We start from the raw sequence: 142,203 nt of genomic DNA, 5'->3' as shown, positions 1-142,203 counted from the left end.
TAATACAAACATAACTCTGCAGTCAGTACCCTTTACATGAACACCCAAAATATGTGACATTTTCTACTTGTAAAGTAAGATTTGTTCTATTTAATTTTGCAACTAAAATATGAACCTGGAAGCCAGCCTTTTTCAGATTTCAGGATAGTAAATGACAGCTGTAACCTTGGTTTAAACACACCAAACACACCAAACCATGTACGAACCGAGGGTTCGGAGAGATTTAGATATCCAGGAATATTGGCAATGGTCATAAGAAACTGAAAAGAAAGCTCTCTGTTGTCCTTATCCTTTCCCCTCTCTTGCTGCAGTGCATAGGGTAGCATCTCTTCATCACTGCTGCATGGCAAGAGAAAAAAAAAACTGCTTTCCTGAAATACAGTTTGATAACTGAAAGGAAGCTTCTAAAACTTTTAGTCTTGCTTTATGAATGCAGAGCAGTTACTGCCACCTAACAAGTTATTGAAGACTAGAATCCCAGCATAAATATTGACGAATCAGTCTTTTAGATGTACAGATGGAGACATTACTTTGAGCCATCCTTTGGCCAAGGACTGGTTCTTAACTCTTTGCGTATCAGAAGAAGGGAAACACAGACAAAACCCATCAGCATCTTCCATCAGAGAGGAGAGAGGTGGAATGGATTCACTGTGACAGATGGACAATACTAAGGTGGCTTTTTTAATGGCAGTATTGAACTTAGCACTACTTTCTAACCTGGGGTAAAATCTACATTTATCTTCAAGAGTTCTTAATTTTGTCTTGTGCTAGAAAAGTTATTTATGGGTCAACTCCAAAAGCACTAGAGAGAACTCAGTTCTGAAGTACACTCTGCACTAGGAAGGAAGCAGCAGTTTTTCATTGGTCACCTAACCGAAAACCTTGGCCCCAGTTGTGTCTTCCACCACCCTGATGATCTTCTGCAGCCCTGCGCACACTAGCGGGTGGAACGCCAAATCCTGATACCCCTCCTCTCCTGTTTGGCAGCCAGCGGTATCTGGAACACACAGGGGGGGCAAAGCGGAAGAGGGGAGAAAGAGACCAAGAGCTGAATGTAGTAGTAGTTGTTTACTGTTCAAAGCTCATTTTAGCTGCTAAAACTTATAAAAATATGGCTTTATATTTATACAGGGAACCATCACGTAATTTGCTTTACAAATACTAAGTCTCAACACCCTATGAAACAGGTATTTACAGTCCACCTAAAAAACCTCACAAACTTATATGGCCTTATACCATGACTGAGACAAGAGGTGTAGAGAAAATTCTGTTAGATACCTATATGGCCCCCTTTACCACAGTAACTGAGGACCTCCCAATCTTTCAGTAGATTTTTCCTCAACATCCTTGTGAGGTAGGGATTCCCATTTTACAGGTGGGGAATTAAGGCAGAGAGTAAGTGATCTGTCCAAGGCATATCAGGGAATAAAACCCAGGTCTCCCAAATCTCAGGCTGGCACTCCAACCACTGGACCATTCTTCCTCTCTGGCATAGCAACTCTTGAATAAATTCAAACGTCCTACAGATCTAGAGTCAAATCCAGCTCTGGAGTAAATGGCTGAATCTAGCCATTGAAATCTGATCTTTATGGAAAAATTAGGCTTACCAAGAGGGCCTGAAACAGCAAAGACAGTTGAAGTTTAAGGCTGAGCCCCCCACCATGCTGTTGAAAGTTGTACAGTGTTATCTGAATGTAATTCAATCCTGTACCTCATTTTATAATTGACAACTCAGGTTTTAAAGAGGGTCAACTTAAAGTCATCAGCAAGAGCCTGGCAGGGGAAAAGCATGCACCGCCCAGAGGCTGAGGCATTAAGACAAGGGAATCTGGAGCAGTGATCCTGGACTTTTACTTGCCTTTTAGCTAGAGGAATGGTGCAGAAAAATGGGTAAAACATAATTAACAGGAGAGAGAGAAAAAACCCAATTAGAAAGTAAAGACAATCCTATAATCAAGATAGATAGATACTTCCTTTCTACTACTTCCAGGGATGTCCCTTTATTGCCATGATTACACTACACACCACATTTCCTTGGCCTAGAAAAGAGCATAAGCCAATCACTGGCTGACAGTGGAAGACATTTCCCATATGGGCTTTTTATTCCACAATTACGTACTACCAGGTTTCTTGCACCTTCCTCTGACGCCGTCCATGATTAGAGATAGATCAATCTGATATGTTAGTGTCTGTGTGAGAAGGTATGGCAGTTGTCCCAATCACTGGCTGATTAGCCTAGGGAAGCAATCTTATGCCCCCAATCCCAGCAAATGTATTTAAGAGGGGATACACAAGTCCTTTTAGTTCATAAATTGCAGTATCCCTAGAAGATTATGCCAAAGAAATGACTTGTTTAAAAAACAAAACTTACAGAAACAAGGGTGTGGTTAGGAAATTCCTTCCTCCCAAGTCCATTGGATATTTAAACATTAAGAAGAAGTATAGGTGTCCAACCAGATTTCCTATCAGCTCATTGATGATGCTGCAAGACACGAAGAAAGATTTCAATTTCAGAACTTGTTGATTTCATGAAACCTTTCAGCTACTTATTGTGTACCCACTACAGGTGTCACAGGCATTAAAGCCTCATCTTCCCTCTACTCCCCACCCCAATAACACATTTTCCAGGTTATTGCGGGCTACCTCTTTGGTCAACTGCATTATCACCATCAACACTTCAGCAAGCGATTCCAACACCCTCCTTCCAGGCCTTCTCCAGCCAGCCGTGAATGATACAATCCCATTAACACTTGCACTGGGAAACAGACTTTATAGCAATCAATGGCTAGAATAGTGGTCCACACCTCCTGAAAAATTATTGCTATTTCCACTACACTGCCTGCTCTCTGCTGTATAAAACTTTTCTTAGGCCCCGATTCAGCAGCTGGCCTTGGAGTATTTTATTCCATGTGTAGAAACAGCAAGTATCTAGCAAGCAGTTTCCTGAACTGACGGATGACTCAAACATGAGGTAGAACCAGAATCTTAACACAGAAAATCCTGACTCCCTATCCACTTCTCTAATTAGTAGACCACATAACATTATTTGTATTACAGGGCCACCAAAAGATTAGGGCACCATTGTACAAGAGACTGCAAGAACATAGATAATCCCTACCCCAAAGAGCTTACAATCTAAACTAGGGGTTCTCATACTGGGGGTCAGGACCCCTGAGGAGGTTATTACATGGGGGGGAGGGGGGGGGTCGCAAGCTGTCAGCCTCCACCTCCGCTTTGCCTCCAGCATTTATAGTGGTGTTAAATATATTAAAAAAGTGTTTTTAATTTATAACAGGGTGCGGGGGTTGCACTCAGAGGCTTGCTGTGTGAAAGGGTCACCAGGACAAAAGTCTGAGAAACACTGATCTAAACAGACAAAAGAACAACAAAATAGAAGCAGACTGCAGAGTGCTCAAAGGGATGGTAGGAAAGTGTCATGTTAGTTTGGAGGGGCGGACGGTGGGAGAGAAGGGTTGTTGCTGTTTCTCTATTTTTTCCCCCTCATCATTAAATGCATTGGGCAGGGGGAGAAACAGGCTTGGGGAAAAGGCAGCAGGAGAAGAGTTCACAGGAGGAAGGGAGCAGGACGTAACTACTCCATCAGAGGCATTATTTAAGCCTGGGCTTTTAGGAAGAGCAATAGCTGCAAATCCTGATGATTGAAATTTTCCTTTTCAAGAATATCCATACATTGAAGGATTAGGTTTGACAAGATTTCAGCATCGCATTTATTTTCCGGTTTAGTTTAGAGTCCTCATATTACAAAAATACAATAATCATATTGCTAGTCTATCAGTTGGCTTGAAGCCCCCTTATTTTGATGTTACTGCTTCCAAACATCCTCTTAATGGGCAAGATATACAACTCTACAAGATCAAAGAAAATATTTATAGCTCATGTAAACAAGCATAACGAATACTTACGATCCTCCAATGATGTAGTTGAACCCCAGAATAACCCATGGTAGATAACAAGCCTAGCAAAAAACAAACAAAACAGAGAAGTCATGAATGCCGAAGGAGAGTACAAGGCTGCACAAATTCCTTTGCATCTTCATCAGTGTAATCACTGCATCTTTTAAACATAGTTACTAGACAAATTCTGGTACGTTAACAACCAACACATTTTAAATTAAGTCTAAGCATTTTATGATGTTTTACATTTATTCAAAACTTAGGACTGTCAAGTGATTAAAAAAAGTTAATCGCGCAATTAATTGTACTGTTAAACAATAACAGAATACCATTTATTTAAATATTTTGGATCTTTTCCACATTTTCAGATATATTGATTTCAATTACAGCACAGAATACAAAGTGTACAGTGCTCACTTTATATTTTTTATTACAAATATTTGCACTATAAAAAACAAAAGAAATAGTATTTTTCAATTCACCTAATACAAGTACTGTAGTGCAATCTCTATTACGAAAGGTGAACTTACAAATGTAGAATTAAGTACAAAAAATAACTGCATAAAAAACAAAACAATGTAAAACTTTAGAGCCTACAAGTCCTATTTCTTCTTCAGCCAATCGCTCAAACAAGTTTGTTTACATTTGCAGGAGATAATACTGCCTGCTTCTTGTTCACATCACCCGAATGTGAGAACAGTTGTTCGCATAGCACCGTTGTAAATATCTTGCGATGCTGGCTACATACCAGATGCACTAAAGATTCATATGTCCCTTCATGCTTCAACCACCATTCCAGAGGACATGCGTCTATACTGATGATGGATTCTGCTCAATAGCAGAGCGGACTGACGCATGTTCATTTTCATTATCTGAGTCAGATGCCACGAGCAGAAGATTGATTTCCTTTTTTGGTGGTGCGGGTTCTGTAGTTTCCGCATTGGAGTGTTGCTCTTAAGACTTCTGTAAGCATGCTCCATACCTCGTCCCTCTCAGATTTTGGAAGACACTTCAGATTCTTAAATCTTGGATCAAGTGCTGTAGCTATCTTTAGAAAGCTCACATTGGTACCTTCTTTGTGTTTTGTCAAATATGTAGCGAAAGTGTTCTTAAAATGAAGATGTGCTGAGTCATCATCCGAGATTGCTATAACATGAAATATATGGCAGACTGCGGGTAAAACACAACAGGGGACATACAATTCTCCCCCCAAGGAGTTCAGTTACAAATTTAATTAACACACTATTTTTTTAAATGAGCATCAGCATGGAAGCATGTCCTCTAGAACGGAGGGGCTGAAGCATGAAGGGGCATACAAATGTTTAGCATATCTGGCACATAGATATCTTGCAATACCGGCTACAAAGGTCCCCTGTGAACGCCTGTTCTCACTTTCTGGTGACATTGTAGATAAGAAAAGGGCAGCATTATCTCCTGTAAATGTAAACAAACCTGTTTGTCTTAGCGATTGGCTAAATGAGAAGTAGGACTGAGTGGACTTGTAGGCTCTAAAGTTTTGCATTGTTTTGTTTTTGAGTGCAGTTATGTACCAACAACAATCTACATGCTGTAACAGATAACCATCAGGAAAAAGGAAAAAAGCTAAGATGGAACTTCACTGCAGGCTCAAACAAAAAGAATCTGGCTTGTAGAAGAGAAAATTTCTCAAAACATGAACATTTTACCGAGCAGTAGTGAAAACTCTGACGAAGGAAACTGTTTATTGCAGAAAGGTGGCTTTTATTCAAGTTATGGGTGGCCAGAAAGTCTTTTTATTTTGGTGTCAGTTTTTCAGACAAGTTGATTTCTATTTTGGGGGCACCTATGGCAGTTTTATACTGCAACAGCTAACACCATATGAGACACAGTGGGGACTGAACTCTGATCTTCTCCCACCAGAAGAGGGTCAGGAGCTCTAGGAAGACAGCAAAACCTCTCTCTGAAGAGAGGATCTACCATTTGTTGATAGCTTGTGGCTGACCCAGAAGTGACTGACTCTAGAAGGAATTTCATCCAGCCCCTGCCAATGATAGCATGAAACTCTTTTAGACTTTTTTTTTGGTGGGGGGGGGGGAAGGAATTCCAGAAGAGAACTGTGCCAACAACCTGTATACTGTACCTTAAATCTTGTCCCAAACCAAAATGATACAATCATGTCTCTGTTCAGCTGGGCCCAGACATAAAGCACTGACATGATCAGGGGAATCATCAGCAACTGCAATACAAAGAAACAAAGCAAAAATTATTACATCCACCTAAAACTTCTGAGGAACACAAACAGATGGCTAGCTTTAGAAATGCTTTGTTAGCATGATACGTCAGCATAGATCCTTTAACAACTACACTGCAAGCCTTTGCTGCATGCATACACTCATGACCTAACAAGTTCATGAGGGTAGTGGTGAGCAAGTGAACCAACGAGTCATTATGTTTTATAATGTGGGAAACTGGTCTATCTCACTAGCTTCCTGGGGCTGCAACCCCATGGGTAATATACTTCCACTTATGTGTCTGCCAAAAATATTACAGACTTCCCATTTCTTCGAAGACTTTAAAAAAATCTGATGTACATTTGTTTCAGGGTTCATTCAGACTTTAGATGCACAATCATGATTTATCTGCCGGGATAGTACGGTGAATTGTCTCAGGGATTATCAGCAAGGTTTTATGCAAGACACTAGAAATGTAACAGGGGAGGAAGCGGGGACGGAGAGGTACAGAATATATGTGAGAAGTGGTCAAAAAAAGGAAGAGAACAGCAGAAACACACAAGACTAAAAACAAACATACCTCAGAAACAACATATCTGTGACTCAAGATAAGTCATCCCCCCCACCCAAAAAATCACTTTAAGACAACTGACCTGATCCAAGACTCTTATTAAGATCTATTTTAATCATTCCTGTGATATTCTCCCACTTTACATTTTTGACATGTACCCTGAGTGGTGTTTGTCATAGAAACATGCACCACTTCATATACCCTTAAATTTTGCTCTTTAGATGATCAGAGCTTTTGTAAAGTAATGTGAATTCACCTAAAATGGCATTCCTTCTGAGGAGTCTCACTGCTGAACTCTAACCCAAGAACTGTTTTTTAGCTCAAAGGGTCAAGTAGTAAATGGCCATAATGTTAATCCATCAGCAGGAGAAATAAAGTCGATGGATGAAATCCTGGCTCTTTTGAGGTCAATGGCAAAACTCCCATTGACGTCAATAGGGCCAGGATTTCACCCCTTCATTCCTTAGTTGTGCGACTGATTTCCACAATGCACCCATGCCTGCTATGCCACGAGTTAATTACCTCCAGTTTACAGCAAAAAGATTAACAACGTTTATTTCTCTTCTAAGATAGCCCCACCAAGACAAGTCAGCGATTTTCCAAAATACTGATGTGTAACGATAGATAAATAGATACTTTAGTGACATTAAAAAAATACTCTGCCTAGAAATAAATGTAATATTATAAAGCTTCCTTGGAAAATTGTATCCTGCTTACCTGCATGTCCATCACCAAGCCGGTTATCTTTCATTGGACTATTAAGGAAAATATAATAAAAATAAGTGCTAGACGCATAGTGATTTTTAAACTGATTCAGCTTTTAATTTTACTTTTAAAAGTAAACTTAGTGCTCCTGAAAAGTGACAGATCGACAGCCATGGCAAATGAACTCCTCTAAGCATCCACAGAGCAGATTCGGTCCAAGTTTTCCCACATTGCCATGCCAATGGGACTCAATTATGACATGAAGTGACCCCACCTAGACCTGAGAGACCACGCTCATTTTTCATGCCCATTCAATCCTCTGCTTTGTGCCGAGATTAAGCAGGTGGGAGCTGGCCGTCCTTTTTAAAAAGCATGTTTAAAAGGACCAGAACTTCATCATATACTTGTCCTTCAGTTTGTTTAAAGTTATCAAGAAAAAATGCTGTATTCTATATTACCTCAAGGAAACAAACTGCAAACAGATTACCTGAAAATTTAATATCGCTAATAAGAAAACAGAAAACAAATACTGGCTCGAAATTTACTGATGAAGTCTTTCAATGCTACTATGAGGATGAGGAAACTGAAGTACCTGCTTGCTGTTTTAACAGATAATTGTGTCCTTTTTCAGTAATTGTTTGTAGTATCAAAATGCAGTTGTACTCAGAAAAGGAAACAAATATGACACGGTGGGCGTGTGAGTTTTTCTACAGACTTCTGTATCAAGTGTGCTCTATTTGTAAATGAGGAGAAATATTCCAAATACAAACTCTACCTGGGGCTCTGAAAGTCAGGCTGTGATCAGAATCTTACATGAGCACCGATCCAAGATTCTACAGCCAGAATTCAGCTAACAGCTTTGTTGGTGGTGTAGCAGAATCCAGCTCATCTTCCAGTTGCTCTGTTGGGCTAACAGGAGTAAAGATTCTCTCTATACACTGAAGTCAGCAGATATGAAAGAAAAACAGGGAGCATATCCACTGATTAAGAAGGTGCCATTTCTATATAGTAAGTCTCCTGACTATAACCACAGTTTGTGATAAAGTCACGTCTTCTGTTCCTTCTCTGGGTAGAGTGCTGTCATAAGTGACCATACAGGGATAAAGGATTGCAGGAAGAGACTAACAGGAAAGGAAATTAATTCAATTTTAGGAAAACAAAGTGGGGTAGAGTGAAGAAGTAGCGTCAGGGAGGCCATTAAAATATACCAGTGCAACTTCTAAAGCAGCAGTTCGCAACCAGGAGTCTGAGACCCTCTGGGGGGCCATGAGCACATTTCTGGGGATCCACCAAAATAAACCAGAGAGCAGGATTGGCATTAGACTCGCTGGGGAGCAGGGCAGAAAACTGCAGCACAAGCAACATAACTTTGCGGGGCCTCCTCTGGCGTGGGGCACTGGGCAATTGCCCTGCTTGCCACCCCCTAATGCCAACCCTGACTTTTAATTTATTGGATATGTAGAAAACAGTTGTTGTGGCACAGGTGGGCAGTGAAGTTTTTACAGCATGTTGGGTGAGGGGAGCCTCAGAAAGTAAAAGGTTGAGAACCTCTGTTCTAAAGGATGGCCTGAAAGGCAGGGAAGTAAGTGACCCATGGAATTGCTAACAGGACATTAAGCCTTTTGCCTCAAGATCACTGACCTGATTCAGGCCTGCTTCGATACCGAAAGCTGTTGCCACCTGGTGGTCTTTATTACATTAGCTTTGTGGTCTCTGTATAGTTCACAGTGAACAAGAGTTCACCCAAACCTCAGCAAAACTGACAATCTTTTTGGCAGCTAAGGATTGGATAGACATGGGCCCTAAATTTGCTCCCAACCCTAGTGGAGGTCCATAAACGGTCAGCAGAGACACACGCTATCAGTGAACTCTGGAAAAGCCTGTACTGCTTTGAAGTTCTTTTGTGTAAACAAAACCACAGTCTCCAAAGTTGTCAGACAAACTGGAACTTTGAACTAGCACAATTATAGTGTTTTCCCTCAAAAATAATCCCACTGGCTTGCCCTGAAGGGTAGGAGCCATCTTTAAATGTCTATGGAAATTATATTTAAGTGCTTTTAGCTGATAAAAACTGGTTTATGAAACAGCCTTATCTTAGGCATAAACACAAGACGCAAAATGTGCCAAGAACTTGATGAACAGAAGGATACAACGATGCAAATCCAGTTAAACAGAAGCATGAACATATAATCCGCTGGCCTTCCATCAAAAGCACCTATAAACAAATAAAGCAGTTAGCAGAACAGTTGTCAAGATTTCAGATCACACTATATCCCAAGAACTACCTCAGTTCTTGGCCAGTGGAAACAACACATGGTGCCAAATGCAACCCTCTTGTGTCTGAGTATACTAGAATTGCAACATTTGAGAAAGTGGTACTTTCAACATGTGATCAAGTTCTTTTAAATGATCATTTTTGTGAGCAAATCCCCAAATACTCCAAATTAGTTTTAAAAATCCATCATTATTCCTTTTTGATTTATCTGTACACAAATTGTAAGTTTACACTCTGCCTTTCTAAAAAAGTTAAGCATTCCTCCTCCCTCCCTAAGTTGAAAGCAGACTGAGCTGCTACAGCAAGAAGGTGCTATCTTGCCTTGATGCTTCAAAGAACAGGCAGACTGGATAATGAGGGTAGATTGCATCAGTTACAGAATTGTGTCAGGGTTTGTTTGTTTGGGTTTTTTTTTGTTTTTTTTGTTTTTTTTTTTGACACCACAGACTGTAAAGAAGCCAGTTATTTTTCACTGCAAATGAGCTTTCCTGTTCCATTCCCCGACATACAAGCTTCTTCCTGGGAGCATCGGTAGGAAGGGACACAAACAGAGATGGGAATAGAGGTTGGGGCATATGTGGATATAACAGAACCCAGTATATCAAAAGGACATAAACATGGCAAGCAAACATGCAAGTTTTCTGCTCCATCTTCTTTTGGCTTTCTTGCTTTCAAGAAGCTTAAACTAGGGTTACCATACGTCCGTATTTTCCCAGACATGTCTGGCTTTTTGGTTCTTAAATCGCTGTCTGGAAGGAATTTTTAAATATCTAAAAACATCCGGGATTTTGCCATTATTATTTTTCCCCCAAAGAAGAGTCGATCATTCAAGAAAGAGAGTGAATGCTGATCACTCAAGAGAGTGCCCACTTTTTCCCCCTAGCTCCCAGTGCCTGCAGTGCAAAATACCGGTTTCATGTGGCTGGGAGGGATGGGGGAGGAGGGGAAACACAGCGCGCTCAGGGGAGGAGATGGGGCCGAGGCGGGAATTTGGGGAAGGGGTCCAATGGGGCAGGGAGGGGATGGAGTTGGGGCGGGGCCGGGGGCAAGAGCAAATAAACCCCCCCGTGGAGTTTCCTCTTTTTCTGAATGTTCAAATATGGTAACCCTACTTAAACATCAGATTCTGGCAGTTATCCAAACCATAGGCCTTTTGTGGTTTAATTTAGTTAAAAACAAAAACAAAATTTAAAGAAACCATAAAACAAAGTGTCCTATAATATAAACTCAAACAATCTACAAGTTGAAAGACTGAAGACGCTCAGTATATTGCATAAATGATGTGCACATCCAGACAATTTCTAAAAAAGCCAATACCATTCAGTGAGATTTGTACTTAACCACTAAGTGGAATTTTGACTCTACAAATCTTAACAGGTGTTTAACACAGTCTTTCACAACAAATCAATTACTGGCAGGGAGAGGTTAATTAGGAAGAGCACATGAACAGCAGCCTATGTACAAACATTAAGGTATGGTTCTACTCGGACATATAAAAACTGGTAACTTCTTATTCAACAATCTCCTCCCTGTGTCAATTTAACCATTTTAGTCACTAAAGTGAGAAGATAAGGAGTTTGGTATTTAGCTCTGCAAAGCCAACATCGGTGAATGAGAGCGAGCTAGAGTCTATTTCTTTTTGTGAATTGGAGTTGTGGATCAAGTTCCAGTTTCTAACATGTCCAAAACCTCTGAGAAGAGTGAGACTCCGCATGTGTCACACAGTATAATTTGACCAGCAGACCCTTTGCTATTAGTGATGAACAAAAGAGAAACCATCCTGATCTTTAGATCCCAGGCTGAGTTTGCAGATCTGGCAGTCAAAAAGCGAGACTGCTAGGCTCATCTTTACAAGTTAAAAAACTAGCCTTTTTTAGATTCCAATCCTGTACTGGGATATGCTAGCATGGGCCCTGGCATTTGTAAAAGTCCCACTGACTTTTATGAAACTTTGCCTAGATCTACATCATCAGATCCCAGGATAGGCTCAAAACATAGGTGAGGATCTCACTGAGACACAGACACAGAGACCACCACAATGATTAACAAATCAAGTGTTCTACTTTTTTTGTTTTTTAGAAACTTCAGTATTCATGCACAGCCCATGAAAAGTGAAGTAGAAAGGATGGAGTTCTGTCTATAAACATTTGAATTCCATAGCACCTAGAAATTTCCTACAACTATGTTAAGTTTCCACAATAAGAAAAGTATATACCTGTTGTTAAAAAGAGTAGCTATTAACATCTGAGGCAGTTCAACCTACTTAAAATGGGACACCATCACCTTTAAAGCTAATCATCTTTTAAAAGTTAGTTGAAAGTTTCATGCCCTTTCCCTGAGCCTTTTTCTTATATCTTATTATATATGTTTTTCTCCCTACTGTTGTTGTAGAGAGATCCATGCAAACAAAAGGGGACAGTGACTGATGGTGCCAGGGAAACTGATCATGACAAAATGAACAGACTGAAAAAAAAACCCCAGAATGATACTTTTTTCTCTAGCCTTTTTCACTTGTACTAATCTTGGGGTTTACTTGTAAGAATAAGACACCAATAAATAAATAAATAATACATTGTCACTTTAAATGCCTGAGAAAAAATGAGCTGTAGATTTCCTGATTTCTGTACCAGACAAAGTGACATAAGTACCACTAAGGTCTGAAAGAACCATCTAATTATAGCTCCTTATTTTAGTTCCTTTTTCATTCTTGGTAGTAGTGAAGACAGTCACTCTGACAGAAAAACCGTGCCATCAGAATGTTGGTTTCCACAGGAATTTAGGGAAGTAGGTGTTGTTAACCAGTAACGCAGGGATACAATCTACTTTCCAGCCTCTTCTAGAGTTTTGCACAGTTTATAAAAAAAATTAGCATAAACTTTGAAATTCATCTTTAACATCAGTGACTGCCCAAAGCCATGCACAGCCCTTCAGATGTAGGCTATAAATTCTTAACAAAGAGACGGCTAAGGATGACTTGCTTAGTCTACAAGTACCTACGTGGGGAACAAATATTTAATAGGCTCTTCAATCAAGCAGAGGAAAGTATAAACACAATCCAATGACTAGAAGTTGAAACTAGCCAGATTCGGACTGGAAATAAGGCATAGATTTTTAACAATGAGAGTAATTAACCATTGGAACAATTTACTAAGTGTTTTGTTGAATTCTCTATCACTGATGATTTTGAAATCAAGGTTGGATGTTTTTCTAAGAGAGATGCTCTAGAAACTATTTTGGGGAAATTCAATGGCCTGAGTTACACAGGTCAGACTATATAATCACAGGTGTCCCTTCTGGCCTTGGAATCTATGAATTCATAAGCTAGCCCCAAGGGCCATTTACTTCCCTTAATCATACTGATAATGAGAGCTGTGCTCATAGAGTTATAGCAGCACGTGTTTACATTATAAACAACCTGCAAATGTTCCACTGAAAGTTCCAATAGTACCCAAAAAAGTTTTTAAAAGGGGATAAAAGAGTTGGTGGAAGGGTACAGAACCAGTCAATTTTTTTGTACTCCTACAAAAATCACTAAATTACATTTTTGGAACATGCATATTGCATCTTATCATGGTAGTACTAATCTGTCTTCCTACAAGTGGGATGTAACTTATTAATAAAAATGTACAATTTCATTTGACATTCAGTACAATAAGTGCAACATAAGATATCTAGATTTCCCATTGAGACCTCATTGTTCATAGATGAGCTACAAGAGCACATACAACTAAGAACTGCAATATGTTTATTTTATACAATGTTATCATAGATATCATCATTTTGAATATTTTGCTTTTGGGAGTTTGTTTGGGTTTTTTTAAACAAATACACAAACATTTCTTTCTGTGTTTTATTTAGTTCAGCCTGGTACCAAGCCAAGCATTTTACTTTTTTACCCTTTAAGATGTAATATAAATGAGGTACTTACATACAACCACTTGGCAAAGAAGAGGTTTACCATAGACACCTTCTGCATACCAATGCTACTACTTTGCTCTTCTAGAGCATCTATAAATCTGATCATTTGCAATTACTTTATAAACATTAAGACTCCACTCTTTAAACACCACTCTTTACAAATGGGCAAACTGAAACAAACAAAGAGGTTAAGTGACTTGTCCAACATGGACTATCTCCCTCAGTGGTTTGGACTATGTCTTCTGGTTCCTTTATTTTAAGTGACCCTATAATGATGCAAAAGAGCAGTAGAGTCCCCTCCTACTGCCCCAAATCCAACAACTGAAAGTCCCAATCCTTAGTCATAGGAGTGGTCCCACAGAATGGCTGCAGGACTGGGTCTTAAGTGACTAGAGACCCAAAAGTCACTTCTAGACAACAGAGGGAAGTGTAATGAATTGATTTTTCAAAAATTCCATTTTCTATTAAGTGAACATAAAGGCAGGCACATTGCTATCTTTCTCTTTCAGAGCTTTGCCTGAGTCAGAGTCACTGATCACTCTCACAAGCTATTCTGAATGGAACTGTATATATGTAAAGATATTCAATCTCTTTGCTACACTCATGTTAAATCCTATAGCATGCACATACTGCAATTATTAACATACCTGTTTCTAGTCGTGATGAATACTGATACAAAAAATATAAGTTCACCAAATAGAGAAATCCAGTTCCTGGGCCCACTGGGAAGTAGAATGTTGCAGTTAATGGCCTCCATATCTGTCCAGACCAAAAAAGTGAGTGCAGTTACATAAATTAAAGATGAATGAATAATCATTATGTTCCATTTTTAGATTAAGGAACAAATTTAAGATTCCTGTGTATCAAATTTTTTATTCAGTGTTATCACTTCAAAAGCCCTTGTAGCTTATGTCTTACTTGCTATAATCAATTAAGCTAATAGGGTTTTATGAGTAGTTTCCAGATACAGCATAGTTGGCTTCAAAAGGGACCCAGAGAACAAGACAAATCCTCACAACTGTTCTACGCTATTTTAAAGGCATCCAAACAGAATCCTTTCTACTTAGTCCAGGGATCGGCAACCTTTGGCACGCGGCCCATCAGGGAAATCCACTGGTGGGCCAGGACGGTTTGTTTACCTGCCGCATCCACAGGTTTGGCTGATTGCAGCTCCCACTGGCCACGGTTCGCCATTCCAGGCCAATGTGGGCTTTGGGAAGTGGCGCGGGCCGAGGGATGTACTGGCCACCGCTTCCCGCAGCACCCATTGGCCTGGAAGGGCGAACTGTGGCCAGTGGGAGCTGCAATCAGCCGAACCTGTGGATGCTGCAGGTAAACAAACCATCCTGGCCCACCAGTGGATTTCCCTGACAGGCCGTGTGCCAAAGGTTGTCGATCCCTGATTTAGTCCAATGGAAGGCAACACTGAGCAAGAAACTCATACGATAACCTTCTGAGTGTAATTTCCTTCAGATAATATCGCACATTATTTTTAGCATTTATGCACCTGCTTTATGAAAATCCCTGTTTATCGACATCATAAACAGTCTTTAACTAGGCTGCAAACAGTAGTCGGCACAGACAATCTTGCCGCTTCTTAGTTGACGTGAGACACTCCAAATCTGCAACATTTCAGAATGATGCGTTCAGATCCCAGATTCCGTAAATCAGCAGGGACTATCAGCATTAGAGATACAGGACTCTAACTTCACAGTAACCACTTTGCGGCTGATACTTGGAACAAGGACAAGCTACAGAGGGAATTGTGTTCAGCCCTTCTCAGTTAGGCACACCATTAGCACAATGATATAGGATCCACATCCTTTAAGGCTCCTTCTCCTCCTTCCCCGTTTTTTGGGGGAAAAGGGAGAGGACACTTCCTACCATATACACACAGAATGGGCACTGAAGCAATTGTCTCCTAATACAAGAGATCATTCAGTGTGGGACCGAAGCAGCCAGAACACTGATCCCAACAAGCACCTCCCTGACCTGGGCCCCCTCATCTATAAGCAGCCCACTAGTGGGGCCAACCCAAGTGCCAGCTCCCACTGCTTGGAGTGCCCACACCTTTACTACAGAAGTGAGCTACCCTGAGCAGATAGCCTGGGTAACCAGGACAGGGCACCTGGACCTAGTACCCTCTAGGTCTAACGGAGATTTCGAGAGCAGGGCTGGGATTCAAACCCACGTCTGCCGCTCCTCGCCCACACGGACCCTTCAAGCGCGAAAAGACTACACATCCCAGCAGCCACAGCCTCACCCTACTGCACCTCCCAACATGCAACGCGCTCCCCAGAGTGGCCCGCCTACAATTCCCGGCAAGCGGAGCGCAGCCCCGTGCCGAGCTACCTTAGAGCTCTGGAGGCGCTCTGCATGCCGGGACTTGGAGTCCACCCCTACCTGGAAGCGGTATATGAAGGCATCGGGCCATAGGAAGAGATAGGCGGGGCTGATGAGGCCTAGTTTGCCGACAAGCGGCACCGCGATGGAGCTGGCGAACCAGTAGCGGGTGATGAAAGGGATGCTCCGGAACCAGTCCCCCAGGTCCGACATCTCTCCGAGCTCAGCCGCCGCCGGGACCTCGCTACACACCGGCCACCGAGCTACCGCGAGATCGTTGATCCAGCTCGCGCCGAGGCCGGCCTCCAACTCCGAGGAAGCTGCCGCAGCCGCCGGGCGTGTGGCGCAGCCGCCGCCGAATCGACTCGTAGCCAGACGTGTCTCCTGCGAATCCGGCCCCCACCAGCTACTTCCGGTTCCGCTTCCCACCCGTCGCCGACGCAGCTCTCGCGGCGTCAGAATCGCCGGAAGTCCCGCCTCGTAAGGGGACAGCGCAACCCGCCAATGTGCGCTACTTATGTGCCTCCTTCCGGCGACGCGCTGCAGGATCACGTGACATCCCTCCCCGTCATTCGTCCCTCCCCCAGACCGCCCCCCAGGCAGTGCCCAGGGGAGCTCGTTCTTGGGGCGCTGCTCAGCGGGCGTAGGTCCCCTGTTCCCGGGGGGGCAAGCGCTTTCTGGCCGGCCGAGAAGACTGTGGGCTCGAGCAGAGCGGCATCCCCTCTGTGGGGGCCACGTGGAGGGGTTTGGACAGTCACAGTAGTGGGAACAAGACAGTACCGGGTTTACCATGGCGCCGGGTCCCAACGGGGCCCCGGCCCGCTCTCAGGGCAGGGGGTGGGTCGGGGGGGCTCGGAGCACCCCCAGCACCCTGGCCTGACTCCTGTCCCTCAGCCTGACTCCTGTACCCCCACATCCTCACCCCCACGCTGAGCACCAAACGGGAGCTCCTGCACCCCTCGCACCAAACAGGAGCTGCCCTAGGTAAGTGCTCCACGCCCCAACCTCCTGCCCCTGCCCCAGCCCACACCCCCCCCCCGAGACCCTGCAATCCCACCCCTGAGCCCCCTCCCGCACCCTAAGTCCTGACCACACCCTGCACTCCAACATTTTTTTAAAAAAGAATTATAAAGTGTTCTTATCCAAAATGCTTTGGTTAGTCTCTAAGGTGCCACAAGTCCTCCTTTTTGCGAATACAGACTAACAGGACTGCTACTCTGAAACTTTACACTAGCTAGCTAATGGTACAAATAACATTTGGAAAGATCATTAATTGGTCTGCAGAGACCCTCAGCGATTTTCAAGTGGTCTGTGGAAAAATAAGTTAGACTACAAAAACAATCAAGACGCCTCACTTTATTTTCATGTATTTGCTATTACTTATAGGAGGAGGATGAAGAAAAAAAGGATGAAAAACGGGAGTGGGCGGGGAGATAAGAGAGAATGTTCTTTTTCTTGGCTGGGTCCCAAGGAGGGGCCACAAAAATGAAGCTGAGCACAGGGCCCCACTAACTATAAATCTGCCACTGTGGCTGACGCCTCCCCCACAGCTCCCCACGCCACAGCCAGGGGGCTAACCCCTGCCCCCGCCCGAGCACCATATACCGCTGCATTTGTTAAAACGCATTTACATAAAAGGGGCAGTGTTGGGGTACATTTGGTTACACCCAAACAACTGCTCAGAGTTATACAACATACCAACATTCTTATAAACTGGATTTTCAAGAGGATACAATTTCTGCTGTTCTTCCATTGGTTTTTTGACTTGGAGCTGAAGTCTTGCCATCTCCTGTTGCATCTGACTCATAGAATATCAGGGTTAGAAGGGACCTCAGGAGGTCATCTAGTCCAACCCCCTGCTCAAAGCAGGACTGATCCCCAAGTAAATCATCCCAGCCAGGGCTTTGTCAAGCCTGACCTTAAAAACTTCTAAGGAAGGAGATTCCACCACCTCCCTAGGTAATGCATTCCAGTGTTTCACCACCCTCCTAGTGAAAAAGCTTTTCCTAATATCCAACCTAAATCTCCCCCACTGCAACTTGAGACCATTACTCCTTGTTCTGTCATCTGCTACCACTGAAAACAGTCTAGAGCCATCCTCTTTGGAACCCCCTTTCAGGTAGTTGAAAGCAGCTATCAAATCCCCCCTCATTCTTCTCTTCCATAGACTAAACATCCCCAGTTCCCTCAGCCTCTCCTCATAACTCATTTGTTCCAGTCTCCTAATCATTTTTGTTGCCTTCCGCTGGACTCTTTCCAGTTTTTCCACATCCTTCTTGTAGTGTTGTTGGATCATATTAAAGAAGTTCTGTATTAAAATCACAAATGAGCTTGATTCTCCATAGTTTAAATTCCAGGGTATTACTAATTAAGAGGTCTCTTGGTTTTTGGTACTGTTTCTCTCCCTCTATGTGTGAAATTTGCAAGCTGCTAATTGTGTTAGTACATTCTAAGACAGAGTCTGTTCTCAAAGCAATTCACAGAGAGAGAGACTCAAAGCAATACTCTAACAACAGAAACAGCACCCAGAGACTCCCCGCCCTTTTGTTGTATTAACAATTGTGATTAAAATAGAGATAGAGGATGTATGTGGATGGATGCTTGGTGTGGATAATAACTGAATGATCAGGGAGGTGCCATCTTAAGAATCCAGTGTCCATTGGCTGAAGAAGGCGTCAAGTGGAAATAACCAGAGGACCCCCCCCCCCCGGAGGGCAGACTGGAATCCACCCAACAGCCTCAAGAATGGGAGAACCAAAGAACAAGATAACATCTGGCAGCACGGAGCCGTCAGGAATGTGCTATCTGCAGATTGATTCAGCAACAGCATGATGAAGCAATTCCCACAGACTGGCCTAGGAATAAATTCCTATAAAAATAGACTCTAAAAAGTGAGAACTTTGGGGGGGCTCTGATTCTGCAAACCAACTTCCAGAAGCATCAGATCACCATCTAACAAGGCCCTGCTCCCTCCTCATCTCCAGGCCACCTGGCCAGTGGCTTGGCATGAGCAACTCTAAGGCTGGTAACTATGATAACAACCTTTCAGAACCTCTGTGTGTGTGTGTGTTTGTATGAATGAATGTGTGAATAAATATGAGATTGAATGGAATGTTATAACTATAACTAACTGCTTACTATGATTCTTTCTGTATTCACAATAAATGTGGTATTTTGCCTTTTTCCCTTTAATGAGATCCTGCTGGTTTTTAATTTATTGGTACAAAAGTGTCGGGCCCAAAACTGGACACAGTACTCCAGATGAGGCCTCACCAGTGTCAAATAGAGGGGAACGTTCACGTCCCTCGATCTGCTGGCAATGCCCCTACGTATACATCCCAAAATGCCATTGGCCTTCTTGGCAACAAGGGCACACTGTTGACTCATATCCAGCTTCTCATCCACTGTAACCCCTAGGTCCTTTTCTGCAGAACTGCTGCCAAGCCATTCGGTCCCTAGTCTGTAGCGGTGCATTGGATTCTTCCATCCTAAGTGCAGGACTCTGCACTTGTCCTTGTTGAACCTCATCAGATTTCTTTTGGCCCAATCCTCCAATTTGTCTAGGTCCCTCTGTATCCTATCCCTACCCTCCAGCGTATCTACGTCTCTTCCCAGTTTAGTGTCATCTGCAAACTTGCTGAGGGTGCAATCCACACCATCCTCCAGATCATTTATGAAGATATTGAACAAAACCGGCCCCAGGATCGACCCTTCGGGCACTCCACTTGATACCGGCAGCCAACTAGACTGGAGCCATTGATCACTATCCGTTGAGCCCGACAATCTAGCCAGGTTTCTATCCACCTTATAGTCCATTCCTCCAGCCCATACTTCTTTAACTTGCTGGCAAGAATACTGTGGGAGACAGTGTCAAAAGCTTTGCTAAAGTCAAGGAACAACATGTCCACTGCTTTCCCTTCATCCACAGAACCAGTTATCTCGTCATAGAAGGCAATTAGATTAGTCAGGCATGACTTGCCCTTGGTGAATCCATGCTGACTGTTCCTGATCACTTTCCTCTCCTCTAAGTGCTTCAGAATTGATTCCTTCAGGACCTGCTCCATGATTTTTCCAGGGACTGAGGTGAGGCTGACTGGCCTGTAGTTCCCAGGATCCGCCTTCTTCCCTTTTTTAAAGATGGGCACTACATTAGCCTTTTTCCAGTCATCCGGGACTTCCCTAGATCGCCATGAGTTTTCAAAGATAATGGCCAGTGGCTCTGCAATCACATCCGCCAACTCCTTTAGCACTCTCGGATGCAACACATCCGGCCCCATGGACTTGTGCTCGTCCAGCTTTTCTAAATAGTCCCGAACCACTTCTTTCTCCACAGAGGACTGGTCACCTCCTCCCCATGCTGTGCTGCCCAGTGCAGTCTGCGAGCTGACCTTGTTCATGAAGACAGATTTCAGAGTAACAGCCATGTTAGTCTGTATTCGCAAAAAGAAAAGGAGTACTTGTGGCACCTTAGAGACTAACCAATTGATTTGAGCATAAGCTTTCGTGAGCTACAGCTCACTTCATCAGATGCATGCTGTGGAAACTGCAGAAGACATTATATACACAGAGACCATGAAACAATACCTCCTCCCACCCCACTCTCCTGCTGGTAATAGCTCATCCAAAGTGACCACTCTCTCTACAATGCGCATGATAATCAAGTTGGGCCATTTCCAGCACAAATCCAGGTTTTCTTACCCCCCTCCCCCCTTTTTCCAAAAACCACACACACAAACTTACTCTCCTGCTGGTAATAGCTTATCCAAAGTGACCACGCTCCTTACAATGTGTATGAAAATCAAGGTGGGCCATTCTCCAGCACAAATCCAGGTTTTCTCACCCCCCCCACCCCAAAACACACACACACAAACTCACTCTCCTGCTGGTAATAGTTTATCCAAAGTGACCACTCTCCCTACAATGTGCATGATAATCAAGGTGGGCCATTTCCAGCATAAATCCAAGTTTAACCAGAACGTCTGGGGGGGGAGGGATAGGAAAGAACAAGGGGAAATAGGCTACCTTGCATAATGACTTAGCCACTCCCAGTCTCTATTTAAGCCTAAATTAATAGTATCCAATTTGCAAATGAATTCTAATTCAGCAGTTTCAGAAACTAGAGACTGGGAGTGGCTAAGTCATTATCTCCCCCCCCTCCCCCATACGTTCTGGTTAAACTTGGATTTATGCTGGAAATGGCCCACCTTGATTATCATACACATTGTAAGGAGAGTGGTCAGTTTGGATGAGCTATTACCAGCAGGAGAGTGGTTTGTGGGGGGGGGGGGGTGAGAAAACCTGGATTTGTGCTGGAAATGGCCCACCTTGATTATCATGCACATTGTAGGGAGAGTGGTCACTTTGGATGAGCTATTACCAGCAGGAGAGTGAGTTTGTGTGTGTATGGGGGTGGGGGGTGAGAAAACCTGGATTTGTGCTGGAAATGGCCCACCTTGATTATCATACACATTGTAAAGAGAGTGGTCACTTTGGATGAGCTATTACCAGCAAGAGAGTGAGTTTGTGGGGGGGCGGAGGGTGAGAAAACCTGGATTTGTGCTGGAAATAGCCCAACTTGATTATCATACACATTGTAAGGAAAGTGATCACTTTAGATAAGCTATTACCAGCAGGAGAGTGGGGTGGGAGGAGGTATTGTTTCATGGTCTCTGTGTATATAATGTCTTCTGCAGTTTCCACAGTATGCATCCGATGAAGTGAGCTGTAGCTCACGAAAGCTTATGCTCAAATAAATTGGTTAGTCTCTAAGGTGCCACAAGTACTCCTTTTCTTTTCATGAAGACAGAGGCTCATCTGGTGAGCTTTCTTCTTCCTTTCATCAGCTTCTCTCTTTATCTCGGCTATCTTCTGCTTTTCTAGCCATCAAATTACTGCTAGTTTCTCTTTATGCTCAAGTTGCAGTTTATTTGCTGCCTTTTGCATTCTGATTTTTTCCGCAGCTTCTGTAGTATCAGGTAAGGGCTGTGCTCATGCCTTCTAATCACTGGCCATTAACCGATCTCTCAGTTCTTGATTTGTAGCATTCTTTCTCAAGCTTATCCCCTTTTCTGAATACAAATCTTCCGGAGTTTTTTTTGCCAAGGCCCTCATTTGCTCTTTGTTCACCCATTGCAACTGCTTTTTAACTAACCAAACTCTCAATACCAAAATTCAGATTTGGATAGAGTGAGGTTCTGACCCAAAGTTTAATTGACCTGGTTCTGTGGATCCAAGCAAGACTACGCCACTGAAACGATGCTGGTTCTGGTGGCACCCAACTGAGAGTGCCAATTCAGGACAAATTGCTTAAAGCAGAGCAGTTACAGCCCAAGGCTGGGGTTTCTGTGCACACCAAGGCAAACCAAACCAGCCAAACAGGGAAGACTTTGGTTTTACCCCACTGGCTAACCACAAGTCACACAAGCAATTCCCTCAGACACTCCAGTTTCCACATATCACCACCAGTGCCATTCATTATGGGAACAAATGGTTATGAAAACCAATACCCCAGTAAAAGAAAAAAGGTTCTCTCGATCCCAAAGGACCAAGCCCCAGACCCAGGTCAATATACAAATCAGATCTTACCCACAAATCACGCTGTTGCCAATCCTTTAGAATCTAAAATCTAAAGCTTTATTCATAAAAGGAAAAAGATATAGATGAGAGCTAGAATTAGTTAAATGGAATCAATTACATACAGTAATGGCAAAGTTCTTAGTTCAGGCTTCTAGCAGTGACAGAATAAACTGCAGGTTCAAATCAAGTCTCTGGAGTACATCCACAGCTGGGATGGGTCATCAGTCCTTTCTTCAATGTTTAGCAAAGTTCCTCCAGAGGTAAGAAGCAGGATTGAAGACCAGACGGAGGAGCTGCAGCAGCTTTTTATATTCTCTTATATTTCTTTCTTTGTTCCAAAGACAAGCATTCCATCAAATGGCATGGAAAAACCTCAGAGTTCTATCCATAGGCATGTCTCTGCATACCTTGCTGAGTCCCAAGGCGTGTCTGCCTTCTCTCAAAGGGTAGATTGTATATCTGATGGTCCTTAATGGGCCATCAAACAGGCTAGGCAGAGCTGACACCAACTTGTCTGGTGTGTGAGCCAGAAGCATAGCATAGGTTTGAAATACAGACAGTATAGAGCCAATACTTATAACTTTAAATACAAAAATGATACATGCAAACAAATAGCATCCTCATAACCATCAAAACATAACCTTGTCTTCGACACCTTATTTGACCCCCTCTATACAAGATTTAATACCACGACAGGACCTTGGTTGCAAAAACGTTCTATACGGTCCCAGTTCAAGTCAATAACGTCACACCCCTAACTCCCCGCAGTAACTCTATACCGCAGCCCCAATGCTCTTGTCTTGATCCTACAAACCAAGATACATGGGACATGGGCTGGGTGGGGAAAAGTCTGTGTAACTCACACAGCTGTTGAGATACATGTGACCTCAAATATTACTGATCCCCGCCCCGCTCCTCCCAAAACAAACAAACAAAAAACCAACCAACCGACTCCCCAACAGACCCACAGTCTGGAAAGCATTTGTCCCTCATTACTGTTGAAAAGACTCACAGCAGAAAGAAGGATCCCAGCTTCTCAAACAATCCTCTAGTGACACAAAGAACCCTACATCTGTAGCCCCACAAAACACTCCCAAGCAATTGCAAGAATACTTTGTCACAAAGAAACCACAGCGGTACAGATTTCAGATTTCTCAACTACTTGAAAAAAATCTGCTTTAAAGAAACATCATCACAGTAAAACTCTTTCTACTTTTCAAACCACAACATTCTTCCCCAAAAGGAGATGCACTGTTCCTGGAGACACTGCAATACCAGGTCAATGCATGGGGTGGGCAGAGCAAGCTCCTAGTCCAGCCCCCTGTTCCAAAACTCAATTTAATATATAGTCCTTAAATAAAGGACATATCAGATATTAAACTGATAAGAACAGGTACTACACTTGATCTGAGCTCCAAGGAGCGGAGAAGCAATGCTGAGAGCCTGCGACGCACCGCACACCTCTGCGCCCACCGCTTTCTACCTCACCGTGACGAGCTCCCAGACACGCAACAAACACCGTAACTAGGTAACTCTAAGTGAGGAACCCTTCCCCACAATGACTCCCGTGGAAGAATTCAAAGCAAGAACCCTTAACACACAATTCTGTTCAAAGACAGACAAGTCTTGCAGCCGCCTTCCTCTTGCTGGTTTCCCTGGACGCTCCTAATTTGCACAGACCCACCCACTGACGTGGGACTAGCAATCTCTCACTGTTAACTCTTACAGCAAAACAGGGCAAAGAAAGCCTATGCAAGTGCTATACCGCAGCCCCAACGCTCTTTTCTGCTCCTTCCCACAGGCTGACCCCTCCCCCACAGCTCCCCACACCGCAGCCAGGGGCTGACCCCTCCTTCGCCCCGCCTCCCCCCACCACTGCCAGGATCTGGGGCTGACACCCTCCCCACACCGCTGCCAGGGGCTGGGGCTGGCCCCTATCCCCCCCCAAGCTCCATTCTACCTGGGGCTAGGGCTAGGGCCCCGCCCCCGACAAGCCCTGCTGCCTGACACCTCGTGTCGCCACTCTTCCCCCCCACACACACACACGCACGTTCCTCCACGCCCCGCTAGGGGGTCGCACCGGACTTTTTTGCTAAACTGGGCATTTGTTTATTTGCTCTTGCCAACTCATCAGTTGGCAAGAGCAAAGGGGATAAATGGCCGTTTTTGTCAAAAAAGGAAAAAAAAAAAAAAAAAAGGCAGGATGGCCGGAACAGAGCTTAAAAAGGGAACTGCTCCATCCAAACGGGGACGTATGGTCATCCTCTCTCCAGGCAAGTGGTCCTGAGGGAGTCTGGCCAGGGCTGGGGGCAGACCCCGACCTGGCTAATCGCACCACTCCCGAGAGGACGGAGTGATTCCCCGTCCTGGCACTGGACCGGCCCCGGCCGCGCTGCCAGCTCAGCCTGGCAGACACCATAAACGGCAGAGTAATGGAGGCCGTTAGAGGCCAAAAGTCATCCTTCAAAATTTGGAAATCAAATCCTAGTGAGGATAATAGGAAGGTGCACGAACTCTGGCCGGGTAAGTATCAAAGTATAACAAGTCAGGCCAAGAAAGAATCTGAGAAGCAACGTGCTAACGACACAAAAGCTAACCATAAGAATGTTTTAAAGTACATCAGAAGCAGGCAGCCTGCCAAAGAGGCGGTGGGGCCACTAGCTGACAAAGGAGCACTCTAGGAAGACAAGGCCATTGCAGAGGAGCTTCATGAATTCTTTGCAGCTGTCTTCACTGCAGAGGACGGGAGGGAGAGTCCCACATCGGAGCTGTCCTTATTGGGTGACAAATCTGAAGTCCCATCCCAGTATAAGAGGTTTTAGAACAAATGGTTAAATTAAACAGGAATAAGTCACCAGGACCAGATGGCATTCGACCACGAGTTCTGAGGGAACTCAGAGATGAAATTGCACAACTACTAGCCGTAGTACGCAAGCTACCACTGAAGCAAGCCTCTGTTGCAGACGACTGGCAGGTAGCTAATGTAATGCCAATTTTTAAAATGGGCTCCAGGGGCGACCCTGGCAATTGCAGGCTGCTGAGCCTATCTTCAGTAACAGGCAAATTGGTAGTAAAGAATGATCAGGCACCCAGATAAACAGGATGTATTGGGAAAGGGTGAACACAGCTTTTGTAAAGGGAACTCCTACCTCACCAATCTTCTAGAATTCTTTGAGGATCTCAGCAAGCATGTGGATAAGGATGATTCAGTCGATACTGCGAACTGGGATTTTCAGAAAGCCTTTGACGGGGTCCCTCACCGAAGGCTCTAAAAGAAAACTTAAGTGGTTATGGGATAAGCGCGTAAGAACGGCCAAACTGGGTCAGACCAAAAGTCCATCTAGCCCAGTATCCTGTCTTCTGACAGCGGCCAATGCCAGGGGCCCCAGAGGGAATGAACGGAACAGGCAATCATCCATCCCCTGTCGCCCATTCCCAGCTTCTGGCAAATAGGGGTTAGCTAGGGATACCACTGGCTAAGCGCCATCAATGGACCTATCCTCCATGAATTTATCTAGTTCTTTTTTGAAACCTGTTATGTTCTTGGCCTTCGCAACGTCCTCTGGCAAAGAGTTCCGCAGGTTGACTGTGTGTTGTGTGAAGAAATACTTTCTTTTGTTTGTTTTAAACCGGCTGCCTGTAAATTTAATTTGGTGACCCCTAGGTCTTGTATTATGAGAAGGAGTACATAACACTTCCTTATTTACTTTCTCCACGCCAGTCATGATTTTATAGACCTCCATCGTATCCCCTCTTAGTCGGCTCTTTTCCAAGCTGAAAAGGCCCAATCTTAAGAATCTCTTCTTATACAGAAGCTGTTCCATACCCCCTCATCATTTTTCTTGCCCTTTTCTGAATCTTTCCAATTCCAATATGCCTTTTTTGAGATGGGGCGACCGCATCAGCACGCAGGTATTTTCTGTCTTATTATCTATCCCTGTCTTAATGATTCCCAACACTCCACTGCACATTCAGTGGATGTTTTCAGAGAACTGTCCACAATGACTCCTAGGTCTCTTTCTTGAGTGGTAACAGCTCATTTAGACCCTTCCCCTCCCCCTCCCCCGCCCCCAATCGTTTTATAGGTATAGCTGGGATTATGTTTTCCAGTGTGCGTTACTTTGCATTGATCAACACTGACTTTCCTCTGCCATTTTGTTGCCCAGTCCCCCAGTTTTGCGAGAGCTCTTTGTAGCTCTTGGCAGTCTGCTTTGGCCTTAACTATTCTGAGTAGTTTTGTATCGTCTGCAAATTTTGCCACCTCACTGTTTACCCCTTTCCCCCGGTCATTTATGAATAAGTTGAACGGTACTGGTCCCAGTACAGACCCCTGGGGATAAGAGGGAAGATCCTCTTCTCTGACACTGGCAGACCAGGTGCCAGCTTATGCCAAGGCCCCTAGAAAAGTGACAAATGCATGGCTGGAAACTAGTCTTGCTCACCTGTGTGTTAGTGTTGTTAAAACGGGCATTATTTTTATAAAAATGTGTTTCGTGTTTAGACTTTATGAAAAGCTGGTGAGTTGCTGCATGCATTCTTCTCACCTATAATATCTGTATCCCACGTTATAAGGTGATATATAAGCCTTGGCTCTAAAACTGTAAACCCCCTGGCCGCCACCAGTCAGGAGAGAAGCATTCCCAAGTGTGAAATGCTAGTTTACCAGAAGAGGAGTCATCTCCTTTCCACCAAGAGAAGACCCTGAGACAACAGACAAGCCACTGTGGATCATCCGTGGACAAAAGGCTTGGCTGATTGCTCCGCCTCACACCCCCACCCACGAGGAGGCGGAGACCTGCACAAACACTTGCCCCACCAGCTCTGGGGGGAATGGAATAAAAATCCCTGTCAAGAAGAAACTGTTGTCCCTATGCTGCTTGGACTTCAGGGGGATGGCATGCCTTACAAGCATAAGCATAAGCAAGGGATCCCGGCTGTTTGGCTAGGGTTAACCCTAAAGGATCTACAGAGCTTGCATGTTCCAGCAGCTTCTACTACTTTTTGAAACCTCAGACTGTAACTCCTTTGTGTGTATGTTTACCTGCTTTAACCTGGTAAATAATTTCTTATTTCTTTTCCTAGTTCGGAAAGATTTAGCTAGTTTATTATAGGATTGGCCACGAACATTGTCTTCGGTTTGAGATCTGAGGTGCAATTCAGCTGGCTGAGTGACCAGTCCGAGGGACCGGAATATTGTTATGGTTTTTGGTGCAAGGGACCATCTGTCACAAAGGCAGGCTCACCTGGGTGGCAAGATGGATTCAGGGTGCCCAAGGGGGCTGTCTGTGACTCCATGTTAAGGCTGTTCTAGTGGAGTTCACATTTGATACTTGGTTGGTGAAATGGAAGTCCGGAACACACAACCACGAGGAGCCCCCTGCTGTCTGCCAGCCCTGGGTGTCCGGGGCTCCTGCTCTCTGGAGCCCTGGCTGCACTAGAAAGGTAAGTTTCTATCTTGCCTGGTTCAGAAACCGGAAGGGAAATAAAGAGAACCCACATTACAATTTTTTTTTTAAAGAATCCTCATGATTTTTAAGCCAATCTCGTGATTTTGGGGAGTCTGACTCATGATTTTCCAATGGTCAGGGTGGCAACGCTGAGAAGTTAAGGATTATTATTTAGCGTTTACATTACAGTAGGTTCGGGGGTGGGGGGGAAGAATCAGGATTGGGACCCCTGTGTGCCGGGCGCAGCATGACACCTAGTGCCTTGTCTTGATCTTACAAACCAAGATACATGGGACATGGGCTGGGTGGGGAGAAGTCTGTGTAACTCACACAGCTGTTGAGATACGTGTGACCTCAAATATTACTGATCCCCGCCCCGCTCCTCCCAAAACAAACAAACAAAAAACCAACCAACCGACTCCCCAACAGACCCACAGTCTGGAAAGCATTTGTCCCTCATTACTGTTGAAAAGACTCACAGCAGAAAGAAGGATCCCAGCTTCTCAAACAATCCTCTAGTGAGACAGAGAACCCTACATCTGTAGCCCCACAAAACACTCCCAAGCAATTGCAAGAATACTTTGTCACAAAGAAACCACAGCGGTACAGATTTCAGATTTCTCAACTACTTGAAAAAAATCTGCTTTAAAGAAGCATCCTCACAGTAAAACTCTTTCTACTTTTCAAACCAGAACATTCTTCCCCCAAAAGGAGATGCACTGTTCCTGGAAACACTGCAATACCAGGTCAAGGCATGGGGTGGGCAGAGCAAGCTCCTAATCCAGCGCCCTGTTCCAAAAATCAATTTAATATACAGTCCTTAAATAAAGGACATATCAGATATTAAACTGATAAGAACAGGTACTACACTTGATCTGAGCTCCAAGGAGCTGAGAAGCGATGGTGAGAGCCTGCGACGCACCGCACACCTCTGCGCCCACCGCTTTCTACCTCACCGTGACGAGCTCCCAGACACGCAACAAACACCATAACTAGGTAACTCTAAGTGAGGAACCCTTCCCCACAATGACTCCCGTGGAAGAATTCAAAGCAAGAACCCTTAACACACAATTCTGTTCAAAGACAGAAAAGTCTTGCAGCCGCCTTCCTCTTGCTGGTTTCCCTGGACGCTCCTAATTTGCACAGACCCACCCACTGACGTGGGACTAGCAATCTCTCACTGTTAACTCTTACAGCAAAACAGGGCAAAGAAAGCCTATGCAAGTGCTATACCGCAGCCCCAACGCTCTTTTCTGCTCCTTCCCACAGGCTGACCCCTCCCCCACAGCTCCCCACACCGCAGCCAGGGGCTGACCCCTCCTTCGCCCCGCCTCCCCCCACCACTGCCAGGATCTGGGGCTGACACCCTCCCCACACCGCTGCCAGGGGCTGGGGCTGGCCCCTATCCCCCCCCAAGCTCCATTCTACCTGGGGCTAGGGCTAGGGCCCCGCCCCCGACAAGCCCTGCTGCCTGACACCTCGTGTCGCCACTCTTCCCCCCCCACACACACACACGCACGTTCCTCCACGCCCCGCTAGGGGGTCGCACCAGACTTTTTTGGTAAACTGGGCATTTGTTTATTTGCTCTTGCCAACTCATCAGTTGGCAAGAGCAAACGGGATAAATGGCCATTTTTGTCAAAAAAAAAAAAAAAAAAAGGCAGGATGGCCGGAACAGAGCTTAAAAAGGGAACTGCTCCAGCCAAACGGGGACGTATGGTCATCCTCTCTCCAGGCAAGTGGTCCTGAGGGAGTCTGGCCAGGGCTGGGGGCAGACCCTGACCTGGCTAATCGCACCACTCCCGAGAGGACGGAGTGATTCCCCGTCCTGGCACTGGACCGGCCCCGGCCGCGCTGCCAGCTCAGCCTGGCAGACACCATAAACGGCAGAGTAAGGAAGGCCGTTAGAGGCCAAAAGTCATCCTTCAAAATTTGGAAATCAAATCCTAGTGAGGATAATAGGAAGGTGCACGAACTCTGGCCGGGTAAGTGTCAAAGTATAACAAGTCAGGCCAAGAAAGAATCTGAGAAGCAACGTGCTAACGACACAAAAGCTAACCATAAGAATGTTTTAAAGTACATCAGAAGCAGGCAGCCTGCCAAAGAGGCGGTGGGGCCACTAGCTGACAAAGGAGCACTCTAGGAAGACAAGGCCATTGCAGAGGAGCTTCATGAATTCTTTGCAGCTGTCTTCACTGCAGAGGACGGGAGGGAGAGTCCCACATCGGAGCTGTCCTTATTGGGTGACAAATCTGAAGTCCCATCCCAGTATAAGAGGTTTTAGAACAAATGGTTAAATTAAACAGGAATAAGTCACCAGGACCAGATGGCATTCGACCACGAGTTCTGAGGGAACTCAGAGATGAAATTGCACAACTACTAGCCGTAGTACGCAAGCTACCACTGAAGCAAGCCTCTGTTGCAGACGACTGGCAGGTAGCTAATGTAATGCCAATTTTTAAAATGGGCTCCAGGGGTGACCCTGGCAATTGCAGGCTGCTGAGCCTAACTTCAGTAACAGGCAAATTGGTAGTAAAGAATGATCAGGCACCCAGATAAACAGGATGTATTGGGAAAGGGTGAACACAGCTTTTGTAAAGGGAACTCCTACCTCACCAATCTTCTAGAATTCTTTGAGGATCTCAGCAAGCATGTGGATAAGGATGATTCAGTCGATACTGCGAACTGGGATTTTCAGAAAGCCTTTGACGGGGTCCCTCACCGAAGGCTCTAAAAGAAAACTTAAGTGGTTATGGGATAAGCGCGTAAGAACGGCCAAACTGGGTCAGACCAAAAGTCCATCTAGCCCAGTATCCTGTCTTCTGACAGCGGCCAATGCCAGGGGCCCCAGAGGGAATGAACGGAACAGGCAATCATCCATCCCCTGTCGCCCATTCCCAGCTTCTGGCAAATAGGGGTTAGCTAGGGATACCACTGGCTAAGCGCCATCAATGGACCTATCCTCCATGAATTTATCTAGTTCTTTTTTGAAACCTGTTATGTTCTTGGCCTTCGCAACGTCCTCTGGCAAAGAGTTCCGCAGGTTGACTGTGTGTTGTGTGAAGAAATACTTTCTTTTGTTTGTTTTAAACCGGCTGCCTGTAAATTTAATTTGGTGACCCCTAGGTCTTGTATTATGAGAAGGAGTACATAACACTTCCTTATTTACTTTCTCCACGCCAGTCATGATTTTATAGACCTCCATCGTATCCCCTCTTAGTCGGCTCTTTTCCAAGCTGAAAAGGCCCAATCTTAAGAATCTCTTCTTATACAGAAGCTGTTCCATACCCCCTCATCATTTTTCTTGCCCTTTTCTGAATCTTTCCAATTCCAATATGCCTTTTTTGAGATGGGGCGACCGCATCAGCACGCAGGTATTTTCTGTCTTATTATCTATCCCTGTCTTAATGATTCCCAACACTCCACTGCACATTCAGTGGATGTTTTCAGAGAACTGTCCACAATGACTCCTAGGTCTCTTTCTTGAGTGGTAACAGCTCATTTAGACCCTTCCCCTCCCCCTCCCCCGCCCCCAATCGTTTTATAGGTATAGCTGGGATTATGTTTTCCAGTGTGCGTTACTTTGCATTGATCAACACTGACTTTCCTCTGCCATTTTGTTGCCCAGTCCCCCAGTTTTGCGAGAGCTCTTTGTAGCTCTTGGCAGTCTGCTTTGGCCTTAACTATTCTGAGTAGTTTTGTATCGTCTGCAAATTTTGCCACCTCACTGTTTACCCCTTTCCCCCGGTCATTTTTGAATAAGTTGAACGGTACTGGTCCCAGTACAGACCCCTGGGGATAAGAGGGAAGATCCTCTTCTCTGACACTGGCAGACCAGGTGCCAGCTTATGCCAAGGCCCCTAGAAAAGTGACAAATGCATGGCTGGAAACTAGTCTTGCTCACCTGTGTGTTAGTGTTGTTAAAACGGGCATTATTTTTATAAAAATGTGTTTCGTGTTTAGACTTTATGAAAAGCTGGTGAGTTGCTGCATGCATTCTTCTCACCTATAATATCTGTATCCCACGTTATAAGGTGATATATAAGCCTTGGCTCTAAAACTGTAAACCCCCTGGCCGCCACCAGTCAGGAGAGAAGCATTCCCAAGTGTGAAATGCTAGTTTACCAGAAGAGGAGTCATCTCCTTTCCACCAAGAGAAGACCCTGAGACAACAGACAAGCCACTGTGGATCATCCGTGGACAAAAGGCTTGGCTGATTGCTCCGCCTCACACCCCCACCCACGAGGAGGCGGAGACCTGCACAAACACTTGCCCCACCAGCTCTGGGGGGAATGGAATAAAAATCCCTGTCAAGAAGAAACTGTTGTCCCTATGCTGCTTGGACTTCAGGGGGATGGCATGCCTTACAAGCATAAGCATAAGCAAGGGATCCCGGCTGTTTGGCTAGGGTTAACCCTAAAGGATCTACAGAGCTTGCATGTTCCAGCAGCTTCTACTACTTTTTGAAACCTCAGACTGTAACTCCTTTGTGTGTATGTTTACCTGCTTTAACCTGGTAAATAATTTCTTATTTCTTTTCCTAGTTCGGAAAGATTTAGCTAGTTTATTATAGGATTGGCCACGAACATTGTCTTCGGTTTGAGATCTGAGGTGCAATTCAGCTGGCTGAGTGACCAGTCCGAGGGACCGGAATATTGTTATGGTTTTTGGTGCAAGGGACCATCTGTCACAAAGGCAGGCTCACCTGGGTGGCAAGATGGATTCAGGGTGCCCAAGGGGGCTGTCTGTGACTCCATGTTAAGGCTGTTCTAGTGGAGTTCACATTTGATACTTGGTTGGTGAAATGGAAGTCTGGAACACACAACCACGAGGAGCCCCCTGCTGTCTGCCAGCCCTGGGTGTCCGGGGCTCCTGCTCTCTGGAGCCCTGGCTGCACTAGAAAGGTAAGTTTCTATCTTGCCTGGTTCAGAAACCGGAAGGGAAATAAAGAGAACCCACATTACAATTTTTTTTTTAAAGAATCCTCATGATTTTTAAGCCAATCTCGTGATTTTGGGGAGTCTGACTCATGATTTTCCAATGGTCAGGGTGGCAACGCTGAGAAGTTAAGGATTATTATTTAGCGTTTACATTACAGTAGGTTCGGGGGTGGGGGGGAAGAATCAGGATTGGGACCCCTGTGTGCCGGGCGCAGCATGACACCTAGTGCCTTGTCTTGATCTTACAAACCAAGATACATGGGACATGGGCTGGGTGGGGAGAAGTCTGTGTAACTCACACAGCTGTTGAGATACGTGTGACCTCAAATATTACTGATCCCCGCCCCGCTCCTCCCAAAACAAACAAACAAAAAACCAACCAACCGACTCCCCAACAGACCCACAGTCTGGAAAGCATTTGTCCCTCATTACTGTTGAAAAGACTCACAGCAGAAAGAAGGATCCCAGCTTCTCAAACAATCCTCTAGTGAGACAGAGAACCCTACATCTGTAGCCCCACAAAACACTCCCAAGCAATTGCAAGAATACTTTGTCACAAAGAAACCACAGCGGTACAGATTTCAGATTTCTCAACTACTTGAAAAAAATCTGCTTTAAAGAAGCATCCTCACAGTAAAATTCTTTCTACTTTTCAAACCAGAACATTCTTCCCCCAAAAGGAGATGCACTGTTCCTGGAAACACTGCAATACCAGGTCAAGGCATGGGGTGGGCAGAGCAAGCTCCTAGTCCAGCCCCCTGTTCCAAAAATCAATTTAATATACAGTCCTTAAATAAAGGACATATCAGATATTAAACTGATAAGAACAGGTACTACACTTGATCTGAGCTCCAAGGAGCCGAGAAGCGATGCTGAGAGCCTGCGACGCACCGCACACCTCTGCGCCCACCGCTTTCTACCTCACCGTGACGAGCTCCCAGACATGCAACAAACACCATAACTAGGTAACTCTAAGTGAGGAACCCTTCCCCACAGTGACTCCCGTGGAAGAATTCAAAGCAAGAACCCTTAACACACAATTCTCTTCAAAGACAGACAAGTCTTGCAGCCGCCTTCCTCTTGCTGGTTTCCCTGGACGCTCCTAATTTGCACAGACCCACCCACTGACGTGGGACTAGCAATCTCTCACTGTTAACTCTTACAGCAAAACAGGGCAAAGAAAGCCTATGCAAGTGCTATACCGCAGCCCCAACGCTCTTTTCTGCTCCTTCCCACAGGCTGACCCCTCCCCCACAGCTCCCCACACCGCAGCCAGGGGCTGACCCCTCCTTCGCCCCGCCTCCCCCCACCACTGCCAGGATCTGGGGCTGACACCCTCCCCACACCGCTGCCAGGGGCTGGGGCTGGCCCCTATCCCCCCCCAAGCTCCATTCTACCTGGGGCTAGGGCTAGGGCCCCGCCCCCGACAAGCCCTGCTGCCTGACACCTCGTGTCGCCACTCTTCCCCCCCCACACACACACACGCACGTTCCTCCACGCCCCGCTAGGGGGTCGCACCAGACTTTTTTGGTAAACTGGGCATTTGTTTATTTGCTCTTGCCAACTCATCAGTTGGCAAGAGCAAACGGGATAAATGGCCGTTTTTGTCAAAAAAAAAAAAAAAAAAAGGCAGGATGGCCGGAACAGAGCTTAAAAAGGGAACTGCTCCAGCCAAACGGGGACGTATGGTCATCCTCTCTCCAGGCAAGTGGTCCTGAGGGAGTCTGGCCAGGGCTGGGGGCAGACCCTGACCTGGCTAATCGCACCACTCCCGAGAGGACGGAGTGATTCCCCGTCCTGGCACTGGACCGGCCCCGGCCGCGCTGCCAGCTCAGCCTGGCAGACACCATAAACGGCAGAGTAAGGAAGGCCGTTAGAGGCCAAAAGTCATCCTTCAAAATTTGGAAATCAAATCCTAGTGAGGATAATAGGAAGGTGCACGAACTCTGGCTGGGTAAGTGTCAAAGTATAACAAGTCAGGCCAAGAAAGAATCTGAGAAGCAACGTGCTAACGACACAAAAGCTAACCATAAGAATGTTTTAAAGTACATCAGAAGCAGGCAGCCTGCCAAAGAGGCGGTGGGGCCACTAGCTGACAAAGGAGCACTCTAGGAAGACAAGGCCATTGCAGAGGAGCTTCATGAATTCTTTGCAGCTGTCTTCACTGCAGAGGACGGGAGGGAGAGTCCCACATCGGAGCTGTCCTTATTGGGTGACAAATCTGAAGTCCCATCCCAGTATAAGAGGTTTTAGAACAAATGGTTAAATTAAACAGGAATAAGTCACCAGGACCAGATGGCATTCGACCACGAGTTCTGAGGGAACTCAGAGATGAAATTGCACAACTACTAGCCGTAGTACGCAAGCTACCACTGAAGCAAGCCTCTGTTGCAGACGACTGGCAGGTAGCTAATGTAATGCCAATTTTTAAAATGGGCTCCAGGGGCGACCCTGGCAATTGCAGGCTGCTGAGCCTAACTTCAGTAACAGGCAAATTGGTAGTAAAGAATGATCAGGCACCCAGATAAACAGGATGTATTGGGAAAGGGTGAACACAGCTTTTGTAAAGGGAACTCCTACCTCACCAATCTTCTAGAATTCTTTGAGGATCTCAGCAAGCATGTGGATAAGGATGATTCAGTCGATACTGCGAACTGGGATTTTCAGAAAGCCTTTGACGGGGTCCCTCACCGAAGGCTCTAAAAGAAAACTTAAGTGGTTATGGGATAAGCGCGTAAGAACGGCCAAACTGGGTCAGACCAAAAGTCCATCTAGCCCAGTATCCTGTCTTCTGACAGCGGCCAATGCCAGGGGCCCCAGAGGGAATGAACGGAACAGGCAATCATCCATCCCCTGTCGCCCATTCCCAGCTTCTGGCAAATAGGGGTTAGCTAGGGATACCACTGGCTAAGCGCCATCAATGGACCTATCCTCCATGAATTTATCTAGTTCTTTTTTGAAACCTGTTATGTTCTTGGCCTTCGCAACGTCCTCTGGCAAAGAGTTCCGCAGGTTGACTGTGTGTTGTGTGAAGAAATACTTTCTTTTGTTTGTTTTAAACCGGCTGCCTGTAAATTTAATTTGGTGACCCCTAGGTCTTGTATTATGAGAAGGAGTACATAACACTTCCTTATTTACTTTCTCCACGCCAGTCATGATTTTATAGACCTCCATCGTATCCCCTCTTAGTCGGCTCTTTTCCAAGCTGAAAAGGCCCAATCTTAAGAATCTCTTCTTATACAGAAGCTGTTCCATACCCCCTCATCATTTTTCTTGCCCTTTTCTGAATCTTTCCAATTCCAATATGCCTTTTTTGAGATGGGGCGACCGCATCAGCACGCAGGTATTTTCTGTCTTATTATCTATCCCTGTCTTAATGATTCCCAACACTCCACTGCACATTCAGTGGATGTTTTCAGAGAACTGTCCACAATGACTCCTAGGTCTCTTTCTTGAGTGGTAACAGCTCATTTAGACCCTTCCCCTCCCCCTCCCCCGCCCCCAATCGTTTTATAGGTATAGCTGGGATTATGTTTTCCAGTGTGCGTTACTTTGCATTGATCAACACTGACTTTCCTCTGCCATTTTGTTGCCCAGTCCCCCAGTTTTGCGAGAGCTCTTTGTAGCTCTTGGCAGTCTGCTTTGGCCTTAACTATTCTGAGTAGTTTTGTATCGTCTGCAAATTTTGCCACCTCACTGTTTACCCCTTTCCCCCGGTCATTTATGAATAAGTTGAACGGTACTGGTCCCAGTACAGACCCCTGGGGGACCCCTGGGGATAAGAGGGAAGATCCTCTTCTCTGACACTGGCAGACCAGGTGCCAGCTTATGTCAAGGCCCCTAGAAAAGTGACAAATGCATGGCTGGAAACTAGTCTTGCTCACCTGTGTGTTAGCGTTGTTAAAACGGGCATTATTTTTATAAAAATGTGTTTCGTGTTTAGACTTTATGAAAAGCTGGTGAGTTGCTGCATGCATTCTTCTCACCTATAATATCTGTATCCCACGTTATAAGGTGATATATAAGCCTTGGCTCTAAAACTGTAAACCCCCTGGCCGCCACCAGTCAGGAGAGAAGCATTCCCAAGTGTGAAATGCTAGTTTACCAGAAGAGGAGTCATCTCCTTTCCACCAAGAGAAGACCCTGAGACAACAGATAAGCCACTGTGGATCATCCGTGGACAAAAGGCTTGGTTGATTGCTCCGCCTCACACCCCCACCCACGAGGAGGCAGAGACCTGCACAAACACTTGCCCCACCAGCTCTGGGGGGAATGGAATAAAAATCCCTGTCAAGAAGAAACTGTTGTCCCTATGCTGCTTGGACTTCAGGGGGATGGCATGCCTTACAAGCATAAGCATAAGCAAGGGATCCCGGCTGTTTGGCTAGGGTTAACCCTAAAGGATCTACAGAGCTTGCATGTTCCAGCAGCTTCTACTACTTTTTGAAACCTCAGACTGTAACTCCTTTGTGTGTATGTTTACCTGCTTTAACCTGGTAAATAATTTCTTATTTCTTTTCCTAGTTCGGAAAGATTTAGCTAGTTTATTATAGGATTGGCCACGAACATTGTCTTCGGTTTGAGATCTGAGGTGCAATTCAGCTGGCTGAGTGACCAGTCCGAGGGACCGGAATATTGTTATGGTTTTTGGTGCAAGGGACCATCTGTCACAAAGGCAGGCTCACCTGGGTGGCAAGATGGATTCAGGGTGCCCAAGGGGGCTGTCTGTGACTCCATGTTAAGGCTGTTCTAGTGGAGTTCACATTTGATACTTGGTTGGTGAAATGGAAGTCCGGAACACACAACCACGAGGAGCCCCCTGCTGTCTGCCAGCCCTGGGTGTCCGGGGCTCCTGCTCTCTGGAGCCCTGGCTGCACTAGAAAGGTAAGTTCCTATCTTGCCTGGTTCAGAAACCGGAAGGGAAATAAAGAGAACCCACATTACATTTTTTTTTTAAAGAATCCTCATGATTTTTAAGCCAATCTCGTGATTTTGGGGAGTCTGACTCATGATTTTCCAATGGTCAGGGTGGCAACGCTGAGAAGTTAAGGATTATTATTTAGCGTTTACATTACAGTAGGTTCGGGGGTGGGGGGGAAGAATCAGGATTGGGACCCCTGTGTGCCGGGCGCAGCATGACACCTAGTGCCTTGTCTTGATCTTACAAACCAAGATACATGGGACATGGGCTGGGCGGGGAGAAGTCTGTGTAACTCACACAGCTGTTGAGATACGTGTGACCTCAAATATTACTGATCCCCGCCCCGCCCCTCCCCTCCCAAAACAAACAAACAAACAAAAAACCAACCAACCGACTCCCCAACAGACCCACAGTCTGGAAAGCATTTGTCCCTCATTACTGTTGAAAAGACTCACAGCAGAAAGAAGGATCCCAGCTTCTCAAACAATCCTCTAGTGAGACAGAAAACCCTACATCTGTAGCCCCACAAAACACTCCCAAGCAATTGCAAGAATACTTTGTCACAAAGAAACCACAGCGGTACAGATTTCTCAACTACTTGAAAAAAATCTGCTTTAAAGAAGCATCATCACAGTAAAATTCTTTCTACTTTTCAAACCAGAACATTCTTCCCCAAAAGGAGATGCACTGTTCCTGGAGACACTGCAATACCAGGTCAATGCATGGGGTGGGCAGAGCAAGCTCCTAATCCAGCCCCCTGTTCCAAAAATCAATTTAATATACAGTCCTTAAATAAAGGACATATCAGATATTAAACTGATAAGAACAGATACTACACTTGATCTGAGCTCCAAGGAGCCAAGAAGCGATGCTGAGAGCCTGCGACGCACCGCACACCTCTGCGCCCACCGCTTTCTACCTCACCGTGACGAGCTCCCAGACACGCAACAAACACCATAACTAGGTAACTCTAAGTGAGGAACCCTTCCCCACAATGACTCCCGTGGAAGAATTCAAAGCAAGAACCCTTAACACACAATTCTCTTCAAAGACAGACAAGTCTTGCAGCCGCCTTCCTCTTGCTGGTTTCCCTGGACGCTCCTAATTTGCACAGACCCACCCACTGACGTGGGACTAGCAATCTCTCACTGTTAACTCTTACAGCAAAACAGGGCAAAGAAAGCCTATGCAAGTGCTATACCGCAGCCCCAACGCTCTTTTCTGCTCCTTCCCACAGGCTGACCCCTCCCCCACAGCTCCCCACACTGCAGCCAGGGGCTGACCCCTCCTTCGCCCCGCCTCCCCCCACCACTGCCAGGATCTGGGGCTGACACCCTCCCCACACCGCTGCCAGGGGCTGGGGCTGGCCCCTATCCCCCCCCAAGCTCCATTCTACCTGGGGCTAGGGCTAGGGCCCCGCCCCCGACAAGCCCTGCTGCCTGACACCTCGTGTCGCCACTCTTCCCCCCCCACACACACACACGCACGTTCCTCCACGCCCCGCTAGGGGGTCGCACCAGACTTTTTTGGTAAACTGGGCATTTGTTTATTTGCTCTTGCCAACTCATCAGTTGGCAAGAGCAAACGGGATAAATGGCCGTTTTTGTCAAAAAAGGAAAAAAAAAAAAAAAAAAAAAAAAAAAGGCAGGATGGCCGGAACAGAGCTTAAAAAGGGAACTGCTCCAGCCAAACGGGGACGTATGGTCATCCTCTCTCCAGGCAAGTGGTCCTGAGGGAGTCTGGCCAGGGCTGGGGGCAGACCCTGACCTGGCTAATCGCACCACTCCCGAGAGGACGGAGTGATTCCCCGTCCTGGCACTGGACCGGCCCCGGCCGCGCTGCCAGCTCAGCCTGGCAGACACCATAAACGGCAGAGTAAGGAAGGCCGTTAGAGGCCAAAAGTCATCCTTCAAAATTTGGAAATCAAATCCTAGTGAGGATAATAGGAAGGTGCACGAACTCTGGCCGGGTAAGTGTCAAAGTATAACAAGTCAGGCCAAGAAAGAATCTGAGAAGCAACGTGCTAACGACACAAAAGCTAACCATAAGAATGTTTTAAAGTACATCAGAAGCAGGCAGCCTGCCAAAGAGGCGGTGGGGCCACTAGCTGACAAAGGAGCACTCTAGGAAGACAAGGCCATTGCAGAGGAGCTTCATGAATTCTTTGCAGCTGTCTTCACTGCAGAGGACGGGAGGGAGAGTCCCACATCGGAGCTGTCCTTATTGGGTGACAAATCTGAAGTCCCATCCCAGTATAAGAGGTTTTAGAACAAATGGTTAAATTAAACAGGAATAAGTCACCAGGACCAGATGGCATTCGACCACGAGTTCTGAGGGAACTCAGAGATGAAATTGCACAACTACTAGCCGTAGTACGCAAGCTACCACTGAAGCAAGCCTCTGTTGCAGACGACTGGCAGGTAGCTAATGTAATGCCAATTTTTAAAATGGGCTCCAGGGGCGACCCTGGCAATTGCAGGCTGCTGAGCCTAACTTCAGTAACAGGCAAATTGGTAGTAAAGAATGATCAGGCACCCAGATAAACAGGATGTATTGGGAAAGGGTGAACACAGCTTTTGTAAAGGGAACTCCTACCTCACCAATCTTCTAGAATTCTTTGAGGATCTCAGCAAGCATGTGGATAAGGATGATTCAGTCGATACTGCGAACTGGGATTTTCAGAAAGCCTTTGACGGGGTCCCTCACCGAAGGCTCTAAAAGAAAACTTAAGTGGTTATGGGATAAGCGCGTAAGAACGGCCAAACTGGGTCAGACCAAAAGTCCATCTAGCCCAGTATCCTGTCTTCTGACAGCGGCCAATGCCAGGGGCCCCAGAGGGAATGAACGGAACAGGCAATCATCCATCCCCTGTCGCCCATTCCCAGCTTCTGGCAAATAGGGGTTAGCTAGGGATACCACTGGCTAAGCGCCATCAATGGACCTATCCTCCATGAATTTATCTAGTTCTTTTTTGAAACCTGTTATGTTCTTGGCCTTCGCAACGTCCTCTGGCAAAGAGTTCCGCAGGTTGACTGTGTGTTGTGTGAAGAAATACTTTCTTTTGTTTGTTTTAAACCGGCTGCCTGTAAATTTAATTTGGTGACCCCTAGGTCTTGTATTATGAGAAGGAGTACATAACACTTCCTTATTTACTTTCTCCACGCCAGTCATGATTTTATAGACCTCCATCGTATCCCCTCTTAGTCGGCTCTTTTCCAAGCTGAAAAGGCCCAATCTTAAGAATCTCTTCTTATACAGAAGCTGTTTCATCATTTTTCTTGCCCTTTTCTGAATCTTTCCAATTCCAATATGCCTTTTTTGAGATGGAGCGACCGCATCAGCACGCAGGTATTTTCTGTCTTATTATCTATCCCTGTCTTAATGATTCCCAACACTCCACTGCACATTCAGTGGATGTTTTCAGAGAACTGTCCACAATGACTCCTAGGTCTCTTTCTTGAGTGGTAACAGCTCATTTAGACCCTTCCCCTCCCCCTCCCCCGCCCCCAATCGTTTTATAGGTATAGCTGGGATTATGTTTTCCAGTGTGCGTTACTTTGCATTGATCAACACTGACTTTCCTCTGCCATTTTGTTGCCCAGTCCCCCAGTTTTGCGAGAGCTCTTTGTAGCTCTTGGCAGTCTGCTTTGGCCTTAACTATTCTGAGTAGTTTTGTATCGTCTGCAAATTTTGCCACCTCACTGTTTACCCCTTTCCCCCGGTCATTTATGAATAAGTTGAACGGTACTGGTCCCAGTACAGACCCCTGGGGGACCCCTGGGGATAAGAGGGAAGATCCTCTTCTCTGACACTGGCAGACCAGGAGCCAGCTTATGTCAAGGCCCCTAGAAAAGTGACAAATGCATGGCTGGAAACTAGTCTTGCTCACCTGTGTGTTAGCGTTGTTAAAATGGGCATTATTTTTATAAAAATGTGTTTCGTGTTTAGACTTTATGAAAAGCTGGTGAGTTGCTGCATGCATTCTTCTCACCTATAATATCTGTATCCCACGTTATAAGGTGATATATAAGCCTTGGCTCTAAAACTGTAAACCCCCTGGCCGCCACCAGTCAGGAGAGAAGCATTCCCAAGTGTGAAATGCTAGTTTACCAGAAGAGGAGTCATCTCCTTTCCACCAAGAGAAGACCCTGAGACAACAGATAAGCCACTGTGGATCATCCGTGGACAAAAGGCTTGGTTGATTGCTCCGCCTCACACCCCCACCCACGAGGAGGCAGAGACCTGCACAAACACTTGCCCCACCAGCTCTGGGGGGAATGGAATAAAAATCCCTGTCAAGAAGAAACTGTTGTCCCTATGCTGCTTGGACTTCAGGGGGATGGCATGCCTTACAAGCATAAGCATAAGCAAGGGATCCCGGCTGTTTGGCTAGGGTTAACCCTAAAGGATCTACAGAGCTTGCATGTTCCAGCAGCTTCTACTACTTTTTGAAACCTCAGACTGTAACTCCTTTGTGTGTATGTTTACCTGCTTTAACCTGGTAAATAATTTCTTATTTCTTTTCCTAGTTCGGAAAGATTTAGCTAGTTTATTATAGGATTGGCCACGAACATTGTCTTCGGTTTGAGATCTGAGGTGCAATTCAGCTGGCTGAGTGACCAGTCCGAGGGACCGGAATATTGTTATGGTTTTTGGTGCAAGGGACCATCTGTCACAAAGGCAGGCTCACCTGGGTGGCAAGATGGATTCAGGGTGCCCAAGGGGGCTGTCTGTGACTCCATGTTAAGGCTGTTCTAGTGGAGTTCACATTTGATACTTGGTTGGTGAAATGGAAGTCCGGAACACACAACCACGAGGAGCCCCCTGCTGTCTGCCAGCCCTGGGTGTCCGGGGCTCCTGCTCTCTGGAGCCCTGGCTGCACTAGAAAGGTAAGTTCCTATCTTGCCTGGTTCAGAAACCGGAAGGGAAATAAAGAGAACCCACATTACATTTTTTTTTTAAAGAATCCTCATGATTTTTAAGCCAATCTCGTGATTTTGGGGAGTCTGACTCATGATTTTCCAATGGTCAGGGTGGCAACGCTGAGAAGTTAAGGATTATTATTTAGCGTTTACATTACAGTAGGTTCGGGGGTGGGGGGGAAGAATCAGGATTGGGACCCCTGTGTGCCGGGCGCAGCATGACACCTAGTGCCTTGTCTTGATCTTACAAACCAAGATACATGGGACATGGGCTGGGCGGGGAGAAGTCTGTGTAACTCACACAGCTGTTGAGATACGTGTGACCTCAAATATTACTGATCCCCGCCCCGCCCCTCCCCTCCCAAAACAAACAAACAAACAAAAAACCAACCAACCGACTCCCCAACAGACCCACAGTCTGGAAAGCATTTGTCCCTCATTACTGTTGAAAAGACTCACAGCAGAAAGAAGGATCCCAGCTTCTCAAACAATCCTCTAGTGAGACAGAAAACCCTACATCTGTAGCCCCACAAAACACTCCCAAGCAATTGCAAGAATACTTTGTCACAAAGAAACCACAGCGGTACAGATTTCTCAACTACTTGAAAAAAATCTGCTTTAAAGAAGCATCATCACAGTAAAATTCTTTCTACTTTTCAAACCAGAACATTCTTCCCCAAAAGGAGATGCACTGTTCCTGGAGACACTGCAATACCAGGTCAATGCATGGGGTGGGCAGAGCAAGCTCCTAATCCAGCCCCCTGTTCCAAAAATCAATTTAATATACAGTCCTTAAATAAAGGACATATCAGATATTAAACTGATAAGAACAGATACTACACTTGATCTGAGCTCCAAGGAGCCAAGAAGCGATGCTGAGAGCCTGCGACGCACCGCACACCTCTGCGCCCACCGCTTTCTACCTCACCGTGACGAGCTCCCAGACACGCAACAAACACCATAACTAGGTAACTCTAAGTGAGGAACCCTTCCCCACAATGACTCCCGTGGAAGAATTCAAAGCAAGAACCCTTAACACACAATTCTCTTCAAAGACAGACAAGTCTTGCAGCCGCCTTCCTCTTGCTGGTTTCCCTGGACGCTCCTAATTTGCACAGACCCACCCACTGACGTGGGACTAGCAATCTCTCACTGTTAACTCTTACAGCAAAACAGGGCAAAGAAAGCCTATGCAAGTGCTATACCGCAGCCCCAACGCTCTTTTCTGCTCCTTCCCACAGGCTGACCCCTCCCCCACAGCTCCCCACACCGCAGCCAGGGGCTGACCCCTCCTTCGCCCCGCCTCCCCCCACCACTGCCAGGATCTGGGGCTGACACCCTCCCCACACCGCTGCCAGGGGCTGGGGCTGGCCCCTATCCCCCCCCAAGCTCCATTCTACCTGGGGCTAGGGCTAGGGCCCCGCCCCCGACAAGCCCTGCTGCCTGACACCTCGTGTCGCCACTCTTCCCCCCCCACACACACACACGCACGTTCCTCCACGCCCCGCTAGGGGGTCGCACCAGACTTTTTTGGTAAACTGGGCATTTGTTTATTTGCTCTTGCCAACTCATCAGTTGGCAAGAGCAAACGGGATAAATGGCCGTTTTTGTCAAAAAAGGAAAAAAAAAAAAAAAAAAAAAAAAAAAGGCAGGATGGCCGGAACAGAGCTTAAAAAGGGAACTGCTCCAGCCAAACGGGGACGTATGGTCATCCTCTCTCCAGGCAAGTGGTCCTGAGGGAGTCTGGCCAGGGCTGGGGGCAGACCCTGACCTGGCTAATCGCACCACTCCCGAGAGGACGGAGTGATTCCCCGTCCTGGCACTGGACCGGCCCCGGCCGCGCTGCCAGCTCAGCCTGGCAGACACCATAAACGGCAGAGTAAGGAAGGCCGTTAGAGGCCAAAAGTCATCCTTCAAAATTTGGAAATCAAATCCTAGTGAGGATAATAGGAAGGTGCACGAACTCTGGCCGGGTAAGTGTCAAAGTATAACAAGTCAGGCCAAGAAAGAATCTGAGAAGCAACGTGCTAACGACACAAAAGCTAACCATAAGAATGTTTTAAAGTACATCAGAAGCAGGCAGCCTGCCAAAGAGGCGGTGGGGCCACTAGCTGACAAAGGAGCACTCTAGGAAGACAAGGCCATTGCAGAGGAGCTTCATGAATTCTTTGCAGCTGTCTTCACTGCAGAGGACGGGAGGGAGAGTCCCACATCGGAGCTGTCCTTATTGGGTGACAAATCTGAAGTCCCATCCCAGTATAAGAGGTTTTAGAACAAATGGTTAAATTAAACAGGAATAAGTCACCAGGACCAGATGGCATTCGACCACGAGTTCTGAGGGAACTCAGAGATGAAATTGCACAACTACTAGCCGTAGTACGCAAGCTACCACTGAAGCAAGCCTCTGTTGCAGACGACTGGCAGGTAGCTAATGTAATGCCAATTTTTAAAATGGGCTCCAGGGGCGACCCTGGCAATTGCAGGCTGCTGAGCCTAACTTCAGTAACAGGCAAATTGGTAGTAAAGAATGATCAGGCACCCAGATAAACAGGATGTATTGGGAAAGGGTGAACACAGCTTTTGTAAAGGGAACTCCTACCTCACCAATCTTCTAGAATTCTTTGAGGATCTCAGCAAGCATGTGGATAAGGATGATTCAGTCGATACTGCGAACTGGGATTTTCAGAAAGCCTTTGACGGGGTCCCTCACCGAAGGCTCTAAAAGAAAACTTAAGTGGTTATGGGATAAGCGCGTAAGAACGGCCAAACTGGGTCAGACCAAAAGTCCATCTAGCCCAGTATCCTGTCTTCTGACAGCGGCCAATGCCAGGGGCCCCAGAGGGAATGAACGGAACAGGCAATCATCCATCCCCTGTCGCCCATTCCCAGCTTCTGGCAAATAGGGGTTAGCTAGGGATACCACTGGCTAAGCGCCATCAATGGACCTATCCTCCATGAATTTATCTAGTTCTTTTTTGAAACCTGTTATGTTCTTGGCCTTCGCAACGTCCTCTGGCAAAGAGTTCCGCAGGTTGACTGTGTGTTGTGTGAAGAAATACTTTCTTTTGTTTGTTTTAAACCGGCTGCCTGTAAATTTAATTTGGTGACCCCTAGGTCTTGTATTATGAGAAGGAGTACATAACACTTCCTTATTTACTTTCTCCACGCCAGTCATGATTTTATAGACCTCCATCGTATCCCCTCTTAGTCGGCTCTTTTCCAAGCTGAAAAGGCCCAATCTTAAGAATCTCTTCTTATACAGAAGCTGTTTCATCATTTTTCTTGCCCTTTTCTGAATCTTTCCAATTCCAATATGCCTTTTTTGAGATGGAGCGACCGCATCAGCACGCAGGTATTTTCTGTCTTATTATCTATCCCTGTCTTAATGATTCCCAACACTCCACTGCACATTCAGTGGATGTTTTCAGAGAACTGTCCACAATGACTCCTAGGTCTCTTTCTTGAGTGGTAACAGCTCATTTAGACCCTTCCCCTCCCCCTCCCCCGCCCCCAATCGTTTTATAGGTATAGCTGGGATTATGTTTTCCAGTGTGCGTTACTTTGCATTGATCAACACTGACTTTCCTCTGCCATTTTGTTGCCCAGTCCCCCAGTTTTGCGAGAGCTCTTTGTAGCTCTTGGCAGTCTGCTTTGGCCTTAACTATTCTGAGTAGTTTTGTATCGTCTGCAAATTTTGCCACCTCACTGTTTACCCCTTTCCCCCGGTCATTTATGAATAAGTTGAACGGTACTGGTCCCAGTACAGACCCCTGGGGGACCCCTGGGGATAAGAGGGAAGATCCTCTTCTCTGACACTGGCAGACCAGGTGCCAGCTTATGTCAAGGCCCCTAGAAAAGTGACAAATGCATGGCTGGAAACTAGTCTTGCTCACCTGTGTGTTAGCGTTGTTAAAACGGGCATTATTTTTATAAAAATGTGTTTCGTGTTTAGACTTTATGAAAAGCTGGTGAGTTGCTGCATGCATTCTTCTCACCTATAATATCTGTATCCCACGTTATAAGGTGATATATAAGCCTTGGCTCTAAAACTGTAAACCCCCTGGCCGCCACCAGTCAGGAGAGAAGCATTCCCAAGTGTGAAATGCTAGTTTACCAGAAGAGGAGTCATCTCCTTTCCACCAAGAGAAGACCCTGAGACAACAGATAAGCCACTGTGGATCATCCGTGGACAAAAGGCTTGGTTGATTGCTCCGCCTCACACCCCCACCCACGAGGAGGCAGAGACCTGCACAAACACTTGCCCCACCAGCTCTGGGGGAATGGAATAAAAATCCCTGTCAAGAAGAAACTGTTGTCCCTATGCTGCTTGGACTTCAGGGGGATGGCATGCCTTACAAGCATAAGCATAAGCAAGGGATCCCGGCTGTTTGGCTAGGGTTAACCCTAAAGGATCTACAGAGCTTGCATGTTCCAGCAGCTTCTACTACTTTTTGAAACCTCAGACTGTAACTCCTTTGTGTGTATGTTTACCTGCTTTAACCTGGTAAATAATTTCTTATTTCTTTTCCTAGTTCGGAAAGATTTAGCTAGTTTATTATAGGATTGGCCACGAACATTGTCTTCGGTTTGAGATCTGAGGTGCAATTCAGCTGGCTGAGTGACCAGTCCGAGGGACCGGAATATTGTTATGGTTTTTGGTGCAAGGGACCATCTGTCACAAAGGCAGGCTCACCTGGGTGGCAAGATGGATTCAGGGTGCCCAAGGGGGCTGTCTGTGACTCCATGTTAAGGCTGTTCTAGTGGAGTTCACATTTGATACTTGGTTGGTGAAATGGAAGTCCGGAACACACAACCACGAGGAGCCCCCTGCTGTCTGCCAGCCCTGGGTGTCCGGGGCTCCTGCTCTCTGGAGCCCTGGCTGCACTAGAAAGGTAAGTTTCTATCTTGCCTGGTTCAGAAACCGGAAGGGAAATAAAGAGAACCCACATTACATTTTTTTTTTAAAGAATCCTCATGATTTTTAAGCCAATCTCGTGATTTTGGGGAGTCTGACTCATGATTTTCCAATGGTCAGGGTGGCAACGCTGAGAAGTTAAGGATTATTATTTAGCGTTTACATTACAGTAGGTTCGGGGGTGGGGGGGAAGAATCAGGATTGGGACCCCTGTGTGCCGGGCGCAGCATGACACCTAGTGCCTTGTCTTGATCTTACAAACCAAGATACATGGGACATGGGCTGGGCGGGGAGAAGTCTGTGTAACTCACACAGCTGTTGAGATACGTGTGACCTCAAATATTACTGATCCCCGCCCCGCCCTTCCCCTCCCAAAACAAACAAACAAAAAACCAACCAACCGACTCCCCAACAGACCCACAGTCTGGAAAGCATTTGTCCCTCATTACTGTTGAAAAGACTCACAGCAGAAAGAAGGATCCCAGCTTCTCAAACAATCCTCTAGTGAGACAGAAAACCCTACATCTGTAGCCCCACAAAACACTCCCAAGCAATTGCAAGAATACTTTGTCACAAAGAAACCACAGCGGTACAGATTTCTCAACTACTTGAAAAAAATCTGCTTTAAAGAAGCATCATCACAGTAAAATTCTTTCTACTTTTCAAACCAGAACATTCTTCCCCAAAAGGAGATGCACTGTTCCTGGAGACACTGCAATACCAGGTCAATGCATGGGGTGGGCAGAGCAAGCTCCTAATCCAGCCCCCTGTTCCAAAAATCAATTTAATATACAGTCCTTAAATAAAGGACATATCAGATATTAAACTGATAAGAACAGATACTACACTTGATCTGAGCTCCAAGGAGCCGAGAAGCGATGCTGAGAGCCTGCGACGCACCGCACACCTCTGCGCCCACCGCTTTCTACCTCACCGTGACGAGCTCCCAGACACGCAACAAACACCATAACTAGGTAACTCTAAGTGAGGAACCCTTCCCCACAGTGACTCCCGTGGAAGAATTCAAAGCAAGAACCCTTAACACACAATTCTCTTCAAAGACAGACAAGTCTTGCAGCCGCCTTCCTCTTGCTGGTTTCCCTGGACGCTCCTAATTTGCACAGACCCACCCACTGACGTGGGACTAGCAATCTCTCACTGTTAACTCTTACAGCAAAACAGGGCAAAGAAAGCCTATGCAAGTGCTATACCGCAGCCCCAACGCTCTTTTCTGCTCCTTCCCACAGGCTGACCCCTCCCCCACAGCTCCCCACACCGCAGCCAGGGGCTGACCCCTCCTTCGCCCCGCCTCCCCCCACCACTGCCAGGATCTGGGGCTGACACCCTCCCCACACCGCTGCCAGGGGCTGGGGCTGGCCCCTATCCCCCCCCAAGCTCCATTCTACCTGGGGCTAGGGCTAGGGCCCCGCCCCCGACAAGCCCTGCTGCCTGACACCTCGTGTCGCCACTCTTCCCCCCCCACACACACACACGCACGTTCCTCCACGCCCCGCTAGGGGGTCGCACCAGACTTTTTTGGTAAACTGGGCATTTGTTTATTTGCTCTTGCCAACTCATCAGTTGGCAAGAGCAAACGGGATAAATGGCCGTTTTTGTCAAAAAAAAAAAAAAAAAAAGGCAGGATGGCCGGAACAGAGCTTAAAAAGGGAACTGCTCCAGCCAAACGGGGACGTATGGTCATCCTCTCTCCAGGCAAGTGGTCCTGAGGGAGTCTGGCCAGGGCTGGGGGCAGACCCTGACCTGGCTAATCGCACCACTCCCGAGAGGACGGAGTGATTCCCCGTCCTGGCACTGGACCGGCCCCGGCCGCGCTGCCAGCTCAGCCTGGCAGACACCATAAACGGCAGAGTAAGGAAGGCCGTTAGAGGCCAAAAGTCATCCTTCAAAATTTGGAAATCAAATCCTAGTGAGGATAATAGGAAGGTGCACGAACTCTGGCCGGGTAAGTGTCAAAGTATAACAAGTCAGGCCAAGAAAGAATCTGAGAAGCAACGTGCTAACGACACAAAAGCTAACCATAAGAATGTTTTAAAGTACATCAGAAGCAGGCAGCCTGCCAAAGAGGCGGTGGGGCCACTAGCTGACAAAGGAGCACTCTAGGAAGACAAGGCCATTGCAGAGGAGCTTCATGAATTCTTTGCAGCTGTCTTCACTGCAGAGGACGGGAGGGAGAGTCCCACATCGGAGCTGTCCTTATTGGGTGACAAATCTGAAGTCCCATCCCAGTATAAGAGGTTTTAGAACAAATGGTTAAATTAAACAGGAATAAGTCACCAGGACCAGATGGCATTCGACCACGAGTTCTGAGGGAACTCAGAGATGAAATTGCACAACTACTAGCCGTAGTACGCAAGCTACCACTGAAGCAAGCCTCTGTTGCAGACGACTGGCAGGTAGCTAATGTAATGCCAATTTTTAAAATGGGCTCCAGGGGCGACCCTGGCAATTGCAGGCTGCTGAGCCTAACTTCAGTAACAGGCAAATTGGTAGTAAAGAATGATCAGGCACCCAGATAAACAGGATGTATTGGGAAAGGGTGAACACAGCTTTTGTAAAGGGAACTCCTACCTCACCAATCTTCTAGAATTCTTTGAGGATCTCAGCAAGCATGTGGATAAGGATGATTCAGTCGATACTGCGAACTGGGATTTTCAGAAAGCCTTTGACGGGGTCCCTCACCGAAGGCTCTAAAAGAAAACTTAAGTGGTTATGGGATAAGCGCGTAAGAACGGCCAAACTGGGTCAGACCAAAAGTCCATCTAGCCCAGTATCCTGTCTTCTGACAGCGGCCAATGCCAGGGGCCCCAGAGGGAATGAACGGAACAGGCAATCATCCATCCCCTGTCGCCCATTCCCAGCTTCTGGCAAATAGGGGTTAGCTAGGGATACCACTGGCTAAGCGCCATCAATGGACCTATCCTCCATGAATTTATCTAGTTCTTTTTTGAAACCTGTTATGTTCTTGGCCTTCGCAACGTCCTCTGGCAAAGAGTTCCGCAGGTTGACTGTGTGTTGTGTGAAGAAATACTTTCTTTTGTTTGTTTTAAACCGGCTGCCTGTAAATTTAATTTGGTGACCCCTAGGTCTTGTATTATGAGAAGGAGTACATAACACTTCCTTATTTACTTTCTCCACGCCAGTCATGATTTTATAGACCTCCATCGTATCCCCTCTTAGTCGGCTCTTTTCCAAGCTGAAAAGGCCCAATCTTAAGAATCTCTTCTTATACAGAAGCTGTTTCATCATTTTTCTTGCCCTTTTCTGAATCTTTCCAATTCCAATATGCCTTTTTTGAGATGGAGCGACCGCATCAGCACGCAGGTATTTTCTGTCTTATTATCTATCCCTGTCTTAATGATTCCCAACACTCCACTGCACATTCAGTGGATGTTTTCAGAGAACTGTCCACAATGACTCCTAGGTCTCTTTCTTGAGTGGTAACAGCTCATTTAGACCCTTCCCCTCCCCCTCCCCCGCCCCCAATCGTTTTATAGGTATAGCTGGGATTATGTTTTCCAGTGTGCGTTACTTTGCATTGATCAACACTGACTTTCCTCTGCCATTTTGTTGCCCAGTCCCCCAGTTTTGCGAGAGCTCTTTGTAGCTCTTGGCAGTCTGCTTTGGCCTTAACTATTCTGAGTAGTTTTGTATCGTCTGCAAATTTTGCCACCTCACTGTTTACCCCTTTCCCCCGGTCATTTATGAATAAGTTGAACGGTACTGGTCCCAGTACAGACCCCTGGGGGACCCCTGGGGATAAGAGGGAAGATCCTCTTCTCTGACACTGGCAGACCAGGTGCCAGCTTATGTCAAGGCCCCTAGAAAAGTGACAAATGCATGGCTGGAAACTAGTCTTGCTCACCTGTGTGTTAGCGTTGTTAAAACGGGCATTATTTTTATAAAAATGTGTTTCGTGTTTAGACTTTATGAAAAGCTGGTGAGTTGCTGCATGCATTCTTCTCACCTATAATATCTGTATCCCACGTTATAAGGTGATATATAAGCCTTGGCTCTAAAACTGTAAACCCCCTGGCCGCCACCAGTCAGGAGAGAAGCATTCCCAAGTGTGAAATGCTAGTTTACCAGAAGAGGAGTCATCTCCTTTCCACCAAGAGAAGACCCTGAGACAACAGATAAGCCACTGTGGATCATCCGTGGACAAAAGGCTTGGTTGATTGCTCCGCCTCACACCCCCACCCACGAGGAGGCAGAGACCTGCACAAACACTTGCCCCACCAGCTCTGGGGGGAATGGAATAAAAATCCCTGTCAAGAAGAAACTGTTGTCCCTATGCTGCTTGGACTTCAGGGGGATGGCATGCCTTACAAGCATAAGCATAAGCAAGGGATCCCGGCTGTTTGGCTAGGGTTAACCCTAAAGGATCTACAGAGCTTGCATGTTCCAGCAGCTTCTACTACTTTTTGAAACCTCAGACTGTAACTCCTTTGTGTGTATGTTTACCTGCTTTAACCTGGTAAATAATTTCTTATTTCTTTTCCTAGTTCGGAAAGATTTAGCTAGTTTATTATAGGATTGGCCACGAACATTGTCTTCGGTTTGAGATCTGAGGTGCAATTCAGCTGGCTGAGTGACCAGTCCGAGGGACCGGAATATTGTTATGGTTTTTGGTGCAAGGGACCATCTGTCACAAAGGCAGGCTCACCTGGGTGGCAAGATGGATTCAGGGTGCCCAAGGGGGCTGTCTGTGACTCCATGTTAAGGCTGTTCTAGTGGAGTTCACATTTGATACTTGGTTGGTGAAATGGAAGTCCGGAACACACAACCACGAGGAGCCCCCTGCTGTCTGCCAGCCCTGGGTGTCCGGGGCTCCTGCTCTCTGGAGCCCTGGCTGCACTAGAAAGGTAAGTTCCTATCTTGCCTGGTTCAGAAACCGGAAGGGAAATAAAGAGAACCCACATTACATTTTTTTTTTAAAGAATCCTCATGATTTTTAAGCCAATCTCGTGATTTTGGGGAGTCTGACTCATGATTTTCCAATGGTCAGGGTGGCAACGCTGAGAAGTTAAGGATTATTATTTAGCGTTTACATTACAGTAGGTTCGGGGGTGGGGGGGAAGAATCAGGATTGGGACCCCTGTGTGCCGGGCGCAGCATGACACCTAGTGCCTTGTCTTGATCTTACAAACCAAGATACATGGGACATGGGCTGGGCGGGGAGAAGTCTGTGTAACTCACACAGCTGTTGAGATACGTGTGACCTCAAATATTACTGATCCCCGCCCCGCCCCTCCCCTCCCAAAACAAACAAACAAAAAACCAACCAACCGACTCCCCAACAGACCCACAGTCTGGAAAGCATTTGTCCCTCATTACTGTTGAAAAGACTCACAGCAGAAAGAAGGATCCCAGCTTCTCAAACAATCCTCTAGTGAGACAGAAAACCCTACATCTGTAGCCCCACAAAACACTCCCAAGCAATTGCAAGAATACTTTGTCACAAAGAAACCACAGCGGTACAGATTTCTCAACTACTTGAAAAAAATCTGCTTTAAAGAAGCATCATCACAGTAAAATTCTTTCTACTTTTCAAACCAGAACATTCTTCCCCAAAAGGAGATGCACTGTTCCTGGAGACACTGCAATACCAGGTCAATGCATGGGGTGGGCAGAGCAAGCTCCTAATCCAGCCCCCTGTTCCAAAAATCAATTTAATATACAGTCCTTAAATAAAGGACATATCAGATATTAAACTGATAAGAACAGATACTACACTTGATCTGAGCTCCAAGGAGCCGAGAAGCGATGCTGAGAGCCTGCGACGCACCGCACACCTCTGCGCCCACCGCTTTCTACCTCACCGTGACGAGCTCCCAGACACGCAACAAACACCATAACTAGGTAACTCTAAGTGAGGAACCCTTCCCCACAGTGACTCCCGTGGAAGAATTCAAAGCAAGAACCCTTAACACACAATTCTCTTCAAAGACAGACAAGTCTTGCAGCCGCCTTCCTCTTGCTGGTTTCCCTGGACGCTCCTAATTTGCACAGACCCACCCACTGACGTGGGACTAGCAATCTCTCACTGTTAACTCTTACAGCAAAACAGGGCAAAGAAAGCCTATGCAAGTGCTATACCGCAGCCCCAACGCTCTTTTCTGCTCCTTCCCACAGGCTGACCCCTCCCCCACAGCTCCCCACACTGCAGCCAGGGGCTGACCCCTCCTTCGCCCCGCCTCCCCCCACCACTGCCAGGATCTGGGGCTGACACCCTCCCCACACCGCTGCCAGGGGCTGGGGCTGGCCCCTATCCCCCCCCAAGCTCCATTCTACCTGGGGCTAGGGCTAGGGCCCCGCCCCCGACAAGCCCTGCTGCCTGACACCTCGTGTCGCCACTCTTCCCCCCCCACACACACACACGCACGTTCCTCCACGCCCCGCTAGGGGGTCGCACCAGACTTTTTTGGTAAACTGGGCATTTGTTTATTTGCTCTTGCCAACTCATCAGTTGGCAAGAGCAAACGGGATAAATGGCCGTTTTTGTCAAAAAAGGAAAAAAAAAAAAAAAAAAAAAAAAAAAGGCAGGATGGCCGGAACAGAGCTTAAAAAGGGAACTGCTCCAGCCAAACGGGGACGTATGGTCATCCTCTCTCCAGGCAAGTGGTCCTGAGGGAGTCTGGCCAGGGCTGGGGGCAGACCCTGACCTGGCTAATCGCACCACTCCCGAGAGGACGGAGTGATTCCCCGTCCTGGCACTGGACCGGCCCCGGCCGCGCTGCCAGCTCAGCCTGGCAGACACCATAAACGGCAGAGTAAGGAAGGCCGTTAGAGGCCAAAAGTCATCCTTCAAAATTTGGAAATCAAATCCTAGTGAGGATAATAGGAAGGTGCACGAACTCTGGCCGGGTAAGTGTCAAAGTATAACAAGTCAGGCCAAGAAAGAATCTGAGAAGCAACGTGCTAACGACACAAAAGCTAACCATAAGAATGTTTTAAAGTACATCAGAAGCAGGCAGCCTGCCAAAGAGGCGGTGGGGCCACTAGCTGACAAAGGAGCACTCTAGGAAGACAAGGCCATTGCAGAGGAGCTTCATGAATTCTTTGCAGCTGTCTTCACTGCAGAGGACGGGAGGGAGAGTCCCACATCGGAGCTGTCCTTATTGGGTGACAAATCTGAAGTCCCATCCCAGTATAAGAGGTTTTAGAACAAATGGTTAAATTAAACAGGAATAAGTCACCAGGACCAGATGGCATTCGACCACGAGTTCTGAGGGAACTCAGAGATGAAATTGCACAACTACTAGCCGTAGTACGCAAGCTACCACTGAAGCAAGCCTCTGTTGCAGACGACTGGCAGGTAGCTAATGTAATGCCAATTTTTAAAATGGGCTCCAGGGGCGACCCTGGCAATTGCAGGCTGCTGAGCCTAACTTCAGTAACAGGCAAATTGGTAGTAAAGAATGATCAGGCACCCAGATAAACAGGATGTATTGGGAAAGGGTGAACACAGCTTTTGTAAAGGGAACTCCTACCTCACCAATCTTCTAGAATTCTTTGAGGATCTCAGCAAGCATGTGGATAAGGATGATTCAGTCGATACTGCGAACTGGGATTTTCAGAAAGCCTTTGACGGGGTCCCTCACCGAAGGCTCTAAAAGAAAACTTAAGTGGTTATGGGATAAGCGCGTAAGAACGGCCAAACTGGGTCAGACCAAAAGTCCATCTAGCCCAGTATCCTGTCTTCTGACAGCGGCCAATGCCAGGGGCCCCAGAGGGAATGAACGGAACAGGCAATCATCCATCCCCTGTCGCCCATTCCCAGCTTCTGGCAAATAGGGGTTAGCTAGGGATACCACTGGCTAAGCGCCATCAATGGACCTATCCTCCATGAATTTATCTAGTTCTTTTTTGAAACCTGTTATGTTCTTGGCCTTCGCAACGTCCTCTGGCAAAGAGTTCCGCAGGTTGACTGTGTGTTGTGTGAAGAAATACTTTCTTTTGTTTGTTTTAAACCGGCTGCCTGTAAATTTAATTTGGTGACCCCTAGGTCTTGTATTATGAGAAGGAGTACATAACACTTCCTTATTTACTTTCTCCACGCCAGTCATGATTTTATAGACCTCCATCGTATCCCCTCTTAGTCGGCTCTTTTCCAAGCTGAAAAGGCCCAATCTTAAGAATCTCTTCTTATACAGAAGCTGTTTCATCATTTTTCTTGCCCTTTTCTGAATCTTTCCAATTCCAATATGCCTTTTTTGAGATGGAGCGACCGCATCAGCACGCAGGTATTTTCTGTCTTATTATCTATCCCTGTCTTAATGATTCCCAACACTCCACTGCACATTCAGTGGATGTTTTCAGAGAACTGTCCACAATGACTCCTAGGTCTCTTTCTTGAGTGGTAACAGCTCATTTAGACCCTTCCCCTCCCCCTCCCCCGCCCCCAATCGTTTTATAGGTATAGCTGGGATTATGTTTTCCAGTGTGCGTTACTTTGCATTGATCAACACTGACTTTCCTCTGCCATTTTGTTGCCCAGTCCCCCAGTTTTGCGAGAGCTCTTTGTAGCTCTTGGCAGTCTGCTTTGGCCTTAACTATTCTGAGTAGTTTTGTATCGTCTGCAAATTTTGCCACCTCACTGTTTACCCCTTTCCCCCGGTCATTTATGAATAAGTTGAACGGTACTGGTCCCAGTACAGACCCCTGGGGGACCCCTGGGGATAAGAGGGAAGATCCTCTTCTCTGACACTGGCAGACCAGGTGCCAGCTTATGTCAAGGCCCCTAGAAAAGTGACAAATGCATGGCTGGAAACTAGTCTTGCTCACCTGTGTGTTAGCGTTGTTAAAACGGGCATTATTTTTATAAAAATGTGTTTCGTGTTTAGACTTTATGAAAAGCTGGTGAGTTGCTGCATGCATTCTTCTCACCTATAATATCTGTATCCCACGTTATAAGGTGATATATAAGCCTTGGCTCTAAAACTGTAAACCCCCTGGCCGCCACCAGTCAGGAGAGAAGCATTCCCAAGTGTGAAATGCTAGTTTACCAGAAGAGGAGTCATCTCCTTTCCACCAAGAGAAGACCCTGAGACAACAGATAAGCCACTGTGGATCATCCGTGGACAAAAGGCTTGGTTGATTGCTCCGCCTCACACCCCCACCCACGAGGAGGCAGAGACCTGCACAAACACTTGCCCCACCAGCTCTGGGGGGAATGGAATAAAAATCCCTGTCAAGAAGAAACTGTTGTCCCTATGCTGCTTGGACTTCAGGGGGATGGCATGCCTTACAAGCATAAGCATAAGCAAGGGATCCCGGCTGTTTGGCTAGGGTTAACCCTAAAGGATCTACAGAGCTTGCATGTTCCAGCAGCTTCTACTACTTTTTGAAACCTCAGACTGTAACTCCTTTGTGTGTATGTTTACCTGCTTTAACCTGGTAAATAATTTCTTATTTCTTTTCCTAGTTCGGAAAGATTTAGCTAGTTTATTATAGGATTGGCCACGAACATTGTCTTCGGTTTGAGATCTGAGGTGCAATTCAGCTGGCTGAGTGACCAGTCCGAGGGACCGGAATATTGTTATGGTTTTTGGTGCAAGGGACCATCTGTCACAAAGGCAGGCTCACCTGGGTGGCAAGATGGATTCAGGGTGCCCAAGGGGGCTGTCTGTGACTCCATGTTAAGGCTGTTCTAGTGGAGTTCACATTTGATACTTGGTTGGTGAAATGGAAGTCCGGAACACACAACCACGAGGAGCCCCCTGCTGTCTGCCAGCCCTGGGTGTCCGGGGCTCCTGCTCTCTGGAGCCCTGGCTGCACTAGAAAGGTAAGTTCCTATCTTGCCTGGTTCAGAAACCGGAAGGGAAATAAAGAGAACCCACATTACATTTTTTTTTTAAAGAATCCTCATGATTTTTAAGCCAATCTCGTGATTTTGGGGAGTCTGACTCATGATTTTCCAATGGTCAGGGTGGCAACGCTGAGAAGTTAAGGATTATTATTTAGCGTTTACATTACAGTAGGTTCGGGGGTGGGGGGGAAGAATCAGGATTGGGACCCCTGTGTGCCGGGCGCAGCATGACACCTAGTGCCTTGTCTTGATCTTACAAACCAAGATACATGGGACATGGGCTGGGCGGGGAGAAGTCTGTGTAACTCACACAGCTGTTGAGATACGTGTGACCTCAAATATTACTGATCCCCGCCCCGCCCCTCCCCTCCCAAAACAAACAAACAAAAAACCAACCAACCGACTCCCCAACAGACCCACAGTCTGGAAAGCATTTGTCCCTCATTACTGTTGAAAAGACTCACAGCAGAAAGAAGGATCCCAGCTTCTCAAACAATCCTCTAGTGAGACAGAAAACCCTACATCTGTAGCCCCACAAAACACTCCCAAGCAATTGCAAGAATACTTTGTCACAAAGAAACCACAGCGGTACAGATTTCTCAACTACTTGAAAAAAATCTGCTTTAAAGAAGCATCATCACAGTAAAATTCTTTCTACTTTTCAAACCAGAACATTCTTCCCCAAAAGGAGATGCACTGTTCCTGGAGACACTGCAATACCAGGTCAATGCATGGGGTGGGCAGAGCAAGCTCCTAATCCAGCCCCCTGTTCCAAAAATCAATTTAATATACAGTCCTTAAATAAAGGACATATCAGATATTAAACTGATAAGAACAGATACTACACTTGATCTGAGCTCCAAGGAGCCAAGAAGCGATGCTGAGAGCCTGCGACGCACCGCACACCTCTGCGCCCACCGCTTTCTACCTCACCGTGACGAGCTCCCAGACACGCAACAAACACCATAACTAGGTAACTCTAAGTGAGGAACCCTTCCCCACAATGACTCCCGTGGAAGAATTCAAAGCAAGAACCCTTAACACACAATTCTCTTCAAAGACAGACAAGTCTTGCAGCCGCCTTCCTCTTGCTGGTTTCCCTGGACGCTCCTAATTTGCACAGACCCACCCACTGACGTGGGACTAGCAATCTCTCACTGTTAACTCTTACAGCAAAACAGGGCAAAGAAAGCCTATGCAAGTGCTATACCGCAGCCCCAACGCTCTTTTCTGCTCCTTCCCACAGGCTGACCCCTCCCCCACAGCTCCCCACACTGCAGCCAGGGGCTGACCCCTCCTTCGCCCCGCCTCCCCCCACCACTGCCAGGATCTGGGGCTGACACCCTCCCCACACCGCTGCCAGGGGCTGGGGCTGGCCCCTATCCCCCCCCAAGCTCCATTCTACCTGGGGCTAGGGCTAGGGCCCCGCCCCCGACAAGCCCTGCTGCCTGACACCTCGTGTCGCCACTCTTCCCCCCCCACACACACACACGCACGTTCCTCCACGCCCCGCTAGGGGGTCGCACCAGACTTTTTTGGTAAACTGGGCATTTGTTTATTTGCTCTTGCCAACTCATCAGTTGGCAAGAGCAAACGGGATAAATGGCCGTTTTTGTCAAAAAAGGAAAAAAAAAAAAAAAAAAAAAAAAAAAGGCAGGATGGCCGGAACAGAGCTTAAAAAGGGAACTGCTCCAGCCAAACGGGGACGTATGGTCATCCTCTCTCCAGGCAAGTGGTCCTGAGGGAGTCTGGCCAGGGCTGGGGGCAGACCCTGACCTGGCTAATCGCACCACTCCCGAGAGGACGGAGTGATTCCCCGTCCTGGCACTGGACCGGCCCCGGCCGCGCTGCCAGCTCAGCCTGGCAGACACCATAAACGGCAGAGTAAGGAAGGCCGTTAGAGGCCAAAAGTCATCCTTCAAAATTTGGAAATCAAATCCTAGTGAGGATAATAGGAAGGTGCACGAACTCTGGCCGGGTAAGTGTCAAAGTATAACAAGTCAGGCCAAGAAAGAATCTGAGAAGCAACGTGCTAACGACACAAAAGCTAACCATAAGAATGTTTTAAAGTACATCAGAAGCAGGCAGCCTGCCAAAGAGGCGGTGGGGCCACTAGCTGACAAAGGAGCACTCTAGGAAGACAAGGCCATTGCAGAGGAGCTTCATGAATTCTTTGCAGCTGTCTTCACTGCAGAGGACGGGAGGGAGAGTCCCACATCGGAGCTGTCCTTATTGGGTGACAAATCTGAAGTCCCATCCCAGTATAAGAGGTTTTAGAACAAATGGTTAAATTAAACAGGAATAAGTCACCAGGACCAGATGGCATTCGACCACGAGTTCTGAGGGAACTCAGAGATGAAATTGCACAACTACTAGCCGTAGTACGCAAGCTACCACTGAAGCAAGCCTCTGTTGCAGACGACTGGCAGGTAGCTAATGTAATGCCAATTTTTAAAATGGGCTCCAGGGGCGACCCTGGCAATTGCAGGCTGCTGAGCCTAACTTCAGTAACAGGCAAATTGGTAGTAAAGAATGATCAGGCACCCAGATAAACAGGATGTATTGGGAAAGGGTGAACACAGCTTTTGTAAAGGGAACTCCTACCTCACCAATCTTCTAGAATTCTTTGAGGATCTCAGCAAGCATGTGGATAAGGATGATTCAGTCGATACTGCGAACTGGGATTTTCAGAAAGCCTTTGACGGGGTCCCTCACCGAAGGCTCTAAAAGAAAACTTAAGTGGTTATGGGATAAGCGCGTAAGAACGGCCAAACTGGGTCAGACCAAAAGTCCATCTAGCCCAGTATCCTGTCTTCTGACAGCGGCCAATGCCAGGGGCCCCAGAGGGAATGAACGGAACAGGCAATCATCCATCCCCTGTCGCCCATTCCCAGCTTCTGGCAAATAGGGGTTAGCTAGGGATACCACTGGCTAAGCGCCATCAATGGACCTATCCTCCATGAATTTATCTAGTTCTTTTTTGAAACCTGTTATGTTCTTGGCCTTCGCAACGTCCTCTGGCAAAGAGTTCCGCAGGTTGACTGTGTGTTGTGTGAAGAAATACTTTCTTTTGTTTGTTTTAAACCGGCTGCCTGTAAATTTAATTTGGTGACCCCTAGGTCTTGTATTATGAGAAGGAGTACATAACACTTCCTTATTTACTTTCTCCACGCCAGTCATGATTTTATAGACCTCCATCGTATCCCCTCTTAGTCGGCTCTTTTCCAAGCTGAAAAGGCCCAATCTTAAGAATCTCTTCTTATACAGAAGCTGTTTCATCATTTTTCTTGCCCTTTTCTGAATCTTTCCAATTCCAATATGCCTTTTTTGAGATGGAGCGACCGCATCAGCACGCAGGTATTTTCTGTCTTATTATCTATCCCTGTCTTAATGATTCCCAACACTCCACTGCACATTCAGTGGATGTTTTCAGAGAACTGTCCACAATGACTCCTAGGTCTCTTTCTTGAGTGGTAACAGCTCATTTAGACCCTTCCCCTCCCCCTCCCCCGCCCCCAATCGTTTTATAGGTATAGCTGGGATTATGTTTTCCAGTGTGCGTTACTTTGCATTGATCAACACTGACTTTCCTCTGCCATTTTGTTGCCCAGTCCCCCAGTTTTGCGAGAGCTCTTTGTAGCTCTTGGCAGTCTGCTTTGGCCTTAACTATTCTGAGTAGTTTTGTATCGTCTGCAAATTTTGCCACCTCACTGTTTACCCCTTTCCCCCGGTCATTTATGAATAAGTTGAACGGTACTGGTCCCAGTACAGACCCCTGGGGGACCCCTGGGGATAAGAGGGAAGATCCTCTTCTCTGACACTGGCAGACCAGGTGCCAGCTTATGTCAAGGCCCCTAGAAAAGTGACAAATGCATGGCTGGAAACTAGTCTTGCTCACCTGTGTGTTAGCGTTGTTAAAACGGGCATTATTTTTATAAAAATGTGTTTCGTGTTTAGACTTTATGAAAAGCTGGTGAGTTGCTGCATGCATTCTTCTCACCTATAATATCTGTATCCCACGTTATAAGGTGATATATAAGCCTTGGCTCTAAAACTGTAAACCCCCTGGCCGCCACCAGTCAGGAGAGAAGCATTCCCAAGTGTGAAATGCTAGTTTACCAGAAGAGGAGTCATCTCCTTTCCACCAAGAGAAGACCCTGAGACAACAGATAAGCCACTGTGGATCATCCGTGGACAAAAGGCTTGGTTGATTGCTCCGCCTCACACCCCCACCCACGAGGAGGCAGAGACCTGCACAAACACTTGCCCCACCAGCTCTGGGGGGAATGGAATAAAAATCCCTGTCAAGAAGAAACTGTTGTCCCTATGCTGCTTGGACTTCAGGGGGATGGCATGCCTTACAAGCATAAGCATAAGCAAGGGATCCCGGCTGTTTGGCTAGGGTTAACCCTAAAGGATCTACAGAGCTTGCATGTTCCAGCAGCTTCTACTACTTTTTGAAACCTCAGACTGTAACTCCTTTGTGTGTATGTTTACCTGCTTTAACCTGGTAAATAATTTCTTATTTCTTTTCCTAGTTCGGAAAGATTTAGCTAGTTTATTATAGGATTGGCCACGAACATTGTCTTCGGTTTGAGATCTGAGGTGCAATTCAGCTGGCTGAGTGACCAGTCCGAGGGACCGGAATATTGTTATGGTTTTTGGTGCAAGGGACCATCTGTCACAAAGGCAGGCTCACCTGGGTGGCAAGATGGATTCAGGGTGCCCAAGGGGGCTGTCTGTGACTCCATGTTAAGGCTGTTCTAGTGGAGTTCACATTTGATACTTGGTTGGTGAAATGGAAGTCCGGAACACACAACCACGAGGAGCCCCCTGCTGTCTGCCAGCCCTGGGTGTCCGGGGCTCCTGCTCTCTGGAGCCCTGGCTGCACTAGAAAGGTAAGTTCCTATCTTGCCTGGTTCAGAAACCGGAAGGGAAATAAAGAGAACCCACATTACATTTTTTTTTTAAAGAATCCTCATGATTTTTAAGCCAATCTCGTGATTTTGGGGAGTCTGACTCATGATTTTCCAATGGTCAGGGTGGCAACGCTGAGAAGTTAAGGATTATTATTTAGCGTTTACATTACAGTAGGTTCGGGGGTGGGGGGGAAGAATCAGGATTGGGACCCCTGTGTGCCGGGCGCAGCATGACACCTAGTGCCTTGTCTTGATCTTACAAACCAAGATACATGGGACATGGGCTGGGCGGGGAGAAGTCTGTGTAACTCACACAGCTGTTGAGATACGTGTGACCTCAAATATTACTGATCCCCGCCCCGCCCCTCCCCTCCCAAAACAAACAAACAAACAAAAAACCAACCAACCGACTCCCCAACAGACCCACAGTCTGGAAAGCATTTGTCCCTCATTACTGTTGAAAAGACTCACAGCAGAAAGAAGGATCCCAGCTTCTCAAACAATCCTCTAGTGAGACAGAAAACCCTACATCTGTAGCCCCACAAAACACTCCCAAGCAATTGCAAGAATACTTTGTCACAAAGAAACCACAGCGGTACAGATTTCTCAACTACTTGAAAAAAATCTGCTTTAAAGAAGCATCATCACAGTAAAATTCTTTCTACTTTTCAAACCAGAACATTCTTCCCCAAAAGGAGATGCACTGTTCCTGGAGACACTGCAATACCAGGTCAATGCATGGGGTGGGCAGAGCAAGCTCCTAATCCAGCCCCCTGTTCCAAAAATCAATTTAATATACAGTCCTTAAATAAAGGACATATCAGATATTAAACTGATAAGAACAGATACTACACTTGATCTGAGCTCCAAGGAGCCGAGAAGCGATGCTGAGAGCCTGCGACGCACCGCACACCTCTGCGCCCACCGCTTTCTACCTCACCGTGACGAGCTCCCAGACACGCAACAAACACCATAACTAGGTAACTCTAAGTGAGGAACCCTTCCCCACAGTGACTCCCGTGGAAGAATTCAAAGCAAGAACCCTTAACACACAATTCTCTTCAAAGACAGACAAGTCTTGCAGCCGCCTTCCTCTTGCTGGTTTCCCTGGACGCTCCTAATTTGCACAGACCCACCCACTGACGTGGGACTAGCAATCTCTCACTGTTAACTCTTACAGCAAAACAGGGCAAAGAAAGCCTATGCAAGTGCTATACCGCAGCCCCAACGCTCTTTTCTGCTCCTTCCCACAGGCTGACCCCTCCCCCACAGCTCCCCACACTGCAGCCAGGGGCTGACCCCTCCTTCGCCCCGCCTCCCCCCACCACTGCCAGGATCTGGGGCTGACACCCTCCCCACACCGCTGCCAGGGGCTGGGGCTGGCCCCTATCCCCCCCCAAGCTCCATTCTACCTGGGGCTAGGGCTAGGGCCCCGCCCCCGACAAGCCCTGCTGCCTGACACCTCGTGTCGCCACTCTTCCCCCCCCACACACACACACGCACGTTCCTCCACGCCCCGCTAGGGGGTCGCACCAGACTTTTTTGGTAAACTGGGCATTTGTTTATTTGCTCTTGCCAACTCATCAGTTGGCAAGAGCAAACGGGATAAATGGCCGTTTTTGTCAAAAAAGGAAAAAAAAAAAAAAAAAAAAAAAAAAAGGCAGGATGGCCGGAACAGAGCTTAAAAAGGGAACTGCTCCAGCCAAACGGGGACGTATGGTCATCCTCTCTCCAGGCAAGTGGTCCTGAGGGAGTCTGGCCAGGGCTGGGGGCAGACCCTGACCTGGCTAATCGCACCACTCCCGAGAGGACGGAGTGATTCCCCGTCCTGGCACTGGACCGGCCCCGGCCGCGCTGCCAGCTCAGCCTGGCAGACACCATAAACGGCAGAGTAAGGAAGGCCGTTAGAGGCCAAAAGTCATCCTTCAAAATTTGGAAATCAAATCCTAGTGAGGATAATAGGAAGGTGCACGAACTCTGGCCGGGTAAGTGTCAAAGTATAACAAGTCAGGCCAAGAAAGAATCTGAGAAGCAACGTGCTAACGACACAAAAGCTAACCATAAGAATGTTTTAAAGTACATCAGAAGCAGGCAGCCTGCCAAAGAGGCGGTGGGGCCACTAGCTGACAAAGGAGCACTCTAGGAAGACAAGGCCATTGCAGAGGAGCTTCATGAATTCTTTGCAGCTGTCTTCACTGCAGAGGACGGGAGGGAGAGTCCCACATCGGAGCTGTCCTTATTGGGTGACAAATCTGAAGTCCCATCCCAGTATAAGAGGTTTTAGAACAAATGGTTAAATTAAACAGGAATAAGTCACCAGGACCAGATGGCATTCGACCACGAGTTCTGAGGGAACTCAGAGATGAAATTGCACAACTACTAGCCGTAGTACGCAAGCTACCACTGAAGCAAGCCTCTGTTGCAGACGACTGGCAGGTAGCTAATGTAATGCCAATTTTTAAAATGGGCTCCAGGGGCGACCCTGGCAATTGCAGGCTGCTGAGCCTAACTTCAGTAACAGGCAAATTGGTAGTAAAGAATGATCAGGCACCCAGATAAACAGGATGTATTGGGAAAGGGTGAACACAGCTTTTGTAAAGGGAACTCCTACCTCACCAATCTTCTAGAATTCTTTGAGGATCTCAGCAAGCATGTGGATAAGGATGATTCAGTCGATACTGCGAACTGGGATTTTCAGAAAGCCTTTGACGGGGTCCCTCACCGAAGGCTCTAAAAGAAAACTTAAGTGGTTATGGGATAAGCGCGTAAGAACGGCCAAACTGGGTCAGACCAAAAGTCCATCTAGCCCAGTATCCTGTCTTCTGACAGCGGCCAATGCCAGGGGCCCCAGAGGGAATGAACGGAACAGGCAATCATCCATCCCCTGTCGCCCATTCCCAGCTTCTGGCAAATAGGGGTTAGCTAGGGATACCACTGGCTAAGCGCCATCAATGGACCTATCCTCCATGAATTTATCTAGTTCTTTTTTGAAACCTGTTATGTTCTTGGCCTTCGCAACGTCCTCTGGCAAAGAGTTCCGCAGGTTGACTGTGTGTTGTGTGAAGAAATACTTTCTTTTGTTTGTTTTAAACCGGCTGCCTGTAAATTTAATTTGGTGACCCCTAGGTCTTGTATTATGAGAAGGAGTACATAACACTTCCTTATTTACTTTCTCCACGCCAGTCATGATTTTATAGACCTCCATCGTATCCCCTCTTAGTCGGCTCTTTTCCAAGCTGAAAAGGCCCAATCTTAAGAATCTCTTCTTATACAGAAGCTGTTTCATCATTTTTCTTGCCCTTTTCTGAATCTTTCCAATTCCAATATGCCTTTTTTGAGATGGAGCGACCGCATCAGCACGCAGGTATTTTCTGTCTTATTATCTATCCCTGTCTTAATGATTCCCAACACTCCACTGCACATTCAGTGGATGTTTTCAGAGAACTGTCCACAATGACTCCTAGGTCTCTTTCTTGAGTGGTAACAGCTCATTTAGACCCTTCCCCTCCCCCTCCCCCGCCCCCAATCGTTTTATAGGTATAGCTGGGATTATGTTTTCCAGTGTGCGTTACTTTGCATTGATCAACACTGACTTTCCTCTGCCATTTTGTTGCCCAGTCCCCCAGTTTTGCGAGAGCTCTTTGTAGCTCTTGGCAGTCTGCTTTGGCCTTAACTATTCTGAGTAGTTTTGTATCGTCTGCAAATTTTGCCACCTCACTGTTTACCCCTTTCCCCCGGTCATTTATGAATAAGTTGAACGGTACTGGTCCCAGTACAGACCCCTGGGGGACCCCTGGGGATAAGAGGGAAGATCCTCTTCTCTGACACTGGCAGACCAGGTGCCAGCTTATGTCAAGGCCCCTAGAAAAGTGACAAATGCATGGCTGGAAACTAGTCTTGCTCACCTGTGTGTTAGCGTTGTTAAAACGGGCATTATTTTTATAAAAATGTGTTTCGTGTTTAGACTTTATGAAAAGCTGGTGAGTTGCTGCATGCATTCTTCTCACCTATAATATCTGTATCCCACGTTATAAGGTGATATATAAGCCTTGGCTCTAAAACTGTAAACCCCCTGGCCGCCACCAGTCAGGAGAGAAGCATTCCCAAGTGTGAAATGCTAGTTTACCAGAAGAGGAGTCATCTCCTTTCCACCAAGAGAAGACCCTGAGACAACAGATAAGCCACTGTGGATCATCCGTGGACAAAAGGCTTGGTTGATTGCTCCGCCTCACACCCCCACCCACGAGGAGGCAGAGACCTGCACAAACACTTGCCCCACCAGCTCTGGGGGGAATGGAATAAAAATCCCTGTCAAGAAGAAACTGTTGTCCCTATGCTGCTTGGACTTCAGGGGGATGGCATGCCTTACAAGCATAAGCATAAGCAAGGGATCCCGGCTGTTTGGCTAGGGTTAACCCTAAAGGATCTACAGAGCTTGCATGTTCCAGCAGCTTCTACTACTTTTTGAAACCTCAGACTGTAACTCCTTTGTGTGTATGTTTACCTGCTTTAACCTGGTAAATAATTTCTTATTTCTTTTCCTAGTTCGGAAAGATTTAGCTAGTTTATTATAGGATTGGCCACGAACATTGTCTTCGGTTTGAGATCTGAGGTGCAATTCAGCTGGCTGAGTGACCAGTCCGAGGGACCGGAATATTGTTATGGTTTTTGGTGCAAGGGACCATCTGTCACAAAGGCAGGCTCACCTGGGTGGCAAGATGGATTCAGGGTGCCCAAGGGGGCTGTCTGTGACTCCATGTTAAGGCTGTTCTAGTGGAGTTCACATTTGATACTTGGTTGGTGAAATGGAAGTCCGGAACACACAACCACGAGGAGCCCCCTGCTGTCTGCCAGCCCTGGGTGTCCGGGGCTCCTGCTCTCTGGAGCCCTGGCTGCACTAGAAAGGTAAGTTCCTATCTTGCCTGGTTCAGAAACCGGAAGGGAAATAAAGAGAACCCACATTACATTTTTTTTTTAAAGAATCCTCATGATTTTTAAGCCAATCTCGTGATTTTGGGGAGTCTGACTCATGATTTTCCAATGGTCAGGGTGGCAACGCTGAGAAGTTAAGGATTATTATTTAGCGTTTACATTACAGTAGGTTCGGGGGTGGGGGGGAAGAATCAGGATTGGGACCCCTGTGTGCCGGGCGCAGCATGACACCTAGTGCCTTGTCTTGATCTTACAAACCAAGATACATGGGACATGGGCTGGGCGGGGAGAAGTCTGTGTAACTCACACAGCTGTTGAGATACGTGTGACCTCAAATATTACTGATCCCCGCCCCGCCCCTCCCCTCCCAAAACAAACAAACAAACAAAAAACCAACCAACCGACTCCCCAACAGACCCACAGTCTGGAAAGCATTTGTCCCTCATTACTGTTGAAAAGACTCACAGCAGAAAGAAGGATCCCAGCTTCTCAAACAATCCTCTAGTGAGACAGAAAACCCTACATCTGTAGCCCCACAAAACACTCCCAAGCAATTGCAAGAATACTTTGTCACAAAGAAACCACAGCGGTACAGATTTCTCAACTACTTGAAAAAAATCTGCTTTAAAGAAGCATCATCACAGTAAAATTCTTTCTACTTTTCAAACCAGAACATTCTTCCCCAAAAGGAGATGCACTGTTCCTGGAGACACTGCAATACCAGGTCAATGCATGGGGTGGGCAGAGCAAGCTCCTAATCCAGCCCCCTGTTCCAAAAATCAATTTAATATACAGTCCTTAAATAAAGGACATATCAGATATTAAACTGATAAGAACAGATACTACACTTGATCTGAGCTCCAAGGAGCCGAGAAGCGATGCTGAGAGCCTGCGACGCACCGCACACCTCTGCGCCCACCGCTTTCTACCTCACCGTGACGAGCTCCCAGACACGCAACAAACACCATAACTAGGTAACTCTAAGTGAGGAACCCTTCCCCACAGTGACTCCCGTGGAAGAATTCAAAGCAAGAACCCTTAACACACAATTCTCTTCAAAGACAGACAAGTCTTGCAGCCGCCTTCCTCTTGCTGGTTTCCCTGGACGCTCCTAATTTGCACAGACCCACCCACTGACGTGGGACTAGCAATCTCTCACTGTTAACTCTTACAGCAAAACAGGGCAAAGAAAGCCTATGCAAGTGCTATACCGCAGCCCCAACGCTCTTTTCTGCTCCTTCCCACAGGCTGACCCCTCCCCCACAGCTCCCCACACTGCAGCCAGGGGCTGACCCCTCCTTCGCCCCGCCTCCCCCCACCACTGCCAGGATCTGGGGCTGACACCCTCCCCACACCGCTGCCAGGGGCTGGGGCTGGCCCCTATCCCCCCCCAAGCTCCATTCTACCTGGGGCTAGGGCTAGGGCCCCGCCCCCGACAAGCCCTGCTGCCTGACACCTCGTGTCGCCACTCTTCCCCCCACACACACACACACGCACGTTCCTCCACGCCCCGCTAGGGGGTCGCACCAGACTTTTTTGGTAAACTGGGCATTTGTTTATTTGCTCTTGCCAACTCATCAGTTGGCAAGAGCAAACGGGATAAATGGCCGTTTTTGTCAAAAAAGGAAAAAAAAAAAAAAAAAAAAAAAAAAGGCAGGATGGCCGGAACAGAGCTTAAAAAGGGAACTGCTCCAGCCAAACGGGGACGTATGGTCATCCTCTCTCCAGGCAAGTGGTCCTGAGGGAGTCTGGCCAGGGCTGGGGGCAGACCCTGACCTGGCTAATCGCACCACTCCCGAGAGGACGGAGTGATTCCCCGTCCTGGCACTGGACCGGCCCCGGCCGCGCTGCCAGCTCAGCCTGGCAGACACCATAAACGGCAGAGTAAGGAAGGCCGTTAGAGGCCAAAAGTCATCCTTCAAAATTTGGAAATCAAATCCTAGTGAGGATAATAGGAAGGTGCACGAACTCTGGCCGGGTAAGTGTCAAAGTATAACAAGTCAGGCCAAGAAAGAATCTGAGAAGCAACGTGCTAACGACACAAAAGCTAACCATAAGAATGTTTTAAAGTACATCAGAAGCAGGCAGCCTGCCAAAGAGGCGGTGGGGCCACTAGCTGACAAAGGAGCACTCTAGGAAGACAAGGCCATTGCAGAGGAGCTTCATGAATTCTTTGCAGCTGTCTTCACTGCAGAGGACGGGAGGGAGAGTCCCACATCGGAGCTGTCCTTATTGGGTGACAAATCTGAAGTCCCATCCCAGTATAAGAGGTTTTAGAACAAATGGTTAAATTAAACAGGAATAAGTCACCAGGACCAGATGGCATTCGACCACGAGTTCTGAGGGAACTCAGAGATGAAATTGCACAACTACTAGCCGTAGTACGCAAGCTACCACTGAAGCAAGCCTCTGTTGCAGACGACTGGCAGGTAGCTAATGTAATGCCAATTTTTAAAATGGGCTCCAGGGGCGACCCTGGCAATTGCAGGCTGCTGAGCCTAACTTCAGTAACAGGCAAATTGGTAGTAAAGAATGATCAGGCACCCAGATAAACAGGATGTATTGGGAAAGGGTGAACACAGCTTTTGTAAAGGGAACTCCTACCTCACCAATCTTCTAGAATTCTTTGAGGATCTCAGCAAGCATGTGGATAAGGATGATTCAGTCGATACTGCGAACTGGGATTTTCAGAAAGCCTTTGACGGGGTCCCTCACCGAAGGCTCTAAAAGAAAACTTAAGTGGTTATGGGATAAGCGCGTAAGAACGGCCAAACTGGGTCAGACCAAAAGTCCATCTAGCCCAGTATCCTGTCTTCTGACAGCGGCCAATGCCAGGGGCCCCAGAGGGAATGAACGGAACAGGCAATCATCCATCCCCTGTCGCCCATTCCCAGCTTCTGGCAAATAGGGGTTAGCTAGGGATACCACTGGCTAAGCGCCATCAATGGACCTATCCTCCATGAATTTATCTAGTTCTTTTTTGAAACCTGTTATGTTCTTGGCCTTCGCAACGTCCTCTGGCAAAGAGTTCCGCAGGTTGACTGTGTGTTGTGTGAAGAAATACTTTCTTTTGTTTGTTTTAAACCGGCTGCCTGTAAATTTAATTTGGTGACCCCTAGGTCTTGTATTATGAGAAGGAGTACATAACACTTCCTTATTTACTTTCTCCACGCCAGTCATGATTTTATAGACCTCCATCGTATCCCCTCTTAGTCGGCTCTTTTCCAAGCTGAAAAGGCCCAATCTTAAGAATCTCTTCTTATACAGAAGCTGTTTCATCATTTTTCTTGCCCTTTTCTGAATCTTTCCAATTCCAATATGCCTTTTTTGAGATGGAGCGACCGCATCAGCACGCAGGTATTTTCTGTCTTATTATCTATCCCTGTCTTAATGATTCCCAACACTCCACTGCACATTCAGTGGATGTTTTCAGAGAACTGTCCACAATGACTCCTAGGTCTCTTTCTTGAGTGGTAACAGCTCATTTAGACCCTTCCCCTCCCCCTCCCCCGCCCCCAATCGTTTTATAGGTATAGCTGGGATTATGTTTTCCAGTGTGCGTTACTTTGCATTGATCAACACTGACTTTCCTCTGCCATTTTGTTGCCCAGTCCCCCAGTTTTGCGAGAGCTCTTTGTAGCTCTTGGCAGTCTGCTTTGGCCTTAACTATTCTGAGTAGTTTTGTATCGTCTGCAAATTTTGCCACCTCACTGTTTACCCCTTTCCCCCGGTCATTTATGAATAAGTTGAACGGTACTGGTCCCAGTACAGACCCCTGGGGGACCCCTGGGGATAAGAGGGAAGATCCTCTTCTCTGACACTGGCAGACCAGGTGCCAGCTTATGTCAAGGCCCCTAGAAAAGTGACAAATGCATGGCTGGAAACTAGTCTTGCTCACCTGTGTGTTAGCGTTGTTAAAACGGGCATTATTTTTATAAAAATGTGTTTCGTGTTTAGACTTTATGAAAAGCTGGTGAGTTGCTGCATGCATTCTTCTCACCTATAATATCTGTATCCCACGTTATAAGGTGATATATAAGCCTTGGCTCTAAAACTGTAAACCCCCTGGCCGCCACCAGTCAGGAGAGAAGCATTCCCAAGTGTGAAATGCTAGTTTACCAGAAGAGGAGTCATCTCCTTTCCACCAAGAGAAGACCCTGAGACAACAGACAAGCCACTGTGGATCATCCGTGGACAAAAGGCTTGGTTGATTGCTCCGCCTCACACCCCCACCCACGAGGAGGCGGAGACCTGCACAAACACTTGCCCCACCAGCTCTGGGGGGAATGGAATAAAAATCCCTGTCAAGAAGAAACTGTTGTCCCTATGCTGCTTGGACTTCAGGGGGATGGCATGCCTTACAAGCATAAGCATAAGCAAGGGATCCCGGCTGTTTGGCTAGGGTTAACCCTAAAGGATCTACAGAGCTTGCATGTTCCAGCAGCTTCTACTACTTTTTGAAACCTCAGACTGTAACTCCTTTGTGTGTATGTTTACCTGCTTTAACCTGGTAAATAATTTCTTATTTCTTTTCCTAGTTCGGAAAGATTTAGCTAGTTTATTATAGGATTGGCCACGAACATTGTCTTCGGTTTGAGATCTGAGGTGCAATTCAGCTGGCTGAGTGACCAGTCCGAGGGACCGGAATATTGTTATGGTTTTTGGTGCAAGGGACCATCTGTCACAAAGGCAGGCTCACCTGGGTGGCAAGATGGATTCAGGGTGCCCAAGGGGGCTGTCTGTGACTCCATGTTAAGGCTGTTCTAGTGGAGTTCACATTTGATACTTGGTTGGTGAAATGGAAGTCCGGAACACACAACCACGAGGAGCCCCCTGCTGTCTGCCAGCCCTGGGTGTCCGGGGCTCCTGCTCTCTGGAGCCCTGGCTGCACTAGAAAGGTAAGTTCCTATCTTGCCTGGTTCAGAAACCGGAAGGGAAATAAAGAGAACCCACATTACATTTTTTTTTAAAGAATCCTCATGATTTTTAAGCCAATCTCGTGATTTTGGGGAGTCTGACTCATGATTTTCCAATGGTCAGGGTGGCAACGCTGAGAAGTTAAGGATTATTATTTAGCGTTTACATTACAGTAGGTTCGGGGGTGGGGGGGAAGAATCAGGATTGGGACCCCTGTGTGCCGGGCGCAGCATGACACCTAGTGCCTTGTCTTGATCTTACAAACCAAGATACATGGGACATGGGCTGGGTGGGGAGAAGGCTGTGTAACTCACACAGCTGTTGAGATACGTGTGACCTCAAATATTACTGATGCGCGCCCCGCCCCTCCCAAAACAAACAAACAAACAAACAAAAAACCAACCAACCGACTCCCCAACAGACCCACAGTCTGGAAAGCATTTGTCCCTCATTACTGTTGAAAAGACTCACAGCAGAAAGAAGGATCCCAGCTTCTCAAACAATCCTCTAGTGAGACAGAAAACCCTACATCTGTAGCCCCACAAAACACTCCCAAGCAATTGCAAGAATACTTTGTCACAAAGAAACCACAGCGGTACAGATTTCAGATTTCTCAACTACTTGAAAAAAATCTGCTTTAAAGAAGCATCATCACAGTAAAACTCTTTCTACTTTTCAAACCAGAACATTCTTCCCCAAAAGGAGATGCACTGTTCCTGGAGACACTACAATACCAGGTCAATGCATGGGGTGGGCAGAGCAAGCTCCTAGTCCAGCCCCCTGTTCCAAAAAATCAATTTAATATACAGTCCTTAAATAAAGAACATATCAGATATTAAACTGATAAGAACAGGTACTACACTTGATCTGAGCTCCAAGGAGCCGAGAAGCAATGCTGAGAGCCTGCGACGCACCGCACACCTCTGCGCCCACCGCTTTCTACCTCACCGTGACGAGCTCCCAGACACGCAACAAACACCATAACTAGGTAACTCTAAGTGAGGAACCCTTCCCCACAGTGACTCCCGTGGAAGAATTCAAAGCAAGAACCCTTAACGCACAATTCTGTTCAAAGACAGACAAGTCTTGCAGCCGCCTTCCTCTTGCTGGTTTCCCTGGACGCTCCTAATTTGCACAGACCCACCCACTGACGTGGGACTAGCAATCTCTCACTGTTAACTCTTACAGCAAAACAGGGCAAAGAAAGCCTATGCAAGTGCTATACCGCAGCCCCAACGCTCTTTTCTGCTCCTTCCCACAGGCTGACCCCTCCCCCACAGCTCCCCACACCGCAGCCAGGGGCTGACCCCTCCTTCGCCCCGCCTCCCCCCACCACTGCCAGGATCTGGGGCTGACACCCTCCCCACACCGCTGCCAGGGGCTGGGGCTGGCCCCTATCCCCCCCCAAGCTCCATTCTACCTGGGGCTAGGGCTAGGGCCCCGCCCCCGACAAGCCCTGCTGCCTGACACCTCGTGTCGCCACTCTTCCCCCCCCACACACACACACGCACGTTCCTCCACGCCCCGCTAGGGGGTCGCACCAGACTTTTTTGGTAAACTGGGCATTTGTTTATTTGCTCTTGCCAACTCATCAGTTGGCAAGAGCAAACGGGATAAATGGCCGTTTTTGTCAAAAAAGGAAAAAAAAAAAAAAAAAAAGCAGGATGGCCGGAACAGAGCTTAAAAAGGGAACTGCTCCCAGCTAGGGCTAGGGCCCCAGCCCCGACAAGCCCTGCTGCCTGACACCTCGTGTCGCCACCCCCCCACACACGCACCCCCCACAGCCGAGAGGCTAGAACAATTCCCTACCCTGGCACTGGACCTGCCCGAATCGCGCTGCCAGCTCAGCCTGGCAGACACTGTCAGCTTCCGGCAGGGACCATGAGTGTGGCCAGTGGGCAGGGTGTAAGGGAGTGTGTCTGCGGGCTGCTGGCCAGTGGGGGATCTCTTGCGGGGCTGTGGGGGAGGTCTATGTGTTGGGATGCTGGGCAGTGGGGGTGTATGGGTGGGGTGCTGTGTAGTTGTGGTGTACTGTGGGGAAGGTGCATTGAGCAGTAGTGATGCGGCTGTGTGTGGGGTGCAGGGCAGGGGTGGTGATGTGCAGGCTGGTGTGCATTTGTGGTGGAGGGTCTTTAGGTGGGTTGCTGGGCATAGCAATTCCAGGGGATTTTGGGAATAGGGAGTTGGCGGCTGTGTGGCATGGCATGGGCCCATCCCAGAGGGGAAGGGGCACGCTGGCAGCAGAGGGCTGGGTGGGTCAGTGTGCGCCTGGCAACTGCCGTTTTGTGTACAGTGCCCTTGCACTGGGCTGGGTGGAGTGGGGCCAGCCCCACCATGCTATGCCCCATTTCCCCTGCTGGCCCCATGCTCTGGGGACCGACCTCCCCACGCCACGCTCCTTTGTCCCCATGAGGGCCCACAAATATGTTTCACACTGGGCCCATAAAAGGTTAATCTGGCACTGCACAGAACTGTTTCAAACATACAGGCAATCGCATGAAATCAATTCCTTTCCATTGTAGGGCCTCCGGCATTGGTGCACCTCAGTCCCTCTGAGGTGATCCGCTGGTTCCTTCTGGCCTTGAATCTGACTCAAAGGTCCACGACCTTCCTCCCCTAATGCAAGATCAGGCATTATATGCATGTTTTTCTTGCTTTCTCATGGCAGGCTGCGGTTAAGGAAGAGCAGGAGGCCTTATATGCTGACAGCTAACAGAGCTATTCCATTAGTTCAAATATTAGCTATCTATGTTTCTGGGGTTATAGGATTCTAGGGTTCTGTGTATGTAATTTATTGTGGGAAGAAATAATTTCTCTGTAAGTAAAATTGCAAGCATGGTCCCACTAATAAAGCTCATTTTGATCCCTCTTGTAATTCCATTGACTTAAATTGAAGTTGTGTGCTCAGCATCTCTAAAAGTTATGCCCTAGGAGTCTAAGCATGGGTATCCAAAACCAATGGTCACTCTTGAAAATGTGGGCTGTTGAAAACGTGCCTGTTTTGTCATCTGTAAAGTGGAAATATTAATAATACATACTCAAAGGGATTCTGTGAATGTTTGTAAAGAACAGTGAGATCACTAGATCTCAATGGAAAAAGTAAAGGAATAATATTTTGATACCTGGATATTACTGTGATGGGCACATTAAAGATATATGCAATTGATTATGAAGATCTTTTTCCGTTTCCTTTTGTAACATGATATAGTTAAATTAGCCATACTGTAACTAATATCCACCATGTTGTATGTATATCCCAAGCTCCCATCTAGCAAAAATATCTATTTTAGGGTTTTACTTAACATTTCTTTTAATCTCCCTTAATTTCATTCCCATATAGTAACAGGGGGATTATATTTGACAAGTCACAGTACAGAAATACAGTCTGCTGCTGCAAGCCAACATAGTGTCTTTCTTGGTGATTACTAAGAACCAGTGGAGAACTCCCTAAATCACAATGAAGCAATCTTTTAAAAAAGAGAGCATCCAGGCCCCAATCTCATTGGCCTCAGCCAATCCCTCGAGTCCAACTTCACTGAAAAATGGGAGAGATAATAGGCAAGTGGTGGAAGATGAGATTTGGGCTCTGCAGGCCACTACTGTTTTATTATTCAGCAGGCTTGGAGTCCTGTATGCATCCGATGAAGTGAGCTGCAGCTCACGAAAGCTCATGCTCAAATAAATTGGTTAGTCTCCAAGGTGCCACAAGTACTCCTTTTCTTTTTGTGTATTCAAAGAGTTATTTTTTGGAGGAAGTAAAGAAAACGCAGGGAGGGAGTCTCCCCTGGGGGAAGCTATTCCCTGGGGTGCCTTCCTGACCTGCTCATGCTCCCTTCTTGCCCCGCCCACTCAGCTCAGGCCGGAGCCGCTGGCCCTTTTGTCTGTCAAACACGCACAGCCTCCCCAACCCACAAAGGGAACTACAGTTCCCGGCAGGCGCCAGTGCTTCCGGGATGCGTGGCCTGTTCCATTACTCCTGGGGTGGGGGCGGGGGCTAACTCTCCCGTCACCGCGCTGCATTCATCAGGTCCAACGGACTGTACCATGGTTCGGACACCCCCTATTCTCCTCTTCCCGCGCCGCGGCCGGCGGGAGAAGTGGCGGTTGGTGCGGAGCCGCCGCGGGGTCCGTGCAGCTGTGAAGCAGGGAAGCGCCTCCCGCCCCTCGCTGCGTGAGGATGCAGAGCTCCGACCTGGGCAACAGGGCGCAGGGCAAGATCTGGCACCGCAAGCCGGCCCCGGCCGCGCCGCAGGGGTAACGGGGCGGGGGCTGGTGGCGGGGGAGGACTCGGAGGGAGGGGGCAGGTGGGAAGAGGAGGCCGCCGGAGGGCAGTCATACTTGTATTACTCATCTTAGGCTGGCACTTAGTGGCCTGGCTCACGGATCCGCTTGTGTGAGGCGCTGTACAAACCGAACGCAGCCAGGCTCGGCCCCGGGGAGTTTCTAGTCTAAGCGTAAAACCAAAGACCTCAGACGGGCACCGACAGAGGGGAGAGGACGGAGAAACAATGAAACAATGAGGCCGTAGGGATCAGCGTGATAGGCCTTGGTCTCAGCCCACCCCCTATCCTAACTCAGGGGTTCTCAAACTGGGGGTCAGGACCCCTGAGGGGGTCGCAAGGTTATTACATGGGGGCTTGCGAGTGGTCAGCCTTCACCCCAAACTCCCTTTGCCTCCAGCATTTATAATGGTGTTAAATATATTAAAAAGCGTTTTTCATCTATGGGGGAGGGGTCACCCTCAGAGGCTTGGTATGTGAAAGGGGTCACCAGTACAAAAGTTTAAGAACCACTGTCTAACTGTTACTAAGTATTTTGTAGGCTTCATGGCCAAGAAGAGTTATAAAGCGGGATTTGAAGGTAGATAATGAGCTAGACTTGCAGATGTTTACAAGGACACCACCGCCTGCCTTGTGGGGCAGCATGGGAGAAAGTACAGAGGTGCTTTTCTGGAAATTTAACATACTCAGTGGAGGCTGGTGCTTTGGGCTGATCAGAGGTGAGCTGAGAGAGTGCTTGAGAGATGTTAGCGAGGGTGGAGACTGAAAACAAGCATCTTATGTTTGATGCAACAGAGAGGAAGGAGACAGTGGAAGGACTTAGAGAGGGGTGACATGGTCGAAGTTATGGGCTAGGAAAATAATATTAGCGGTAGCATTCTGAGGGGCTGTGAGTGGGACAAGATTGCATTTAATGTCAGGTCTAGAGAGAAGGATGTTGTGGTAATCAAGATGAGAGATGAGAGCCTGGACCAGATTTTTAACTGTTGATGGCTAGGAAATGCCATATTTTAGAGATGTTATGCAGAAAGAGAGAGTTCTCAGTTGAACGGTTTCAGAGTAACAGCCGTGTTAGTCTGTATTCGCGAAAAGAAAAGGAGTGAGTGAAGTGAGCTGTAGCTCACGAAAGATTATGCTCAAATAAATTGGTTAGTCTCTAAGGTGCCACAAGTACTCCTTTTCTTTTCTCAGTTGAAGATGACACACAGGTTACGGTCCAGGTGACACGCAGGATGATGGTATTGTCCATAGTGATCAAGAAAGGAGATGGTGGAGAGATTTTGGGGGAGGAAAGTTAGGAGCTCTGTTTCAATCATGTTCAGCTTAAGATGGACATCAGCAAGGAGACGTCAGAAGGACAGTAGCATTCGCTTATAATTTCCAAGCAAACATATTTTCAACACCCCAGCCTACAAGGATGTTTGTTACTAACCAAAGCAATATCGCCTACAAATAATAAAAAACAATATCGAACATAGCTGCCGAATTATGTTCTCTTTGTGGAATTGTTACTGCAGCCCTTATCCTTGCTCCTTCCTACATCTCTCCTGCTGACTGCTATCCCATTGTCCAGTGTTATCTCTTATTGTGCTGTATGTAAACTTAGGATGAGGTCCTGCAAGTACTTTTAGGTGGGCAGCACTGAATCTGTGCAGAGCCATTTCCAAGATCTAGCCCCTAGTCTGTAATCTCTTTCAGCAGAGAATTATCAAGCACAGTACTGTATAAATAATACATATCCTCCACAATTAGAGATTTTTCAAAATCAGGTACTACATTAGGATACTATTTGTTTATCCCTCATGCACATCACACCATGCCCTGAGCAGTCAGGAGTTTGAACAACATAAGACATTCTGTGATCTTGCAGACTGTGGAGTAAAGATTATGAAGAAAAGCACAAGACCCTGTGAAATGGGAATGATTAGAAAAAAAAAGAAAAGGAGACCCATTGGCAGGCTAAGTAAGAAAAGACCCTGAATCCTCAAGATTGGAGCTGTTTAAGGCTATGGCTTGGAGAGAAATCCCCTCCTATGGGCCTTCTGATCTGCCACCAAGGAGAGAGAGGGCCTGTGTGTTTATATCCCCACAGGACATCTCTCAAACAGGGATTTGCTTTCAACAGGATGACACAGGATTGGTGTTTAAAAATGACAAACTTCCTGAAGAAAATTAAACAATTCTAATAGTATTGCAGTAAATTTATGTGTGAATTATTTTGAGGCATCATCAGTGTGAATAGCAAAAATATGCATAATCTCATTTTTAAAAATTGCATTAGACAAAATTGCTTGAAAGTTCCCAAGAAAGTTTATTAGAAATATAGGCATGTGATGGTAGAGAACAAGTGCAAAAGATGAACTGGTATAACTAGCATGTATATTGTATTCAAAAGTTGAGAAACTTTTTGTGTAATAGGTAGAGAGGTTCTGATTGTGACTCCATAAATTGAGTTTATTATCAGTTTTCTTTTTATTCCACTTAGAATGTAGCTGTGTTACTTTATTTTTAGAAAAGAGTTTGGGTGGAGAGGTGAGTTAAAGAATTAATCTTCTGTAAATATCTCAGACTGACACAACCACTCCTGTGAAAAGTTGGCTTTTAATTTTTGATGTTGGGGTAATTTTCCCATTGTACTTTTTTAATGGTGTTCCTGATATTCTCCCATGATGAAAATGCTACCAGTTACCATTATAATAGGAAACCTAAAATAAATAAGCTTAAAATCCATCTGGACTCATTCTTACTGACCCTCACTTCTTTTCTAAAAATAATAATATAAATAATAAATTTAGCAGGCAGTTTACAATAAAGCCAGCCCTCGCCTCCTCCTGCCAGCTGGCCCATTTCTTTTGCCCTCTTGAAGACCACCTTATCTGGAGAAGAGAGGAACCTGGGCCTGGGCCTCTCCTTTCCCCTTCTATTGATTCCACTTCAAGCTGTAGTGGGTGAATCCCTTTTGAAAGATGCCCTGTGGGGTATAATCACACAAGAGGCTCTGTCTCCCCTTTCCACTTGGTGGTCAATCAGAGGGCCCCTCAAAAGGGATTTTCTTCCAGGCAATTGCCCCGATTCTTGAAGGGAGGGTCAGACCCATGTGCTCTTCGCTCTCCTACCCCAATCTTTTGGTGCTAGCTACTGCTTTTTAGACTACCAATATCTCCTTGGCTGCTGCTACTACTCCCATCCCCTGCTAATATACAAACCCAAAGGATAGATACCCGTGAAAGACAGAAATGGAAGAGAGACAGTTTGGGCTCATAACATCTTAAGTTATTAGTGTGACATGATAGAGATTGGGCTGACCCTAATTTTTAAGAACACAGATAAAAGCTGTCTTCAGTGATTTCCCTCAACCCCCCAGCATATAGTTCCTCACTCCACCTAATCTAAATGAATTTTTCTCATGAATCATAGCTACTTTTCAGTTTTTCATTAGATTTCTTTACAGAAGGTCTGTTTACTGCTTGTCAAGACAGCAGATAATCTCTTGTGTAATATGCTTTTAAAAACTTTTACAAGTGTATGTTCTTCCTCAAAAGTCAATGTCTAATCAGAATTGCAAGAACATAACCTACGAATATTTTTATATTGGATATATTTTAATGATTGTAGAGAAAAGTATGCTAAAGATGGTGTAATAAACAAAGTGATTTGTTTGCTTTCCTCATAGAATCATAGTAAACATTATTCACAGTGCCACAGGATATCATTCAAAGACGATACGTTTTCTGAATGTGGCCTTTGACAGTTCTGGAGATTCTTTACTTGCTGGAGACCACCAAGGGAATATCTATGTTTTTGACTTGACTGGAAACAGGTAAACATTTCTCTTGCTGTGTGGCTCTCAGTTACTCTTTTTGTTAATCTATATTGTTGTCTTAGGTTTCTTGACATACATAACAGTCAGTTTTTTGCAACAGTCCTCCCCCTTAAGACACCGTTTCTGTTCGTTAAACGGGGTTTGTTTGGACTGGGACTGGTTGGGAGGGGAGGGGAAGACTGCATGAAATTTTCTTTCACAAGGTAAATTATGTTCAAACTGATTAGCATATTTAGTTCATTGGACACTGAGTTGAAGTGTTTCTGACACTATTGAGCTTTTGTTGGTTTTTGTTTTTCTTTTTAAATAGATTCCGTCTTGTTCAGCGAACGATGCAGGCTTGCACTGCTTTGGCGTTTAGTCTTCGCAGGAGGACTGAATACCTTGTGGCTTTGGCAGATTATTCCATTAAATGCTTTGATACAGGTAAGACATATTTAAAAGTCTGACTAGAAAAATAAGAATAGCTATATTTTCATAGCAAATCCATATCACAATTAATCAAGCACAATAATTAGTTATTTCTGGTCTGACTAGCAGTTGAATGGCTAACAATATTGGCAATTCGTTGTTCAGAAGTTAATCTTCAGAGATGATGTTACTTCCCTTCCCCACCCCCAATTTAGGAAGTGCATTCTTACTGCTACTGTTTCAGACAATCTGGATTTAGACTCTTTTAATTAAGTAGTGGAAACCAACCAGATATAATTCTGTACTCTGGTATTCTTCCACCAGTATAATTGCTGAGAATTGTAACCAACTATAGAACTAAATAGCTACTAATCAGGTTATAAAGAGGTATATTCATCAAAAAACTAGCTTGCAAAATGGTGAAATAGAAGTACGAAAATGTGTTAAACTCCCAGGCCTAAAAAATTAATTAGGATGTTGCATCTGAATATAGAGGTTCCTATGATCATAGCCTGCTATTCATTAAACCAACCAACCTTCCTTGTATGTATAAATAGGAACTTCAGTACTCACTCATTTCACCCACAAGTTAAAACAAGTGTATAATCCTGACTTAAGCCTGCAAACTATGTTGTTTTTTGAAGGAGGGCGGGTAGTTTAATATTGATGTTCCCACTAGCAAAGTCTGCCTAGGAGACATATCCAGCTTGTTTGGTGGGCCCCGTTCACAACTTTTAAGACTGATCGCTGAAGACAGATTAAACAAGTCTATGCAAGATAGCTGTAGAAAATAACTTACGAAATCCATTACTTCCCACTGATCAGCAGGATGGTTTTTTCCATAATGATTCCATAATGGATTACATGAAGGAGAACTCACTTGTTCCTCATTTGTTGGATAGTGATGATAAATAAAGGTACATTAGGCATTCTCAAGAGACCACACCCTTCATATTGTTTGTACTGAAAAATACTAGCACTTGTTGCTTCACTTTGCTTAACTTTTTAATCAATTTCATATACACCATAGACACCAAGGAGCTGGTTAGTTGGATGAGGGGACATGATTCTTCAGTATCTTCAATCTCCATCCATGGTTCAGGCAGATATGCCATTACTACATCCACTGACACAGCACAACTCTGGGATCTCGATACCTTCCAAAGAAAAAGAAAGTTGAACGTCCGCCAATCTGTGGGTATTCAAAAGGTCAGTAAAGAGTCATTGTTAAACAAATGGTATATAAACATACCAGAGAATACAACTACATACTAAAATCAGGAGTACTTTAAAAATATTCTTTAAAAAAAATATATCAATCTTTTCTTTGTCCTCTAACCATCTCACCTTTGCCATCAGATCTCACAAGATAAGGTTATGGGATAGTAGTTGTGGAGATCTGCAGGGAACACCTAAGCACTGCATAAAGTAGTAATGTTTCGTCAGTACTGAAGCAACGTTAGAGGGCACTATGCTGCAGGAGATTCATTTGAAAGAATGTGCCTTAAGACGGAGGTCTTCACCACTTGTGGCCACTGAAAACCCATTACACTTTTTCTAAGAGTAGAGCTATTAACTCCGGTTTCTTTACTGGATTCTAGCTAGTGCTATTATATTCAGGAAGTCACCCTGTAGCTTCAATTAGAGATACATCTTTCACTTCCTGTCCTAAAATTGTTGTGTAGTGAGCACTGTTCAAATAATTGTCATGTTTATCCCTGAGGTGTCTGCACTTCATTAGGGGATGAATTTGATATATCCCTTATCAATCAGCAAGTGATTGTAGTGTATTCCACATTTAGCATATGTGAGTGGGTAAAGTTTTCTGCCAGTAGCCTTTGGAATGTGGTAGAATCCATGAGTTATACTGGCATTAGATAAGATTCAGAGAAGGGCAACTAAAATGATTAGGGGTTTGGAACGGGTCCCATATGAGGAGAGATTAAAGAGGCTAGGCCTTTTCAGCTTGGAAAAGAGGTGACTAAGGGGGGATATGATAGAGGTTTATAAAATCATGAGTGGGGTGGAGAAAGTGAATAAGGAAAAGTTATTTACTTGTTCCCATAATATAAGAACTAGGGGCCACCAAATGAAATTAATGGACACCAGCTTTAAAACAAATAAAAGGAAGTTCTTCTTCACACAGTGCACAGTCAACGTGTGGAGCTCCTTGCCTGAGGAGGTTGTGAAGGCTAGGACTATAACAGGGTTTAAAAGAGAACTGGATAAATTCATGGAGGCTAAATCCATTAATGGCTATTAGCCAGGATGGGTAAGGTATGGTGTCCCTAGCCCCTGTTTGTCAGAGGGTGGAGATGGATGGCAGGAGAGAGATCACTGATCTTTACCTGTTAGGTTCACTCCCTCTGGGGCACCTAGCATTGGCCACTGTCGGTAGACAGGATACTAGGCTGGATGGACCTTTGGTCTGACCCAGTATGGCCTTTCTTATGTTCTTATGAGTTTGTTTCCATGTTGAAATAAACCATTAAACCAACAAAATAAAAAATAATTATGTAAACTTTGAATGAAAATTTACCATGTTGGATGCTGATATATAATAAAATAATGAAACAATGCAGTACAAAGATAATAGGGCTAAGCCGAAAGCCCTTGAAGTCAATGGATACCTTCCCGTTGATTTCAGTAGGACTTGAATCGGACTCAGCATAAGGAAATTCTCTGAAGAATAGGTCTTAGGTCTCTTGTGGGTTATGCTATCACTTCAGTAGAATTATTTCCCTGTATTTGATTATCTGTTATTGTTGTATTACAAATTGTCAACCATGTAGTATTAGGTATATACAAATTTTGAGAATGCTGAATGAAGCTTCTATTTTAAAATGCCAGCTCAGCCGAAGTTCAGGAATTTGTCTTTGTAGTCTGTGTACGTATTGTGGAAACTTTAGATGACTATTATTTTTACCTACGTAGTGGCCATTGTAATATGAGTGTATTACAGAAATTAACATGAATTGTTTCATTGAAATGGCACAGATCAGACCCACCTCACCATCTGCCATTCCTTTCCATGAATGAGATAATTGCCTTCAGTCTGTGGTCCAAATTAAGGAAAAGCCAGGGTGATTAATGTTGCACTGCATCCTCAACATAAGGTAAACTTGGACTTCAGCTGGCTGAACCTGGTCACTGACAGAACAAATACTATGTGTGCTGAGAGGATTTTACTAAAATCCCAAACTAGTGCCTCTCCTTTTTAAAGGTGATAAATTCATACAGCCCCTAATGTAAAGAATCTTCTCATCAGGAAGCTGTGTGATTCAGTGGATAGGGCACTGAATTGGGAGTCAGGAGATCTTGGTTCTGTTCTTGGCTCTGCCATTCATTTGTGTCCTTAGGTTAAGTGATTTGTCTATCTGAGCTTCAGTTTCCCATCTTTAAAGTAGGGATAATGATTCTTACCCACATTTAGTGCGTTAAGAGGTATGGCTAAGAAGTGCTAATATTATTATTAGAGTATGACTGGGGACACTGACTGTAAAGTTACATTCCGTTTACTTCCTGAACCATCTTGATGGTTTTGCACCAGTCCCAGCAGTGCACAGCTGGGATCCTATCAGTTAAACACAACTAGTAAGATCTATACCACCTATGCTCAAAAAGTGCAGGAGCAAAAGCTAACGAATGAAACAAAAAGCCCCTCGTGAGGTTGGTAGGTGAAGAGAGGCAGTTTTAATTGGGAGGGGAAGAAAAGAGATGAAAAAGGGACATTTTGTTCTGTCCCTTCTCCCAGAGTGCCAAACTGCCATTTCAACATCACTTTGTGGCCCTTTTTAACACACTTTTTAGAGTAAAACAAAAACCAGGAAACGAACAGAATACCCCAATTTATTAAAATAAAAGAACAGCAACTTTCAACTTGCTTTAGGGCAGAAACTGCTGCTGGAAGGGTAGCTGGGTTTCTGAGGAGCAAGGAGTAGGGAAGGGCCCAAAATCATATATTTTAAAGGCCAGAAAGGATCATTACGATCATCAAGGTCTGACCTACATGGCACAGGCCAGAAATTTCATCCAATAATTATTGTATCTAGGCCAATAACTTGTGGGTGAACAGAAGTATAACTTTAAGAAAGACATCCAATCATGGTTTTACAATGCAGGTGATTTTATACAAAAGACTTCATGTAAACAATAAATATATTCAAAAGAGTTGAGAAAAGGTGTTTATTACATTTTTCCTATTTTTCATTTATCATAATAGGAACTACTTTGACAGTGGAACAATAGTTTTCATAACTTCTGACAGCTGTGTTTATACTTTTTTTTTTAAATAATGATACATGAAATTAATGAGCTATACACTAAAAATAATAAACCACTTCAGGGACTGAAGGCAATTGGTACACTTCTCAAGCTCTTTGCAAGTCTTCAGGAAGACTTCTGATATGTGCACTGATAGTACACTAATGTGCACACTACCATGTCTTATTGCTAGGGCCTATCAAATTCATGGTCTGTTTTGGTCAATTTCACAGTCATAGGATTTGAAAAATTGTAAATTTCATGATTTCAAATATTTAAATCTGAATGTCATGTTGTTGTAACTGTAGGGGTCCTGATCCAAAAGGGGGATGTGGTGGGGTCGCAAGGTTATTGTAGGGGGGTTTTGGTATTGCCACCCTACTTCTGCAGTACTGCTGGAGATGGTGCTGCCTTCAGAGCTAGATGACCAGAGAGCTGCGTCCGCTGGCCAGGAGCCCAGCTCTGAAGGCAGTGCCGCCACCAGCATCAGTGCAGAAGTAAGGATGGCATGGTATGGTATTGCCACCCTTACTTCTGTGCTGCTGCCTTCAGAGCTGGGCCCTGGGCCAGCAGCCACCACTCTCCGGCCACCCAGCTCTGAAGGCACCGCAGAAGTAGAGGTGGCAGTACTATAACCCCCTTACAATAACCTTGCGACCCCCCCACCCCCGCAGCCCTCTTTTGGGTCAGGACTCCAGTTTGAGAAACGCTGGTCTCCCCCATGAAATCTGGTCTTTTGTGTACTTTTATTCTATACTACATAGATTTCATGGGGGAGACCAGATTTCACGGTCTGTGACGTGATTTTCATAGCCGTGAATTTGGTAGGTCCCTACTTATTGCTATATTATTCTGACGTTTCTGAAGTTCAAATGTAATCTTTCTTTTTTTATAGTATGTAAGGCAACTAGCCTGAAAATTATTCAATTTTTTTTCCTTTTCCATATGAACTCTTTCAGGTTTTCTTTCTTCCACTAAGCAACACCATCCTCAGCTGTTTCAAAGATAATTCTATCTTTGCATGGGAATGTGATACTCTTCAGTGTAAATACCAGTTGCCAACTCCAATAGAAGGCTCTACGTTGCATTATAAAGTCTTTGCCATTACCAGGTAAATTGCTACTTTAAATACTCAGAAAGAACATATTACAAAATTCTTAGCAGACAATACAAATTTTTCTCTCCTTTTTCTAAAATATTTTGCACAAGTGTTGAGCTGTAGTTTTTCGCCTCTAAACTAGATACCAAAGTTATTTTTAACAGAAGTCAAAATGTTAGTGTGAGATGTTTTTTTTTCCCCCCTCAAAAAAGTATTTAGGTTTTCATACAGAAAAGAAAAACAGACTAATCACTCTCTCCAGCAATCTCTATGCAGGGCTGCACAGTCCAATAAAGGTGAGGAGTTAACAGAAAACACTTTTGGTACCAGCTCTAAGTGTATTCAATACAAAGAAGAAAAATGAACTCAGAATTGTGTGAGTCAATCATGTCCGCTTTAGGCCATCTCAATTTGCATGCCAGCAAAGAAAATATAATTGCTGCCAAAATTACTTATGAAGATAAGCAATTACAGCAATATTGCTATTGCTGAGAATAGTGACGTAGCTAGACGGCGATCCAAACTTACTACTATCAATAGGAAGTCTTTTATTTTAGAAAGGTGCACAACAGTAGTAGACTACCAATAACGCTTGTTTGTTTTTAGTTTTTACTAAATGAGTTAATGTTTCCCCATACTTATCCAGCAACTTACTTAAGCTATTTTATAAACTCATAAAGGATATCCCTCTCTGCCACTTGAACATATTATTTTGTCTGAACAATCTAAAGATTTTTAACTGAAGATGAATCAAAGCCCACGACTTTGGAATCTCAGCTTAAAGTTCTGTGGTGATCAGTGGTAGCATTTTGAACCCATCTATAGATTGCACCATTCCTTGCTGAGAACAGCAGCACCACTGTGTACTGCAAACCCATGACCACTGGGGAAAAAAGACCTCTTTTTTAATTTACACTGAAAATGAAGTTTATAAATGTCCACTACAAAACCTGCTTTTTATTTCATTTGAGAGCTGTTTCCACATTATATGCTTGCAACACAATACAACAGAAATGATGATCTTCAGCAGTGATGATTTGTGAGCATGGAAGGTAATATATGGCCCTACAGTTGTAACTAGCAGTAGATTAGATTGGTCTAATTCAAACTTAGTCCTGTTTCTGATGCAGAGATGGCCGGGTGCTTGTAACAGGAGGAAAATCGAATCATCTTCATTTGTGGTGTCTGGAGTCAAAACAGCTGTTAAGAATAATCCAGATGCCTACAAAAGTACGAGCTGTTCGCCATCTGGAATTCCTTCCTGATAGTTTTGATGGTGGTTCTAATCAGGTCAGTTGTATAGGAAGTTTAAGAACGAAATCACTTGGTTTCTTAACTGAAATCACACACTTTCTGAGATTTACTTTCCTTATTCTATACTATATGCAGGAAAGTTACTACATTAAATATTTGCTCTGTTGCTGCTTCAATTTTTTTATTTCAGAATTTTGAATTCATTCTTTTCTATTTTGCATTAGGACTAATTTATAGAAGTCTCCTTTATTTCTAGGTTCTTGGAGTGCTAAGTCAAGATAATATTATGAGATTTATCAATATACAGACGTGCAAACATCTGTTTGACATTGGGAATCATGAGGAGGGAATCAACACAGCAGCTATTAGCCCAAATGGACGGTATATTGCATCAGTAATGCAAAATGGTAGCCTCAACATATACAGTGTCCAGGCTTTAACGCAGGAAGTAAATAAGGTAGAATTATAAGTAAAGTAATTCACAAAAACAGCATTAAGATACCAATAAAAGTCAGTCTCCCGCACCCAAAAATTCAGTACTGAAAATACAATTTGTCATTGACATATACGTTGTAGCTATGTAATATAGGATGCAAAATAAACAACATAGGGATTATAGACCTCACTTTGTGGTTACTCCAGACTGTTAGGCAAATTTTGTTTTAAAAATATTTAATCATGTTCTATCTTCCAGTTTTTCTGTTCTTCTCACAGCAATTTAGTCTGTGCACACCTTTTTCTCAGCTTGGTTTGGATCATACAGCTTTTTGTCCATTTCCTTCTTGGAAATACCATGAAACAGATCTTGCCTTATCTGCAGACACAAATGAGTTTTGTGATGCTGTGTTTGTCAAGAAGTATTCCCAGTTTATTCATCAGGCCTTGGAAGCCATGATTATAAAACAATCATATAGCTAGTCCCTTATGTAAATAATACATATTATAAAGACTAGCTTTTATTTTACTAAGAAAATAACTTCTGTAGGTAGACATAGGGGGAGAGACACTCTTCTAAATCCAGAATTCCGTATATCATAAATCATCACACACTAAAAGTAAGCATATAAGGCTTACTGTGTAATAAGGGAGTTGAGCACAGGCCTTCAAGTCATGTGACCTGATTTCCATTCCCAGCTTTAATGCTGAGTAGGGCTTTTGGGCAATTTACTTAACTACTTTATTACTCACTTTTCCTCATATTTAACATGGAATATTACACATTTTACACGGGTCTTCTGAGAATTTGCTAATGTTTGTATAGCACTCTGAAGTGCAAAGTAGTATAGTAACATTCAAGCACACACTGAAGTAATTTATTTTAAACACAGAACAATACTTATATGTTGGTCAAACTACATACTAGTGTGCATCCTTGTACATCTGATACAGAAGATACATTGTTTCTGGTTGAGTCAACATTTGAAAATCATGATTAAGATAGAACCTACGTAAATTTGCTTGTAACATACCTCATTAAGTGTGTTTGACTTTCATTCACTTATCACATCTGTTTGGGTGTGTCTCATCAAGTCATGTTTTATAACACAAACATCTTTCAACATTGGTCATCAAGTTAAAGAACACTGTATGTAAACTAAAGTGTGCTCATTATAAAGGTGGGCATTGTAAAATGTTCTTTCCTACAGTGTCATAAGATGTTAACTGTATCATTCTTATTTGATGCTAGCCACCACCACCCTTGGTTAAAGTAGTTGAAGATTTGTCAAAAGGCAAGTTGGGAGCAAGTAAACTTACAATGAGAGTAATATCAGGAAGGTCAGAGAGGCCTTGGAAATCGAGAGGAAGTAAAACTCAGACCAGAGTGCTAAAACCACAAGTGAACACATCACTTGAAAATAAAGAGGTAAGAGCAAATTGTAAATACTTTCTCTTCTCTAATCTAGCATTTGATTTTCATTGCCAGAACAACTCTCCATTGACTGTTTCCCCAACAACTTACTTTTCTACATCCAAATGTTTGCTAAATCTTTAATCTGACCAATGCACTGTTTGCACCTTTTACCTTCCTTACATATCTCTGCTGTAGAGCATTACTTCTAAACTGTTTCCCAAGGCTTTCACTTGGTCTATTGTTATCTATATATTTCAGTATTGTTACTCTCTGATACCACTGTTTATTTTCTTCTTCAACTGCCTTGCTAATTCTCCTCAATTCTTATCTTAAATCACATGTGTATCCTCCTTACAATAATATTAATTATAGCAAAAGGCATTCATTTCTGATTTTTTAATTTATGTGTAAACTTAAAACTTATGGTTATATCCTGACTTTACTGGTAAATTAATCATATATATATTTAGTCATTTAGGGCAGTGGCTCTCAATCTTTCGAGACTACTAGACCCCTTTCAGGAGTCTGATTTGTTTAGCGTACCCCCAAATTTCACCTCACTGAAAAACTATTTGCTTACAAAATCAGACATAAAAATACAAAAGTGTCACAGCACATGATTACTGACAAATTGCTTACATTCTCATTTTTACCATATAATTATAAAATAAATAAATTGGAATATAAATATTGTACTTACGTTTTAGTATATAGAGCAGTATACACAAGTCATTATATGTAGGAAATTTTAGTTTGAACTGACTTTGCTAGTGGCTTTTATGTAACCTGTTGTAAAACTTGGCAAATTTCTAGATGAGTTGATGGACCCCTGGTTGAGAACCACTGATTTAGGGTCTGATCCAACTCTCACTGAAATGAGTGGGAGTCTTTCCATTGAGTTCTGTAGGTATTGAATCAAGCATTTAATTTGTATTTTGTTGCAAAATGCCTAGAATACCGTGGCAGGTACTACTATAAATAAAATGTTTGCTATAGTAGGTGTTGCTAGTGGATGTACTTAAGGTTGAATTCCGGTTTCTATTAGGGAACTGGACTAGATGACCTCTCAAGGTCCCTTCCAGTTCTATGATTATAGCCTCCCTCTTTCATTTTTTTTATAGTTTTCTCAAAACATCATTTTGTACTAAAATTTTCTATGCTTTTTCTCAACCCAAAGTGATACTTTTTTAAAGTCTGAGCAGAGTAGGTTATACCATTTTAAAAATGAACTTGATTATAAGTATCAGAAGGGTAGCTGTGTTAGTCTGGATCTGTAAAAGCAGCAAAGAGTCCAGTGGCACCTTATAGACTAGCACCTTATAGACTGTTTGTTAGTCTATAAGGTGCCACAGGACTCTTTGCCGCTTGATTTATAAGTACTTCCCCATGTGGTCTGACTAGAGATTTTACACTCGGTTATACAAATGGTTGAAGCTAGAAACCTGTATTTGGGTTTAGCCCTAGGGAAACTTAAATCAACACACACACAAAAAAGTCAAGATTAACAGAAATTGATTCAGTATTTTTTAAAGTAATTAATGCTTTCAAGTAATAGTACTTCACGTTTCCTGGCACCTTTGATCTGAAGATCTCAGACCACTTAAACAGCTAAGCTTCACAGCCCCCTGTTTCCCTGGGTAGGTCACTGTTCACCACATGGGTTTACTGATATACAAAGAGGTCAGACTTACGCATGAAGGATCATTAAGTATGTTGTGAATTTTTGTTTATGTTAATTTTATCACAATGCCTAAAGATTGGTATAGGGCAGTTACTCAACAAATCTAAATACATTACTTGCCAAAAGCCACATGGTGAATCAGTGGCAGAACTGGGATTAGAAGTCAGGGTCCTGAGACCCAGTCCTGGGTTCTGACCATTATAAATACACATTTAAAAACCAAAACCACATGCCCCCGACCAACCACGTCCACCACCTCTATGAATAATAAATAGAGATTATTGGGACAAAACCACTATTTAAAATTACTGTTTGTTTCCTGTTTTGTAGAATGAGTTGCCAGATGGATTAAACAAGAAACGTCTACAAGCCTTACTGAAAGGATTTGGAGAATATCCAGCAAAATACAGGTGAATGTGGGTGTGCCCCGGTGTGCACATGCATGCAAATTTAAAATCTCTTTTGCTGTACTGATTTAACAAAGGGAATTCTCTTTGCTAAACCTACGTTTTACTTGCAGGATGTTTGTTTGGCGTGCCTTACTACAAGTTCCTGAAAACCACTTAGCATTTAGTAGCCTAATAGATAAAGGTATCCATTCTGCATTTGTGCACCTAAAGGACGAATACCCCATGAAAAGTAGGAAACTGTTGAGAGTTTTACAAAGGTAAATTTATGTGAACGTTCATTTATGTGACTGGGACCATCTCTGGGGAAGATTGGTTTATTTTGCAAAAATTAAGCCCAACATAAAGTAGTACCTTCTTATTGCACCAAAGTCGTTCTTAATTAGCAGTTTTCTGGTTGGTATGTTTTATGACTATAGATGCTTTCAACTTATAAAATATTTCCTGTAACAGCTATAAGAGAGTTAATTGTCCCCTATTCTTCCGCCTAGTTGTTCATAGAAAACCACAGTGTTTCTTGCTATACTTCAGTGCTATTTAACATAATAAACTTCAGATGCCTTATTGCATTTTTGTGCTATGATAACCAAGCAGGCAGAACTGTCATATTCCAGGTGGAGTCAAGGTTTATTTGGTTAGTGGGATCAGTCAGAAAATGCCTTCTGCTTGTGTGTAACATATAAATATCACCGAAAGTGTTCTGTGCAAGTTTGGCTGTTAATTCTGTACAAAAAAAATGCATGAAGTTAACATAGGGTATCTATTAAACTTACGTGAGCAAAAAAGTAAAATTAAGGATCTTCCTATGCTAAATTTAACCTGTTTTGTGCCAGGGTTTAACAAGATCTGTGATAATAGTGTGTAATATTGCTTATGTGTGCTAAAATTTCTAGGAAATGTAGAGTCTGTCCAGGACAATGACAAGCTAAGCCTGCAATTCCCTACTAATGCAAGTCTACTCTAAACCAAAGTTATTTTAATGCAGCTTTTTAAAATAAAATTAAAAAAAAAAAAAAGTTTGACACCAGTATCTTTCTGTTTTATAATTACTGTTTATATGTTATGGCAAGTTACACATGATTCTCTTCCTCCGTACAGATATTTTTCTAAGTACTTGTTTGTCTTCGTATACAGGACCTTATCTGCTTTAGCTCACTGGTCTGCTATCTTTGGTGAGACACCATACATTCCTCTGCTAGCATTCCCATTTGTAAAATTATTCCAGAACAACCAGCTAATCTGCTTTGAAGTTGTTGCTACTGTAATAGGTAAGCAAGGATTTTTACTACACACTTAACTTATTTAGTTCCCCCAAATTTGCCTTGCTTGAAACAAAGTGGTGTGCGTGGATTCTCTTATAGGTCACTGAGGAGTTCATGTACTGTTTTAAAATGTATAAAAGGCATCCACCAGGAAGTATGATAAAATGCAGCTGTTGCAAAAAAAAATCATAGCTAACAAACACAATTTAATTTCCTTATATTGACTTTAAACAGGCATATTTATTTTATCAGTATCTTTTAAGTCTAATCAGTAAAAGAACACTCGTCCAATACAATTTTGTTGTCGTGTTAATCCTTTAAATTCTGGCTTGAGATCTGGCGTGACAGTAGTCAAAAGAAATAACTGTCTCAGTTTAAAAGATTTATTGTACTAGCTGGAGTTATCAATTGATTAGGACAGCTAGTGTTTAGTAACTTGGCTTCTGAAGAAAAATAGTAAATTTAAAGTATCTTTCACTGAAATTAGTCATTGTAGCTGCTGCAAAGTGCACACATAGCATATAGTTACTTTGCATAAAAACCCATTTCGCAAAATACATAGTTTGGTTGCAAAATAAGTATCCAGATTTGGTCCTAACAGGTTAAAAATATTTTGATGCTCAGTGTCCAAGCCATAAGAGCCCATTACAATGGGATTAAAAAGAGCATCTTTGAATTAAGAATATAACAATGGCCGTACTGGGTCAGACCAATGGTCCCAGTATCCTTTATTCTGACAGTAGCTAGTGCCAGATGCTGCAGAGGGAATGAACAGAACAGGCAATTTTGAGTGATCCATCCCCTGTCATCCAGGCCCAACTTCTGGCAGTTGGAGTTTTAGGGACACCTGGGGCATGAGGTTGTATCCCTGACCATCTCGGCTAATAGCCATTGATTGACCTGTCCTCCATGAACTTACCTAATTCTTTTTGGAACCATGTTATACTTTTGGCCTTCACAACATTCCATGGCAGCAAGTTCCATAGGTTGACCATGTGTTGTGTGAAGAAGTAAATATATACATTGAATAACAGATATATGTGTAATAGAAGTATTAACAGATATTATAAAACTAAACCTCTGTTTAGTGGGTCTGCAGATTATAGAACGTTGAAATTGTAAGTACTGTAATGTAAGTGTATGAATCAAAGTGGAGGGAACGTCATTTGAAAAGTAAGATGATTTCAATAGTGTGCCATCCCTCAGTGTCAGAGGGATTAAGCTACAAATGGTTTGTTTTATTCCTTTTGTAGTTAATTGGTGTCAACACTGGTTTGAGTATTTTCCTAATCCTCCAGTCAATGTCCTTAGTGTGGTGGAAAATATCTTGGCACATCATGACAAGGAATTGCTTCAACACTTAATAAATTACAATGTGACTTCACAGGTAAAACTCCAACCTAGCTTCATAGTTTATATAAAACTGTTCATAAATGGGAGTGTTCAAATGCCTCATTTTAGTTTAAACCTTTATATGCTCATTAAATGAATTCAGAGTAAAATGTGTACTTTTAGGAGTATAAAGAACATATGATCATTTGCCTGCAGCTTATCCTGTTGCATTACATCGTATGTCTCCTTATACATGCTTTAGTATGACTTAAAGTTGCCCTTTCTTGCAATCATATAGATTCAGAAATCTAACAGGGAAAATTATAAATCCATTTTTTATATAATTTTATCTTGGTTTTTAAAATACACACAACTGTGGTGACTGAACTTAGTAAACAGATATAGTAACATAAAACAAATATTCAATTAAGCTAACATATACAGTTAATTTATATATTAATAATTATCTAGTTACTAAGAATAATTCTAATTTGAAACATCATACATCAGGGGTCTTTGAGTAAATGAAAGAAAAAATGTAAGAATGAGAGAGGTAAGAAATATATTTATATAAACCACATCTAGTTCATCAGCTGCATATGGTAGGGACCTTCTCTTTGTATCTTTTGGTATAGTTCCAATGTGCTGTGTATTTACAAATAGATAAAATCTCAACATCAGATAAGAAAGGTCCCTCTACATATTCAGATTTGTCTTCCTTTGTAATATTTCTATGATGGGAACTGAGAAGCTCTACTAATGGATTATTTTATTAATTTTCCCAATTAATTTAGCTATATGCCTGGCCTCTTCTAGAAACGTTGTTCTCTGAGGTTCTGACAAGAGAAGAATGGCTGAAAGTGTTTGATAATATCTTTTCCAACCATCCTTCATACTTTCTCATGATGGTTGCTGCCTATATCATATGTTCCAGAGCTCCTTTGCTTCACTGTAATCAAACAGAGGACTTCGAGGTAAACATCTTACTATGTAAGTCAGAGCCTTGCTACCTATATTAGGTAGGTTCAGAAAAGTATAGTGTATAATATTTATTTTTAGAGAGCTTAAAAAGAAAAGTTACAATTGAATGTTAATTATACTGTGCCTGTTTGAGCAATGTTCTCTAGTATCTAATATATTCATTGTGGAATTAATAAAATATTACTCAATTTACTGCACTTGATTGTATGGACAGAGAGGAGTATAAAGAAACTTAAGAGCTTTCAGAAATTCTTTTGTTGCCAAGGAAAACGTTTTTGAAATTTAATGCCAAGGAAAATGTTTTTTAATATGGAAAATTCATTACCCATTAAACTATTCTTTGTTTTCTGGTTCTCTTTCTGGACATAGGATTGACATCTGTATGTTAGGACAATATAAAGTGGTTCTGGCATTCTGATGCTTCATTAATTTGCCTTCTAAAATGCAAGTACAGTGAGGCAGTCTTGGTTGACTGCCTCTCAACTAAAATGAAAATATTTTATTGTACTTCTGAAGTTATCGGGAGGATTGGGGGAAGAAAAGCATTCTTTATATGGAAAAATCTCCATTTGCAAATATTAGGGCCTAATTTTGCAGACGCACATGTGAGTAATCGATTACTCATATGGGTAAAATTATTCTCGTGTGTTCCAGAATGGATGCCATAACTCATGAGCAGAGTTGAAAGCACTTCTTATTCTTCTCTCACTAAGTATGGTAAAAAGATATATACATATGGGAGAGAGGGCAGACTAACATTCCTAGCATTTGGAGTAAAGGGAGTGGAGCAGAGGAAGTTCTTTCAGGGTTAAGTGGTTTGGGTTAAGTCAATTGAGCCATTATTTATTTATGTATTATATTAACTAGTGGTGCCAGGATGATAACATTTTTTTTAATCAGCTTTTAGCATACAGAATTAACTAATATATTTACATATCTATTGGGAAAGTGTAGTGACTTGTTTAACTTTTTGTAGGATTTAAAATGAAAAATTTTTCTTACAGTATTTCTTCCATCATCGGAACAATCTGGATATTAATGTTGTGATTAAAGAAGGCTATCATCTTATGGAAGCTACTCCAGCAGACATCCATCCACAACGTATGCTTGATGACTTCATACCACTCACAAAGGGCCAGTACCCAGTATTTAATAAATACCCCAGGTTTATTGTGGATTATCAGACTCAGGAGCGAGAGAGGATCAGACAGGATGAAATAGAATACTTACGAGAAAGGTATTCATGGGAAAATAGAAGGAAACCTTAAAATTGGGAGAGGGGGTAGATATCTGTTGGATTTACTGGAAACTGGAGTGATGCTAGGGGTGCCAACTTTTGAATCGCACAAAACCGAACACCCTTACCCTGCCCCAAGACCCCACCCCTTCTCTGAGGCCCCCACTGACTCCATTCCCCTTCCCTCCATTGCTTGCTCTCTCCCACCCTCACTCACTCATTTTCACGGGGCTGGGGCAGAGGGTTGGGATGCGGGACAGGGTACAGGCTCTGGGGTGGGGCCAGAAATGATGGGTTGCGTGGGGGGTGAAGGTTCTGCCTGGGTGGCGGGGGAGAGCTCTGGGGTTGGGCTGGGATGAGGGGTTTTGTGGTGCAGGAAGGGGCTCCAGGCTGGGGATGAGGGGTTTGGCGTGCAGGAGGGGGCTCAGGGCTGAGGCAGGAGGTTGGGCTGTGGGAGGGGGTGCAGGCTGTGGGCTCCAGGAGGGAGTTTGGGTGTGGGATAGGGCTCAGACTGGGGCAGGGGGTTGAGTTGCGCTCCAGGTGGCGCTTACCTCAGGCAGCTCCCAGGAAGCAGCTGGCATGTCCCTCTGACTCCTTGGTGGAGGTGTGTCCAGGCGACTCTGCATGCTGCCCCCGCACGCAGGCGCTGCCTCCGGAGCTCCCATTGGCACGGTTCCTGGAGCAGGGGCAATGCGCGGAGGCCCCGTGGCCACCTAGGAGCTGGAGAGACATGCGGGCTGGTTCCCGGGAGCCACGCAGAGCTGAACTTTGAATGGCCCATTCAGCGGTGCTGACCAGAGCTGCCAGGCTTCCTTTTTGACTGGGTGTTCCAGTAGAAAACTGGACACCTGGCAACCCTAATGAAGACTAGAAAAAGGGAAATGTATGTGCTTGGAAAAGGATAGAATGGTTAGAGGAATAGAAAAAAGTGGATTTACACCTTACCTTTTGATGTCTCTGTTTGGCTTGTTGGATTTTTTAGTTAGATGGATTAGCTGGCAAGTAACGATTGCTGCAAGTAACGTTAAGCTTAAAATCAACGTGTTTGTTAATTCTCTGAAAACACCTAGGTCAAAATTTTCAAACTTGAGTGCTAAAGTGAGGTACCTAAATCCACTTAAGATGGCAAAGTAAAAGTGATCTGGCTTCCAGAGATGCTGAGAATTCTCTGCTCTCCATTGAAATCAGCAGGAAATGTGGATTTTCAGCACCTCTGAAAATTAGGTCAGTTTCACTTAAACATCTGAATAAGACCTTTAGTGCCTGACTTCAGTCACCCAGGTTTGAAAATTTTGATTTTAGCAGATAAGCCATTTTATAGTTAAACTAATCTGAAATTCTCTTCCCAATAGAAGGCAGCTGCAAAATGTTGTTTGAGTAGCTAAATGTCTTCAACAGCCTGAGAAGTGCTAGTGTCAATTATGGCACTTGAAGGGTACTATTGCTTTTACCATCTGTGAAGCTGGAAGCTATGTTAGCCAATCAGCTTCATCCTCTTGTCATAATTCTCATTTTCTATTGTAGATCTCTCTTTTGCGCTATAGCCAATTTACTTTAGAAGACATGGTTCAAACTACTTCATCACTGGGCAATTTGAGCATAGACATAGCTTTTATAATGATCTTAATTAATATTTTTCCAATATATGACCAGCAGTTTTTACTACCTGAATAATTTCTTGAAATCTATTTTGGTTTCTATGGTAATATATAAAAAAAATTTATTCAGACAATTAGTTCACGAAATAGAAGCTAAAGCAGTACAGCGAAAAGTAGAAGATGAGGCCTGGTACCGGAAGCAAGAGCTGCTTCGTGAGGCTGAAGAACAGAGGAGAAAAATTCTGCTGCAAGAAGAGGAAAAATTGGCAGATCAAAGACAGAGGTAGTAGTAGTAGTAGTAGTATGAAGCATGGCTATAACACCGTGCTATTAAATCTTTTATCACAAGTAGGGACAGAGATGGCCACTATTTTGTTCAAATTGAAATGTGCGGAAGCAGTGAGGTCTAGTGGGTAGGGCATTGGACTGGGAATCTGGCAATCAGGATTCTGTTCCTGGCTCTGCCACTGACCTGCTGTGTGACCTTCGGCAAGTCACGTAGTCTCCAGTCCCACTTTTTCTCTTCCCAAACAGCTTATATACCTGCCTCTTTAGACTATCTTTCACTATGTGTTTGTGCATTGGAGCTTCAAGTTCAGTTGTTGCCTTTAGCTGCTACTGTGACAGAAGTTATTTATATTAATGAGGGTGCATATTTTCAAATTTCTATTCGAGTTAAGAATTTTTCTTTTAATTACCTACCAAGTCCTAATTTATAATGTAGAAAGAGTCTATAAACTTTGGGATTATAAACTGTGAGAGAAATTCAAGATCCCCATGAGGATTCTTTTTGTAAAGGGGGATTTTTTTTTTAGACCCATAATATTTACACACTTTTTTTTTTTTTAAATTGAGAGTTGCGGATTAAAGGAGTTAAGTGACTTTCCTTATCTACTAATGAATGAGGAGTACAATTCTGGTCAAGAGGTGGTGTAATATTGTGAAATTCTCTCAACAAACTAAAGTGCCCTTTTTTTTTTTTCAGTTAACACCAATAGTTATAGAGTTGATGGGACTTTTGTGGGAAATGGGGAGAGAGTGCCACTCTTTGGATTTAAGTTTGTCTTATAACAATGCAGTTTTTATTTCCAAAACAAAACTATGATGTCAAAAGTGTTAGCAGTTAAAGAGAGTAGTTTGTGACAGGTAATGGTTAGCTATTATGGAACATCACACTCATCCGTGTCAGCTTTCCACCAGTAGCAGTTTATTTGTTCCTATTTCATTTTTGCCTTGAAGACTAGCAGCTGTGAAAAGAGAGTTGAAAGTAAAGGAACTGCAGCTATTGGATGCTGCAAGAAGCCGTTTCCTGAAGCATCAGCAGGATCAGCGTCAAATGGAGCTAAAACGTCTGGATGATGAAATTGCAAGAAAGGTTTGTTTTCCTCATCTAATCAATATTTCCTCCAATGTTTATTAAGAGAAGTAAACAAGAAAAAATTCATAACTTATGATAGGTAATGAAACCAGTTGTACCATGTTTTGTGAAACAAGATGTATTTAGAAGTTGGGTGGGTGTCTGATTCATTCATATTTATATAGTTTAATTTGGCACCTGTTGCTGTCCACATGGTTTACTTAAATTAGCAAAATTTCCTGAGAAAAGCCAGATTGATCCAAATGTTGGCATTGCTGAAAAACGAAGTGAGCTGCCTAAGGTTCTAAACCTACTGGCTGGAGTATTTTTAAATGTGTGTGTATGCAGTAAAAGGAAAGGAAAGATGGTGGTATAGGAAAAACAACTTTTCCATTTTGGGGTTTTTATGTGTATATTTCTTTCCTCCAGGTGTCCATGAGAGAGCGAGAAACAGCTGCTACTGTTCAAGATGTAGAAGTGCGGCAAATAGAACTTGAATCCCAAAGACAGCTTTTTGAACAGGTATATGGCCATGAACTACATACAGTCTCTTGGGTTTTTTTCTATTTATTTTTTGTTAAACTTTTTTAAAATATGTATACAGAAAAAACAAATTATACATAAACTTCTCAAATATATTAACCATTTGCTACCGAACCTTAGCTATACTTGCAATACTGAATTATAGATAATATGAATGCTTAAAATATAAATGAAGTATTTGTATTACGTAACTTACAAACAAACATTTGTTTATAAAAATCCAACTAGTTAAAGTATTGAAATAAGATAAAGAATAGAAGCAAAGTTCAGAGGAGGGGGGATAGAGACTGGGAGGGAAGGAAGTAGATAGAGAGGAAGGAGAGGCAAGTGGTGGGACCCGTGCATTTAGCTGGATCATTCAGATACTTCCAGGAAAGCATCCCATGTTTCTGAGAATTTTTCTTGGGTATTTGTTACCATATACAATTCTTTCCTTGGTGGCCAAGTTTATAGTGTCTATGCTCCAGTCTTCAAATGCTGGTCGTTTTTTGGATTTCTGTTGTTGTAGTACGAATCTTTAGGTAATTGTAAGTGCTCTGCTGAGCCAGTGTTTTTTCAGATGTATTCAGCTTCCAATCAACGTACATTAGGTTTAGTTTTTAATACAATTTTATTTGATAGGAAAAAATTCACTGAAATTAAGTTCTTCCCAAAACGTGCAGGTATAGGAGCATTCTTAGAGCATGTGGGCTAAGTGTGCACCTGCTGAATCACAGTGCAACTTTTTTTTTGACTTAGCACTACCTGTTTTGAATAGTTGGAGTGGGGTCAAGTGCATCCTCCATGTGATTTTTCTGCTGGATTAATCTTAAATGGAGGTCCAAGGAACAGTTCAGAGCACTGACTAAAATTTGTTTTCATTGGTTAGCAGAGAAGAATTGGCCTAGTTCCTTCTCCCATTTCTTTTTTAGGGAATCTGTGTTTAATTCAAATTTGCAGGCCAAGTGTGCATATGATGTTGCCGTAGTTCTTGGCAATCTGGGTAATATCTGGAGAAATGACAGCAGTTCAGGTGGGTCATGGGTGGCGCAGGCATCGGGGCCAAACAGATCAGAGATGGCATGTTTAAGTTGGATATATTGCCACTGTTTCTTAGTCTCAAGATTGAACCTCCCTTTTGATATTGTAAAAGGGAGGAAGGTATCATTTGTATTAAATTGACTGATGGTCAGAATCCCTTTCCTAATCCAGTCTGGCCAAATGATGGGGTTGCATGCTATACAGAGTTTCGCATTACCCCAGATAGAGGCCCTGGTATGTAGAAGGGGGTGCCTGTTAAATTTAGTAGACATAATATGCCAATTATATTTGACTGCCACAATAGATTGGTAATTGCTCTTTAGGGAATCGGTAGTAATCTGAGTGCAGTGCATTGGAAAGGGGTAAAGGAGCAATGAATTCTGCTTCTAGCTGGAGACAGCCTAAGGTTGTACACCACGAGGGAATGAGCCACTATGCTGCTTGACTAAGAATTATTGTCTGGTAAAGTTCAAAGCTGGGAAATCTAAAACCACGTGTTTTGACAGGGAACTGTAATCTGTGTAGGAGATTCTGGGTTTGTTACCAACACCCCACAAGAAGGACCTGAACATGGTGTTGGTTTTGGTAAAATAAAAGGGAAGAATATGGAATTCAGAATGAAAAGGATCTTGGGAAGAGCATTCATTTTGATTGTTTATTTTTTCCCAAAGTGAGAGAGAGAGAGTGCCTGCCATCTATTTAAACTGTTGGTTAACTGCATGATTAATGGGGCTAGATTAACCTTGACTATGCTTTTAATTTCCTTAAGGAACAGGTACCAAGATATCTGAAGTTTGTCTGTTGCCATCTAAGGCTTTATGTACACTGGACTTTCGTCAGTAAAACTTTTGTCGTTCAGGGGAGTGAAAAAAGCACACAGACACCTGAACGACAAAAGTTTTACCAACAAAAAGTGCCGATGTGAACAGCGCTTTGTCAGCGAAAGAGCTGTCCTGCTGACAAAGCTGACGCTGCTCATTGGGGGTGGAAGTTTTTTGTCTGCAGGAGAGCTCATTCCTGCCAACAAACAGTAGCTACACCGCGCACCTTTTAGCGGCATGGTTGAAGCAGCACAGTTGTGTCACTAAAAGGCGCGTAGTGTAGACATAGCCTCAATGTCCCTATAGGAGAGCCACTTCCAACTAGATCCAGTGAGCTCTTCATTGCTTCTGACTTATCCCAATTTATCTTCTAGCCAGAGAGTTTACCAAAGTTATCTATTGTTTGTGGGATATTTAGAAGAAACTTGTTTTGAATGGTTGTCCCTTTGCAGTTCCCAAATTCCATATTATTGCTTTGGCCAGATTGGGGGGAAGGAGGCGAGAGAGAGAGGCCTCTTTCTTTAATTTTTTTAATTTGATTCTTTAATTAATTTAATCAGTGGCACCTCAGGACTGCTTCTTTGTGCCATTTTTTTCTTCATGTACATACAAATATAACTTGGTTGTTACAAGTTGCATCTGCACACTTGGTTGAGGAGGATTACTGAGGAAAAAATTACCATCAGTAGAAATGAGTCTAAAAGTAATGCTGTTCCTCTTTGCAACTCCTGTGTTAGTCTATAGTATCCTGATGTTTACTGAAGCAATCCGTGTAATGCAGTGATACTCAGACGTCAGTGGTTCAGGAGCTCAATTAGTGATCAATATTACGCAAAAGAGCCACAGTAGTGTGAATTCATTGTTGCATTTACTATAGTACTATATATTCATATTTAAACAGTATGACCGGGGAAATATTTAGTTTTTATATAGATATAATTCTCACAGCAAAATGACTGACCAAGTATTATTATTTTATCAATTACAATTGGTTAATACCATAGTAAAAGCATCCTGATTGGTTAATAACTTAGATCACTTAATAATTAAATTACAGAGTCCTTTTCATACCATGTGCGGCAAAAAGCCACAGGAGACACATTAAAGAGCCACTTGAGGCTCTCAAGCCTCAGTCTGAGTATCAAATTGTCAAATAGCATTATTTTTTTAAAAAAAAGGGATGGGGAAATGTTTATGGAAAAGGAGTGTTTTTCTTCATTAGTACTGTTCATAAAGCAGTTTCTGTTCTGTAATCCTGCTATAAAAATCAGAAAAGAACTCTACTGGGTTTTAAAATATTTCCTGCTTAAAGATAGAAAGTCAGTTTCGCATGACGAATGGCTTCCCGCCTGTTGAGAAGTGCTGCTGCCAGCGGGTAGCTTTAGAAATGCCAACTTTAGTTACAAAGATTGAGCCAGGTTTTCAAAACCCACCTGTGCCCATCTCGAACACCTGCAAAGCCCAACTTGCATGCACACAAGTGGACTTCTGAAAAATCTGACCAGTTATTTTCAAATGCACCTTCACATCACTTGTATGTGATTAAAAAATGCTTCTTGCCATATAATATTTCAAAATCTGTGCTGAGCACAATGGGGTTAACTGTCTTTAAGGGTTCACTTATTAAATATACAGTCAGCTGCAGTGTGGGTATTGTGGCTACGCAACACAAACCAGTCTAAACCTATTTATACTCAGTAACTGTAATGTCAGCAGCTGAAGGAATTAGTCTTATAATGATCAGGACCTTTAGGATAAGGGGGTAGCGCTTATTTAGCTAATTGATCCATTTTAGAAAAGGGTACGGAGAGTCAGGATTTCTAGCTGTGCTACTGACTTGTATGGCCTTTAGCAAATAATTTAATTTCTCTGTGCCCTAGTTTACCATCGAGATAGTGGATATGATGATATCTCTGTATCTCGTATTGGTGCTGTGAAACTTAATTCAAATTTGAATTATTTTGAGATCCTTGGATAAAAGGTGCTGTAGATGTACAACGTATTTACAATGGGCCTGGTTCATCATGATAGTATTCCAGCTTTACATTGGGGTAATTCTACTAAAGTCCATTGAATGGACTTATGTCAGTATAAACTTCCAGGTGCAGCGTATATGTTAATATAGAGTGGATAAAGCAATGTGGGGGAGGGAGATACTTATGGTTGGTTATGAAATACATTAGGGTGCGGTGTATCTGATATCCTTGGACATGTTCGTTTCTGCACTGAAGTTTTCAATATGAAAAAGCCGTAATTATCTTTAATGTGTAGCATTAGCTTAATTATTGTATTTTTATGCACAACTGTTTTTACAGCAACTTGTCAAAGATCAAGAGACAGTGACACAGGAAGTAAAAGGAGAGATAGATGCCAGTCGAAGAAGGGCCGATCTTGAAGAACATCTAGTTCAGAGGTTGATAGAAGTTAATCAGGATGAGGACCGTAAAGCTCAGATGGTAAGAAAATGGATTTAACTTGTATATTTGGAAGGAATGCCTCTTCCTGCAAACAAGCATGAAAATCTTTCAAAGAAAAAGAATCCTAATTTTTCCTGACAACTATACTTACTACATTTTGACCTTATGCAAAGAATCCCACTTTAAGTGCTGTTCAGACAGTTGGAGTATATTGAAGTCCTGCTAGGCGTGGCTTGCATGAAAGCCCTCCTTTGTTTTCCCAGAGACTGGAAGACATATGAGAATTAGCATGATCCTTCTAGTAGATATTGCTGGTTCCCAGGTTATCTTTCTGTCAAGAATATTGGATCTCATGGCCACAAACATCTGGGTTTTGGTTCTTTGTGTTCACTAGTGATGCTTCCTAAAGACTTAGATGGAATCAGCCTGCAATTTAACTATAGACATTGACTTCCAAATTACAATACTCAACAGATGCATCCAGCTTGGCATTATGAGCTTGTTTGGGTTTCCAAGCTCAGAACTCTTATCAGCACAATTGAAAGACAGTTGAAGCCTACCCACTGTCCCAGTGCTTAGCTTGTCTCTGTAGTTTGTCCAGAAATAATCATATATGTCTTAATTTTTTTTAATCTGCCTTCAATTTTGTGGGTGCAGTTGACTGTCGGTAGAAATGGTAGTATTTAGGTGTCTGATTTAATTGTACTTGCAGATCAGGTAAATATTTAAATGTTAGCAAAATGGCACCCCTAAAATATTTGAGGTTCAGTTAAGTCTTCTTTAAAATATGCCCATGTATAAATAAGAAGATAGCAGAGGTGAGAGATAAGCAAAGGGAGAGACTTGTAAAGAAACAATTTGCTGTAGTGCATAAACGGGAGTTCTACTGCAGCGATAATTCTCTGGAACCTATTGCTGGTAGAGATCTTTAACAATGGCAGTAAAATAAATTTAAGTTTGAATGGAGAACGTTGTTCTTGATCTGTAATCGGATAGTGTGCTAAAGTTAAAGTAAGTGCGTTTGGCTGATCACTTTTTCTTAGCTGGCTGAAGAAAGTTTAGCAAAAGCTGATCAGAAGTGCATCGACACAGACTGGAGAATCCAAGCCTTGTATAAACAAAGATGTGATGATCTAGACCGTGAGGCACATTACGAAGAGATAGCTAAACTTCTTCATGACAACAGAGTAAAAGAAGCAGAGTTGCTAAAAGCAATGAAGGAAGAGCAGGATAAAAGGGTAAGCGTGTCTTTGCATTTCTGGGGAGATGACGTGCAAAAGAGAAAAAGTATGTGGCTGCGGCATGGTGCAGAATGAAAAGTCAAAAGGGTTTTACCAAAAAAGTGTCCCCCCAACATTTGTTTTTCCCCTAATGTCTTTTCCCTGATTTTGCTGGTCAACTAACAGTGTATAGCTAGACTCAACGTTTTTCCTAGTCTAGACCCAGAATAATATCTTCTACCTCCCTTTAGCTGCTTCAAGAGGACCCTGGTGGGCATCAGCAAAAGCTCTTCTCAAAAGTAGAAAACATTAACTCAGTGTCTTACAGCACTTTTTTGTGTTTAAATGAATGATGGTATGTAATTGTAAATCATTCAAATGGCTTTCTGTGAAGCTTGCTTTTTGCATGTTGCACTTCTATTGAAAATGTACTGAAATGTGTCTGTTGTATAGTGGGAAGAAGTTACAGAGAAAAGAGCTCAACTGGAAGCAGAGCAGCTAGCTGTCGCTGCTTTGGACGCAAGGAGGAAGCAGTTCTTAGAGGATGAAATGAATGATGCAATAGACCTGGCTGAAAAGCTACAATGTGAAGATGGCTATTTTGGTGAGCATACAGTAGTACTTCCATTTACAGTGTACATGATGTGGATATTACACTAACTCATCTATGTAAATATATTTACCAATATCATAAAAATGTAGGACTGGAAGGGACCTCGATAGGTCCTCTAGTCCAGTCCCCTTCACTGAGGCAGGACTAAGTATTATCTAGACCAAACTATTGTACTGGTGATCCCTTTCACACAGCAAGTCTCTGAGTGCAACCCCCTTATAAATTAAAAACCCTTGTTTATATATTTAATACCATTATAAATACTGGAGGCAAAGCAGGGTTTGGAGTGGAGGCTGACCACTCGCGACCCCCCATGTAATAACCTCCAGACCCCCTGAGGGGTCCTGACCCCCAGTTTGAGAACCCCTGATCTAGACCATTCGTGACAGGGGGTTGTTTAACCTGTTCTTAAAAACCTCTAATGATGGAGATTCCACAACCTCCCTTAGATAATTTGTTCCAGTGCATAACTACCCTTACAGTTAGGAAGTTTCTCCTAATGTCCAACATAAACCTCCATTGCTGGAATTTAAGCCCATTACTTCTTGTCTTGTCCTCTGTGATGAGCAGAACAATTTATCATCCTCCTCTATATAACAACCTTTTATGTACTTGAAGACTGTTATCATATCCCCCCTCAGTCTTCTCCAGACTAAACAAACCCAATTGTTTCAAGTTTTCCTTGTAGGTCATGTTTTCTAGACCTTTAATCATTTTTGCTACTCTCCTCTGGCCTTTCTCCAGTTTGTCCACATCTTTCCCAAAATGTGGTGTCCATAACTGGACACAGCACTCCAGTTGAGGCCTTATCCGTACTGAGGAGATTGGAGGAATTTCTTCTCATGTCTTGCTTACAACACTCCTAATATATCCCAGAATGATATCCAGTTTTTATGCAACAGTATTACATTGTTGACTCACATTTAGCTTGTGATCAACTGTAACTCCCAGATCCTTTTCTCCAGTACTCCTTCCTAGGGAAAAACAACGAGGAGTCCTTGTGGCACCTTAGAGACTAACAAATTTATTTGGGCAGTCATTTTCCATTTTGTATTTGTGCAGTTGATTATTCCTTGCTAAGTGTAGTGCTGTGCATTTGTCCTTATTGAATTTCATCCTGTTTGTTTCAGACCATTTCACCAGTTTGTCGAGATCACTTTGAATTCTAGTACATGCCAGATATCCGTCCATAAGACTGACAAATAGGGCCAAACTTTTAAAAGAACCTCTATTTGTTCTCTTCCATCAATTCCAAACACAAATAACATTTAGAAGCTAACTTACTTCTGTATGTAGTTTAAGAATCTAAATTCTGCAACTGGCACCCACAGTTGATTTCCACCCATAAAACTGAAGACCATTTTTAAAAAAAATCAACCCCTACTTTATATTGTTTTAAAATCTTTGTTGGGTGTGTGAATAAACGGAAGGAGAGGGGGTAGTGTGCTTTAAATTTTCATTGAACCAGAAACTTTCAATTAACTACTAGTCATCTACTGTCGTGAGAGATGGTGACAGTGGTGGTTTCCCCTTATATAAAATATTTTACATAAATATACAAGAAGTTTCTCTGCAGGTTTTACTTCTTCCATCCCAGCATCAGATTGTTTTCAGACAGAAGAACCAGCAATGTTCCCTTCTCACACCATTAATACAGTTTCAGTTTAATTCTTGACTTTGCCGTCTCCTCTTACTGCCCATTGCGAGTGGACGGGGACAGACCTTAGGCATATAGAGTGCAGACTCCATAGCATAGTCTATATATAGTTAGAGGATACAAAACATAATACCAAATTGCTCATTTTGCCTTTGTTCCTTTCACTACTGTGGTGTATGTGTACAAATATGTCTTTCCTTTGCCACTGGGATTTTGTAAATTCCTAGAAATTGGAGTTGGAAAATATCCGTTAAATCATCTAATCCTAAATCAAAGCAGGATTGTTCCCTATGGTGGATTTACCCATCCAACTCTTTGCTCAGCATGATGACGCTGAAAAGCTTAAAAAAAAAAAAAAAAAAAAAAAAAAGGTACTGTACTTTAGAGGCACTCTAAAATTAAGTGGTATAATAGAGCACTGTTTAAATAATATCTCCAGAAATTTTTGTAAAAAGTTTGTTCTTCCTTCACTGTTTAAAAAACTCTTGAGAGAGAAACACCAACAAAATGATCAGGCCCCACCCCTTATTATCTTCTACACAGATACACTCGCACAAAGTTTGTCCAAGTGAGGTCACAACGGTAGCTTGCGGAAGTGCCTAATTCACATCATGTGAACTAAACTGCAGTTGTCTTAGTCTTCTTACTCAAGGTGCCATCCACTAAGACGACAAGTGCCGGTATGCAATATTCTACCTTAGTGGCCCATTTGTCATCAGCTTAGTCGTATTTTAAAAAATATTGCATTGTGGGACGTATAGTTTCTGAAATTTACTAAAAATGCGTGGTCTTGGCCCCACAGACTGACAATTTGTGTTATGCATTTTCCAATCCCTACTTAATTGGAGCTGCCTGCACACTAAATCTAAGGCCAGGTCTTCTAGATGACAAGCCAGGTGCAAATCTACAGCATGCCACCTTGCCATGCAGCAATATCCCATGTGAATACTGCTATGCCCGGTGAAAGTCCCAGAGTGCAGTTTAGCCTACCATGCTTTCTAGTAGTATGCTATGCTGCACTCCAGGACTCTGGCTGCACTGTTGCAGTGTTCACGTGGGACATTACTTTGTGGCAAGGTGGCACTCATTAGATTTGCACCCTGACTTGCCATGTAGTAACTCACTGTGAAGACATGGTCGTAGATTTAGTGTGCAGGCAGCTCCAATTAAGTAGGGATTGAAAAATGTGGCTTTTAATAAACATTAGCTATTAAATTCTTACAGTTTACAAAGAAACTTCTCTCCGTTTCCCACAGAGAGATTGCGTGATTTGAAGACTGGGTGTGTACAGCAAGATTTAAAATTCCAGCAGGTGCCGAGGGAAGCCCAACCCAAGTCAGGATATGTCTGTCTAAATGACTTATCTACAGCAGAGTCCTCAGCACACTGTAAGTTGCTAAACTTCAGAATAATCTTTCTCTCACTTCTAATTTTGGAAGCATTACCCAGGCACCAAGGTGGGTGAATCAGTCTTTCATAAATGTACAAATTTATTTTTAATTGATTTCACACCTGAAAAATCCCTTTAAAAACAGTATTGTGAAGGCAGTAGGCAACTCAACTCTGCCAGATTATGAGAGATGCCTCTTGTGTTAGACCCAGCTATATCTCCACCCCATAGTTGTGTGGGATTTGCATTTGTATCTAGAGCTTAAACACCGTTACATAGCTCTCTGTGGCTTTTGGGAGTGGAGAAAATGTAGAATTACCTATCATTCAAATCATCTTGGGAGGACTCATTTGTTCTGGTCAATAACTAGTCTCTAATTATCTATTCTGGGCTATCTCTGCTTCTACAGCCAATGAAAATGCTTGTTAAAAGCTATTCTTTAGTTATACATCTTATTGGTGAAATCCTCCTGACACTACAGGAAACCTTAATACCTTTGAAACTTTAATAGTGCTTTAGCTTCTCCATTTGCCACAAAGTACAGTATAGTAATGATACACTTTGCAAAGGACCTAAAAGAACCCCATGGAAGTCGGAGTTGCTCTCCACTTGCAGTATTTAGAGCTGTCTCCTTGATAATCAAGGGACTGAATGAAGGAATAGAAGTGCAGTAATTGTCTTGTTATATATTAAAGACAAAGCCCTGCAGTATTATTCTCCAACAAGAAATAACTTTGTACCAGTTTAGTCATGAAAAAACTGAATCCCATACAGGAGGTCAGACTAGATGATCATGATGGTCCTTTCTGAACTTAAAGTCTATGAATCTGAATCTTTTTAATGGTTAGTTGCAATATTAATTCTGAGCCTCTTTCATTTCTAGTTTCTTTAGATAGAAGACGAGAAGAACTGGAATGCAGAGAACGGGAACTGATGGCAGAAGTCAGAGGGCTCAGGCAAAAACTTACTTCACAGGCCCGAGCTACATATCCGCTACCTCATTTTCCAGACACAAAGTGGACCACTTAAGAAAGCACACTTTAGCAGTAACTTATTAATCACTGGAATTCTAAATAGTTATGTTGTGATCAAAGAAACTGATTTTTAGATTATTTATTATAAATGCTTTTGGAAATACTTTTGTATATAAAAATAAAATACTAACTAGAAATGTTATAGTTGCACACTTCTGATTGTTCTGTCCATAATGACACTTCATTCTTGATTTTTTTAAAAAAATAAATGTACTTTTTTTTATTGCTGAACCACTGAATAGTCAATATTTGAGTACAAGGCATATTCTGATTACACCAATTCCCTGAAAAATCAAAGCACTGTTAAAATGATTTATTTGTCAATAGTGTTTAATGGGAGCCTCTTTTGTAATCATTTTAATGTTTTCCATCTGTCTGTTATCTGGTACAGTCAACCCGTGGAACTGCTTGCCAAGGAGAAGTCGTGAAGGCCAAAAGTATAACTGTGTTCAAAAAAGAATTAAATAAATTCATGGAGAATCGGTCCATCAGTGGCTATTAGCCAAGAAAGTCAGGGATGCAACCCCATTCTCTGGGTGTCCCTAAACCTCTGACTGCCAGAAGTTAGGACTGGATGACGGCTCACTCGATAAATTGCCCTGTTCTGTTCATTCCCTCTGAAGCATCTGGCATCAGCCACTGTTGGAAGACAGGATACTGAGGTAGATGGACTATAGGTCTAATCCAGTATAGCCGTTCTTACGGTGCATTCCAAATGAGGCAAAGGTGATCTAAAAGTAAAACTAGATATAGTGGCCAGATCCTTAGCTCCTGTAAATCATCTGATGCTCCACTGATTTTGATGGTGCTAAAATGATTTAATCCCAGATGTGGATTTTGCCCAGTATAGGAGTTGGAACATCATGTAGAAGCTGTAATATGAGGAATAAGAAATGAAAGTAAAATAATGTCAGATGTTTTTGAAAATTCTGAAGCTGGAATCTGCCATGCCAATGTATAGTGATTTAGAATCAATTTCTTAAACAAAATTAGTATCCATAGCTTAGCTAGTCAAAATAAATATGTGGGCCTGGAAACTGAGTTGCTCATTCTCTGTGCTGAGGACTGAAGTTTCCTGTATCCATCTACTCTATCTCAGCTAGCCACTTGTTTCTGCCGAAAATATTTCTCTTCATGTTTGGGAGCAAAGAGTAAACAGTCTTAAAGTCCTCAAAGCAGCAGTTTCCCAAAGGCTGAGTAACACAATTTAAATTTCAAAATGGAAAAAATGCTGTAGCTCAAGTGCTGTTTCTCTTATATATATATATATTCCACTTTTAGTGTGCGTGCACTCGAGGTTGGAATCTTTTGGCCAGTAATGTCTGTTAGGGCCACAACTGCATCATGAGTGCTTTCATATCTCCCACCCAATGGCATAAAGGGCAGAGTGGGGCCAGCCAACCCTCAGTTCCTTCTTGCCCGTGGGTGTGGGACAGAACTGAGAGCAGTGGCTGTGTCTCTTACATATTTGCAATAAAACTGATATTTTCATACATAGTTACAATTTAGTGTAGGTTTATATTGGAATTGGAAAAGGTTCAGAAAAGGGCAACAAAAATTATTAGGGGTATAGAACGGCTTCCGTATGAGGAGAGATTAATAAGACTGGGACTTTTCAGCTCGGAAAAGAGGAGACAAGGGGGGGATATGATAGAGGTCTATAAAATCATGAGTAGTATAGAGAAAGTAAATAAGGAAGTGTTATTTACTCCTCATAATACAAGAACAAGGGGTCACAAAATGAAATTAATAGGTAGCAGGTTTAAAACAAACACAAAGTATTTTTTCACACAGCGCACTGTCAACCTCTGGAACTCCTTGCCAGAGGGTGTTATGAAGGCCAATACTATAACGGGGTTCAAAAGGGAGCTAGATAGATTCATGGAAGGTAGGTCCATCAATGGCTATTAGCCAGGGTGGGCAGGAATGGTGTCCCTAGCCTCTGTTTGCCAGAAGTTGGGATTAGGTGACAGGGCATGGATCACTTGATGATAACCTGTCTGTTCATTCCCTTTGGGGCACCTGCCATTGGCCACTGTCAGAGGACAGGATACTGGGCTTGATGGACCTTTGGTCTGATCCAGTATGGCCGTTCTTATGTTAATAGTTTGATAGTCAGCTTAGGACAGTTTTTGTTAGGTGTCCATTCCAGGTAGGGTTTTTTTTAATGGTTTTAGCATTTATGGCTGAGCAAAAATCACCAGCATTCAAATATTGTCCTTCATACTAGGTGAATGCTCCTCAGTGATGACAATATATGTGCCTGTTTAGTTTGAATGAGGGGCATATCACTGAAAAATGCTCCATTTATCAATTATTTTCTAAAAATCCAAAAAGGGAGGGAAACTGGCTTAAAGCTTTATCCGCTGGGCAAATTGGAGACCAGCTTCTGACCTAGGTAAATAAGATCTACCCACATCTCCAGCAGAAGTGCTCCAGTGACTGCATGCTATAACCTCCTCTAACGCTTCAGTTCTTGAAAAGCACTCCTATGCTCCTAACACTTCTGAGCCCACTTCATCAGCAGAAGGAGTTAGGATGCAGCACTGCTCTTCTGAAGTGCCGGAGAACAGGTCTTCGTGTTAAGAAAAGGCTTAGATCACCTCATGTCTCCTCTGAAGCTCAAGGGTAGAATAAGGCCGGACTTAGGCCTTTCTGGCACCTGAAAATACTGGTACTAGCTAAGGAGCACCCACAAGCAGCCTCTATACTGCCTCTACGGCACCGCCTGCTGAGCTCTTGGTGCCAGAGCTTCTCTCTTTAGTACCCATAACCTTGGTACCAATCTTGTCAGCACATTTTATTCTGATACCACGTCCTCAGAATGGCTGCTCATGCTACAGTCTCAACACCAAGATTCATATCTCTGGAAGATCTAGCAATGTCCTTCTCCCTTGAGTCACTACTACTACTGTTGGTAGTAAACATTCCTCCAATGATACCCAGTGCCAAAGAAGTATCCATGGTCAGTATGTCTGCAGTACCAATGACAAAGAGTTTTGCAGTTCCTGGGTTTCCATCTGTCAATAGAGGTGCCACATTATTCCTTTTTTTTTCATTGGCATCAGATAATAGGGAAGTTCATCTACCTACTCTCTAAGATCCCTCTCATATGGCCCCTATTCATCTAACAGGGAATGTAGAGTTCATGATCACTATAGTAAAAATATGAGCTATAGACAAATATTTCTCCTGGTACAAAAGCCCTCCTCCCCAACTTACGTTTCTTACAGCCCTCATTCCTGGCTGTATTGAGCACCATGGTGCTTCCACCAGGCTAGGAAATCATCCTTCCTGGCCCCCACAAGACCTAAAGCTCCCTCCCCAGTAGGGTCCATCAGAGTCCAACAACAACAGCCACCCCCAAATGGCAATTGCTGATCCTCAGCTATTAATTATTTGTATTACCATAGCATCTAATTGCTTGTCTCTAATGAAGAAATAAATCCGGCACCTGAACTGCTCCCACTGCCATCTTGTCATCTTCACCTTATGAAGCTGTGGGTCCTGTATGCTCCATCACACCCTGACAACTACAACGTCTTTCAAGACCACCTTTGTTGAATGGCAGAAACCTTAGGATTCCAGTTGAGGTAGTGCAGGAGAAGTCCCAAGAACTATTGGACACCTTGCCCAACTCTATGCCAGACAGACTGGCTATGCCAGTAAATGAGGAACTATTAGAACCTGTACAGTTCTGGCAGAAAACTGCATCTATTCCTCCAACATCTATAAAGACAAACGAAGTAGAAAGTGCCATCTTTGGGGTTTGAGTGCCTTTAAACTCATCCCACACTTAGATCTCTTGTTCACTGTTCAGAAGAGAACAAAACAACAAAGCTCTAAGCAACATGTACAGAAAAGGAGCCCAAATGTCTAGATATTTTTGGATGGAAGAGTTACTCTCTCTGCCAGCCTCCAGTTTAGGATTGCCAATTACCGGGGACTCCTTGCCAAGTATGATTACATAAATTGGAACTAGGATTCGGACTTTACAGACAAATCTCCACAAGAGTCAAAAGAAAGAATTAAGATCCTTAATTGCAGAGGGTCAGTTAACCTCAGACCTCCTTACAGGCAATGATTGATATGTCGGGTCCTTCAAAGAGATCACGGACAACAGCAGTGACAATGATATGGGCATCGTGGTTGCAATCCTCGGGGATCCCCAAAGACATATGAAGTACAGACAATCTCCCTTTTGAGGATTGTAATCTCTTCATCAGCAAGGCAGCTGCTGCATTACACTTTTTAAAGGACTCCTGAGCTGATGTCCCTGGGTGTATACACACCACAAAGAAACAGGTTAAGCAAACCTATGCCAGGCTGACTTTCAGCCGTTTTCTATCTTCCATGCTACAGTTCATTGGAATCTCCTAGGAAGAAAAAGACATGGCATAGAACAACACCTTCTGCTTCTGCTTCATCCGAAAAGGTGCGGCAGATTTCTCCCTTGAGGTAGCCAGTTTGACAATTTAGATGAAAGCTGCTTAAAACATACCCAAAGGACTTGTACCCCTTCCCTACCCAAATGGGAAACACTTATTTTATCGCCAAGCTACTTAGGCAATGTCCCCTCAGATTGTTGGGGCCTGGAAATCATCCAGGGTGGATATTCAGTCCAGTTTCAGGCTCCCCCTACTTCCCATTTACTCTCACTATTCCTTTTCAGGGATCCCTCTCACAAGAGATGATTATACCAGGAGATAGATGTGACATTACCCAGGGTACAATCTGGACTGTTGAACAGCTGTGTCCCCTCAATTCTCTAATGTGGGGTGCCTTTTATACTGCTTTGCTGTGAGAGCAACCACTCCTGATCTGCTCTCACACAGCCTCCCACATGTAAACGGCTGCCAGCTCTACTGTCTGAGTGCTATGGCCAGCCACTCTTGAATTACACTGCAGAGCAGCACCAGCAAATTCCCAGTCCCAGACTTTCCCCCAGAAATGTCTGTCTCATAGTGCTGGAAAACACAAGCTCATATAAAGTCTGTCATTTTATTCATAGAAAATGATATGCACAAATCCTGTTATCTCAAATGGACTTTCCCAAACACTTCAATCCAAGCACACTGGTTTAAATAAAACAATAAAAAAAAACTTTAACTACAGAAATATAGATGTTAAGTGATTACAAGTAACGAGGCATAAAAGTCAGAATTTGTGTTTTATGTTTTATTTCTTTGCAACCAATACCTAACTGAACAAGGTAAGTGAGTTCAAAGCAAAAGTCTCTCTCACCCCATGCTTCAGCAGTCTTACTGGCTAAATTCCTTTCAGACAAGATCCAAAGCTGTTTCTTTGTTCCTCAGGTGTTGTGTCTGCTGTGGGTAAAGAGAAAGGGAGGAATAACTTGGGGCATCTGTTTCCCATTCTTATACCTTTTTCTCTTCCTTGAGAATCATTTCCAACTGGGATTTAGGAGACAAAAATCTGTGAGGATGGGAGCCTGCATCTGTTTCTTTGCCAATATGTAAATTTCTCACACCCTTTCTCCTGTCAAAGAATGGCTGCTTAAACAGATGGTAGTCCATTTGGTTTTGTTGACATCTGGCTGAGGTGTTGGCTAACTATCGAGCTAGCATCCTAAAAATAAACTAGTCGCATCAACCCCAGGAGTGGGAGGGGCTGGCTGACCAGAATACGTACCCATCCAAGACACTGGCATGTTCACAGGGCAACTAGCCGCCCTCGCCACCCTGGATGCACTCTATTTTTTAGCACACGAGTTCAATCAGAGCTATCATGGGTGACTCTCGTGCTGACAATCACATCCCCAGCTCAAAGTATAGGCATACGCTACCTTTCATCCAAGGCACAAGAGTGAGGCTGCCAACAGACAACACATGGTGATGTTCTAAGTGAATAGACAAGGAGAAAAACTGTCAACCCATCAGGCAGCAATCTGCTTGTGGTGTTGGTGCATCTGTTACCAGCCAGACAGCTGTGCACCTACCAGACTACAGAACACTAACAAATCACCTGAGCAGGAAGTTTTGAGAAGCTCACACATGGACTATAAAAGCCTACCATTCAGACAGTTTTTCAAAGTGGTCATCTTCATGTGGTCTTGTTTGCTATAGAAATAAACAAAAATTGTCCAACCTTATGCTCCAGGGGAGACCCAAGTCCAGGATCTCTCTGACACATTCATCGCTCCTCGACCTCCCCCCAAAGGTTTGATGTAAGCAAAACCAATCAGGAATTTGGTAGGAAGAGCCAAACAGCTATTTTTTTTCAGCATCAAATGCCTTTATTAATGCTGGGACCAGCTTTTTATTCTGTGTTGGTGGGCCTAGCACAGTGGGATCCTGGTTCATGTGATGCTATGGCAATACAAATAATAAATATAGCATTATAGTTGTGTATAGCACTTTACAGGCAAAACACCCCACAAGACACCAGGTGAAATCCTAACCCCAGAGACAGCGAAGGCAAACCTAACCCTAATTTAAATGAAGCCAGGATTTCAACAATTGTCAATACCCCAAATGGCCTACCAATGTAACGGCTTTTACTCTCCCATCCCCAGGCTCCAACTCCCCTGCTCCCTGCTCAGTCATCTGTTCCTTTGATTCCTGCAGCTACCATCTAGCTCAGGGATGGGCAAACTCTGGCCCAGGGGCTGCATCTGGCCCTCCAGATGTTTTTATCCAGCCCTCAAGCTCCCGCTGGGGGAGCAGAGTCCGGGGCTTGCCCCATGCCGTGCAGCTCCCAGAAGCAGTGACATGTTCTCCCTCTGGCTTCTACGCGTAGGGGCAGCCAGATGACTCTGCACACTGCCCTGCCCCCCGAAAGCGCCGGCCCCGCAGCTCCCATTGGCTGGGAACTGTGGCCAATGGGACCTGCAGGGGTGGCGCCTACGGATAGGGCAGCATGCAGAGGTGCCTGGCTATGCCTCTGCTTAGGAGCTGTAGGGGGGGACATGCCGCTGCTTCTGGGAGCTGCTTGAGGCAAGCGCTGCCCGGAGCCTGAACCCCTGACCCCCTCCCACCCTCTGAATCCGTTAGTCTCAGCCCAAAACACCCTCCTGCACCCCCAACCCCTAATTCCCAGCCCCACCTCAGAGCCCCTCACCCCCCCACACACACTCCAACCCCCTGCCCCAGCCCAGAGTCCCCTCCCACACCCTGAACTCCTCATTTCTGGCCCCATCCCAGAGCCTGCTCAGCTCAGCCGGAGCCCTCACCCCAACCCCCAGTTTGGTAAGCATTCATGGCCTGCCCTACAATTTCCGTATCCAGATGTGGCCCTCGGGCCAAAAAGTTTGCCCACCCCTGATCTAGCCACTGCTCCCCTCAGCCCAGTCAGTATACAGTATCCCCCACCACCCCTGCCTCTCTGCCCATTCCTGCCACTCACTTCACCACATGCACTACTCTCCTCCCCGCCCCGCCACACCTCCCGCAGGAAGGGCAAAGGTCTCCTTGGCCTGTGGGGGCCTGGCCGGCCAATGGCAGGATGTGGGGGCTGGGACGGATACAGCCGGAAGGGAGGCGTGGACCAGCACGGTGGGGGGCTCACTTCAGCGTGTTGGGTGACTGAGGGCTGCAGGGTGGGGCTGCAGCAGGGTGCACCCCCCACCCCCAGGTCACAACCCAACCTGGGCCCCTTCCACGTGCAGGGGTTTAGAAGCAGGATTTTGTAGCGCAACACTGGGGGGGGTCGAGGGGGGGGGCTCAGCTAAGTGCTTCGGCCTTGTAGCCCCCTCCTCGCAATAACCCTGCAGCCCCGGGCCTCCGGGGGCTTCTGAAACCCAGCGACCGAGCTCAGACCAGCGTTGGGAGGGCGTGGGAAAAAAAGCTACCGCTGCCCCGTGTGAGGATCGAACTCACGACCTTCAGATTATGAGACTGACGCGCTACCTACTGCGCTAACGAGGCGGCTGGAAGCGAGGGCCGCGCACCGCCCCTCCAGCCCGGCCCGCTCGCCTTGCAGCGTTCGGCGCCTAGAGGGCCGCGGCGAAAACGGAGCCCCCCCAGGGAAGCCGGGGCGGGGAGCTGCGGGGCTCTGGCCCCACCGGCTGCCCCCCAGCAACACCGGGAGGCGACTGCGCCCGCCCCCGCCCGGCTGCTCCGCTTCCCCCGCCCCGTTGCCCGACCCCTAGTGAGAGGGGCACCCCGCCGGCTGGGGCGCTGCCAGGGTGGGCCGGGTGCGCCTCAGGGAATGGGAGGGAGGCCGCTCGAAGGGCGGGGTTGGGGGGCCCAGCCACCCCCCCCCAGGAGCCCCCCCCACACTCCCCTCAGGAGCCCCCCCCCACGCAGCGGCCGCGCTCGCCGCAGCTCCCGAGGGAGGCGGGGGGCGTCGCTTCCAGTTACTGTTCGGGAGCCCCCGGGGCGTGTGCGCGGCTCCCCGCCCCGCCAAGGGGCCTCCGGGACCCGGCAGACTTCGCCGCCCCTGTCCCCGGTCCGGGGGCAGCGACGTGGGTGCTCGGTGCCCCCAGCGCAGGCAGTTCTGAGAGGGGGCTGTCTGTGCCGTCGCCCCGCTGAACCCGACACCACCAGTGCAACAGAAACTCTTCTGAGCCCCGCAAAATCCCTTTGCGGTTATAACGGAGGCATTCAGCTGGCGCGGAAAGGAACAATGGTTTAAGCGTCCTGGAACTGGTCGCGTGTGCTGCTTTAATGAGCCTTCTCCATTTTCTCTGCCATAACGAGCAACAGGAAGACGAACAGATTTTTTTTTTAAAGCCACGACAAGCGACTTTAATGACTGTATGTGTTCAGGTGTTAACTGGATTGATTTATGTTGACAAGGTGCTATTTGACATGACTAATTAATTATGCCAAATAATTTTCCATCCACATACTTGCACTTAGCAGGTCACTGAATAATTACTTTTTGGCACTTCTGATGCAGCTACACGCCAATGCTGAGGGCAAACTACAGTTTATTAAAGTCAAATAGTCAACTGTTTCTTAGAGACCAGCACGTAGTAAACTCGTTTAATAGAGCAGGCAGGAAAGACTCCAAATACAATTCTCCTTCGGAACTTTAGGGTTGGCATTTTCCACCCATTTATTTCAATTTAAAAATATTAATGATTTTATAAGAGTGTGACATTTATCAATAACATAAGCATACTTTCTTCCTTTTTTATTATGAATTACATTAATTCATAAAGTAGCCACCACTGTAGGATCTGGGCTACATTTACATTGAAAATATTAGGACCTATAATGTTTAAATGACACTGTGGTGAAAACATTTGTGCTCTGAACTGCATTGGTGGTGAATTACTGGTCTCATTTTCGCTAGCCTAGCCCAGACCCCAGAGCCCTCAACACCTTCTTTGAAAGCTCTGTATGTCTAGAAGTTAGGTACCATCTTGTAAGTTGCTCCACGTGATCCCAGAATCAGGGGCCGAGATAGTAAGTGATGCATAGGTGTGGGAACTAAAGGTGAGTGGGGGGATGCTGCAGTGTGGGGCTCTGCTGCCAGTCCCACTTCTCAAGTCCCAGCTGCCACAGGCACAGTGAAATAAAGAGTGATATTCACAAAGGTATTTAGGTGCCTAACTCCCACCAATGTCAATGGCACTTACCTAACAGACTTCACAGCAGGTGAATGGCAGCACCAGAGTCAAACACAGGTGTTGTGCCTGCAATATTCACAACCCCACACATTCAAAAATCAAGAGTCGGGGCCCAAAATCATGAGATTCTTAAAAAAGCAATAAATTTCAGGCTCTTTATGTTGTCCTTTTGGTTTCTCAGCCTTTCAGGTGCACTTGCACCATGTTTTTTAGATTTTCTCCACCACCAGGATGTTTTTTAAATAAAAGGTGCGATTCTTGTGCAATCACTTGGCACCAGGAGCTGGGGGTTTAAGGAAAAAGATCACAAGATGTGATCAAATTATGAGAATCTGAAACACTGTGAGACTTTGATCCCTGCATGAGCCATCTGACAACATTCGCTCCCAGTAATAAGCTTGTTTTATTTTCACTCAATGGTGAGTAGTTTTAAAAGAAATAAATTACTGAAATCCCTAAAGTAATGGTCAGGTATTATGCATGGGGCACAACTGTCACATTTAGTCCATTTTAAAACTTCTTTTCTTTTCTTCTTTTTGTTTAAACAAACAGTCATGGTGGCACCAGATGCAGCCAGTGGCCAGGGCCCCTTTAAACTGTTTTGAAATTATGGAACGGCTGATGTCTTCATTCAGATTAACATCTGAGTTGGTTTGGCTCCACAATAAATGCTATAGGGACCCCTAGAAGCCTCGAGCTGTTTTGGAGATTGTGCAACAGTGCTTAGAAAGGTATCTCCTTTTGCCTCAATGCTTCACACCCTTCAGAGAGTACTGCAAGGAGGGGATTAAAGAAGTGTGATTAAATCAGACAGCACTGGGTAATGTGAGGTTGAACTCTTCATGTGCCCTCAAGGCAAGGTGTGTGTCTATCAGATAAGCAAACTAATCAGCTTTAAACCTATGTTCCATCTGGGGCAGAATCCTTGCTTAAGCACGACATCTGCAAACCAGCCTCTTCAGTTTTTGGATACACTTGTACCAACAAAATCAGCGAGAGCAATTTGCCTTCAGTAGTAACATTTATTTGTTTTTACTAACAAATGATTCCTTCAACAAAAGGGAATTTACAACAGAGTGGAGTCTGCAAGTGGGAAGCTCATTTGTTCTTTGTTTACATGCAAGGTGAGCTGTGTTGGTCTCTTATGTATAGTCTATATGCACAGTGCTTGCCATACGCATCAGTCAACTGCTGATCCAAAGAATAATGAGCCGATCAAGACATGTGGGCAAGATAAGGAAACGGCTGGAGGAGATCAAGAACCAGTCAGTCAGGCCAATAAAAGCAGATTTCAGCCACCATGAAAGTGTAAGACTAGCTACTGATGCCCTTTTGGATGGTGGGACTGAATCCTATCTCCAAGCCTTAAATGAAGAAGGAGAGGTGGCTTTTCTGTCATCCGTGGAAGTTCAGTATATCAAGAAAAATGCCAGAGAGCCTTACTATGCTAATGAATCTCATGCAGAGAAGGAGACTGGACCAAGGCAGAATGATGCTGGCTCTCTTCAGTCAGGAACATACTTCCCTATATCTGAAGGTAGTGAACCAGCCCTGCTTCACACCTGGAGCACAGCAGAGAAGCCCTATCTAAAGGAGAAATCCAGTGCCACTGTGTATTTCCAAACAGAGAAGAACAGCAACATCAGAGACATTATACGCCGCTGCATCAGCAAGACCAGTCAGGTAAAGAGAAACTCCATGTTTCCTTTGGGTTTGTTTTTCTCCCTCCTTATAAATACTGTTGAATGTGGTGCTTGGTTAGAACAGGCCCTGGTATGTGCCTTACCAATGCAACTCTGTCTAAGCAGGGGTGATACAGGTCATTCTATGCTTGCCCTATCTCCTTTGCAGACAGTGAAAGACACCTCTCAAATTGTCTTGTGAAAAACTGGAGCTGGTTTTGTTATGTGAAGGCCTTAAGGTAACAACTGTGCCGTTTGGGTTTGGCATTAAGGGAAACCAGAGTAAGACCAAGCAAGCAGCTAACAATTTCGCTAATATCCCAGACTGAGCTAAATTCAAACCCAGACCTCCAGTGATTAGAAGCTAGTACATTAATTCACTGGCACACCTAAATTCTCTTGTTCTTCTTATTTAAAATAAATGTACCCAAATAAAATAAATGTATCTTAGTTGTGCAGCCATTTTGTATTTGGGACACTAGCACACAGCCTGTCTGAACCAGATAGCTGCATAGTCACTGTAAAAACCTTAGCATGCAGTTTTGCTTTGAAAAGTGACTGTAAGAATGGCACTTACTCACCAGATTGCTCGCTGTGTGTATTCAGAGCAATGTCTTCTTACTTCAGTGACTAAAATAAGTGTTCACTGCTCTTTTTGTCTCCCCTTATCCCTTCAGAGCTAACAAAGCTAAGGAAGTAGGAGCTAGGTTTTCTTTTTGTGCACTGCAAACAGGTTTGTTTAGTAAGTTCTAACCAAGTACATCTGTGCAACCCATGAGTTTGGACAGGTGTCACTGAGGTCATAATTTGAAGACAATAGATAGAATAGGTGTCAGTGAGGGTCTAATCTGGCCTGTGGAACCTTTGTTACTGGTGATGGTGCAGGAGAAGGAAAGAATCGGTTTAGAAGCTCAGACTCCAAGTTGGGTTTGAAGGGTTGGCAGTTAGAAAATACATCATTGTATTTGTAAAGTGAACAATGTTTTATCTGGAGATGTTTGCAAGACAATAGTACCCATAGTCTGTTTAATTTCTGAGTTTATAAACAACCCACAACTAGTGCTGCAAGTTACTCTCTCTAAAGGGATGGGACACGTGGCACTTCTGTCAGCCTGCAGCTACTTTGGCTTATCTAAACAGGTTGTCCTTCAACCAGGAGGCACCTGTTCCTCCAGAATGTTGCTGAGTCATGTGAATAGAATGGAGTTGTGAGTGAGACTTTGGAGGATTCTATTAAAAAGGCTTTTACAGTGAAAGTTGTAAGAGCTCTTATGCTGTAATCAGATAAATTTCATTTTTTGTTGATGACTCCAGGAGACGCAGCACAGAATGTGCAGCTCAAGGAATATAGGGGGCAAAGGTGGCTTTATACCTCCATCTTGAATCCTAGCTGTTGTGGGGCCAGTTTAACCCACTTGTGTAAATTAGAGCAGCCAGAAGATTTGTTTCCTTTGATTTCTAGTCAGTTTCACTTTGAGACTCTCATGCACTAGCTCAGTTTGGGTGTAATCAGTGCGGGGGGGGGGGGGGGGGATGTTTAATCCCAAATAAAATTACATTAAAAATAATTGAAAAAATTTCTATTAATATTAGTGTAACCCTTCTGCCCGTCAGAGTTGGCAGCAACAAGGGCCGGGTTCAATATCTAGGGGTTCCATTCCAATAACACAATGCAAAACCGGCTCGAGCCCCCACCCAGTGACCTGGGACAAATATATACCACCCCCGCTGGGCGCCTCCAAGAGGCAAGACTTCCCCTCTCGCAAGCACATAGTCAGAGTGTAACAAAAAGGCTTTTAACAACAGAGAGAAACAATGCAGCATTATGTTGGGGAAACACCACCAACAGGATTCATAACACAACCCAAGCAAATTGGAACGTGTCCATTCCCTTTGGTTCTTGAGTCCAGCAACCCAAAATCACCCAAAGGTCTCTGTCCCTGGTCAGGGCAGCCCCAGAGTTCAAAAGTTTATCTGCAAATGTTTACCTCCCAACCTGGGTGGAGATGGGGTGGGGTGGGGAGATTTAAGGGGCACCTTACATGGTCCAAAACTGATTGCCCCACCTCTCTATGGGGCTCTGCTTTGCCAGCCATCCCCATGAGCTGCTCAGGCTCCCCCACTACTTGCTACAAGCTGAAATCAGTGAGTGTTGTGTTAAGGGAGCCTCAGTGCTGGTGCACTATTAGCCCAAAGTGAATTCAGCTCAGCCACCTGTAACAAAACTCCTAATAGAATCAAAATTAGCTCTGTTTCAGAGTAACAGCCATGTTAGTCTGTATTTGCCAAAAAAAAAAAAAGAGTACTTATAGCACCTTAGAGACTAACCAATTTATTTGAGTATAAGCTTTTGTGAGCTACAGCTCACTTCATCAGATGCAACTTAGCTCTGATATTCTACAGTGGCAAGAGGAGGAAGTACAATTAGCATGTAAGGCCCTCACCAGAGAGCCCATACCAGTACCTGTCTCCAACCTCTCTCTATTACTGGGTGTTGGAACCCATGACCCTTGCCTATCGAGGGCTGATTAGTTGATGGTGAGTCCCTCCATCATAACAAAAGGCTGAGTACAGTTCCACTGTCCTTGATTCACATAATCAGGATAATAACAGTTTATTCCTGCCCCAATAACAGAGAAACTGGGACTCCTACAGCAGCCAAAGTGACCACCTAGGCAGGGTGGGTGTGCCTATGCAAATGAGATCAGGCCCTGAAGTTCTTTTCCATGACTCGCCACCAGATGTCAGGGTAGAGCTCATCCTGACTCTGCTTACATTAGGTTTTATGAAACTCATTCTGAAAATGAACTCTAAATGTTGGTTCTAACCTGAGTCCACCCACATACAGAAAGTTGTACAATTGAGGATTGCTCCAGGCTTGAGGGGTAACATGGAAGAAGCTTCTTTCTATGAATTCATACTGCATACATTTGTGGGAGAAATTCACCTACTTGCTAAGCCCGGTGTGTATCTTGTATGAAATAATCCTGTTTTAGCTATTTTCCTATTGTTTTCTGGTTACTGTTTAATTATTTTCCCCAGTACTGAACCCGGGGCTACAAATTCCTAGGCCACTCTATAGGTCCTTTTACTAAGAAACCTTAAAGAAAAAATATTTTAGGCTGGTTTTATATGAGCAATAAAGGAATAGCAAGATATTCCTTTGAACTGGGTGCTCATCTATATACAAGGAAAGGGATCTATATAAAATTTTCCCTTCTCCAACACAACATTTCAACTTATATTTGTAAAATAAGCATTATATTTTCTTGGTATCCCAAAATCATATATCTTTGCTCTGTTTACACCAATGTCTTTTCTCCCTAGGTTCTGGCCATTATGATGGATGTTTTCACTGATACTGAGATATTCTGTGATGTGTTAGAGGCAGCTAACAAACGAGGTGTTTTCGTCTATCTGTTGCTTGATCAAAGCAATATAAAGCTCTTCAGTGAGATGTGTGATAAGGTGCAGATTGGAGAGGATCACGTCAAGGTATCGCTGATTACACAAAACTCTTAAAGCCTTAGAGCTTTCGTTCCTAATGTCGAACTTGTTTTGACTCATACTCCTCTGTTGTAACTCAGTATCATGGGTATTAATTTGAATTGTGATATAACAAGTATCTGGCTGCTAGCCTAATTTGTCTTCAACTATGTGAAAGAAAACTGAATAAAGAAATAAACTTTCTTCTATAAATGGCCCCCAAGTTTCTAATAAATTGAGGCTAATTAAAAATTTTCATGATGGTGTTTGAACCATTGTTAAATCCCAAAGCCGGGGAAGCACAAGAACTAACGGGTTGGTTTGTTTATTGAAAATATGCCTTCATGAAACACAGCGTTTAAAAACTTATGAGCCAAAGTGTGCTCCCCTTTATTCATCCAACGAACATGACTGATCTGTTAGGACTCTGATCCTACAAAGACTTAAGCACATGTGCTTAACTTTATACCTGGCAAGTAGTGCTGTGGAAATCAGTGGAACTAGAGCCAAGAACAGTGGCATCCTGGTCTATGCTAGGGCATTATGGGCTAGATTCACAAAAGGATTTAGGTGACTAACTGCCACTTTAGATGCCTAAATCCCAGAATTGGGCCTCACTGGGATTCATAAAGTCCCTGCTCTGCTGTCACCAAACCCTAAACTCACTCAGTGCCTACAGTCTCACAGTAAAAGCTCCCGAGGCACCTATGTGTCTGCCTCTGAGCGTGTGCACTGCAGCCCCATGCCAGTTGTCCGGATGCCTAAGCCCGAAAGCATTGCGTGAATATTGAGAAGTCAGGCTTTCTGCCACCTAACTCACCTACAGGGCCCGATCCAGCAAGCACGCTGAGAACTCACGTAGCAGATTGAGCCCGTATAGGCGAGCTTCTACAAAGCAGCTGGGAGTAAGGGGAGGAAAGTTTCACTGTGAAGAAATCATTTTAAAAAGTCTTTGGAGCAGAGGGACTGGATCCTGGCTGTCCAATGTGAGTGCTTTAACCACCAGGCTACAGAGTCATTCTTGGGCTTGCTTGCTTGCTTGATGTCTGTCTCTGGCCCAATGACTCTTTCATTAGTTAATCCACAGTGGAGCAGCATCAACAGCTGTGAGATCAGAGGAGGGCTATGTCAGAATATCCCAGAGGCCAGCGATTAGGGCAGTCAGCTGAGGAGAGACTTGGACTGGGGGGGGGTCTCTCCCAAAGCCCAGGTGAGTACCCTAACCGTTGGGCTAAAAGCTGTGAGGGAGCACCTCCCCCTCTACTCCCAGCTTCTTGCCAAAATGGTGCTGGCACCTTACTGCAAGAGAGGGAATGCCGCTGAGAATCCCAGGCAGAGGGAAGAACCTTCCTGTGGCCCAGACTTAGGCCTCTATCTCTGAGACAAGAGAGGGGCTTTCACACACCCTTCCTCTTGGCTCCTCCCATTGGCTAGCTTAGGTGGGCCAAGGAACCACTTAACATGATGACATTTGGGAACCCCATTCTAGGGCACCTTTCCTTCCCCATTCATTGTCTAGGGAGCCAAGGCACCTAACCCAGGCTTTGTGATTCCCAGTGATTTTCTAGATGCCTAAGTGTAGCGATGCGTAAGATTACTTTAGATAAGCTATTACCAGCAGGACAGTGGGGTGGGAGGAGGTATTGTTTCATATTCTCTGTGTATATATAAAGTCTGCTGCAGTTTCCACGGTATGTATCTGATGAAGTGAGCTGTAGCTCACGAAAGCTCATGCTCAAATAAACTGGTTAGTCTCTAAGGTGCCACAAGTACTCCTTTTCTTTTTGTAAGTTTCTTTGTGACACTAGCCCTATGGTACTACAAATAATAATAATACAGGGTGTAAAGTGCAGCATATGTGTAAGTCTTTGTAGGCTCAGGGCCTCATTAGTAAGAGGAGTGGGTTTTAGCCCGAGATGTTTTATACTAGAGACAACGTAAAACACTAAGAACTAGATCCTCATCTGGTGCAAACAGACATAGTTCCCTGGAAGCTAGTGGAGTTACACTGATTTACACTAGCTGAGGATCTGACTCTAGGGATCTAATTCTAGTCACAGCTATGGACATACCCCTGCCGTTCATTTCAAAAGGTGTTGCGTCACAGTCATAGAGCTGGGGGGGCCCAGCTATGTCCAAAAACTTACAATACTGTACAGCATAGCTCCCTTTTGTATAGGTTTCCATACAAAGGCCAAATATATAGCCCAGTTTGTGCACCCATTGAAATCAATCTGACAAAGATTTAGTCTAAATTCTATGCAACTGCACTTTACAGTATTAAAATATACAGTTGGGGAATTAAATAAGAAATCCTAGCAGAGGGAGGGGGAAATTAAGCAATACAGGCTAGCGGAGAAGAAAGATTACCAGCTAAATTTTGCAATAGGATGATGAATTTTAATGTGTTTATTGGTTGTTGTTTTTGGTCTTCTCTAGAATATTTCAGTCCGAAGTGTTACTGGAGAGGTTTACTGTGCCAAGTCAGGCAGAAAATTCTCAGGGCAAATCCAGGAAAAATTCATCATCTCTGATTGGAGATACGTTCTCTCTGGATCATACAGGTGAGACCAGTCATCACATGTTCTACCTGAGGTTAATTCTATTATTATTTGAATTGAAGTTGTACTTAGGGGGGCCCTACTCAGGGATCAGAGCCCCATTGCGTTAGGTGCTGTACACATGAAGGCTGGGTTACAGATAAAAGTATTTCGGAAAGTAAAGGTTTACTCTGGATTATGATTCATAGGCCCTAACCACACTGAGGATCAAGAGTGGTTCCCCTTAAAGTGTTTTGAGGTGTGTTTTTTTTTTTTTTTTTTTCCTTCTGAGAACCATTTTATAACGTGCAGTGGTCAAACTGTGTTACAGAGACTATTTACCCTGCATAGCAAAGTTTGGCTATCCTCATTCTCAGAAAAAAAGATCCCTGTCTCCAGTGGTCATGGATAGCATGTCGCAAGTCATTCATGGTTATACATGGTAGTTACTGTGCAGTCTGGAACTGTGGCAAGTTCATACTAAAGCTCTACTGCTGAGAGGAAGGCTGGCGATGTGGTTAGGGTGTTGAACTGGGACTCAGGAAATCTGGGTCCAATTCTTAGCCCCCCCCCCCCCCAGACTTCCTGTGTGAGGTTTGCCATTGACTTCTGTGGTGCTAAGCTTTCACCCTTAATCTTTCTGTAGTTTGGTTACGCAACTATAAAAAATGTGGTGATGATAAGCCTTATTTTCCCACACCCTTTGTCTGTCTTGATTGTAAATTATTCAGGGTATAATGCCTAGTACAGAGGACTCTGATCTCAATTGGGACATCTAGGCACTACTCTAATACAAATAATAAATAACATTTATACACATAACACCACTTTTGTGGTTTTAAGACACAGGGTGTACAAAGGGCAATAGGCTGCGAAGTTTGAAGTTCCTTGGATCTAAATATTAATTGGTTCAGTCTCTACCAGAGAAAATTGGAGCTAATTGGAACTGGTCAACATTTTTCCTTTTTTCATGAAACATTTTGAAAATATAATTGTTTCTGTTTTGAATATTGCAAGGAAATATCTTTTGTGGTTTCTGAAAACTTTCCAAACCAAAGCGGTTCTTGTATGAGACACAGCTGGAGGGAATATCTCATGTATTTATGTTTATATCCATCCAATCAAAGAGTCAGGAAAACATCAAGTGACAGCATGCCACAACCTGTACCCAATCACAATTTACACAATAGCAAACCGAAAATAAATCAGTAATTTTTTAAAAAATTGCTATTTTCCCCCTCACAAATAAATAAAACATTTAAAAAAAATTGAAAATTTGTAGCTGGAAGTTTTCAAATAACTGAAACATTTTGCTGGAACCAAAACATTCTCATAAAAGCTATAATTTTCAAATATATGCTGCTTAAAAAAAAAAAAAGTTCAAAAAATGTTGACCAGCTCTAGAGCTGATGGCCTATCCTAGTAGAGACTAGGATTTACCTTAACTGTTCATGGCTGACTCAAAAGAGATTGTGGAGCAGAACTAGAAAGCTGCCCATAATACTTACCACATTTTTCATGTCATCAGCAAATCATTACCAAGAGACATGTACATTTCCATCACCTTACGGAGCTCTTAATGTGGCATAGGTCAGCCTCTGTTTGGAGATTCACTCTCTATTTTCCTTTCAACTAGCTAACTTGTCATATAGAAACGCTAGATTCCTGCCATCCACCTTAGCAGATGTGATACGTCTAGCCTTTATTTTCTGTTAATTACGCCTGTAACATCTGGCCTGCAATGTTTTCATACCGGTATAACTATTCTAGTTAGAGGTGTGGTTTTATTGTTTTTAACCGAACAGCCCACTTTAATTTCCCTTCCAACATGTAGTGTTGCTAATTCTTGCAATTTTATTATAAGTCTCACAACATTTGGAGTATTAATTAAAGCCCCAGATGCTAAGGTTAGGAGATTGCATGAGCATCTGAGCGTTCATGTTTAAAAAACCACATTTCTAATCTTCATGGTTACAGAGAAAATCTTGAAAACTTGACTCACGTGAATCCTACCAGCTCAGAAACCAGAAGGTGAAGAAAAAGATCCAAATTGTATTATTTTTTTTAAATATCATGCTCTTTGGGAGGTCTGACCAGTATAAGAACTTTTATACCAGTATAAATGTGTCCACACTGTGTGTAGAGGGAGTGGGGGATACAGATAAAGTGGTACAACCTGTGTGCATAGACAAGATCTCTGCTGGCCATAGAGACAGACAGCCATTTTGTGTTCAGTTCTCATCAGACCGTGAGACACACCTACATTGGGTGCTTTTTCAAGGACAGTTTATTTTTGTTCTTTCTACTTTTGTGTTCTTTTAATCTTCTGACTGAAGATGCTTGAATGCTATTAGTATACGTAAAAAACATACCAGCAAATCCATGTTGTATTGAATGTGTATGTAAGGAAAGCAAATGTGAGGGAATGGAGCAAGCAGACTTTTTCTCTAGCAGAGATTTTCTCTTTGCTGTAAAATGGCTAGCACACCCACCCACCATTCATATTCAGAGTCGTGCCTTGCATTTATCATTGCTGTTGCAAGCTGCTCTAACCTCAAAAGCCTTGTCAAACTGCATAACCTTATACTCAGGCCAGCAGAGGGTGTGGTGAATACCAAATCTTTTATACACAGTTTAACTCCATCAAGCCCTGCCGTGTTTACCATAGGCTCACACACCATGTGTTGTTTTTATAGGCTTGCTAGCTTTTACTTTGTTCACTCTTGTTGTTTTCTCCTCATTCCCCTATCCCAACCCCAGTTAACCCTCAGTCTTAGCCAGCAGCTTACACTCCTGGGGAAGATCAATGCAAACGAGCCTTTTTGACGAGTGATGATAATAGAGACACTTTTGCAACCGATGTTCCTTAAGAGTCTCATTTGTGTAGGCCTTAAAGGTAACGCAAAATCACGTCAGCTTAGCTTTTTGTCGTGGATCATTAGAAGGGTTTGAATCTGGTTTAGGGGGTAGTTTCCATACAGTTTTATCACCTGTACCTCTGGCTTTGGGCTGTTGGAACATTGTATGTATTATAAACCCTACTTTTTCTAATTCTCTCACGTATATAATCAAATCAGTCTTTAGCAATGTTAGGTCAAGTATTTATTTGTGTGCGCGCTCTCAGTGCTCATAAAAGAGGCCCAATTAAAAGCCCTGGAGAGTGAACCCCTTGCCTAGGGTGACCATATTTCCCTTAGCTGAAAACGGGACACGGGTAAGAGATGGTCCCTGCTCAGGGAAGGTTACTTTATACATCTCTGAGGCACAATCCTTTAAGTAAACTCCTCACTATCCTGGGATGCAAGCTGTCCCAGGTTGACCCAGACCACCTGTAGTGTCCAGCCAGAGAGCGGGGGCTGCTGCCCAGGGGACAGGTTTGAAAGCATCCCTGCCTGCCAGCAGCAGCAAATCTCTCCAGTCATGCTGGTGGTGGGCAGCGCTAACTTCAGAACTGACCCCCTGGCAGCAGCCGCCGCTCTCCCCGGGTCTGCCAACACCACAAACGCCATCTTGCTGATTACCCAGATCTCATGATTCCAAATCCAAGCCCATTAAAGGCAAAAAAGAGCAAACACGAACAAATATGAAACACATCATAAGGTTTTCAGCTGATTTTACTCATCAGATCAATTAGTATGACTTTTTCATGGAATCTGAAGAAATAATTTCTGCTGTAGTGTCTTCAAAATGCAAAAAGACAAAGCATTTAAAATAGTGCCTGTTCTATACAACTGAGCACAAGGTATACTGAAGCTAGTAGTAGATCTAACTGCCCTTCTTATAACATGCAGTGTTATATCCTCTTCAGTACAAAGAGACTTAACTCGGATGGGATTTTCAGAAATACTCACAACTCTGCTCCCATTAAAGTCAATGGTAAAAACATCAGTGGGAGAAGAGCTGGAGCAAAACTGAGCTCCCATCCACAAGGTATGTTCAGATTTAAATCTGATCTCTGAAGCACCTCTCATGCACACCTATGGTGTTGTAAATGTGAGCTATAAAGGAAAAGTAAAGAATTTCAGGGTCAGGAGCTGCCAGTGAAGTCTACAACATTGCACTGGCAGTTTCCAAATGAACTTGCTGAGAGAGGTCAGAGGATACAGTCAAAAACAGGACTCCAATGTATTAAGAATAAACTCAGAACAGGCTGTTCTACATGGTTAGGGAGGCAAAATACTAGAATTACTCCACAGAAAGATCTACTAAGGAGTGAATTAATAAAACAGCATTAGTCTCAGGCTGGAAGGATCCTTTTCACACCCAGTATTTCTTACCTAACGTGATTCATCTTAAAATTGTACATTAGGCAGTGTTTTCAGATCTTCGCATAAACTGCACAAATAGTCTATTGTGTTTTGAATTATGCTTTTTGGATGAGTTTACACTAATGGTAAAAATTACTGCCTCCCCTGAGCCTTCCCCTCAGAAGCGGGAAAGCTGTACATAGAAAATATGCTAATAACCCAACGTGGAGATAAAAGTTTCCACTGGAAGAGTTGGATAGTTCCTGAAAGAAGATGCAGCTATGGATACAACTGCAGGAAACAGGTTAATATAGGTTTATTATTCTCAGAAATATTACACATAAGGTATGTGGCTCTTCCTTTAAAATCAGCCAGCTCCTGCTTGCCTTATTAACTTAGTGCCTGCTCCGTTTCTCATTAGTCAATGGAGAGCCTCTTTAACTTAGTATGAGTTGGATCTGGCTCTTTCTGCTTATTAGATACTCAAATACTACAGTGTTGCTTGCAGGATAGACAGGCATCGTGTGTCCTTTGGCTCAGTATCCACACAGTCTTTTGCATTAGTTAACTAAAATTGATTCAAGATCGCTCCTTTTGGCTAAAGTGATGCAACTTTGAATGTGGACAGTTCTCTCTTTGTGTGCGTGTATGACGTACAACCAGAGTAATACAACACGAAAGCCCAATTAAAGGTACAGATTTTGAAATAGTCAAACATACTTGCTGTTTAACACCATATTAGTGATACTAGTTAACGCAACAAGGTATACATGTCAGCTGCAGGGCTTCCACTGCACACATTTCAGAATTCTTGTTTGTTTTGGTTTTTGCTGGAAGGCACTTTAATAAAGTGGGATATTATAGTAAAAAGACCCATTCCCTCACTCTGACAAGGTGAAAGAGATGTGTGAATAGTCAAACATACTTGCTGTTTAACACCATATTAGTGATACTAGTTAACACAACAAGGTATACATGTCAGCTGCAGGGCTTCCACTGCACACATTTCAGAATTCTTGTTTGTTTTGGTTTTTGCTGGAAGGCACTTTAATAAAGTGGGATATTATAGTAAAAAGACCCATTCCCTCACTCTGACAAGGTGAAAGAGATGTGTGAATAAGTAAGGGACTTTGGATAAGATTCAAGTGGTAGATTTGACTCATTGTGATCTATACAAATACCCAAACTATCACTGCGCTTGTTGGAATTAACTTTTATATAACAGACTTGGCTCACACCACTCCCTTTAGAGGGTTAGTCAACTTGACAAGGTTCTTGAAGGCTTCAGAGGCAGTTGTAATAACACTGTTTATCATATCAAAGACAGGGGATTGACATTAAGTTACTTGCATCTCACCTGGAAAACCAATCTTGTTAATACGTTTGGACCATAGGTTTCAACAATATAATACACAAGCCATTGGCATAATCTTTGCATTTGTCATAAATATAAAGGGAAGGGTAAACCCCTTTGAAATCCCTCCTGGCCAGGGGAAAGCGCCTCTCACCTGTAAAGGGTTAAGAAGCTAAAGGTAACCTCGCTGGCACCTGACCAAAATGACCAATGAGGAGACAAGATACTTTCAAAAGCTGGGGGGAGGGAGAGAAACAAAGGGTCTGTGGCTGTCTGTATGCTGGTTTCTGCAGGGGATAGACCAGGAATGGAGTCTTAGAACTTTTAGTAAGTAATCTAGCTAGGTATGTGTTAGATTATGATTTCTTTAAATGGCTGAGAAAAGAATTGTGCTGAATAGAATAACTATTTCTGTCTGTGTATCTTTTTTGTAACTTAAGGTTTTGCCTAGAGGGGTTCTCTATGTTTTTGAATCTAATTACCCTGTAAGATATCTACCATCCTGATTTTACAGGGGGGATTTCTTTATTTCTGTTTACTTCTATTTTTTATTAAAAGTCTTCTTGTAAAAAACTGAATGCTTTTTCATTGTTCTCAGATCCAAGGGTTTGGGTCTGTGGTCACCTATGCAAATTGGTGAGGCTTTTTATCCAACATTTCCCAGGAAAGGGGGGGTGCAAGGGTTGGGAGGATTGTTCATTGTTCTTAAGATCCAAGGGTCTGGGTCTGTAGTCACCTAGGCAAATTGGTGAGGCTTTTTACCAAACCTTGTCCAGGAAGTGGGGTGCAAGGTTTTGGGAAGTATTTTGGGGGGAAGGACGCGTCCAAACAGCTCTTCCCCAGTAACCAGTATTAGTTTGGTGGTGGTAGCGGCCAGTCCAAGGACAACGGGGGGAATATTTTGTACCTTGGGGAAGTTTTTGACCTAAGCTGGTAAAGATAAGCTTAGGAGGTTTTTCATGCAGGTCCCCACATCTGTACCCTAGAGTTCAGAGTGGGGGAGGAACCTTGACATGGTGGCATAGTGGTGGGATTAACCTGAAATCATTTTGAGATCCAGTTGAGATTTTTTGAACTAGAAATACAGATTTTAAAAAGGAAATTTTTTTTTCCTTTGGAAAGCAGCTGAAACTGAAAGCTGAAACTGTGGCCAAGCAGAGACAAAAGGGGATTATCTTTGTGAATTGCAAGTTTTCTTTGCCTGGAGGCAGGGTACTTAACTCCTGCAGGGAAATTCACAGTCTTCCAGCCCAGAGGTTTTTTTTCTTTTCTTCCTAAAAGTAAATAGGGGGTGTGTGTTCTACCCATTTGCTTTTTCTTTGGGCTGGGTAAGCAGGTTTCCAAGTAGTTGGAGGTTTTTTGCTTTAATTTGGGCCCAGAGCAGAGACAAGGGAATTGTCTTTTTCTGTAGGCTGACAATCACTATCAGAGAATAGATATTCTATTCCAGCACAGCAAAATTTTACAGCCAAGTTTTGTTTGTTTATTTCTAAACCTCGGGTGTAAAGTTAGTTAAAACAGAGAGGTTAGAATGACCAAATCCTCAGCTCGACTACAGCTGGAATTAGCCAAATTTCAGGCTGAGGAAAAACAAAGGGAACATGAAAGACAGATAGAACTCATGCGGCTGGAGAAGGAGGCACAGGAGGCTGCCCACAAGAGGGAAATGGAGGCAAGGAAGCATGTGGAGGAGGAGAAGGAAAAAGAGAGGAAGCATGTGGAGGAGGTGGAGAGGATAAAGGCCCAGCAGAATATACCAACAAACCCTAGCAATCCTTCTCCAGGTACCACTTCCCATCCCAGAAAGTTCCCCACCTACAAGGCAGGTGATGATACTGAGGCCTTCTTAGAAAACTTCGAAAGGGCCTGCCTTGGGTACAACATCTCTACTGACCAATACATGGTAGAGCTGAGGCCGCAGCTCAGTGGACCCTTAGCTGAGGTGGCAGCTGAAATGCCTAAAGAACACATGAACAAGTATGAACTGTTTAAATCCAAGGCGAGAGTCAGAATGGGGATAACACCCGAGCAGTCTCGTTGGAGGTTCAGAGCCCTAAGGTGGAAACCAGACATGTCATTTACCCGACATGCCTACCACATTGTGAAACATTGGGATGCCTGGATATCAGGAGCAAGTGTTGAATCTCCAGTAAATTTGCCCTTCCTAATGCAAATGGAACAATTCTTAGAGGGTGTTCCTGAGGAAATAGAAAGATACATCCTAGATGGGAAACCCAAAACTGTAATTGAGGCAGGAGAGATTGGAGCCAGATGGGTGGAGGTGGCAGAGAAGAAGAAAACTGGTCGCAGTTGGAGCGGAGACCAGAAGGGACCACCCCAGACCACACCGTATTACCGGGGGCCGCCCAAGGCCCCACCTACCTCCCAAAGAACCCTCCAGACCCCTGATCGTCCCACCACCCCGTTCTCCAGCAACCCTCCTCGCCCCAGTGACCCGTCAGCTGGACGATGTTTTAAGTGTAACGAGCTGGGGCATGTGAAGGCCAACTGCCCCAAGAACCCCAACAGATTACAGTTCATTGCACCGGAATCACACCAGAGGTCCACAGGCCCAGATACCTCCCAGATACCCTTGGAGCGGAGGGAAACTGTGAGTGTGGGCAGGAAGAAGGTCACCGCGTGGAGGGACACCGGAGCACAAGTGTCAGCTATCCATGCTTCCTTGGTGGACCCCAATTTAATCAACCCAGAGATCCAAGTGACGATTCAACCCTTCAAGTCCAACTCTTTCAATTTACCTACAGCCAAGTTGCCTGTCCAGTACAAGGGCTGGTCAGGAATGTGGACTTTTGCAGTCTATGATGATTATCCCATCCCCATGCTGTTGGGGGAAGACTTGGCCAATCATGTGAAGCAGGCCAAGAGGGTGGGAACGGTCACCCGCAGCCAGGCTAAACAAGCCGTGAGGCCTAGCTCTGTTCCGGAAACTTCTATCAGGACCCGGTCAGAGGTGATGGACCCGGACCCCAGGCCAATGTCTGCAACAGCAGTAGTGGATCCAGTCCCAGAGACCCAGATGGAACCAGTCCCAGAACCGGAACCAGCCGAACAACCAACACCAGACCCAGTGTCAGCACTGAATCCAGTACTTGCAACCTCAACACCAGAGGGCCCCACCGACCCTGAACTGGCAGCAGCCGATAACCCAACACAAGAGGCTCAGCCGGAGCCTGAATCCCAACATAGCGCACCAGCGGAGAGTGGTTCACAGTCAACAGAAACAGCTCCATCCCCTATATCGCTTCCAGAGGGACCAAGCCTAGGTCCACAATCCAATGAGGGACTGATGTCTCCAGCATCAAGGGAACAGTTCCAGACCGAACAGGAAGCAGATGAAAGCCTCCAGAGAGCTTGGACGGCGGCACGGAGCAACCCACCGCCTCTCAGCTCTTCTAATCGATCCAGGTTTGTTGTAGAAAGAGGACTTTTATACAAGGAAACTCTTTCTGGTGGACACCAGGAAGACTGGCATCCTCAGAGACAGTTGGTAGTTCCAACTAAATACCGGGCCAAGCTCTTGAGCTTAGCCCATGATTACCCTAGTGGCCATGCTGGGGTGAACAGGACCAAAGACCGTTTGGGGGGGTCATTCCACTGGGAGGGAATGGGCAAGGATGTTTCTACCTATGTCCAGTCTTGTGAGGTGTGCCAAAGAGTGGGAAAACCCCAAGACCAGGTCCAAGCCCCTCTACAACTACTCCCCATCATTGAAGTTCCATTTCAGCGAGTAGCTGTGGATATTCTGGGTCCTTTTCCGAAAAAGACACCCAGAGGAAAGCAGTACATACTGACTTTCATAGATTTTGCCACCCGATGGCTGGAAGCAGTAGCTCTAAGCAACACCAGGGCTAAAAGTGTGTGCCAGGCACTAGCAGACATTTTTGCCCGGGTAGGTTGGCCCTCCGACATCCTCACCGATGCAGGGACTAATTTCCTGGCAGGAACTATGAAAAACCTTTGGGAAGCTCATGGGGTAAATCACTTGGTTGCCACTCCTTACCACCATCAAACAAATGGCATGGTGGAGAAGTTTAATGGAACTTTGGGGGCCATGATACGTAAATTTGTAAATGAGCACTCCAATGATTGGGACCTAGTGTTGCAGCAGTTGCTCTTTGCCTACAGAGCTGTACCACATCCCAGTTTAGGGTTTTCCCCATTTGAACTTGTATATGGCCATGAGGTTAAGGGGCCATTGCAGTTGGTGAAGCAGCAATGGGAGGGATTTACACCTTCTCCAGGAACTAACATTCTGGACTTTGTAACCAACCTACAAAACACCCTCCGAACCTCTTTAGCCCTTGCTAGAGAAAACTTACAGGATGCTCAAAAAGAGCAAAAAGCCTGGTATGATAAACATGCCAGAGAGCGTTCCTTCAAAGTAGGAGACCAGGTCATGGTCTTAAGGGCGCTCCAGGCCCATAAAATGGAAGCATCGTGGGAAGGGCCATTCATGGTCCAGGAGTGCCTGGGAGCTGTTAATTATCTCATAGCATTCCCCACCTCCAACCGAAAGCCTAAGGTGTACCATATTAATTCTCTAAAGCCCTTTTATTCCAGAGAATTAAAGGTTTGTCAGTTTACAGCCCACGGAGGAGACGATGCTGAGTGGCCCGAAGGTGTCTACTACGAAGGGAAACGTGGTGGTGGTGTGGAAGAGGTGAACCTCTCCATGACCCTTGGGCGTATGCAGCGACAGCAGATCCAGGAGCTGTGCACTAGCTACGCGCCAACGTTCTCAGCCACCCCAGGCCTGACTGAACGGGCATACCACTCCATTGACACAGGTAATGCTCACCCAATTAGGGTCCAACCTTACCGGGTGTCTCCTCAAGCTAAAACTGCTATAGAACGGGAGATCCAGGATATGTTACAGATGGGTGTAATCCGCCCCTCTGAAAGTGCATGGGCATCTCCAGTGGTTCTAGTTCCCAAACCAGATGGGGAAATACGTTTTTGCGTGGACTACCGTAAGCTAAATGCTGTAACTCGCCCAGACAACTATCCAATGCCACGCACAGATGAACTATTAGAGAAACTGGGACGGGCCCAGTTCATCTCTACCTTGGACTTAACCAAGGGGTACTGGCAGGTACCGCTAGATGAATCTGCCAAGGAAAGGTCAGCCTTCATCACACATCTCGGGCTGTATGAATTTAATGTACTCCCTTTCGGGCTGCGAAATGCACCCGCCACTTTCCAAAGACTTGTAGATGGTCTCCTAGCGGGATTAGGAGAATATGCAGTCGCCTACCTTGACGACGTGGCCATGTTTTCGGATTCCTGGGCAGACCACCTGGAACATCTACACAAAGTCCTTTAGCGCATAAGGGAGGCAGGACTAACTGTTAAGGCTAAGAAGTGTCAAATAGGCCTAAACAGAGTGACTTACCTTGGACACCAGGTGGGTGAAGGAACTATCAGCCCCCTACAGGCCAAAGTGGATGCTATCCAAAAGTGGCCTGTCCCAAAGTCAAAGAAACAGGTTCAATCCTTCTTAGGCTTGGCTGGTTATTACAGACGATTTGTACCGCACTACAGCCAAATCGCTGCCCCACTGACAGACCTAACCAAAAAGAAACAGCCAAATGCTGTTCAGTGGACCAGAAAGTGTCAGAAGGCCTTTAACAAGCTTAAAGCGACACTCATGTCTGACCCTGTACTAAGGGCCCCAGACTTTGACAAACCGTTCCTAGTAACCACAGATGCATCCGAGCGTGGTGTGGGAGCAGTTTTAATGCAGAAAGGACCTGATCGAGAATTCCACCCTGTAGTGTTTCTCAGCAAAAAACTGTCTGAGAGGGAAAGCAACTGGTCAGTCACTGAAAAAGAATGTTATGCCATTGTCTACGCTCTGGAAAAGCTACGCCCATATGTTTGGGGACGGCGTTTCCACCTGCAAACCGACCATGCTGCACTGAAGTGGCTTCACACCGTCAAAGAAACTAACAAAAAACTTCTTCGGTGGAGTTTAGCTCTCCAAGATTTTGATTTCGACATCCAACACATCTCAGGAGCTTCTAACAAAGTGGCTGATGCACTCTCCTGTGAAAGTTTCCCAGAATCAATTGGTTAAAATTGTCCTTGAGATGTGGAAAATATTGTTAGTCTTTATGTACTTGGTAGTATATTTAGAGATGCATGTGTCTTATTAACTCTGTTTTTCCTAGAGCTCCAGGAAGAAATCCCAGCCAGTGTTTCACCCTAGCTGAGATTTGGGGGGCGTGTCATAAATATAAAGGGAAGGGTAAACCCCTTTGAAATCCCTCCTGGCCAGGGGAAAGCGCCTCTCACCTGTAAAGGGTTAAGAAGCTAAAGGTAACCTCGCTGGCACCTGACCAAAATGACCAATGAGGAGACAAGATACTTTCAAAAGCTGGGGGGAGGGAGAGAAACAAAGGGTCTGTGGCTGTCTGTATGCTGGTTTCTGCAGGGGATAGACCAGGAATGGAGTCTTAGAACTTTTAGTAAGTAATCTAGCTAGGTATGTGTTAGATTATGATTTCTTTAAATGGCTGAGAAAAGAATTGTGCTGAATAGAATAACTATTTCTGTCTGTGTATCTTTTTTGTAACTTAAGGTTTTGCCTAGAGGGGTTCTCTATGTTTTTGAATCTAATTACCCTGTAAGATATCTACCATCCTGATTTTACAGGGGGGATTTCTTTATTTCTGTTTACTTCTATTTTTTATTAAAAGTCTTCTTGTAAAAAACTGAATGCTTTTTCATTGTTCTCAGATCCAAGGGTTTGGGTCTGTGGTCACCTATGCAAATTGGTGAGGCTTTTTATCCAACATTTCCCAGGAAAGCGGGGGTGCAAGGGTTGGGAGGATTGTTCATTGTTCTTAAGATCCAAGGGTCTGGGTCTGTAGTCACCTAGGCAAATTGGTGAGGCTTTTTACCAAACCTTGTCCAGGAAGTGGGGTGCAAGGTTTTGGGAAGTATTTTGGGGGGAAGGACGCGTCCAAACAGCTCTTCCCCAGTAACCAGTATTAGTTTGGTGGTGGTAGCGGCCAGTCCAAGGACAACGGGGGGAATATTTTGTACCTTGGGGAAGTTTTTGACCTAAGCTGGTAAAGATAAGCTTAGGAGGTTTTTCATGCAGGTCCCCACATCTGTACCCTAGAGTTCAGAGTGGGGGAGGAACCTTGACAGCATTGTTCTCTAATTCCTCATGGACAAGGTTAACACTGACTTTATGTTCTCTTTTTTTCCAGCTTCACATGGTTGTGTGGCCAGGTTCACCGGAACTTCCTTTCCAAGTTCACTGGCCAAGTTGTAGAGCTCTTTGATGAAGAGTTTCGACATCTCTATGCTTTGTCCAAGCCAGTGATGGGACTGAGATCTCCCACACACACAGTGCCCTTCTTGCTAAACAAGAGTACCACCACCCAAGGCGGCCTCACTAGCAGCAGCAACCAGGGAAGTGCCAATACTCCTTCAGATCCATTCAGTAGCTTGTCGGCTAATAGCACATATCAAACCAAACAACCCTCCAGAACTCACATGTACAGCAGCAACCCAACATCACAGTCACCACTTCATAGAGGTAACTCCTTCCATGGCTACACCTCATTCATGTCAACCCAACCATGGAAGGCCACCCAAACCAACTATCATCAGTGGCAGTTTGGTACTGATACCCCAGCAGTCCTTTATAATAATGTTAACATCTACAAACCTATGCAACTTAGACAAGACAATGTAAACAGGTCAAGGTTAAACCCAGTGTGGAGATGCCTTCATAAAGCTAACCTGATTACATAATCACCTTGTTTTGTATTGCAAATGTATTGAAGATTAATTTTAGCAATAGCCTGTTTAATAATGAATACTCAGCATAGAAATTATGTAGAATACAAAAGGGGGAGACTTGCAAGACTGTGTTCTCTCTTTATTTTGTTTCAAGCCTTAGGGATGATTGTATGTTTCAGTCACAAAGGACAACCACCACCAAATGTTTCTCAAATTAATAAAACCTAAGTCTGCTAGCACTGAAACCTTGCATTTATGATACCACCATTTAGGAACAGAAGTAGTAGCATTGTTTAAAAGGTCGGGTACATCGATCTGCCCTTACATAATGTATTTGTGGTCAGGTGGTTAGCATTGCCAAATGAAAGTGCATAAAATAACAGTTTGATGATGATTTTTATGTGCTTGTGAAGTTTTCTGTTTATTCACTAAAGATACTGGCGGCAGTCGTGCAAGTTCTCTCATTCGCTGCCACCATGCCTCAAGCCTGACTTGGAAGGATCACTTGAAGAGTTGAGAGAAGCACAGCATCCATCTCCATTCAGTCTTTGACATCTCTGCTGAGACTGGTAACAAGGGTGCCAGTTGTGGTCGTGCTTTCAGTAAATAGACCTGTTGTGACATTCCCCTGGTGTTATCTGGACCGGTGATCTGCTAGGTCACTCCAATTCTTGACTCTGGGAAACAGCCTTACCCTGCTCTGCTGTGAGAACCCCCACTCCTGGGCTGGTCCTGCACAGCCTCTGGCATGGAAGCTGCTCCCAGCTACATGAGCACTTTCTGCCAGCCGCTGCTCGGATTGTGCAACCGAATGACACTAGTCAATATCTACGATCCCAGACACAATCCTAGGAACATCCATCTTGCAGTGTCCAGTTATGCCGCTGGATGCTGCAAGCTTACATGAGTTCATCAATTTAACAAAGAAATTGATATGTCTAGGCTTGTTATCCCAAGGGGAGTTTCTGACACACCACAAACGAAACAAACTGCTTCAGGTAGAATAAACAAATTTATTAACTACAAAAGATTGACTTAAAATCTAAGCACAAGTCAGATTTGGTCAAATGAAATAAAAGCAAAACACATTCTAAGCTGATCTTAACACTTTCAATGCCCTTACAAATTTAGATGCTTCTCACCACAGGCCGGCTCGTTGTCCTTCAGACAGGCTCTCCCCTTTGATCAGTGCTTCAGTTGCTTGGTGGTGATGTCTGTAGACGGAGGTGGAAGAGAGAGGAAGAGCATGGCAAACATCTCTCCTTTATCATGTTCTTTCTTCCCTCTTGGTTTTGCCCCACCCCCTTCAGAGTCAGATGAGCATTACCTCATCCGTAGTCCCAAACTGACCAAGGGAAGGGGGGTGACTCATTTGAGATTCCAAAAAATCCTTTGTTGCTGCCTAAACCAGTGTCCTTTGTTCCTGAGAGGCTGGGCTGGGTTTGTCCCATACATACCCTGATGAGGTGTGAACTGCCCCTCTGCTCCTGGAGAGTTTTGCCTGGGCTTGTTTTAAGCCATGAGGACACATTTTCAGCCACATAACCTTACACATGAAATTGCAACCTATAATATTAAACTACAACAACAATGCTCAGTGCATCATGAGCCTTCTAAAGACACCTGACATGACAAATTTTGCATCAGATACCACATAATCATAAGGATGAACATGGGGGTACAGGGTGTTCCCCTGAGGTAGTGTGTCACACCTGTCAACTATGAATTGGATTGAGACCACCAGCTTATGTTACACAGGTCACCAGAAGCCAGT

The 142,203-nt window shown here is 44.5% G+C and overlaps 3 protein-coding genes and 12 non-coding genes across 18 annotated transcripts in view; 2 read left to right on the top strand and 13 right to left on the bottom strand.

The window, feature by feature from the left end:
- Nucleotides 1-16,351, bottom strand: part of DERL1 (derlin 1) — a 17,801-nt gene extending 1,450 nt beyond the window's left edge. The window contains exons 1-8 of one of the 2 annotated variants that reach the window (XM_077809842.1): nt 15,997-16,351; nt 14,241-14,352; nt 9,551-9,615; nt 7,413-7,439; nt 6,034-6,129; nt 3,924-3,976; nt 2,372-2,482; nt 1-997 (exon numbers count right to left, since the gene is read on the bottom strand). The exon at nt 1-997 is cut by the window's left edge and continues 1,450 nt beyond it. In XM_077809842.1, the coding sequence (XP_077665968.1) occupies nt 859-997; nt 2,372-2,482; nt 3,924-3,976; nt 6,034-6,129; nt 7,413-7,439; nt 9,551-9,615; nt 14,241-14,352; nt 15,997-16,149 (756 nt within the window). In that variant the 5' untranslated portion in view covers nt 16,150-16,351 and the 3' untranslated portion in view covers nt 1-858. Of the gene's footprint in view, nt 998-2,371; nt 2,483-3,923; nt 3,977-6,033; nt 6,130-7,412; nt 7,440-9,550; nt 9,616-14,240; nt 14,353-15,100; nt 15,221-15,996 lie in introns of those variants that run through there. The other variant, XM_077809843.1, reaches the window with a different exon arrangement.
- Nucleotides 16,352-23,753: 7,402 nt separating this feature from the next.
- On the bottom strand, nt 23,754-23,946 carry LOC144261688 (U2 spliceosomal RNA). The gene has a single exon (XR_013345390.1). It is a non-coding gene; the product is annotated as a U2 spliceosomal RNA (small nuclear RNA).
- Nucleotides 23,947-28,668: 4,722 nt separating this feature from the next.
- Nucleotides 28,669-28,861, bottom strand: LOC144261690 (U2 spliceosomal RNA). Its single transcript, XR_013345392.1, has one exon. It is a non-coding gene; the product is annotated as a U2 spliceosomal RNA (small nuclear RNA).
- A 4,716-nt stretch (nt 28,862-33,577) lies between these two features.
- On the bottom strand, nt 33,578-33,770 carry LOC144261686 (U2 spliceosomal RNA). The gene has a single exon (XR_013345388.1). It is a non-coding gene; the product is annotated as a U2 spliceosomal RNA (small nuclear RNA).
- A 4,727-nt stretch (nt 33,771-38,497) lies between these two features.
- On the bottom strand, nt 38,498-38,690 carry LOC144261685 (U2 spliceosomal RNA). Its single transcript, XR_013345387.1, has one exon. It is a non-coding gene; the product is annotated as a U2 spliceosomal RNA (small nuclear RNA).
- Nucleotides 38,691-43,423: 4,733 nt separating this feature from the next.
- Nucleotides 43,424-43,616, bottom strand: LOC144261684 (U2 spliceosomal RNA). The gene has a single exon (XR_013345386.1). It is a non-coding gene; the product is annotated as a U2 spliceosomal RNA (small nuclear RNA).
- Nucleotides 43,617-48,344: 4,728 nt separating this feature from the next.
- Nucleotides 48,345-48,537, bottom strand: LOC144261682 (U2 spliceosomal RNA). Its single transcript, XR_013345384.1, has one exon. It is a non-coding gene; the product is annotated as a U2 spliceosomal RNA (small nuclear RNA).
- A 4,713-nt stretch (nt 48,538-53,250) lies between these two features.
- Nucleotides 53,251-53,443, bottom strand: LOC144261681 (U2 spliceosomal RNA). Its single transcript, XR_013345383.1, has one exon. It is a non-coding gene; the product is annotated as a U2 spliceosomal RNA (small nuclear RNA).
- Nucleotides 53,444-58,172: 4,729 nt separating this feature from the next.
- Nucleotides 58,173-58,365, bottom strand: LOC144261683 (U2 spliceosomal RNA). Its single transcript, XR_013345385.1, has one exon. It is a non-coding gene; the product is annotated as a U2 spliceosomal RNA (small nuclear RNA).
- A 4,733-nt stretch (nt 58,366-63,098) lies between these two features.
- On the bottom strand, nt 63,099-63,291 carry LOC144261680 (U2 spliceosomal RNA). The gene has a single exon (XR_013345382.1). It is a non-coding gene; the product is annotated as a U2 spliceosomal RNA (small nuclear RNA).
- Nucleotides 63,292-68,024: 4,733 nt separating this feature from the next.
- Nucleotides 68,025-68,217, bottom strand: LOC144261679 (U2 spliceosomal RNA). Its single transcript, XR_013345381.1, has one exon. It is a non-coding gene; the product is annotated as a U2 spliceosomal RNA (small nuclear RNA).
- Nucleotides 68,218-72,954: 4,737 nt separating this feature from the next.
- LOC144261689 (U2 spliceosomal RNA) lies at nt 72,955-73,148 on the bottom strand. Its single transcript, XR_013345391.1, has one exon. It is a non-coding gene; the product is annotated as a U2 spliceosomal RNA (small nuclear RNA).
- A 3,199-nt stretch (nt 73,149-76,347) lies between these two features.
- Nucleotides 76,348-110,037, top strand: TBC1D31 (TBC1 domain family member 31). Of its 3 annotated transcripts, none has more exons than XM_077809838.1 (22): nt 76,348-76,508; nt 80,208-80,354; nt 80,668-80,783; nt 81,799-81,977; nt 85,991-86,142; nt 87,261-87,420; nt 87,641-87,841; nt 89,072-89,248; nt 91,248-91,327; nt 91,438-91,584; nt 92,459-92,592; nt 93,840-93,973; nt 94,713-94,892; nt 95,904-96,136; nt 97,865-98,017; nt 98,974-99,109; nt 99,521-99,613; nt 103,791-103,931; nt 104,936-105,130; nt 105,566-105,716; nt 108,639-108,770; nt 109,656-110,037. In XM_077809838.1, the coding sequence occupies exons 1-22, from the start codon at nt 76,432-76,434 to the stop codon at nt 109,799-109,801; spliced, it is 3,264 nt and encodes a 1,087-aa protein (XP_077665964.1). In that variant the 5' UTR covers nt 76,348-76,431; the 3' UTR covers nt 109,802-110,037. The 3 variants fall into 3 exon arrangements, with proteins under 3 accessions (XP_077665964.1, XP_077665966.1, XP_077665967.1); XM_077809840.1 differs by lacking the exon at nt 76,348-76,508 and adding an exon at nt 76,595-77,253; XM_077809841.1 differs by lacking the exons at nt 76,348-76,508; nt 80,208-80,354; nt 80,668-80,783; nt 81,799-81,977 and having other exon boundaries at nt 85,993-86,142; nt 87,244-87,420.
- A 7,582-nt stretch (nt 110,038-117,619) lies between these two features.
- On the bottom strand, nt 117,620-117,692 carry TRNAM-CAU (transfer RNA methionine (anticodon CAU)). Its single transcript has one exon. It is a non-coding gene; the product is annotated as a tRNA-Met (tRNA).
- A 2,858-nt stretch (nt 117,693-120,550) lies between these two features.
- On the top strand, nt 120,551-127,080 carry FAM83A (family with sequence similarity 83 member A). The gene is made up of 3 exons (XM_077808837.1): nt 120,551-121,027; nt 124,354-124,521; nt 126,952-127,080. Exons 1-3 carry the CDS (start codon nt 120,551-120,553, stop codon nt 127,078-127,080), a joined length of 774 nt encoding a protein of 257 aa, XP_077664963.1.
- The last annotated feature ends 15,123 nt before the right edge of the window (nt 127,081-142,203 follow it).

This window comes from Eretmochelys imbricata, chromosome 2 (assembly GCF_965152235.1).
Source record: "Eretmochelys imbricata isolate rEreImb1 chromosome 2, rEreImb1.hap1, whole genome shotgun sequence".
Lineage (NCBI taxonomy): Eukaryota > Metazoa > Chordata > Testudines > Cheloniidae > Eretmochelys > Eretmochelys imbricata.
The sequence above is the reverse complement of the archived record's forward strand: the minus strand, read 5'-3'. Positions and strand labels throughout refer to the sequence as shown.

Excerpts from the sequence above, each read along its gene's own strand:
- FAM83A (XM_077808837.1), top strand. The coding sequence starts at position 120,551 with ATGAGCCGATCAAGACATGTGGGCAAGATAAGGAAACGGCTGGAGGAG. Across the intron at positions 121,028-124,353 it reads GCATCAGCAAGACCAGTCAG|GTTCTGGCCATTATGATGGA; the intron begins GTAAAGAGAAAC and ends TTTTCTCCCTAG. Across the intron at positions 124,522-126,951 it reads TTGGAGAGGATCACGTCAAG|AATATTTCAGTCCGAAGTGT; the intron begins GTATCGCTGATT and ends GGTCTTCTCTAG.
- TBC1D31 (XM_077809838.1), top strand. The coding sequence starts at position 76,432 with ATGCAGAGCTCCGACCTGGGCAACAGGGCGCAGGGCAAGATCTGGCAC. Across the intron at positions 76,509-80,207 it reads GCCCCGGCCGCGCCGCAGGG|AATCATAGTAAACATTATTC; the intron begins GTAACGGGGCGG and ends CTTTCCTCATAG. Across the intron at positions 91,585-92,458 it reads CTGTTGAGAGTTTTACAAAG|GACCTTATCTGCTTTAGCTC; the intron begins GTAAATTTATGT and ends CTTCGTATACAG.